The following is a 144,179-nucleotide window of genomic DNA, read 5'->3' on the forward strand; positions in this document are numbered from 1 at the left end:
GGTGATCAGAGATTTGAATAACGTGCACAAAGATACACAGGTTATACATGCTAAAACTAAAACCAATATCTATTTAAAGACTTTCTGTAATACTTGTGGTTTTTCCTTTTTATGCCGCTATTTCATTTTAAGATAGAATCCCCTAATAAATAAATATATATATACACACACAATTAAGTTTAGTTAGAAGAACAGGTGGAAAATTCATATAGTGGCACAACAAATAATATAACCAGAGTGCCAAGCATGGTGGCACATGCCTGCAATCCTAGCTATGGAGGAGGCTGAGGCAGGAGGATCACAAGTTCAAGGCCAACTTGGGCAATGTAGGGAGACCATGCCTCAAAATAAAGCAATTCTTACAAGGGCTGGGGATGTAGCTCAGTGAAGAACACCCTTAAGTTCAATCTCTAATACTGGGAGAATATTTATTTATTTATCTGGAGAGTATTTCAAATAATGATTTTTCCAGACATCTTGTCATCCTCTGCACTAGTTAACCCATCATCCCTAAAGTTCTAAGTAGGGATCACTACAAGTCAAAGTGAAACACTAAAACAAGTGAAAATTTGAGCCTATTGTAAAAAACAACTTGATAGTTTCCAATGATACCAAACAACCTAAGAGCTGAGGACACTTAACAGCACTTTAGATTGACCTGTAGACACTGTTAAAAAAAAAAAAAAAAAACGTTTCTTAATCTTATTCAGAGGATTCAGTCATCTGTAAAATCACATACTTCCACTGCTGGAAGGGATAGTAGCAATCTATATATTCAACACCTTTAAAATGAGGTACAAAGGATTATGAAATTTGCTTAGAGTGGCAAAGTTAGGAGCAGAAGCCAAGTGCAAGTAACTGCTGTATCTGGAAGGAACACAGAAACCATTTTTTTCCAATTTTTGTGCATAAAGGCAGACTGGGGGGGGGGGGGGGAGGAGGGGGCCCTTACCTCCAGCGCTTCAAAAGGGACAAAGCTGGTCCTGGAAAACTCATCGAGGATGTCCTCTTTGGCCAAGGTGGACTCGCTCCGCTTTCTCCGCGGGGGTCTGAGCAGGACCAGGCGGAGGACCCGGCTTCCCATTCTCTTCCTTGTTGGAGCCCGATGACCAAGCGAGCAAGGGCGCCTGAGTCTGGCCGGCCCCGCCGCCGGGAGCCGGCCCCCCAGACCGACCTGGGAGCGCATCTCCCAGTCTCACTGGGACCGCCACCGCAGCTTTTTGCGGAGTCCAAGGCCCCGATCCGGTCCATCCATGGCTCTGCCACGCGGAGGTCCCGTGCTCGCCTTCCGCGCGCCACAGGCTCCACAGCAGATGGTCGCACAAAAAAAATTGACACGGAGGCCTCCCTCCCGCCGCACGGCGTCCCTCCACCCCGCGCAGACGCTCGCCGCCCTCACCCGCCGGCGAGCCCGCAAAGGTGGCAGCAAAGTGGGGGCGCGGAACTTCGCCCGCCCTGGCGCGGAGAACGCCCCCGCTGCTGCTCACGCAGGAAACTCACCTCCCGGGCTGCAAGAGGTTCAAGCTGCGCAGCCAGTGGCGGTTGAGATCAGACAGAGGCCAATAGGATCACGTGGGCGGCTGGGGGCCGGAAGCGCTCCCGAGCCCAGGGCATGCGCGCTGGGGCCGCGGCGTCTGCGCACTGGGGGTTGTGGGGCGCCGCGGGGGCGGGGGGGCGCGGGGGGAGGGGCGGGGGGCGAGGGCGGCGCGGGGGGAGGGGCGGGGGCGAGGGCGGCGCGGGGGGAGGGGCGGGGGGAGGGGCGGGGGCGGGGGAGGGGCGGGGGGAGGGGCGGGGGGCGAGGGCGGCGCGGGGGGAGGGGCGGGCGGCGAGGGCGGCGCGGGGGGAGGGGCGGGGGGCGAGGGCGGCGCGGGGGGAGGGGCGGGGGGCGAGGGCGGCGCGGGGGTTGCCCTCTGGAGGGCCCTGCCGGGCGCCCCCGACCCTCCTCGCGCACCGTGGGTCTTCCCGGGATACTTGCTCCTCCACCCGCCCGAGGAACCCCAAGGTGTTTCCCCCAGGCGACCCCTGGGGTCGGAGGAGGAGGCTCCGGGTGGGGACGCCGCGGGGCGCTCGGGCCTGGGCGTGACCTGGGCGTGACCTGGGCGTGACCAGGCGCGGCAAAGGGAGCGGGGGTCAGGTCGAGCGGGGTCCCTCAGCGCTCCTACAAACTTTTCCCCACGTGGCGCCACCACGGGAGGCCGAGCCTCCCCGCGCCAGCCGGCCTCCAGTGCGGCCAGGGGCGCAGACGGCCGCGAACTTGACCCATGGGAGTCTCCGCCGCTGTCCCGGGCTTTCACCGCGTCCCTGCACGGGAAAGCAGCTGGTGCTTGTGGAGAGTTGTCCTGAGGAGCCAAGGGATGCAGGGCCACTGTCCTCCAATGGGTTGGGATCCCGCGGGCCATCACCTCATTGTCCGTGAGAGCAGAACCCCACCGCCTGTCACCCTATCGCTCTGGACAGCCCACTCGGGGAGGAAGGGAAGGGAAGTGACCAGGTCTCAGGCTCTGTGTAGGACCCTTCTTAATTTAGAATTCCGGCTTATGTGTTCATTAGTTCTCTATGGGAAAGAGGTGGAAGGAAACAGTGGAGGACCGAGTTTTCTTGGATACACCCCCGACTGGCTGCTTTTCTTTTTCCTTTATCCCCCACGCTGCCCCTCCCTTTCCCATTTCAGTTTTACTTACCATAACACACTTTGATTTGTAAACATATCACATGCCTGAGAGACCTAATGCAAATAGTATGCTACATTTCTTCAGAGAATTTATTTAAAATAGCTTCATAGATAAAGAAATTTGGGAATGTAATGATCACAAAGGTAGCACTAATACTTACATTTAAATTAAGAGCTAAGAACGTTTGTGTTTACTATAAACTGAACATGTAATGGCACATAGAAAATGTAATATTCAATCACAACCTAAGTTGCCCTGGTTGGACATATTTATTTCGAAGTCCAACACTGAATGGCTGTTCACTTTTCTCTATTGCCAATTTGTCTGCTTCAGTAGGTTTTGGATCTGGAATTTCAAATCTAAGAAGAAAACCAAAAGGAAAGAAATTTGTTGATACATAAATTAAAAAAAAAAACATTTTAAATACAACAGAGAAAACTAATCAACTGAAGATTCCAGTTTCCTATCATTTTATAGAACATACAAATTCTATAAAACCTTTTCTACAGTACTGCATACATAGAACTACAAAAAAAATTGCCTTCAGCTATATGATCCTTAATTAAGAGAAGCAAGAGCTGCCATCCAATTATTTTTCTCTTCTTCAGACTTAGCAAATATGATACTGTTGTCATTTGGGGGTAATAGTGCAAAGGCATGTCTGCCCCACAAGTATCTTTCTTATCACAGATTTCTACTCTCCACATAAAAGAAAACTTTTCTTTTAATCTATAGTCTGCACTACAGTAACCTGGAAGCTGGTCTGACCGTGATTAAGTTTACTTCTGATCATTAAGCCATCAAAGAAAAAAATATGTCTTTCTTCTTAGCACCAATTCTTGTCATTTGTCCTTCCATTATGAATTCATTGCAGCACTGTGCAATATGTTTGCTTATCCATCCATCTATTTTTCCCAATTTCTGTCATTTTTCTGTTGGTCCAGTTCTTTCTAATTAATTGATGATTATAAAAAGGGCAAACTGGATCCCTAATTTTTTAAAAAAAGATAAGAATTTAAGTTTAATCAATAATTGCATAATCCCAATTCCTAATTGCCTCAAGGGCAAACTTTCAAATCAAGTTGCAAAAATATTTCATTGGGCTAATGGTGTTATTCAGTGGTACAGAACAAGTTATCAGTATAAATAAAACCATGGGTATAATCCACAGACTTTAAAAAAATAAATAAATAACAAAATTTATGTTCTTTTAACTTTGTCACTAATATATATATGCCCTGTTTCATTGCTTTGAAAAAGAACTACTACAGACTCTATATTTCAAATTTCCTATTACCCTAAGTAGTAAAATTACAAAGAAACTTAAACTCTTGTATTGATTATAAAAATAATTAAACACATTTTTGGTGTATTAACTGTGAAAGAGCTAATAAAAAGTAAAACAAACAGAAAATTGAAAGCAAAGCACAACTTTTAAAATTGCAACTTTCATTATAATTTATATTGTTTGAGAAAACCAAGCACCAAATACAATGAAGCATGAAGAAATATTCATTGTTTCATCAGTTTGGAATTAAGAAGATTGGTGTCTAGATGAATACAGTTTTTACATTATGTTCATTCTACATTGAAGATTCATGAGAGAAGTAACAGCTTGGTTCAAATCTTCTCTGTCTTCTGGCTCCTCACCACATGCTTCCAATTGCTAAGAATATCCAAAAAGAGAAATTAAAACTGCATTGTTTAATTCTTGCCTCAATTTTTTGTTACTAGAGAAAGCATCATCAAGCATTTAAATCTTTAAATACAGTTTAAATACATTTAATAAAACAGTTATTTTACACTACTCTGTTGACTTTATTATCCCTTAAACCAAGCCTCTTTCTACAAATACAATATTCATGTAAATTATTACTAGCAAAACAAACAGTAAAAAAACTGAATATCATCTAAACATCTTCTAGATTTACAAAAATAATTTAAAATATCTAAAACAAGAAAACTATGTTACTTTTATTTATTAGTAACTGTGACTGCATGAAACAGGATAAACTCCTACAAATGATTTCATATTCTTTTAAGGATAACATACTTGAGTTTCAGCAATTTCAAATAATTTACATATCTTTGTTTAACAACAAAATAAAGTAGAAAACCTTTACCACTTCAAATCCTCAGAAACTTTTCTGCATACAGAGTCCATAAAGGATTCTCCTAAAATTTTTAAAAGAAAAATAAAACCAGTATACTCAATATCAAGAAACCATGAAAAAAATATTCTATGTTATAATCCTGAGAAATAATAGTTAAAAATCAGTTTGTTAGTCTGCAAATCTCTGGTTTTATTTCATTTTCCAAAACTTCTCTTGTATCTCCCTCTCAAAAAGAAAGAAAGTTTGTTTTTTCTAAATAAATTACATTGGACTATGCTTCTATATTTCAGCTCTTTTGACAGAAAAATTCAAAGTAGAATAATGCATAAATATCATATAAAATTATATAAAGGTATGTTTATGCAAGAACAAATGTAACAAATTATTATCACTTCTTTCAGAAAAAAAATGAAACAAATCTATTTAATGATTTTAAGTGTCTAGAAAATGTGTGCAAAGTTTATATTTTCCCCATATTTCAATCAATATCTCAAAAGCATCCAGGGATATTTTTTTCTCAGTAAGGAAATGGTGAAATATTATTTGAGAACTTGGTCCATTAACTTTAATTCATCTCCTAATAATTATTCTATGTATGAAACACAGAGGCACTTACCTGGAGAAGTTTTGCTATTAAGAGATTAGCAATAAAAATAATTTAAGTGACTATCATTTGAAGTAATATCTTAATCTCTAGACTAAGAAATAAAACATTAAAGTATTAGGAAAAATAGGTGAAATTACCATATAAAGTTTCCAAAAATATAACACTTGCTTATTCTGTACTTTTAAAGGTGAATTTTACTAGCATAATCACTTATTTTGCTGCTTTAAAATTTCTGATGTTTCTTCTCAACTCCACTTTAAAAGGTTCTTAATAAAGATGGATATTGATTTCAGAAATGGATAAAGCATTTTATTCAGTTTTTGTTGACAGCAATTTCTAAATTGCCACTAATGTTCAACATAACTCTTAGGCGTTAACTTATTTAATCTTTATTGGATTCTAGGGCTACAATGATACTAATTTTTTACTGTCTACTTAGCTTAAGCCCACCCAAACGGTTACATATGTCTTTTTTAGAGAGAGAGAGAGAGAGAGAGAGAGAGAGAGAGAGAGAACATTTTTAATATTTATTTTTTAGTATTTGTTTGTATGTGGTGCTGAGGATCGAACCCGGGCTGCACGCATGCCAGGTGAGCGCACTACTGCTTGAGCCACATCTCCAGTCCCAACATATGTCTTTTTAATAGAGTTCTGTAATAATTAAAGGTTGTCAAGCAGGAAGAAAATTCAGATATTTAGAATTTGAGATTTTCTATATTTATTGGTATATAAATCATGATTCTGGTATAAACTTCATCCCATAATTTGCAAAATATTTCTTAAATTTTCAGCTTAAGAATATCTAAGCTAGTTTCTGTACAGATATTTGAAAGCCTATATTCTAAATTTTCCACACAGACATGCAAATAATCATACTGAACTACTTACAAATTAATCATACTCTTTCATGGGCTCCAGATCCTTTCTACATGTTGGCTTTGCTAAATACCCAATGAACTTAGCCTTTAGGATATTTAGAAAGGCTCTTAATAAACTTGTCTTCCAAGTAAGCCTTTTCTCTCTTTATTTTTTTCTTTTGAAGCGACAGCACATTCACAGAAAAGTTGCATAAATAACACATAAACTCCTATATATTTTGGTCAGTAATTTGTTTTAACATTTTGCCACAAGCTTCCTCATTCTGTGTGCACCATTTTACTCCTCTTTAAGAGTAGTTTTTGATACTTTCCAGTTCCTTGGAGAAGAACAGGAAATATTTATGAATGCTTTTGAGATCATTTTTGGAATATATGAAAAAATCAAATGAATCACAAATTATCAAATATTATTCTTCCCATTGACTCCTTTAATATTTCAGTGGTACATTTTAGAATAAGTATTTTCTTTCTTTCTTTCTTCCTTCCTTCCTTCATTTCTTTTTTCTTTCTTTCTTATTTTTTTTTTTTACAGAAGCTCAGTACAGTGATACATTTTAGGAAATTAGATGTTAATAAAGATCTATTACCTAGTCTACATTTCATATTCCAGTTCTGTCAGTATTCCCAGTAACATTTTTAGGATATTTTTCCCCAGTATAAGATCAAGTCAGAATTTTACTACATTCTCCCATTTCTATTTATAATATAAATAGTTCTTCAGTATTTATATTTCATGACTTATTCAAATAACTAAGGTCAAACATACTTACTAGGTAAATCATTATTCACCCAACAAATTCACATGAATTTTTAATCTGATTGCTCTATGCAGATTTAGTGAGTTCTACCATGGTGGTCTCATAATATTACTTGTATTAACCACTTATATTATAATTCAGTGTTTTTCTTCATTAAAATGTAAACACCTAAAAATATAGTTTTTCTATTCATTTTTACTAGAGTTCCTACACATGGTAAGTACCCCCCAAAAAAACTGGAAGAATTTACTAAAATAAATGACTTATTCTATAAACACTTAAAAATTAGATATTAAACCAAAGAAAGATGACTATTTTTGTATTTCTCTGTCCATGTTCTCTTATGCATTAGCTTATTAATCTTTATTACATCCCTGTAAGATAAGCCTTTTTATCAAAAACATGGCACAAATAAAGGAAGTGAAGCACAGAGAAGTGAAGTCATGTGCCTAAAAGGTTTAGGAGGTGTAACAATACACCTTCCCCTGAAGCTTTAAACTAGAGACCTCCTAAAAAGGGAAACAATACTTATTCTAAATTTGCTGAAGTCAGAGAGTACATATGTCTTTAGCAATGAAGGACAGACTTGATATTTTCATGTGAATATAAAATTATATATTAAAGAATTTGTAAATTGGGAAATGAGATTATTTTCTTCTTCCTATTAAATAATGATTGAAGAATGTTTTAAAAACTAAAATTCATCTTTATAAAGAGGAGTTCATATGAATTAATATGAGGAAAAAAATGAAAAATAAGATTTATAATCAACCATGGGAGGGGACCAATTTGTAAAGAACAAAAAAGAAAAGTGTTTTCTACAAAAAGAACGTTAAAATATTGCTATCAGTAACAGCAATTCAGCAATGTATTTGAAAATAAATTTTAGGCAACTGTGTATGTATGATATCTAACAATTTCTCATTATATAAATGTTTTTCCATCTGACCATATAATGTATGTGCTTTGGGGAAATAAAATTCAAAAACTATTTAAATATTAAGTTCACAAATAGATTTTTCTTGTCACTGAAGTAGATAGCCACTTTAAATTAAAACAGTGGCTTAAATCTAGTCTGATATTGTGTTTTATATTCCTAAAGAAAGTGATAACCTTAAGTCACACTAGTCCAGCCTTATTTCTTATGATTCTCATTCCAAAGTAACAGGAAATTGAACTTATTTTGAATGAGTACTAATTAGTACTAAAATACTAAATAGTATCATGAAAATCATGTCTCCAATACATGTCCTGAATGTATAAAAAATTTCTATTTATAAATTATTTTAAAATTCTGGTTAGAGAATGGGCAAAGGACTTACATAGATATTTTTCCCAAAAAAGGGCCAAAAAGGTACTCAACACCACTAATCCTTACGGAATGAGATGTGCATGGTAGCCAAAAGGTGGAAGGAATCCCAAGAATTCGTCAATAGATGAGCAGATAAACAAAATGTGGTACATATATACAAAAGAATATTGTCATCTCTCATATGTAAGCATCACTGATAATGGTGTTTGTTGTACTAAATTTTCTTCAATTTTCTGCATAAGATGTAATTTATTCTTTCATGGTTGATAATTTTTATGCTTTTATTATATTTTATTTTTATGTGGTGCTGAGGATCAAACCCAGTGCCTCACACTTGCTAGGTGAGAACTCTACAAGTGAGCCACAACCCCAGCCCAACAATGTTTTTCTATTACTGATAAAGCTTGCTATTATGAACATTCTTTTCTGTAAATTATTTTAACAATATTTATTGAACACCTACTATGTGCCAGGTACTGTGATTTTTTTGTCCTAACTGGTTTTACATGACAGTAAAGCAGAATTCATTTTGACACAATGTACACAAATGGAGCATAAATTCTCATTCCTCTCGGTGTACATGGTGCTGAGTCACACCAGTACTGTAATTATATATATATATATATATATATATATATATATATATATATATGCTAATAGTGTCTGTTTAATTGTAATGTCCTTCCCATTCCCAATGCCTCACCCCTCCCTTCACTCTCCTTTGCACTATCCAAAGGTCCTTCATTCTTCCCTACCCCAACTCCCACTGTGGATCAGCATCCATTTATCAGAGAATACATTCAGCCTTTGGTTTCTTGGAATTGGCTTATATCATTTAGCATGATGTTTTCTAGTTCCACCATTACACCTGCAAATGACATAATTTTATTCTTGTGCATGTCTCTTGGTACACTTATGCAGTTAATTACTCTGTAGTACATATTCAGGGATAGAAATGTTTTGTCATCAAGTATGTATATCTTCAAGTTTAAGAAATAATACAACCCAAAGCAGTTTTCCAAACTAGTACAGATTTCACTGCTATTAGAAAACATAAAAGATCATGTTGCTCTTTATACACATTTTCAATTATTAAGTTTTTTCATATGTGTGTATGTAATGGTATCTTGTGGTTTTAATTTCTATTTCCTTGAGTAGTAATAATGAGCTTGAATATATGTTCACTGGCCATTTTGATAATCTTTTGTGGAATTATTAAAATTTTTCCCCATTTTAAGTATCTTCTCTTGGCTTATTCTTCCATTTTACACTTCTACTTGTTTTTCAAATCTGCCATGCTTGAATTAAAACTAATGGTATTCCATATTTATGCCAAGGATTATAGTTTTGTTGATTACACATGGGTGGTTTCCTTGTAAAAATGATTTAAAACTTTAAAGTACCTAGTAAGAGAGAGTAACTGCTGTCCTTAAATAAGAATCAAAACTAATCAATGAGTTTCTTTTCTCACTTCAAGTGCCCACACACTTTCCTTTAATCTTAAAAGCAGGAGAGGGACTACCAAAGAGGCATGTTGGAGAAGGAGATTTTCTGGAACCATCCAATCTCATTCCCCTCCACAAGTGTTACTAATTTCCACTGGTTTCAGCTATCATCTGAGCACTTTCATCTACTTTCAGATTGCTTTTGATTTTTCAGGTGTGATTCCAACAAATATTGTTCACTGAAATTTTCTTCTCAAACATTTTTAAGAAGCAAATGAATTTTCTGCTTGACTATTTTGTACTTGCTTTCTTTTAGGGGAGTTCTGGGGATTAAACTCAGTGGCAATCAATTAATGAGCCACATCTCCAGCCCTATTTTGACTTTTACTTACAAAAAGAGTCTCACTAAATTGCTTGGTGCCTCACCATTGTGGAGGAGGCTGAGTTTGAACTTGTAATCATCCTGCCTCAGCCTTTTGAGCTGCTAGGATTACAGGCACACCTGGCCTAATTTACTTCTTTCGATTGTATTGCTTCAGACAGCCTGTTTACACTTTTTCCATCTAATTGTTTTAGTAAAAATATTAAATAAATGTCAGAATAATTATTGTACATACATTTTAGGCACATAGGCAAGAAATTTATTTGGTGATTTTTTCTTTTTTGTATAGTTTGATTTTGCTGTCAGCACTGAAAACTGAACCCAAGAGTGCTCTACCTCTGACCTACATCCCCAGTTTTTTGTTGTTGTTGTTGTTTAATATTGAGATAGTTGCCCATCCTGGCTTCCAACTTTCAATCCTTATGCCACAAGCCTCCTGTGTTTCTGGAATTAAAAGGATATATCACCCTGCATAGCTCATTAGGGGATGTCTACTGAATACTTACCTATCCCAAGAATTCTCTACTTGGTAGAGAATTACCTTTAGTAATACCAGCTACTTGGGAGGATGGAAGATCACAACTTTGAGGCCAGCTTCAACAAATAAAAACAAAAAATAAAAATAAAAATAAAAAGGTCTGGGGATATGGCTTCAATCCTCACTACTTCCAAACGAAAAGAAAAAAAAATCGTTGAGAAATATTACACATATTGAGGAAATAATACTTATATAATTTGATTGCACATATCTTCAGAAAACCTAATCACTTCATAAAGAATACATAAATATAGTGCAGTCTTAATATGAATAATACATACATTACCCCAGATATCTACTTAGTTTCTTAAAACATGTGTAGATTATGTACAGTTCTTCTTAGAAGTCCTATCATTGGACTTATACTTGTCTTCTATATTTATCAACATTGCAATAATCCTTATTTTACTATATAGTACAAATATTTTCCCTATGTGGATAATTACACTGTTGTTCATATAGCCACTTAAGTGTACATATAAGATTAAGATATTTGAGTATGGTGGCTTGACTCAGCCTAAAGCCACAGCTACTTTTGTCACCAATCCCTCACTAGATCTCTTGACACTTGGCAAATGTGATTAAGACTAATATGTATATTCTAAATACATATAAAGTCTTAGCCCTAATTGTGAAAGAAATAATACTATACTGCACAGTAAAAAAAACACTCAACTTAAAAGTTACTTTCTTTTAAAGATATTTTTTAGTTCTTGATTGAAATTTATTTTATTCATTTAAATGTGGTGCTGAGAATCAAAGCCAGTGCCTCATACAAGCAGGGTAATTGCACTTACTTGCCCACGACAATTATTTTCTTAAGAAGTTAAAATAACATGAAACTTTAGAGCAATATCATGCATAAAATTATTACATAAATAAATCAACAATTAAAAGACTAATATTGTGTGTCTCTAAAAGTTCATTTCAAAAAGTAAGCTCTTCTATCACATTGGTAACTCAAGATTTCACTGTGAAATAACAGATAAATTTTCCTGTCTATCTATTCAATGGAAATTACCTGAACATAAGAAAGATATTTTGCCAAATTTTCTGGAAAGTTGATTACACACACACACACACACACACACACACACATACACACACACACACATTTAGCCATAAGATATTTTATTTTTGTGAATAAAATGTATATAAAATACTATGACCAGTTCAAAAACTAGATTTCAGACTTCATAAATTTATTTCCTGTAAGGCTCAGGAAGTTTTTGCCTTACCTTTAATAATTCAAAATAATGAGAACTGTCACCAGCATAAGATGAGGAAGGACATAACGAACTGCTTCCTTAAACTCATCAGCAATGGACTGCAAAGCAAAAAAAAAAATGTAATAATGTTCCTCTGACATCAAAGATACATAATCACCATTCCTAACAAATAGTTTTTAAACTATATAATACAAGATTGTCAAAACTATAATGAAAAAAAATAAGCTACACTGAAACTCAAGTACCATAAATTAAGTTTTGCCTCTCCTTTTCCCACTTTATTAGAGATAACATCTTTTCCTACTTTATTTTATATATATATAATTTTATCCTCTTGGGTAGGGCTAATAACTCTCACAAAAGACTTCTGAAGGTTTTCTTTAAACATTTGAGCTTCCATATACCCTAAAGGAATTCTAAAATGCTGCATACTCTCTTGCACATTTTCATGTTGTAATTAGAAATGTTTGAAGTTTAAATACCAATAAAGGGTGTATGTGAAGAGATGATGTTTAATATAAATGTGACTTAAGTATATTTTACCAATGACTGAATAAATTTCAGACTAAAGCCATTTAACTTATGAAATATTTGTTATATAATTTAATTGACAAAGCCAATCTTTAATTGATATAACAAGTAGACAGGTCATATATTTGTCAGAAAGCCTGAGTTGATTAGATTTAAAAAAAAAAAAAACATGTTAATACCCTGGTCTCAAGAAGTAAAAGCACAAGGAAGGATCTAAAATTGTTTCTAACAGAGTACATCCAGGTATGAGGATTGTACATGCTTGCCCTTTTAAATATAGTCAATAAATAATGAAGCACTCTTTTTAAAAAGCTAATTATCATCTTTGAAATCAAATCTTTTTCTTTATTTTTTAGTTATACATGGATGCAGTATCTTTATTTTGTATATTTACTTTTATGTGGTGTGGAGGATAAAATCCAGTGCCTCACATGTGGGAGGAAAGTGGTCTACCACTGAGTCACACCCCAGCCAACCATATATTGCTTCTTAATTCATAGGTAGTCAGATAAATGTGACAAGGCAGAGGCACATATGGCATTTAAATACCAAGATCTTTTACCATTATCACCCCAAGTCTTTCTTTTGGATATTCTTAGTTTGTACTCAATGAATTATTACTAGAAATCCTTTTTGTTTCATTTTCATTGCAGCCCTGGGGATTTTTACATGTTGGATCAGTGTCTAAAAGGAAATTCGATATGGCAAGGTATAATGCATAAGAGAAGTTGGAAAGAACAATGTAAAATATACAGGCAAGATCTCAGACAAACTAGGAACTGATTCCCTTAAAGATCTTATTATCTTTAAAGATTTTATTATCTTTTGAAGAACTTTCAGGTATACATAGGGATAGGCATACGCAGGCGTTAAACACTGCTACTCTGTAGAATACATGATTTTCTAAATGTTGTAAGGAATATAATATTAATTTATGTTGATTTTTTTAAAAGTTGACTTACTGATGTTTCTCCCCACAAGACAAATAATGACAAAAACAATATTTAGTGTGAGAAAGAGTAGGATATAATTCTATTAAAATTTTTCCTTAATTTCACTTCTGAAATTAATATTTATACTATAGACAACAGTATGAAATGAAAACATCCACTGTATTTGGCAAATTAAGTTAATTTTTACAGGTAGATTTTCATATTATATCCTGATTACAACAGAGATGATAGTGTTTTGAGGGGAAGGGTAAAAAATAATACAAAGATTACTGACTGTAGAGGGAAAAAATGGAAGGATGGAGTAACTAGAGTAAAGAAAGGTTGGATGGTTTGCTTCTTTGAAGACAATACAGAGTTGATCATCATATTTTGAGAAGAAAGAGCTAGTCTAGATGGAGAATTTGCTATAGCTAATAAGTTGTCAAGTATCACTTATGTCAATAAAACATCCAGGGGTTAACAGAATAAAAATTTTCCCTCTCTTCACCTATTTCCATTTTATCTAAATGCTTTATTAAACCAAGAAATTTGTGTCTTCCAACTAACTTCAGTATTTATCTCCTTTAAATTGTAGACCTGATAGGGAAACTGATGTGAGAATGCAAGAGGCTATTCTCATTTCTTTATGATTTCTCCAAGTCATCCTACTGGGAATATAATACTGAAATAGCTCACAGATCCATCTCTATACTCTCATCCAGAATATATTAGATTCTTCTGGGTATTCCCACAATCGTATGAAAACTAAATATTTTTTTCTTGCACCTGTTGTCACCTCTGACTCTTTACTGCATGCTGAATATTTTTCCAGGTATACTATGTTGATTTAGGTAGAGTCACAATTTTACAATTGAATTTTTGTTCACATATTCTAATTAAACTATTTTTTTTTACATTTGCCAGGTCCTTGCATGTTTTATAATATAAAGAGAAAAATATATTTGTAGAGCTGTCTACATTATGCAAGTACAGAAATATTTTGAAAATACAAATAAGTTTCTAAATATTTGTGGTATTTACTCAAAATTATTTAATTCATTATCTGATTAAATAATGTATTGATATGTTAAAACTATCAATTTTGAATGATCAGAAATAAACAACTAAATAATATACTTGCTTTTTTTGGAGATTAAGTTTGGTATAGTCACCTCAAATGTTCAATTTATGAACATGGAACTACTGTTCTTGTGGGAAATAAAAGGTTGATTTTCTGAGGACTGATGTCACCATTTTCATTACCATATAAAAACATAACCTTGTTTTATGAGTGTTTTTATTCTAGAATTTACCTCAGGTAATAGGAACAATTTTGGCAGACAAGTTAGCTTTTCCAGATGTATATAACTGCAAGCCAATGATTAACTGAAACTGGGCATACATGATCACCCCAATTCTTCATGACAATGTGAAATTGTGTCAAGCCACTCATGCTCCAGAGACTACACCTTTCTCAGTTTTCTTTTTCCCTATTCTATTTCACTGTCTTCTTTAAATGTTAGTACTTAATTTTACTTGCAGAACATTTTCTCAAAATTTATTAATGCACAAAACAACAACAATAACAAAAGAAAACTGCATCTAGGTACCCAACCTAAGATAGCCATCAACACTTCATTGAATCACAGTGCATTGTTTCCTTCTTCATGTGAATTTTCACCTTGGCTAAAGACCACTGAATTAGGTGGGTTTTTTTGTTGTTGTTGTTGTTGTACATGCTCTAAATTCCTCACTCTCTGTGGCATCATGATGCTCTTTTTAAATTAATTTTGATTGCTGCCTTTTTTCAGGGGAGGGAGATGCTCTTGGAAAATATGCTTTTTCATTACTTGTAATTTTCCTTTATGAAACAGGTTACATAAAAACATCTTGTAGTCCTTGATTCTTGCCAGTTTATCTACAAAATTTAGAAGATGTAATGTCACACAATAAGTGTTCAATAAAAGTTTTGAACAGGTGACTCTAAACGGAAACAAAAGTGTGTCCATAGATTCCATGGAAAGGGTTTTTTACTCTAATATTTTTTTTTTTTTTTTGCAAAACCTGTCCCTAATGGTTCTAGAAAAATCACATACTCATAATTTCCTCCTAACGTCTTAGATGCTGTTTTCAGTCTAATTTATGTAGGCAAATAAATCTGGAACCATGGTGAAGAATCTGTATACTGATTTTACAAACAGCTCTTACTGTTGTTTCCTTTACATAGTACTTCCCTACCTTCTCATTGTATTTCAGTTTAAAAAGGTTTTAGGGGAAGTGTGATATGGGCCATGAAGAATTCACATGATGATTGAAGTCTGCATATTCCTTTCTTCATTTGGAAATTTTTAGAAGACTTAAAACTTCTTCAAAATCTCATTCTGGTTGAATAAATTATATGGTAAATTTACTGGTATCTGATTTCCATAGTGAGATAGTCAGGATTATTTACAGAAATAGAAAAAAAAAACATTGTATCCACACACCACACATTCATTCTTGTACAGACATAAATATGACTTATGTTAAGAAATTGGCTTATGCAATTATAAAGGCTGAGGAGTTGTAGGATCTGCAGTAGGCAATCTGGGGATATAGAAGAGGAAGAGGGAAGATAAGTTCCAGTCTAAGCATCAGACAATTGAAGATCAAAGAATAACTGATGTTTCAGTTTTTGTCCAACGGCAGAAACAAAGCAGAAAAAGATGTTTCTGCTCAGGTAATCAGGTGTGAGCTCCTTATTACTTACTCAGTTAATCATAATATTTTGTTCTATTCAAACATTCAAATTGGGTAAGAGCTACCACAGTAAAAATGGTAATCTGCTTTCACACTCTACTGATTCAAATCAATCTCATTAAAAATCAGCTTCATGTGCATCATCTGAATAATATTTGACCAAATATCTGGGGACAAGTGGCCCAGAGAAATCCATGCATAAACTTAATCACTAGAAATGCACATGCATGCTTATTCACAAATAAATTTTATTATATTTTCATTTCCTGAATGCCACTGATTGAAAGAAAAGTGAGATCATTTTAAAATTATGTTAGCCACTGATTTAAAGACAAATGAGATCATTTTACAATTATGTTAGCCATAATATACTTAGATATTTTTTATTTATATATACACACAAGTCTCACTCTGATTATTGTATCTTCATCTCTTAGATATAGCAAAAAAATACCAAATTTCAAGCCTTTGAACATAAAACTGTGTAACCAAAATCTGGTATTTTCTCTCCAAGTAAGAAATTTAGATATTTTAATGATCAAATCTCATCATTCTGTGTACAGCTTATATTAATTTCTTCATTATTGTCTTTATTGTATGTTTTTTATCATTTGATTTTGAGTCATAAGTATTTTTCATCCTGTTTAATTAGAAAATGATAGACTAAAATCTTATTAGAAATTAGACAATTTAGTAACATGTTGTGTTAATTTTTTTTTAATGTTTATTTTTTAGTTCTCGGCAGACACAACATCTTTGTTGGTATGTGGTGCTGAGGATCGAACCCAGGCTGCACGCATGCCAGGTGAGCGCGCTACCACTTGAGCCACATCCCCAGCCCCTGTTGTGTTAATTTTAAGACAAAATGAATCTTTTAATTTGCCTTAGGATCCATGTTTCTTATTTAGAGATATGAAGCATAATATTTTATGGGATATTATACATTATATTATGAATTGTGTACATTGTTGTATCTTTTTATTGCACTCTTTTATATAAAAAGACATTCACACTACAGTTTATTTCCTAATATAAGAAAGATATTTTGATTTCACTGTGAAGCTATGCATTTCATCATTGCACCCTCTGTATACAATCTTGTTTACATTCTATATAAAAACACAATTTTATATACAAAAGTCACAGTGCAATTAGGCTCCCATGTGGAAACAACCAGAGTCACCAAACCAGTGAGCTATATTCCCATTTCTTTTAATTTTATTTTTTTAAATTTTTAGACAAGTTCTAAGTTGCTGAGACTGTCCTTGAACTTGTAATCCTCCTGCCTCAGCCTTCTGAGTTGTTGGGATTGCAGGCATACATCACTATGCCTAGCTGAATTTACATTTTACAAATAAATTGGCATGAATATTTACATGTACCTATATTTTTGTATTGAAGGATTTTGGTAAAATTACTGAATGATAGAAGATGTGCATTTAAAATATTACGTGTTTCACAGTTGTTAGCAGGTATTTGCATTGTGTTTCTGATTTCAAAGAAATTCTTCTGAAGATTGAACATTATGAACAATCTCACTTTAGATTAATTTGTTTTTTAAACAAAGGTACAAATATTTTATATCTGAGGAAAATTTTCCAACTTTTTGTTAGTAATATTTTTAGACATGAGTAGGTTTTGAACTACATCACAATTTTGTATAAAATTGTTTTTTACATAATTCTGACAGACCTTATTTAATGTTCTTCCAAAACTTTCCTGATTCTAATAAATAAAATTTGGAGCAAGTACAGATATAAGATGTCCAAATTTTGTGTAAAATCAAGATTTTGTCAGAAAAAAAGAAAGAATATAGTCACTAGGAGTAATGAGCAGAAGATGCCAAATTGAGCAGAACTTTTATTCAAAATGTGATGAAATAAATACAGACATGTAATGAGTCCTCCGAAGGTTATATAAGCAACTTGTAACAGAAAATTGATAAAAGTGACAGCTTTGGCAAGGGATCAATAGAAGACGTTATTCTCTTGAGGCTGATTCTAAAATGATCAAAAAGTTGCAATACCAGATTTGGAAATAAAGATGTGGTTAATAATAGAAGCCAAAAACAGCAGACCCAGAAAAAAAATTTGCAGAATTTCTCAGTGAAGATGGAAGTGGGGAGCAAGATGATGGATATGGAACCTTTAAAATTATGTTCTATTTAATTTCTAATAAAGTTATCGATGTAACAACAATAACAACAAAACAGCACAGGTTTTCCAAATAACTCTCATTGGATTAGAACTGAATTTATTAATTTAAGGTAATTAACATGTTAAACATTAATTGACAGATAAAATGTCAAATTTAGTATGTTGTTCTTATAGCCAGCTACTTTTCAAGTTGTCTTAATAATTATAAAAGTTTTTTTTTTCTGTAGATTTTTTGGATTCACATGAAGACAATAAACGTCCATTTCCTCAAAGGTGTATTGAGTTTTACCTTTTTACTCAAATTCTTCTAAATTTTCTTATTTTAGGTATATTTTTGCCTTGTCTCACCTTCTAGCAGATATTTATGTATGGGTTCTTATACAAGCACACCAAATCAAGATGATGTTTTGCTTCAGATTTGTTGTCCTTTTGAAAACTGGAACCTAATTTTAATAGGTTAAGTAAATTGATTTCTACTTCTGATTTTTTAAAATAATTTCCTAGTCACGAATAGACATTGAATATTATTAAATATGTTTCATCTGCCTATTAATACTCATCAGATTCTGTTCATTATGTGACAAATTACATTGGTAGATACAACAAATTCTGGCCATCATTGAATAAGTCCTTGTCTGTGAAATATATATAAATATTGTTATTATACAACTGAATATATTATGCTTCATAGTTCATAGGGTGCTATAACTATTGATCCCTGCAATGTTTTTGTGTTAATTAATTCATCTTTATTTATGTTTGCTGGTATATAATTTTCTTTCCACATGACACCTAAGAGCAAGGTGATAATAATTTCATAAAATTGGGTTCCTTTGCTTCTGTTAAGCTGTGTATATAAGGAATAGAAAGTTTACGGGACGCAGGCGGCGGCGACGGCCGCGGCAGCAGCAGTAGTAGCGGTTACTAGGCTGCCCGCGGCGGACCATGGCCCTGGCCCAGCGTCCTTGGCCTCTCCTCACGGCGTCCCCGGGCAGCGTGGCAGCCAGGAGAGACTTCCGGGAAGAAACTGACATGCGACTGAGAGGCGGTCGGCGCGCTTAGCGCCGCGAACATGCGGCAGTCCCTGTGGGCGACCCCGGGCTGCGGAGAGGCGGCGGCGGCGGCTCGGGAGGGAAGGAGGCGCCGGCGGAGATGGCCGCGGAGACGGCCGGCGCCTGGCGTGGAGCCCTAAGGAGGATGCTTGGCGCGGCCTCGGGCCTCCTCAAAAAGGATGCTGTCCCGAAAGAAAACCAAAAACGAAGTGTCCAAGCCAGCGAGGTGCAGGGGAAGTACGTGAAGAAGGAGACGTGGCCTCTGCTGCGGAATCTCATGCCTTCATTCATCCGGCATGGTCCAACAATTCCAAGACGAACTGATATCTGTCTTCCAGATTCAAGCTCTAATGCTTTTTCAGCTTCTGGAGATGGAGTAGTTTCAAGAAACCAGAGTTTTCTTAGAACTCCAATTCAAGAACATCTCATGAAATAATGAGAAGAGAAAGCAACAGATTATCTGCACCTTCTTATCTTGCCAGGAGTTTAGCGGATGTACCTAGGGAGTATGGCTCATCTCAGTCATTTTTGACAGAAGTTAATTTTACTGTTGAAAATGGAGACTCTGGTTCCCGATATTATTACTCCGATAATTTTTTTGATGGTCAGAGAAGGCGTCCACTTGGAGATCGTGCACATGAAGACTACAGATATTATGAGTACAATCATGATCTCTTCCAAAGAATGTCACAGAATCAGGGGAGGCATGCTTCAGGTATTGGGAGAGTTGCTGCTACATCTTTAGGAAATTTAACTAACCATGGGTCTGAAGATTTACCCCTTCCTCCTGGCTGGTCTGTGGACTGGACAATGAGAGGGAGAAAATATTATATCGATCATAATACAAACACAACTCATTGGAGCCATCCTCTTGAACGAGAAGGACTTCCTCCTGGATGGGAACGAGTTGAGTCATCAGAATTTGGAACTTATTATGTAGATCACACAAATAAAAAGGCTCAGTACAGACATCCTTGTGCTCCTAGTGTACCTCGGTATGATCAACCCCCTCCTGTCACTTACCAGCCACAGCAAACTGAAAGAAATCATTCTCTTCTGGTACCTGCAAATCCTTATCATACTGCAGAAATTCCTGACTGTCTTCAGGTTTATGCACAAGCCCCTGTGAAATATGACCACATTCTGAAATGGGAACTCTTCCAGCTGGCTGACCTGGATACATACCAGGGAATACTAAAGTTGCTCTTCATGAAAGAACTGGAACAGATTGTTAAAATGTATGAAGCTTATAGACAGGCTCTTCTCACTGAGCTTGAAAACGCAAGCAGAGACAGCAGTGGTATGCCCAGCAACATGGCAAGAATTTTTAAGTTAACCTTTTAAGAATAAAATTTAACTTTTATAAGGGCTTTAAAATTTTCACAGTTGAAAAAACTGCAAACAAGTACTTTGATTAATAAAGGCAGCTTACTTTTGGGAAGTTCTAATTTTACATATATTTTGTTATTAGAAATTTTCTTTTATTGAACAAAATAAATGAATTTATTATTTTAAGAGTCAACATGATATGCTTTCAAATATTGCATATTAGGAAATTGCTTTGAATAATCTTGATGGAGAAATATGCAGGAAAAAAATGTCATTACCATCAGATATTTAAAAGGAAATGATCACTTGGTAACTCCTTATAGCAGCAGTATCTTTCTTTAAGAAAGAGAAACTATGCAGTATTTTAAAAAGATGTTTATTGCTTTAGTGTGGAATGTTGTCCGAGTTGGATGATTTAAATTTTACCATGGTATAGTTCAAAATATAAAATACGATTTGGAATCTTTATTGTGATTAATTCTGTATATGCCCCCCCCACACACACACACAGCTAAATGTAAGGAACCCTTTTGAAGCATGTTGAGAAAAATCTTTTCAGGAATAAATTTAAGCAAGAAACCTTAGCCTATGTGGGGAAGGTATGTGCATCCCTCAAAAGTTGCTACTTGGTTTCAGCCAGAGCTCTTAATTGGATTTAGCATGGTTCTGATGAGACAATACAGGGTTCCAGACGGCATAGTGCACTGCCTTCTGACAGACTGGGTTAAGCTGCCAAAAATGACAATCAGGGATTCAATAAGAAATCTTAGTCATTAAACCAATTTTATATTACCTTTTTTATCTTCTAAGTGTTTGTTACAAAACTTTACATATTTCCCTCCCATTTTCCTCCCGGTTTAATAGTTAAGACATTGTTCATAATTAGCACAGTAATTTGATTATAGGCAAATTCATGATACTTCTAGCCTGTAAATCTCTAGAATTCTGTGAATTTCATAGCTCTTTAGATACCTGTATTGTAAATATGTAAATATATTTTTAGTTTAGATAGTCTTCCAAAATACAAGCACTCCTAGTTAGATATCAGTTTGAGTTATTGATAAAATGTTAAGTGTTTGATTTTATATAACAAGCTTATTAAATATATTTTTGTGGAAAAAAAAGATAAGGAAAATTTATTCCATTAAATTATAAAGAAATCCCTGCAAAATATATAGAAGTTGGTAACTGTTTTTATACTTTGGTTAGTTTTGTTAGTTTATATATTTCTATGTGTTTACATAATTATATGGAAATATTCATTTATATTTTAAAATCATAAATTAAAAAATAGTTGTACTTATATTTTTTATATTATGTGCAGTTGTATGAGAAGCTCCTTACTACTTACTCATGGGAGAGTTTGCTATTTTGTTCTATTCAAGCATTCAATTTAGGTAAGAGCTACCACATTAAAGATGTTGATCTTATACCCAGCTACTTTACAGTTGCCATTTTTTTTCTATTTATTTCTTTTTTATTATTTTAATTGACAGATAAAATTGTATTTATTTATTTATTTACTATGTACAACAAGTTTTGAAGTATATATGCATTATGAAATAACAAAATATTATTAATTAACATATGTATTACCTCTTATATTTATCATTTTGTTGTGAAAACACATACTATCCACTGTCCCAGAATTTTTCAAGTTAAGCTATATGGTTATTGACTATAGCTAACATGAAGTACAACAGAACTTTTAAAATTGTTACTCTTAACTGAGATTTTTTCTCCTTTGACCAAAATCTCTCCATCAACCCTCCCACAACCACCTCAGATCCAGGTAAGCACCATTCTGCAGTTCAATGGGAAATAACTTTAGATCGTACTTACAAGTAAAATCATGGTGTTTGTCTTTCTGTGCATGGTTTTAATTTAATAACATCATGCCTTCCGTGTTTATGTATCTTCTCACAAAGACCAGGATTCTCTTTAGTTTAATGATTGAATATTATTCTATTGTGTGTATGTACCATTTCTTTATCCATTCATCTATTAATGGGTCCTAAGGTTGATTCTTTACCTTGGCTATTTTAAATAGTGCTGCAATGAAAATTAGAGTACAGATGTCTCTTAGACACACTTATTTCATTCCTTTGGGATATATAGCCAATAGGGATTGCTGGATATGTGGTAGTTCTAAATTTAATTTTTTGAAGAACCTCCATACTTCTTGTTATAATGGCTGTACTAATTTAAATAGTCACTAGCAGCCTGCAAGTTTCCCTTTTCTCTACATCCTCACCAACAGTGTTATCTTTTCCTTTCTCCAGAGTAGGTATTCTATCAGACATAAACTAATGTATATTGTGGTTCTAATTTGTATTTTTTTCGTGTATGTATTGGCCATTTATTTGCCCTCTCTTGAGAACTGTCTATTAATACCTTAGCTTGTTTTACAAGTTGTGTTGTTTTCTTGCTCCTATGTTTTCTATATATTTTGGATATTAAGCCCTTATCAGATGAATTATTTACAAATATTTTCTCCAATTATGCAGTGTTCTGATTCCCTCTATTGATTGTTTCCTGTCCTGTGCAGAGGCTTCCTCGTTTTACTTAATCTCTTTCTGTATACAGAATGGGTGTCAGTGGAGAGGTCAATACAAGGCATTTGGGAGTTGTAAACCCACAGGTGGCAGTAAAACTATGCAAGGATGATCAAACAGCATGTTCATGAGTAGCATTTGGCATATAATAAGTTCTAAAAATTATTTATTTAAAAATAGCCCTAAAGACAAGAATAGCACCATATATAGATGAAAAGAAAATACCAACAGAGAAGGGAGGTACATGCTACATGGTGTCCTTTATATAATATTTTCTGTGGACCAACATATATAGTAAAAGTATAATAGAATACAAGGCAGGTGAGTATCAAAATAGTTTAATGAGTGATTAATTATTGCTAGCAAGGAGGATAAAGTATAGCTATATCAAAAATATCAACAATATCAATTATTATTTATTTGTGTTCTTAAATACAAGCTTGAAACAACAGGAAATATATTTTAAAAATGTATTGACTTGGTTAGTGAGTCCATAAATATATACTTGAAATATTTCCTTATGAATTTTATTAAAGAGTAACTGGAATATGAAGAATTGATTAAGAAAGTGTGGACTGCACTTTCTAAACTTTGGCTAGAAAGAAAAAAGAAGAGCAAGAGTTAGACAACAAGTTTTTCTTTTTAAAAGACAAGAGATATTTTGGCATTTTGTGGATTTAATAAAAGAGAAGATAAAGAGTTTTGAAACATGAACATTAGGAGATACCTTGGCAATACAGATGTGAAATAAAAACGTGAGAAAAAAAATTAACTTATCTGATGTTTTCCCTTCAAATTTAATTACAATGGAGGTAAAACTTTTTATTTTTAATATATTCCTTCTCCTACTAAAAGCATAAACTCATATTGTCTAGTACCACATTATAAAAAAGAGCTAAGAGGATAATATTATATTTATTAGATGACATTATTCAAGAAATTATAGTAAGACAAAGTCAAATAATCTTTTTTTCTCAGAGGAAATCAGTGACCATGAGACTTCTTTTTATTTCACAAACTGAAGTGCATTTACATATTTTGAAGCATCACCACATAGTTGAAGTATCCACTTGTACTCTATCATTACCAAAACACACTGGAAAGAGAACACCTGTAGGGGGAAAAAAGGAAAGGAAACGGCATTACACAACATATAATTTTATACTTTTGAATACTGAAGACCATTGAAAAGATGATATAATTGAAATAATGAAAGCATGCCAGAATGGTGAAAGAGAAGTCTCCATTTATAATATTGACTTTCTGAAGGACTTCAAGCATTGTTATCTCAGATAAAATATAATGGCCTTTCATCTGCTCTGTATGATAGCACATATTGCAATTCTGTGAGATGAAAATTCTTTTAAACTTTTTGGCAACTTATTTGGAAGTAACTGCATTTTATTTGTTGGACTTGTCCCTCAGGTCTCTCCATTTGATTGTAGAGGACATGAAATATTTTACTAAGATGCCTTTTCAGCATTAAGGTCATCATTAATGTGCATGAACAATTAATGAAATTGAGGGAAAGATGACCATAATAAAAATAGTATTTAAAAAAATTAGGATCAGTGGTGAAAGCAGACATACATCCCTCTCTTGGTAATAGAAAGTCTTTTTTAAAAATGCAGAATTTATTGAAATCATAAATCAGAGAACACATATTGTTAGGCAAACTTCCCAAATATGGAGTATGCAGCTGCCATTATGATTAATTCCCCTACCACAAACTACTTGCTATTTATTTATTTATTGCAAATGCTCTCCCCTCGATACTTCTCTAATTCCCTCCTTCAATCCTAGCACTGATCATCTACCTATGTCAGTGCTAAGCTGCTCTAGAATCCTTTTGAACTTCTGAATCCCAGGGATTGATCCCATTGCTTGTTTCCAATGAGTTCTATACTTTGGCATTAGCTAAAATCTTAAATGTGGGCAAGACAGTGTTCCTAATCAGATAATCGTAGTCACAATGTGTTGGCTGCACTTACAACAGCATTGGGATTTAAATAACACCTTTCTTCTTTAAAGAAGCAAAGCTGGAGCTTAATTGGCAGAATTATGAACTAGACAAAAATAACCCATGACACCTCCCATCTTGCATATACTGACTCCCTTTAACCCTCCTATTAGCTCCTGCCTTCAGTCTCTTTTACATTCCATCTCTCAGGCAACAAATTTCAGTTTCAGTCAAGTCTTTTTTTTTGCATTGAAAAATCATCTCATTGTTTTCAAATGCAATATTTACTAGTCTATGTGAGCTACCAGAAATGTCTATTACACTTTCAATAAAGAATTTTAAACTCCATTGAGAAAGAAATTTCTATTTGGCAAACCTTCAGATACTTCTGAAATGATACAGAGAGTTAGTATATATGTGAATTAATAAGAGGATATTGACCTCTAAAGTATAATCCCTAAGATTAGTAGCATTCACTAACTATTAATAAAAATTGTAATGACATATGTTGGACATTTATCATGTTGTAGATATGATCTCAGTCTGCAGATCAAATATTAGTATCTTCTTCTTATTGATGAGAAAATTAAGATGTTAAGAAGTTTATAAACTTGTCCACTGTCACCTGAATAAAATAGCAGATGCAATTTTTTTTTATATAATGAAGCTACTGTTATAAAGAATGACCCTTAGAATTTGTTGACTAAGAGAAAATCAGATCTGTAGTGAATTCATATTACTGTTTCTGTTTTTGGATATTCAAGCAAGCATCATACAAACTCCGATTAATGGCAAGACTTGTTGAGGATACAGGTTTGCAGATTCTACCAGCAGCCCAGCAGGCTTTACAAATGAGTGGCTCTTTGGCATTTGGTGTTGTGGCAGATTTGCAAACATGACTTTCCCAACAGACTGAAGCTTCAGCTTTAGCTGCAGCTGCCTCTGTTCAGCCACTTGCAACACAGTGTTTCCAACTCTAACATGTTTAACCCTGAAAGAGAAGAACAATTTGGATGGGATACAGAGATTAAGGATGATGTGATTAAAGAATATAATAAACATTGTGGAGTCATTCATATTTATATTGACAAGAATTCTGCTCAGGGCAATGTGTATGTGAAGTGCCCCTCAATTGCTGCAGCTATTGCTGCTGTCAATGCATTGCATGGCAGGTGGTTTGCTGGTAAAATGATAACAGCAGCCTCTTCCAACTTACCACAGTCTCTTCCCTGATTCTATGACAGCAACACAACTACTGGTTCCAAGTACATGATGAAGGAATATATAGTCCCTTATTTACATAGCTTTTTTTTTTCTTGAGAATTCATCTTGAGTCATCTTTTATTTAGATAAAAATAAGGAGGCAAGGGTCTACTGTCATTTGTATACAATTCCTGTTACCTTGGAAAAATGAAAATGTTAACAGGAATGCAGTGTGCTCATTCTCCCTAACTAGCAAATCCCACTGTATACAATGCTGTTCTCATTCTGCCTTTTAAAATTTTCATGTAGAAAATTACATTAAGGATCTATATGAATAGCTCTAGGGGAACAAGTGTGTGCTTTCTGTACAAAGGCAGACAGGTATGTAATGATGTTTTTAATGTTTCAGAAGCCTAACTTTTTACCCAGGTTACATTTCACATTTCACTAATGTTGATATTTTACTCATGGTTTATCAGAGGTTTCTGGAATACACATTTAGTGTATGGGGATTCAAGCCAGGTAAAGGGCTCTTTGGCTAGCATCTCATCTTGCATTTTGATCATTTGGCAAGAAAGTGAGATTTCAAAATTATATTCCTTAATGGTTTCTATTCAATTAATGTGTCTGTAAAAGTTTCTTTGTAAATATTATGTGTTTTGGTGTGTCTTAAGGTTCCAAACAAAATGATCACTGCATTTCCTGAATATGCTTAGTCAAGAGTCTGGTAAGAAAAAGAAGTCTCAGCAGGAAATAGGAAATGCAGAAATAGGTTCTGTCTGGTTGCATATAATTTTTGCTCTATTTAAGCTCTGTGAGCTCTGAAATATATTTTTGGGTTACTTCAGTGTGTTTGACGAGACAGCTTAATATTTCTATCAAACAAATGACTTCATATTGCAACAATCTTTGTAAGAACCACTCAAATAAAATTCTCTTAAAAAGGCAAAAAAAAAAGCATTCAAATCTAATGCCAATTAAAATAGCAAACATAGAAATATAACTAACTTGCTCAGGGCCTTGTTAAATTGCTATGGCTGGCCTTGAACTTGTGATTCTCCTGCCTCGGGCTCCCAAGTTGCCTGTATTAGAGATGTGCCCCGCCATAGAAACCCCTTACCTTTTCTTCCCAAGCTTTCTGTTATCCTATAGTTCGCTTCATCTGCTATCCACCTCAGGTAGCTATAGCATTCAACAATTGCCTGTGGTTGTTTTTGAGAAATGCCACCATTGTAATGGGGGTTTGCAATGAGCAACTGCTGAGTCAGGTTAAATAAACAATCTTGTGAGTGGGGTGTGACAGTCAGTCACCAGGAACAATGATGGCAATTCCCTGGGAATTGGGGCCTGGGAGCCGTGGAAGAGCTCCAAGCCCTTTCTGCCCCCTCCAGTGGCTGGCAGGCTTCAGGCTGGATCCTACATATGGGATGCCAGTTTTTGAGATGATTGTAGAGTTGTAGGAAAGGGAGGATAAATAAAAATGCCTTGATGCATTGCTGAGGGTCTTCAAATTTTCCAAATGCTCTAGGATTGCTGCAAACCTTTGGTTAATTTTCAGAGTTTTAAAAAAGTAGGTACTGGCTATCTTTGTCAGTATGTTCATTTCCTTTCTGAAAGGCATTTTTTAGAGTTTTTCATTCCACACATTAATGGGATGATATGAAATCATGGTTATTAACATACTAGACATAGAAAGAAGAGAACAGAATCAACAAACATGGAAACAGTCATTATGTGAATCAAAACATAAAGAGAAAAAAAGATGAAAAATAAAATGGAACAGGGCATTAAAATGTATAGAATAATCTCAGATGTCCAAAGTGTTCGTTTAACTGGGATTCCAGTATGAGAAGAAACAAAAGAATTCTTTAAAATTACTTAAAGCCAATCAATCACAGATCTGAGAAGCTCAGAATAATTCCAAGCAAAATTTTTGTAGTGTTCTTAATAATTCCTGAATGGCATATTTTTGAACCCAGACATTCATAAACCTTTAAAAATGCCATTTCTACTGCAATCCTAAACAATTAACAAAAAAGCAAAAATGGAAAGCCAATAGAGGAGTGCTGGGAGCCATCAGCCAAGTAGGTATGACAATTTCCTTGCCAGCTACTCCTATGCTGTCTAGTGGAAGGACTCTTGAAAGGTGACCTTGCTCAAGGACCAGGGCAGATCCGTGTTTAGGGTGTCCCCGGGTTTAGCATAATAGGAGATTAGGGTGTTCCCCCTTTAGAATAGGGCGGTTTAGCATAATAGGAGATTAGGGTGTTCCCTCTTTAGAATAGGGCGTATCCTGCTGCTGAGTTCCTCTTGAGTTCTTAGGGTTAGACAGTATATCTGGGAGACAGAAGCCCAGTGGAGTGGTGGATTTGGGCAGAGAATGTGGATTTCCCCAGAACGTATTTGTAGAAGGCCGGTGTGAGTTCGGGAATAAAGAATTGCTGTTTGAATCTACAAGCTGTGTGGAGACTCGTGATTTGTGCCCAGCCAGAGACTGTGGCAGAGAAGATCATGGAATTCTAAATATATCAATTCATCTCCTCTGTCTTCTCCAAAGCAGCCAATAATAAGCAAAGAGAAAAAATAATTGGTGGGAAAAACAGAAAATCAACATGAGAGATTTAAATCTAAAGTGCTATAAATAATCACATTAAAATAAACCAATTTAAGCTCCATATTAACTTCTGACTGTTGTTATATGTAATTGTCAAAATAATAATAATGATAATGATAATAATGGCTTAAAATACATAAATGTATGCTCTTATGGCTCTAGAGATCAGAAGTTTCCAGTGCTATTAGGTGACTAAAATCACAGTGTTAGTAGGGCTCTGTCTTTACAGGGGCTCCAGAGAATCCAGTTCCTTACCTTTTTTCAGCTTCTAGAGGTGGCTGCCACCCGTGCTAATAGCCTTATAGCACCTTGACCTCAGCCACACTCATCGCATCACACTTTCTGACTCTCCTGCCTCCCTCTTTCCCTTTTAATGACCTGAGATAAACTGATTCCATCTGGATAATAAAGGATCATATCCTCAACTGAATCACACCTTCAAAGTCCCCCCCCCTGTCATATGCAATACTTATTCATAGGTCACAGGGGATTTGAAAATGAACATCCTGGGATGGGAGGGTTCAGTCTACCATATTCCTCAATGAAATGGAAAAACCCTAACTACATGATATTAATAGGAAATAAAAAGTTTGGATAAAAAGAATGAAGTAATATATATTACACAAACACTAAGCATAAGAAAGTGCAATATTTATTTCAACATTGAAGAAAGGACAATTCAAGGATAAGACTTTTACCAGATATTAAAAAGGGCCATGTGTAATCATACAGGAGACAATTTTATTCCAGAAAAACAACACAATGTGTTATTTCAAATGTGTACAGAATTAATAAAACCAAACACATAAAGTAAATTTGACAAATGACAAACAGAAACAAATCCAAAATCATAGTTCAAGACTTGACTATGCTACTTTCAAAACACTGGTAGAATTAGTAGGTGAAAAATCAATAAGAATATGGAAGATTTGAACAGTATTGTCATTCAATGTGACTCAATTGACATTTATAAAACACTACATCCAAGAACTACAGAACCTGGAATAAAGTGTACCTGAAGTGTTCAGTAAGATAAACTGGAATAAAAGTCTGAAAGTATAAAATCATTCAAAGTATTTTCTGTGATCATAGAATTATCAAATTGGGAATTGGTAACAGTAACACACCCAGAAAATTTTTGAATATTTGGAAATTAAATACATTACTAAATAACATATAATTCCTTGAGAAGAGAAAAAAACATCCTTAAATAGAAATTTGGAGGTGACAGAATTGATGCATTTAGCAGACAAGGACTTTAAAACTGCCGTTAGAAATGCTTTTAAATATTTAAAGGAAAATATAAACATAGTGATGTTTATTGGAGAAACTCAGAAGGATAAAATGGATTTTTAGGAGCTGAAAAGCATATTTGGCATCTATGGCTGAAATAGTAAATGTTACCTCAGTGACTGGGTTGACAATTTCAGTCTCTAGTGGTCTAATATTCAGGTAATTAAATTCATGGAAGGGATAGTGGCAATGGGATTGACCAAGATTATAAATACACAATCACTATAGGTTTGAAGATTGCCTAGAAACTTTAGGGAAAGTAAGTCACAAACACCAATGTTAGTGGATGAAACTTCCAGGATATGGAGACAAAATGTATTGGGACATTCAAAGATATTTTATGATGCTACGTTTGTGGAAGATAATTTCTTCTCCCTATTGAAGAAATTATCTTCCACAAACATAGCATCATAAAAATTTATCAAGGAATTGAAATGCAACTTAAAATGCATAAACAGGAAAGCATGTGGCTATGCCTGAAGCCAGAAATAGATGCTGTTGTCAACTTTTAACACAAAGCTGATAATGGATAATGTCAAAAATGCTGATAATGCTTTTTTCCTATGAATTCAACTTCAAATGCCAATGAACATTTTTTGATGAGTCTATAGGAGAAAGGGGGAAGGCAAATCAGAAGTGCCTTCAAGCCTGCACACTGGAACCCTCAGGAAAGTGGCCAACAATATTCAAGAAAAACTAGTATTTGTAAGACTTCACAGAGGACTGATGATTTGCTGGAATGACTTGGAAAAGTGCCACAGGGATGTTTGTATTTATAAAAATAAAATCACAATGATACAAGACTAGAAAACTATACCTCCATATACTTTTTTTGAGACTTTTCAGTTTTTCTCTTCAAATACAATAAAACCTATGCTCTGCCAGGTGTGGTAGAACATGCTGGTCATCTCAGCCACTATGGAGGCTGAGGCAGGAGAATCTCAAGTTCTAAGCCAGCCTCAGCAACTTAGTGAGGCTAGGAGCAACCAAGACCCTGTCTCTAATAAAATGGGGATTTAATAAGTGGAACTGTGCAGGAATGTTTCCTTCTTTCAAATTTTTCAACAGTTTCATCAAACTCCTTGTTGCTAGTCTGCTGGAGCAGGGTAGAACTAAATGAACAGAGAAAGGTCTGAGGTAGGGTAATGGATGCAAAAGTGGTCACCCTTGCAGGGATGAACTAGAATACAGCAGGACTGGAGCAGAAGTTATCGCTGCAACCAGTGGAGGGTGGGGTGTGGTTTGAGTGGGTGTCATGCCCTCCACAGGCCTCCAGGCGGCACTCTGGTCCCGCCGTCGGCGGGCTCAGGCAGCCCAAGGGGCGCAGACTCACGAAGGCCAAGATCTTGTCTCTGGGTGTCACAGCCCCACGTGGGGAACGTGGTGCTTCAGTGGCGGTGCAGCTGGCGGGTGGCGGTGGAAGCGTGAGACCTGGAGAAGCGGAAGGGCACTGGAAGAAGGACACGGACGCCTGCAGGAAGTCAGGCCTGGAAGGCGCTCAGCAAAGAGCGGGCTGTCCTCTCTGGTACTGTGCCTGCCTGGGCCCATGGTGGCAGGCGGAGCGGGAAGCAGCGGATGGCCAGGGAGGCAGAGAGGCTGTGGCGCCAAGGGGGTGGTGGGCTCCCCCGGGATGGGAAGTGCTTTGGATGAGTGATTGGGGTGTCCCCCAGGCGGGTGGCCTCTCCGGGTGGTCCTCTCATTCAGGAGGCTTGCCTTTCCTTCCTTGTCCCTAGTGGGGATGTTTCAGAGGGTGAAGTGTCAGTCATCACGCTCGCTGTACAGTTCCTGACGTGGCTCTCCAGGCCTGTGGCTTCCAGGAAGGGATGTGCGGCCTTCACACAAGATTCCCCTCATGAAATGTGGTGAGTTTCTTCTCTGGCTGTGATTTCCAACCTGGAATCGCCTTCAAGAGCAGAAAAGGGGACAGTTTATCCAACGTGATCTTTCCAGTTTGAGGGGCATTCTTTGGATGTTTTCTCATATGCATTCAGAATTTCAGATTTTTGTAATTTCCTGATTCTTAAAAGTAGACATTGACTCCCTTATTGCACATATCAAGTCATGGCTTTTTGAAACACTGGGTGGAGTGATTGTCATCTCACTAGTGCACCGGGTTCTCAGGTAGTAAACTGACCTTCTTCCATATGTAGTCCAATTTTGTAAGGAGAGGGAATGAATCTGAAAGTGGGCTGTGTGGTGATAATGAACTCTGACCTGAATTAAAGACTAAGGAGAAAATGCTTAGATAGTACATACTGCTTCTATCATGAAGAAGTGTGAGTGCAGCCACCAGGTAGGTCTATGTTGTTGGCAGTATTAAGCAATATATGCCCATTACTACTTTGGGGTAGCCAATAGTATTTAAGTGTAGGTAGTTTTGACTAATCATCCTCATGTGCAGGTTTATATTTATTTCTTCAGGCTAGGTTAGAACAAAAACTAGAACCATAACCTAATTCTTGATCAGTGCTTTAGTCCTATTATGTAGCATAATATTTAGTACTCAATTTGTTTTTTAGTGGTTATGCTCATTTCAAATACTTGATTAAAGAGTTGTCTGCTAGGCCTTTCATTTGTGAGTTTCTCTTTTCCATTTTGTGATTAATGAATGACTTGTAGGGTATTTGGGGACTCTGTATCTTAATCATTATTGTGCTTTAAATTTACTCACATTTATTTTAATATAGACTTCTTGAAACTTATTTTATTCAGTGGGCTGTAATCCATTATTTCATTATTTAGATTTTCAAGTTGTGCCAGATATGATTAGTAGGAAATCTAATTTGGCTTCTCAATTTGGGCCATTGTTTGAACACTTTACTTTCCTCTTTGTTTATTTTTTAAAGTATAAATTGGCAAATTTTAGTTGTATATATTTATGATGTATGAGGTGATGTTATAGTTTATATATACAGTGTGAAATAAGCTTACTAATATATACATCATCTTAAATACCAGAGCGTTTTTGTGGTGAGAACATTTGAAATTTATTCTTTTAGTAATTTTGAAATGTATAGCATATTATTATTTATTTACCATGGTGTGCAATAGTTCCCAAACAACAGAAAAATCTATTTCTTCTGTCTGATTGAGATATTGTATGCTTTGACCATTTTCTTCCCATGTCTCCCATGCCACAGCTTCTGGTAACACCATTCTACTCTATGCTTCTATTAATTTAATTATTTTTCATTTCACATGTAAATGAGAATATGTTGTATTTGCCTTTATGGAGTACTTTTTTTGACAGTAGATATTTCAGGTTCAATGTACTCTTTATTGGCTGTTCAAACTCTGGTATTAGTTGTTTCTCTAAAAGTCCTGGTTCCTTTTAATGTGGACCTAGCACTTAGAATCCTGAATCTGGGTTATATATGAGTTCATTGCTGTTTGAGTGTCACTGCTCTGGCATATATGTGTGTAGGCACACATGCATACACTTATTTGTATATCATTTATATTACAGTGTTTATTATTCATTTATTCTGAAATGTTCATACAATGAAATGCATTTTAAGTCAAATGTGGTTGAATTTCAATAAATCATTATAATCTAAACTGCTTTCAAGATAAAGAATGTTAAACCACACCTGAGAAAGTTCCCTTGTGTCCCTTCTAATTGATTTTTTCCCATTGATTAAAGGCAGTATTCTGTTTTATCCTACTATTGAGTGTTTTACTTTGTCTTTTTAGAATTTTGTATAAATCGATTCTTCTTAAAAAATTAGTTGTCATTGGATCCTTATTTTGTTTGTTTATATGCTGTGCTGACAATCAAACCCAATGCCTCACACATGCTAGCAACCATTGAGCCTCAACCTAGAAAATAATGGGTACTTACGCTTTTTTTGTTATTGTTTTTGTTTCTTGTTTGTTTTAGTAAAAATTGAAGGAGAAGTTTTATTGTTTTCCTAGCAATAGAGAAACAATGGGACTCTTGTTCCAGAGGCTATTGATTCTGTCCATCAGGAGGAATAGGTTTTTTTTTTAAAGATACAATTCAAAGGCTACATTCCACCTATTTTCTGTTCAAGGAGTTGTAACTCACTTGTTAAATAGGAGATATTCATTTCTGAGATCTTCTCGTGCTGTCTTCAAATCTGAATTACTTCATTCTTATTATGGATGTGAGTCTTATTAGGATGAGTAAGAAAGTTATGGGATCTTACACTCTGTGTCTGAATCAATATGCTTTAGAGGTTCATTCATGTTGCTTGAATCAGTGTTTTGTTTTGTTTTCTATTTTATTACTGCAGTAGTATTCATTTTATGAATATATCATAGTGCATTTATTTTTTTCATTGAAGGACATGTGAGCATTTTCCAGGCTTTGACCTTTATCTTACTAGATGTATTGGGGAAAAATATGTATGTGTATGTGTATATGTGTGTATATACACACATATATATGTATGTATGTATATTTCATTTAGGTAAATAACTCAAAGAGTGGAATGGCTACCACATAAGGTAGATCTCTGTTTTGTTTTAAAAGAAACTGTCAAAAATTCTGAACATTGTCATGAGCAATATATGAGAGTTTCAATTGCTGCATATCTTCACATTTTTTATTGATGTTAGTCTTCATATCTTAGCCATTTATACTGGGTATATAGTGGTACCTCATTGTGGCTTAGGGTTGTACTTCTGTGTTGACTAGTGAAGTTGACAACATTTGACTGTCTTTTATTGGCCAGTCATTCTTTTTCTGTGAAGAATAGATTTGGATCATGTCTATTATTTGTTGAGTTGTCCTGTTATTACTGAGTTGTAGAAGTATATTTAGTAGGACTGGATATAGTCCTTTGTCTGAAAAATGTTTTGTAATGAGATTACAGGTATGACCTACTCAAGTTTTAAACTTTTTTTTTTTAAACTGAGCCACTACTGTTTCTATCAAATCCATGTTGCATGATCACTTAATGCTGTATAGACTTATGCACAGAATTAGATAATATTTTGAAAAGGTTTTTTTTTTTGTGTGTGTGTGTGTGTGTGTGTGTGTGAAGGATCCTCAAAATCAGGGGGCACACCTGTGGTCCCAGCTTATGGGGAGACTGAGACAGGAGGATCATTTGAGTCTCAAAGTATCACTGGATTTGTGTGCATTATTTTTAAGCTTTATTTAGAATAATACTTGTAGGGTATACTGAGATGTAAAAGTAGATAAACATTTAAATAATGATATATGTATCATGTCCATTTTTATTAGGGTAGAGTGACATACACCTATTTTGTAATATAATTTTGTTCATGAAAGCATCATAAATGGTATTATCAAATATTATTGGAGCTAGACAAAAATGAAAAATTCAAATTGTACAAATCTCTGTAGATAAATGTCTTTTAATTATTGTGTTTGCTGTTTAATTATTTGTTTGTATTTCACAAATACATAGTGATATGTGTATTTTGAAATAAAACTCAATTTGACAATGTAAAAGCTTAGAAAGAATTATTTAGATTTGGTTTACCATGAAATTAAAATATTTTTTTACTTGAACAACTAGTCTGAAGATTTTACTCCTTAAGAACAAATGTATTAGATGATTGGATTCTGTCTCTGAGTAATGCAAGTATAAGAAAATCATAAGAATAATAAATAAGCATCAAAACTCAGAGAATCATAAAATGAATGAATTCTGGGCAATAAAATTTCTGGAATCAATTTGATCTGAAGTCAGAACTTATCAACATTCTAATTGACTAGATTTGTCATTCTGTTAGAGATAGCTGATTCATGAAGGAATCTGGGTCACAGAATATAAATGACAATCTGTTCTTGCTACATCCGCCTTTGCTTATGCTATTCAAATGCACAGAGCATCAAATCTGGATGTTTTATTCTATTACAGAAAAGAAATCTGAATTCCAAGCAAAAACTTGAGAATTGAGTGTCTATAATAAGATTTAATTACAGAAAATTTTGTACTTACCCTGTGTCTGTCCATCTGTCTCTGTCACAGATTTCCAGTATGACTCCAAAAACAAGAACAATGAGGAAAAAGTTTTTGACTGATTTTATGTAGGACTTAAAACACCTAGAGAAAGTGTTCAGCTCTGAGCTAGGAAATTCTCCCCGTCCCCATAACCTCAGATGAACATCACTGTCCTTTGTCAATATCTATCAATCTATCTATCTATTTATCTATCTATTTATTTAATTTATTTTTGGAAGGGGATTGGAGATTGAACTCATTGGCATATGACTGCTGAGCCACATCCTCAGCCCTATTTTGTATTTTATGTAGAGATAGAGTCTTAATGAGTTGCTTAGGGCCTTGCAGTTGTGGAGGCTAGCTTTGAACTCACAATCATCCTGCCTTGACCTCTTGAGCTGCTAGGATAAGAGGCAAATGTCAAAACATTCAGCTGACAATGTCCTTTGCTTGGTAGTTAGTTAAGAAAAAATTTCTCAGGATTTCGTGTCCACAAAAAGTATTCCAAAAATGTTGATGTCACACTTCAGGCATCACTTCTGGGTTTTAAAATGCCCTGCATGATGCAACTTAGCTATGAACAACAAATGCAGATTTCACAATTTTGAAACCAGGCGATTAAGAAATGAAGGTGTTGAACAGCAAAATGCAGCACATCCTGTTGTCAAATACACACACACACACACACACACACGCGCGCGTGTGTGTGTGTGTGTGGCTGCTTACAATGAATAGACAGCTGGAGGCCCATCCATAACCTTGAGCCCCTGAGTCTCCATTCATGACCCTGAGTCCCTGAGCCTCCATTCATGACCTTGAGCCCCTTACCCTCCAGAGGTTTTGCAGAAACAAGAATGTAGCACACAACACCTCCCCATAAACACACTATATTATTTACTAGACAGGCCAGCAGAAGCATGGTGTTCCTTTCTAACAATGTGTGGTTCTATTTGCATATATATGACATCTGTATTAGAGAATGCTAAGACGGAACCTGATGAAGCAGAGTTGCTCTCTTTCTCTTAAAATAAAACCACAGTCTTGCACCCTTTTCAAATCACTGGTTTTGTAACATCCTGATGTGTTACATTTGTGAAACCAAGAATAAGAATGAAGTAAGAATGATGTAAATTAAAAGCCCACACAGTAATGCATCCACCTTGCCAGCAACTGTTATAAGGATGCAGGTGTGTCACCAAGGAAAAGACAAGCCGTTCCCCAGCTACAGTATGAAAACTCAGGAACGTACCTTTCCCTGGACCTTTCTTCAAATCACTCTGCAAGGTGCTTTTTCTCAGAGAATTAGGGTTTTAACAGCTAACAAAGTATGAGAAGTTCTCTTCAACTTCAGTACTTCTGGTTCTCCCAGGCCTCTGCAAGACTCATCTGGGCATGGTGGTATACAGCTGTCATCCAAGCAGCTGGGGAGGCTGAGGAAGGAGGATCACATGTACAAAAACAGCCTCAGGAACTTAGCAAGGCTGTAAGCAACTTAGCAAGATCCTGAATCAAAATAAAAAAGATTTGGAGATGTGGTCTAGTGGTAGAGTGCCCCTTGGTTTAATCTCCAGTAACAAAAGAAGAAAAAGGAAGAAGAGGAGGAGAAGAAGAAGGAGGAGGAGGAGGAGGAAGAGGAGACTCAGTCTTTGGACTCAGACTCAGGTTTAGTGTGTGTAAATGTTAACAATTACATCATTAAAAATGTTTTTAAAATGATAATAGATATACTTACTGAATGCTCACCATAGTGCTCTAAACCAGATACCTTCACTGAGTTTTGCTGATATGGCAATAATAAACCGACTGACCATACTAAGATGTCACCTCTCTTAATGGGTGTTTTATTTGGGAGCCTATGGTCAATTACTCTCTCACAACACATGTGTATTAACAACCCCTGCAAATCCAACTAACTCAGACTCTGTGAACAGTAGCAAACTATGAACAGACCCCAAGTAGGCACAGAGACATTTGTTCAAACTCCACTGCAGGTGTGAACTTACCTGTCTGCCTCACTGCTCATCAGTTCTCAGACTAGGGCAGTTGTCACACCCATGGCACATGGGGCCTGTCTAGAGGCATTTTTGATTGTTAAAAAATTTAAGATGTGGTCATAGCATATCTAATATGTGGGGAACAGAATGGCTACACATCATAATTATGGGCAAGCACCTCACCATGAACAATCTAAGGTTAACCATGCTGGAGCTCAGGAACCCTGGGCAAGATCACACATGCTGCACATGAAAGCACTGGGCCTGTCTAGTTCCTTATTTTGTCCCCAGTGCATTAACCACAATGATCATCTCCTTACTAGGTGTCTCCTACTGGTGAGGAAGGGAGGAAAAAAAGAAGGGAGACAAGGAGACACCCAGTATATTCTCAGGAGAAACTAAAAGCCTGCATACAGGAAAATTGCTAATTTGGGCCAGGTTGCAGTGCTACAGTCTCTCAGTCAAAGAGTTCTGCAATCCATCCCAAAGTTTTCCAGGCCAAGTCCAGTTGTTGATGTCAAGCCAGATGTCCCTCCTTGAACATCAGGCAAGATTATCAGGCAAGCTGTAACCCCAATTGAGAAAGTAGTCTTTCCCCCTCTTCTATCGCAAGCATGTGTTGGGGTAGGGGAGGTACTGAAGATTGCACACAGGAACATTCTACAGATGATATACACCTGAACAAGATCCTTAGCCCTTTTTGTAAATTTTATTTTGGGACAGGGTCTCATTAAATGGCACAGGCTGGTCTTGAACTTGCAACCCACCTGCTTCAGTCCCATGAATCACTTGGATTACAGGCATGTACCACTGTACCCAGGGCATACCTTCCTGGATATAGCTAATTCCCAGAGTGTCAGCCATCTCCCTAACATGCTCACCTTATGCAAATTAAGCAATCGAATTCTCACACCACCAGTCCCCTATTATGCACCCAGCCTCACAGGCCTCTTTCTGCCTGCTCCAAGCACAGCATGTCCAGGTACCAAATAACCAGGGTTGACCCCTGCCAACTAGAGCCCACTGAAATGACTAAAATATAGTAACCCTAACTAAACCTGCTTCTGCTGCCTTGTCGTTTCTTCCTGCACAAATACAGTAAAGTCTCTTTCCCATGTTGTCCATCACCTTCCGCCCTCTCTGCTCCTAACCAACCCTGGTACTTCCCTCATGGCCCTACAGTGCTATTCATAGAAAACTGTAGCTCTCTGTGACAGTCTATTTATTTCTGTGAGTCTTACATATCTGATTAAGACAAACCCAAGGCACTCTTACAATAATGCCAAACGTGTAAAGCTTCTCCATAGGGCTAGGGCAACTGCATATATAGCCTTCAACCCTGAGCCTGAGTCCTGGGGGTGCACCAGATTCCTGTTAGTCCCCCCCATTTTAATGCTGGGTAATAGAAAAGGCTGTCAGTGGTGAGAGCAAAGGAAGGCCACTGAATTTGTGAAGTAGGAAGTGTGCAAGCATTGTTCCTGTTGCGCACACTCTCTTCTTTCAAAGTGGGCCACAGAAGAGATGCAGGAGCAGACAAAAGCCCACAAAAGATGGAGATAGAGCTAGACTTGGACCCAAGAATAAAATGTTAGTTCTCTTTCCAGCTCCTCAGTTATTTTTCCAAATGAATATTTTAAAGCATTAAAAATGCAGGCCATATGTTCTGGGTGTCCTTACAATCAAAGTAAACTTTTTTACCAGAAGAAAATAGACTGTTGTCACTTTATGTCACCAGTCCTCCCAACTTGTATTTAGGGCCTGTGACCACAGCTGTGCTACCTCCTGAACTACAGGCTGGGGGAAATGGTCAGCCTGTAGTTCAGGAGAGGAGGACTTGTAACCTTCCAAAGGATTTTCCTGCTACAGTACTATAGTCATTGCTCTCTCTAATCAAAGCCCCTAGCTTCATATCTGTTCCTGGGCACTGCAGTAAAATCGGCCTGAGCACAGGCACACTTCAAGGACTGATTTATTGATTTATTTTCCTGCAGCCTTAAGGAAGGGAGATTTCCCCTATTTATTTTTCCTGTTGTAATTTCCCAAGATAAGCCCTAGAATTCTATTGGAAATGACCTATAAAATAAAACAGAGAAAAATACAATACATACTGAGGGGAAGCAAAAGAGCAATTTGTTTTTTATTAATTAGTAAAATGATTTTTTCTTGAAATGAAACTATATTTGACATTTTGGGTTTAATTTTTTAATCCTTGTAGCCAGGTACCACAACATAAATGCAGGGAAGATCCTTGAACTTCCAATCCATACAGGAGATGATCTAAGTGTTCAATAATCATAAAAATTCAACATCTTTAGCATTTAGAGAAATATAAAATGAAATCCAATCATAGACAAAATTAAATAGTATTGATGAAAATACTAAACAAATGAATACTTGTAAACTCAAGAGCAGTTTAAGTTATTATTATCTATTTGTGGAAACTGTATTTCTATTGAAGATAGATGACACTCCCCATCAATGAGATTTACTTCTCAAATCACAGCATATGTGGTTATGAAAACATGAAAGACAACAACAGTACAATTCCAAATACTTGAAAGAGATAAATAATAATCTGTGGGGTAAATGGACACTAGATGCTGGTCTCATTTTTGGTTATAGTAAATAGTTTAAAAATAGTGTAAAACACTATATTTAAGGTTTGTATAGGTGTAATATTCATGTGGTAATTCACATGTACACAAGTTTAGAAAAAATATTTAGGAATTGTGAGAAAATAAAAATTATCAGAAACACATAAAAGACTCAATTACACATTCTGTATGTAGATGATAAAACTCATCATTATAAGGTTGAGAATTTTCCCCAAATTAACCTACAGTATATTAGCACCAAAATTGCTTTGTACATATATGAATATATCACAGGCAATCGTACCTTTATGTATATCTATAAAGCAGTAATCCTTTAAAACTATAGATAAATGGAAAAGAGGAAAAGGTAGAAGAAGAGTGAAAGGGGAATTACTGGTAATGAAGTGGAGCAAATTATATTCCATACTTATATGGTTATGTCAAAATGAACTCAAATAATATGTAACTTAATGCAATAATTTTAAAAATCAACACGCTTTTCTTTTAATAAAATAAATAACCAAACCATACATTCTTAAATTCATATATATATATATATATATATATATATATATATATATATATATATCATTAGACAAGAAATTTTTCAATTTTAAGAGCAAAAGAAATACTTATCATCACCTGACATTCATGTGTATTATGAAATTATGCTATTACAATAATCATCGAGGAATCACTATATGAACAAATCAGTATATGAATCCACATATAAGTGAAAATAACATACTTAATTGCAATTGAGAAGTCTAGATAAATCCAATCTTAACAAGACCAATCTAAGCAAATTAGCTAGACCCTATATCAAAATAAAAATTAAAAGTTCAAGGTGTATAGCTCAGTGGTAAGTATCCCTTAGTTCAATTCCCAGTAATGTTTAAGAAAGTAAAAATGAAAACTAGCTAGCTGAGGAACAAGCAAGGTGCTATAGACCACAGGTCCTCTCCTAAAGAAAAAGGGCATGTAAATATTTGATTATTATAACCATCCCACCTGTCTATAACCAGCATCTGGCAAAAGCCTAGGTTGCAGGTTCACTCCTGCCAGATAGCATTTCAGAAAGGGACCGAGGATGCCCTGCAAGGTTAAGGAAGGCTGTGAGAGGTCTCTGCCATTCATATGCTCCCCACCTGGGTGAGCCAGTAGGATTGGGGGTGTATTGCCCCAGTGGAGTGCTTAGGACTGCAGTCTACAGAGACTGCCTGGAGTCCCCGTTTGCCAGCACCTGTTCCTGACACAGCCAGGCCCATCTCCCTTCCCCAGCATCCAACAGTCTCCCTTCTCCAGCTTCCCTCCTCAGACTCATGAAGTCATAGCACACTAACCATTTCCTTGTGCTCAGGAGCCAGGCATGCTCCATAGGGATCTCCACCCCCTGTACATCAGAGCAACCTGGTACTCCCAAGCATGAGAGTGAAGTCTGGAGTTGAATGCAGAAATGGCAGACTCAAGAGAAAGGACCAGATTTCAGATTAAAGTATATTATGAAATTATAATTATGTATATAATGAATATTATGTCTATTTACCAAATCATAATTTGATTTATAATTTGTTCCTGGGCTGCATGCAGGATTGGATAGTTCTCACTAAGTGCTCTTGATTGGAATAGGGCTTCACACTGTTCCCTACCAGTCTGAGACCAGAGAGTCTTCTTTTTGAGTGACAGGGAATTGTATCCATTTCATGCATGAATAAGGCCAGTTTTAAATGTTCTTGGTTGCAGCTTTTTTTTTTTTTAGGTCTCAGATTGCACACCAGAGCCTCAAGCTGCTGCTATTTTGGGGGGCAGGATACCTGATATGGAACTGAAGGGCACTCAACCACTGAGCCTTGTCTCCGGCCCTATTTTGTATTTTATTTAGAGACAGGATCTCACTGGGTTTCTTGGCAGTTATCTTTTGCTGAGATTGGCTTTGAACTCATGATTCTTCTGTCCCAGATTCCCAAGATGCTGGGATTATAGGCATGCATTATGCATGCCTAGTCAGGCTGCTGCTATTTTATGGCAAGTTTTCCTTCCAGAAGTTGGATCTAGCCCAACAAGCAGAACAAACCTTGTATAATAAGTAATTTCAGTTTATGGATTATATATGCTGCATATTATTCATGAGGGAAAATAATATAATGACAATTATTACAAAATTTCACTTAACTCTTGTGCCCTCTCTTCTTCTTAGGGGACAGATTTTATGTTTAACTGGGAAACAACCACCTAAAGCAACAATGTCCAATGTAAAACACGTAAGGCACAGAGTAATTTAAATATTTCTAGTATTCCATTAACAAAATAAAAAGAAACAGTTGAAAGTAGTATTAATAACATAACTATCCTACCAAGAATATTACCTTTCTGTGACAGATAAAATACTACTAATGAAGTACGTGTGTTTTGGGAACTACAAGCTCGAGTTTGACTTTCTCTGTCATCTCAGTTCACAGGAACCTCATTCCAGATTTTAGAGCTAGGGGTCCCTTAACATCAGGAACTTAAAGGACCTGATCATCTCTTTACATGATAGAGTTGAGGGATAGAGTTCCCTACTAATATTTCTCCTCATGCCCCCAAATTAGGAGAAACAATGTCCTGATTGGGAGCAGGAAGCTCCAATAAGTAAGTGTCCAAAAGGAGATTGTTTTTTCCACTTCATACTGATTACAAGTTCTTTCCCATTGCAGACATCATGTGGAAAAAAAAAAAGATGGGGTTCCAGGAGGTTAGGAACACATCACCTGCAGTCTTCCACAGCCTTGATTCTACTTTTTAAATACATGAAATACAAACTTTTGGGGCAATTTGGGCTTAGACCAAATGGCCAGGCTATAATATCTGTTTTCTCCTCTGGACAAATTCTCACAACTCATATGCAGGTGTAGTGGGACTAAAGATGAGCTGTATCTGACTCCAAATTCAAAACACCTGCACAAGATCACATGACTCTTACAATATTCCTTATGCTTATCACACTTGGGAAGTAACAATTATTTTAAAACGCAGGAATTATAGTGAATACATATAAAATCCAGCCCTATCTATTACATAGTATAACACAAAAGAACATGCTCATATATCTGTGTCATCTCAGGGTTTCCATTTCAGGATCCAAGGAACCTTGTTTCAGTTTACATCAAAGGCAAACACCAGCTAGAATTTAACTCAACGCTCCTTTCCCTATTAATATACAAGTTGATATTGAATATGTGGTAAGTTTATACAGGGGTTACTGATTATAAAACAGGCTAATCTACAGGGATGTTAAGGACCACCAAGTCCTATGCTTTTAAAACAAAGAGGGACATGGGCTATAGAGGTATGCAGCACAATTTTATTTTAATTGAGGCCAAGATAGGATATATAATTATTGGCAGTACCATGAAACATCACAGAATTGGAATGTGGATTTCAGACAAGGAAGTGTTCACATATTATATTTGGGTGTGTGGATGATCTGAATGTCAATGATGAAAATTGTTAAAAGGTTATAAGCTTCTGAATGAAAATTGGGCCAAAATTTTGTCTCAGTGGTAGAGTGCTTGCCTAGCATGTACGAGGCACTGAGTTCAATCACCAATTTCACCCATGCAGATGGCAACCTCACCCCAGAGTAGCAATAAAGGGTATTTTCTGAGAAGCCTTTGGCTTTGACATGTCCACCCATGCCTCCTGGGCCTCCTTGAGCCCAGGAGGAGGCAATTCTATGGTGGAAAGGAGGCCATCACACGGCTCTCACTATCAGGGTCTTTGGCACCTCCACCTATAGAGCTTCTGCCTCCTTCTATACTCTGATGCCTGCATCAAGGTCCAGCCAGGCTCAGATTCCAGTCCAGCAGAGCAGGAGGTACAGAAGAGTTGTGAGCTATTTCTCAGGAAACCCTTCACTCCAGGAGGACCCAAAACCAGACTACCAGAGACACAAGCACAGCTGGCCTGTGACAGGCTGGCCTCACAGGAGGGGAAGGAGAAGGACTGGGAGCTGAGAGGCCAGAGATGGTAATGAGGATTGATAACCTGGGAACCTTTGCTTCTATACAGCATGCAGAAGGCAGATTGCAATTTATACAGTCACATGACTGCTATAGCAGTCCCCTAAATTGCTGCCCATCTGCCCTCAAGGTCCTCCTAATCCAGCCTGAGACTTTGGCCAACACATGTAGGTACAGAAGGCTTCTTAGCAGCAGAATTCACACTGTGGAAGGTGAGCTCATCCCAGGTCCCCAGAAATGAAGGGATGATACAGACATCTGACATCACCTCTTCACACAGGTGTGTGTTCACAAGGAGGCTGCCATGACTGCCCTGCCCTCCCTGAATGTCAGCATGTGCACTTATGCATACCCATCAAGGTGCCACCAGATAGCATGAATGTGGCCAGCAGGAGAGCCTATTGTGGTGGTTACAGAGAATTAGAAAGGCTGAGGTGAAAGCCTCTTTGGCATGGAGTGACCAAACTGAGCAAGGCCCTCAGCTTCCAGAAAACTCAGTCAACCTCCTTACTTTACCACTGTCCTCACCCCCTCCCACACAGCCCCTGCTGCCCATGCCTAACCCAAGATGGCTTTGCTGGCTGCTATTTTGGATGGGGCTGTAATGCAGCCATGGGACAAATTGTATCCTGTAGGAGAAAGGAGGTGTTGCCCCAGCCTATACCAGTCCCACTCCCACTGCAGACTCCAATGCTTGGGGGTCCAACAGAAAGACTAAGATGCATATACATGGGGTAATCCAGTGAGTTATAAGGGGGGTGTGGAGGGGTAGGAGATAGAAGGAGGAGGAAGATCCAAAGCTTATGGAAAGAACCAGTCAGGGGTCTGTGGTTGTGGTTCAGTGGTGCCTATCACATGTGGGGCCCTGGGTTTAACCCTCAGAACCACAAAAATAAATAAATAAAATAAAGTTATTTTTTACAATTATAGCTAAAAGATATTTACAAAAAGAACCAGTCAGTATTTCCTGTTGACTCCCCTTCTCTTGGGAGACATTTATTGCTTTGTTACCTTTTGCTCTTGCAATAAACTTGCTAGGTTTTTGTTTATTTGTTTGTTTAATTATTTGTGTCCTGTTCTTCAATTCTCTGCAGAGGGGAGGAAAATGGACCCTTCAGTAACAGAGGAAGGAGGATCCTCCGAGCCCAGATTCTAGGTTCAGACTAAAGAACACAGCAACCACTACTCTACCTAAAGATAAAAAAAATGACTGCAGCCTTTGGATCCCTTAGGCAAGCAAAGTGATGGAAGGCCTCTGGAAAAGTGCTTCCATATTGGTAAGAGAGAATGGGCAGGTAAAAAAAATGCAGATTTGGCCTCTTACCTTTGAAGCCCAGCTCCAGGTGCCCAGGTCTCAGGCTTCTGAGCCACCCCATCCAACAGCTCTGGGACATGCAATCCCCTATACACCCCCTGCAGGGAGGTTCTCAGGTCTGCATGGAATGGGGAATCCACTGATGGCTTGCAGGAGGGCAGAAGGACCAGTCCAGCTTTGACTATACTTTTGGTGCCCAGGGCAGAGGTCGTTCAGATCACAGCTTCCTCCTTCTTCTCACCCCATCCTGGCCCTGGGTTTCCAGGTGGGGGGGTCTCAAGGCATCATGGTTGAGTGGTATTCAGGCACCAGGGGTGGGGTAATAGGGACAGGACCTTGGAGCCTCAGAAGGGCAACTGGGTGGGGATATCCAGGGGCTTAGAGGTCAGACCTGAAAAGCAGAGAACAGAAAGTGAACGTGGGACTAGAGCCTCACCCTGGAGCTGCTTGTCCTGAAAGGTTGGAGAACCAGGCAGGGTCCACTACAGTCTGGAAGCCCAACAACCTACCTGTCTGCGCAGCGCCCCCTTCACCCCAGGCAAGCTTATAACAAGTAGCTCTTTTCTTTCCTTGCTTAAGGGTCCCATCTGAACTCCACCTAACCTGTCGTTCCCCACAGCTGATGGTGTAGTAGGGGAGGAAAATGGGGTCCTGAGAGGGCTCAGTCCCCCTCCATGGAAGGTCAGGAGCCTTCTTCAGTAAAAGGGCCAGTGAGATTCTCACTATATGTAAGCATTTAATGGATTGTATGTATATAATATCAATAAGATAAAATACAATGCATATTTGTACTCGACCCAGACACATATTATTGAGACGATTATAGATTGACCATGTTGGGTGGATTGGCTTACTTCATGGAGCATAATAGTTTCCAGATTCATCCACTTACTGGCAAAAGACATAAAGTCAATATTTCATGATTATTTATAAATATATATTTTTAGTTGTTGATAGAACTTTCTGCTTATTTATTTATTTATATGTGGTGGTGAACCTAATCCAGTGCCTCACAAGTACACTACCACTAAGCTACAACCCCAGAGAACACTTGATTCAGTTTGATATTTTTCTGCCTATATTAATATGTTATCTTTAAATAACATTTTAATGTAGAACTATTACTTTTAGTCTTTTTCTCCTAGAAATTTATTGTAAATCTCTCTCTTATGTACTTGGAATGTATAGAACTGTTTATTTTGTATTGCAAAGGGTGTTCTGTAAATATGATACTTTAAGAATTTCATCAGAAATTATTAGTTAATCACCTGTTCATTGCAAACATGATAGTAAAATCATATTGGGACAAAATCATAAGTAGATAATTAAAGTTAACATTGTACAGTTATGCAATGATATTTAAATTCATATAAAACATTGAATTCAGAAAAGATATGGAAGTTAATCACAGTATAAATCAATAGAACAACTTGCTAGTAAAAATAATTGCTAGTACAAAGAAAATGCTTGGTAGCAAAAGAGAAATACAAAGAAAATACTTGGTAGCAAAAGAGAAGTGGTATCCATATTTATAGTATGTTAATATTCTTTATTCAAAAGCATTTAAAAATAAGCTAGAGAAAATATGTGAACAAACACGAAATTTAATTAGATAATTTAAAAGAAACTTTGTGTTAGGAAAAATTTAAAATGCTTTCACTCTAAAATGTTTTATAATTTATGTATTGTCTTCTAAAAATTTGTGAATAAGACAATACTTGATTTGACAATATTTGATTTAATGTTAAGATGTCATTATATTTATTAGACTGCATTTTGCATGACATTTGAATGTAGTTTATTCTGAAATAAGATATTTGAATGTCTTTGCTGAATGCCTCTGCATTTTTTTCACTTTTGAGGCAGAGTTTTGCTAAGTTTCCCAGGCTAATCTTGAACATAGACTCTTCCTGCCTTGGTTCCCTGAGTAAGAATTACAGACATATGCCACTGTACCTAAGTCATATTGAATTTTTATAGTGTCAGATCAATGAACAGTTGTTTTATCCATTTAAATTTTCATTTTAAACATTGTGCTTAACTAAAATGGGAAAAATTATCTATACATAAAATAAAGTCACCTACAGAATCAAAACAGTTTTGCCAGATTATCACTTGAGAAAGTATCTTAGAGGGGAAAAAAGAGAGTATAAATTCAAAATTTTAGGCCTGGGCTTGTGGCTCAGAAATAGAGGGCTTGCCTGGCATGTGTGAGTCACAGGGTTTGATCTTCAGCACCACATAAAAATAAAATAACGGTATTGTGTCCCCCTATAACTAAAAAAATAAATGTTAAAAAATTCAGTGTTTAAAATGTGTAAAGTCAGAAAATCATTCTAAATATAGTCATTTGTCAATTATTTAATATAATAAAGGAAAACAAAAGGGGTAAATTCCAGAATCTTTATTTGACATGAGAATTTACATTTATGAAGGATTATGTGTGATATTTCAGCAATGGAATTGTATTTCAAAAAAATAATGAAAACAAACTGAGTCAAGACAAGATAGAAAAGCATTACAGTTTTCTCCTTCCTATTATCTTTTACTAATTTCTCCCTGAATACTTTCTTCTCTGTTTCAGGATTCCAATAATATGTGAGTTGGAGTTCATACCTCAGTATGAGGCCAAATAAAAGTTATTTCATGTGTGAGTGTTCCGCAAGTACATCAGTACACGTAGTTAGAAAAACTACTTTCATTGGAAATGTAACCATATGACCTAAATGATTTAACAGGCATGTAAATATTTTAGAGTATTTGATAAAAATGTTATGTGACTGAATATTACAGAATATGTAAGTCATGTGAGGTACCATTAAGTAGTTATCTTGTAGTTCTGGGCATGTAAGGGTAGGTAGGTGTTATGTTAAAGGAGAGATTTACCGAACAAAAAATTGGTAGAAAATCCAAAGTGATGGCAAGGTAAGCGTCCACTCATAACACTCAATAGACTCCGGTAACTCCTAACATGCAGTTCCCAGAAATATGTAGAGGGCCGAAGGTTGAGTTCCTGCAGGATAAAACTATATCTTCTGCTCTACTCCATGGAAAAGGAACATGTTAAATTAGGGATACCCAAATCAGATAGATTGGACATCTACCAACCCACCTGCTCATCCCTGACATTACACTCTGGTAGAGATTTAGTGATCAAGAACCATCTCAGTACTTTTATTATACAGGTTTTTTCATCAAAAAAATTTCTTGTGATAAAGTTGCTTTAAAAACACCCAGAATGAAGGTTGAAGATTAATAACCCAAATATAATTATCAGCTTGAATCCGTAATTCTCTACTCATAGGCAGTTAGTGTCTGAACTTTAAGAACTGATAATTCCGTGGCCAGTATAGAACCTCCTTGTGTACAGGACATCACCAGAGCAACCCTGAAGTGTTCTGTGGCACTTTCTCAGAGAGCGTTGGCAGAAGAAGCATCACTTTAGTCACAATTCCCAACAGCTTTCTAACTCCACATACAACTCCTTTTTTCCTTTTCCCTCCCCCTTTGTCCTCTTCTCCCCCTCTTCCTCTTCTATTTTTCTCTCTTTTTGCCCTCTCTACTGCCTGCCTTTCACCCTTCCATGGGGAGCAAGCACTTGGATATATAATTTGAACAATCAGGTGTGAATTTTCCTTGCAGAATACAGAATTCCAGTTTAAATATACCTAACTTCTTTTTTTTAATTTTTACTTATTTTTTTAGTCATAGATGACAGTATAATGCATTTTGATATATAATACATACATGGAATGTACATACATCAATCATTATTGTCTATTCTATTCTGCTGCCCTTCCTATCCTCCCTACTCTCCCCTCCTCTTCCATTCTTTCTCTCTATCCAATCTAATGTGACACACTTTTTTTTCTTTTTCTCATTACAACATCATATATGTATTCTGTATAACAATGAGGTTCTCTTTCCATTTTCTGTGCAACTCCCCTTCTCCCTCTTTTTCCCTCCCACCTCTCTTCCCTATTTAGTGGTAGTCTTCTTCTCATGCGATACCTAACTTCTAAAGGTAAATCTCCATTAGAATCATGTTTCCTTGGGACCATTAAAATTAAAAAGTCATTTTGGATGAGAAAGCAAGTTGTCATGCATAAGTTGCAAGTGAACTATATAATATGTTGATTGAAGTATAATTTTACTTGTTGTTTGATCATCTGTAATTTTTCAACTTAAATTATGAGTCTTGTATGCAAAGAGAAATAACACTGTAGCATGAACTGCTATTCACCCATGTTGGTTTATTTGTCTTTGTGCAACTCTTGGGATAGTACCCACTGTTTTCCACAAGCTAGGCAAGCTCTTTACCATTAAATTGGTACACCCCAATCCCTTGCTGCTGATCACTGAGAGGGAAGTCTTAGTTTGAATTTTTATTTCATATTAGGATGCTAAGTTCATAGAGCGCTGCTGTGTGCTTATAGCTGCCTCAAAAACCTAAATCCTCACTAAAATAATTCACAAATTTTAACTCTCTTCAAAGCACTTTAAATTTTATATTAGATCTATAGGTTTTTAATCGAAAATATGTTCCTAATAAAAGAATAAATATTTTCAATTAATAATCATTTTTAGATACTAGTTCTGTATAATCACATTAGAAATTCAGTTTCATTTTTTTTTATTTTGCATGGTATTTGAGGTTGTTATATATGAAATGCCAAAATATTTATCTAGAAACTAAGGATTTCAAATTCAAACTTTTTTCATACATCTATCTGCTAATATTCACTTTAACTCTGGGCTACATTTCTTTTCTAGAATATAAATAAGAAAATGTTGATTTCATTATGTTCTCTTAAACATGAATGTAAGAAAGAACACATAAAAGTATCTGGAAATAAAATCTTTGTAAATTTTCTATCAAAATTCGGGAGCAATTTTGCTGTGCGGTAAAAACAAATAAAGATATTTTTAAGTTACCAAGGGCTATATATTTCCAAATATGTGTACACTAATTGTAAGTGTTATAGAAATTGGGTATTTATAATTTTTTAATTCAACTATTTACATTTACTTGTACACAAAAGTCTTGTCTTTTGAAGTAATAACTTTTTGCTCCTAAATGCTTAACAAAAAAGTTAGATTATGTAAGCTGACTCAGTGGGAGGAACTTGGTACTATAGTATGCTGTTTCTCTTCTGAAATGCTGCTTCTATTCACTAACAGAACTTCAAAACTGTCTATGCAGAAAGCATGGAAACTATAGAAGGCCATAATAAATAAATTGAAAGTTCTGTGTGAGTTACATTGATCAGAAATATTGATAATGTTTTGATATATTTTCTCCCAAGATTTTTATGTGCATTTTCATTTAAAAATTAGCCAGGATAATAATGATGGAGCAAGAATTACCCTTAGAATATGGCGGATGGCGAAGAGCCCGAGAAGAAAAGAAGGAGAGTAGAGGAGGTGCTGGCTGAGAAGTTAGTGCTGCCAGGAGGCTGGGGCCTCTCAGGAGAACCCTGCCTCCCGCCCCAGCGCCGGCCCAGCCGCAGCGGCCGGGGGCCGGGCGAACCGGGGTCCTGCCTCGGCGCGGGGACCGCGGCCTGCGCTACAGCCTGGGGGGCGCAGGGGGCCCGCGGCCGGCTCCCCGCTCTGCGGGCCAGCCGGTCGGGGCAGGGGCCGCGGGCCGGGTCTCCCAGGCCAGCCCCAAGACCTCGGTGCGCCTGGGGAGGGTCCGTGGCCCTGGCTCGGTGGCCATAGTGACAAGCCACCCCATCCTTGCTGCCCCAGCAGCTTGTGCATGGAGTGACAGTTGCAGGTCGGGCGAGCACTGTGTGCCAGACCAAGTGCCACGGTCTGTGGTCGACCCCTAAGAGCTAGCTAGACCACCTTTAGGTGAGGTCTGTGGCTGTCAAGGGATCTGCTCAAGGGGACAGTGCTAGTTGTGCAGCAGAACCCAGCTCTGCATAAGATGCCTCTATTATTATTATTATTATTATTATTATTATTATTATTATTTAGTTGATAGATCTTTATTAGTGGAGCCCCATATTCAGTATCCTGGAAGGTTCTATGTGATACTGCCTCTCAAAAACCTTTTCTGTGTGTGTTTAGTGACAACCATCACCTGACAGTGTGATTCTTTTGTTTTTTGAAAATTGGAACCTCTCTTTCTTTCTGAGAAAAATGCCTAAAAGTTCCTCTGGTCAAAAGTGATCTTTAAATCACACCATTCTCACTCAGAAAGGTACATAAGCAATAGTATAGTGAAAACATCACAGTTCTGAAAGTGCCCCCAGGTATCTCATACCTCCTGATCCAATGTTGAAGGCATAGACAAAAAGTTTGCAGAATTCTTTTGTAAGTGCCAAATGCAGAGAAGTCTATTTCTCATGGAGTGATCAGTATTCAAGTTTGAGCCTGGGCTGCTCTAGGAACCCAGAAATAGGCTTATCTATTTCATCAAATGGATGAAATAAAAATAGAAACAAACATATAATTCTTAGTTTTAAATGAACCAATATAATAAGCAAGACAAACTGGAAAGCCTAAACATAACCACACTGAATATTTCCTATTCTATTTGAGCAGGTCTGGTGTGGTTACCTTTTCATTCCATAAAACCATAATAGTTATAGGTGTGACTTTTTCATATTGATCTTTACAGTTGAATTTACTGTGTTCTGTGCAGAATAGCTGTTGATGGTGGGTGTGGGGACACTGGAGACTGGGAAGGTCGCTGGAACCATGTAAAGAAGTTCGTTGAGCCATCTGGACCTTTCACACACCCTGATTTTGAACCAAGCACTGAAGTGAGAAATATTTATTTTTAAATAATTGCTCTAGTAGTTTACATTTTGAAAATGCTTCCTTTTTAATTTGCTCTTATAATGCAAATGCTGTTTGGTGAAACAAAGTTATCTTGAAGTATTAAATTGAATATTTAATGATTTTATTTGAATGACTAATACATGAGTCACTTTCATATTATGTAAGTTGAAAATTTTCAGTTCATAACTTCATTCAAGTTGTTACACTTTAAATTCTTAAAGCTCAAAGTAATTTCTGTGTGCTATAATAGAATTTTAAACTGATTATCTGACTTGAAGCTAATGTTCAATTAGATACAACTTGCTTTTCATTATAATGTGGTAAAAAGAATCTTTACAATAAATTTTTATGTACTTTTATGTTAAAAAAAGAATTACCCTTAATATAGGGTATAATTAATAATGATTTAAACTATAACGAAAATATGCTTGTTGTCTGTCATCCTAGGAATCTATTCCTCTACCCTGATGTTTTTTAATGTGAAAGAAGCATGTTAAAGAGAACTTCTAGTTTCATCTTCAGATTTTTAAATTGATAGTATTTTATGTAAATATCTATAAATGTTTTAAACCTGAAAATTTTATTGACAAAAGAAGAAACACATTAAAAATAGAGAAGTCTGATTAAGGTTCATTACTGTATTAATTTAGAAAGGACGGGAAAGACAAGGAAAATGTTGCTATTTTATAATTAAAACACTGAATTATCCATGCAGCTAGGTCTTCAGCAAGCACTTTATCTTTAACATGTGACTGATGTTTATTCCAGTTTGCCTACGTCACTCAGCAAGATTACTGTCGTGTCCTCAACCAAGCAGAAATGAATATGCAAAAAGTTGAAGAGAAAAGAGAGATCCTTATAGTCAAAGAACATCAAGACCTTGATGGAACTGGAATAAGGAAGGGTCACATTGTCATCAAGGTAAGACCCAGAACCACTCTCCTTCTAATGGAAAGGAAGACTCAAATAGTATAAGGTATGGCAACTTCAGGTTTGTTTCATTTTTCATTGTCAAGCATAATATCTTTTGAAAGTCATCACTTGTAACTAAAAACATTTGCATGTCATGATTTATTTATAGCATGAATTATTATCCTTATTACTTACCTGATCGCTTTTTTGTTGAAGGGTAAAGATCAAGGCATTAAATAAATCCTATTTAATCAGGATCATGATTAAACATTTTATTTGTTACAAGGAACCTCAGAAGGGTTAACCAAGCAATTGGTGGAAAAGAATTCAGTAGTAGATCCAACCTTCATGGAAGAATTCCTGTTGACCTACTGGGACTTTTCTTTCTAGTCCAATGGAAGTGGTAAAAAGTTATTGGAGTGGTTTAATGATCCTAACCTCAGAGATAAGGTTGCAAATACAGTTTATGTCAGCTCCTAAGTATGTAGTACTTTTAAAATATAAGCTTCAAGATACATTTCTCACACCAGTTGTCATTCAAGTTAATGGAAAATAAGAAAATATTTTTAAAATTTCATCTTTATTCTCTTAATTAGTCATTCTCATTATTACGTGTTTTGGTGTGGGTCTTCTGTAATTTGTACATTTGGGCTCCTGTAAGTCTCTTGTATTTGATTTTCCATACCATTCTTTAGGATTGGGAAATTTTCTATTATTATATCATTGAAAAGATTGTGCATTCCTTTGGTTTGTATTTCTGCTCTTTCATCTATTCTGATAAATCTTAAATTTGGTCTTTTCATGTTACTCCATAATTTTTGGATGTTCTGCTCATGGTTTCTTACCATCTTCTCTGCATGTTCAACTCTACTTTCTAGGTTATACATTTTGTCTTCATTGTCTGAGCTTCTCTCTTCCTAGTGGTCTAATCTGTTGGTGATGCTTTCTATTGAATCTATGATTTGGTTTACTGATTTCTTCATTTAGAGGATTTCTGCTTGTTGTTTTTTTAATTTTGTTTATGATCTTTAACTCTCTATTGAAATGGTCTTTCAATTTCTGTATTTTTGTTTCATTTCACTCCTTATACTATCCTTTACTTCATACATCAGTTCAACTATGAACTCCCTCTTGGACATTTCTTGAACTCTGATATCAGTGGCTTCTGTTGTTGAAGCATCTTTGTTTGTTTGGGACACTTTATTTCTTTGTGTGTGTGTGTGTGTGTGTGTGTGTGTTTTTTTTTTTTTTTGCAGTTGTTAGTGTGGTTTTCCATCTAAAAGTATGGATCTAAGACAGGAAAAATTTTACTCTGTAGACATATAGTGTCCCTGAAGGTTTCCAGCACTTTGCATTTGCTTTCATTTTGAGTTATTTCAAATGTGTTTTGAAAGTGAAGTCAGATGATCATTGAATATCTTCACAAATCCATGGTGTCTCCTGGCAAACAACATATAAACAGTCTGTTTATAAAGTAGATAAATGTAGTTCAGAAGATCATTTTTATTAATAAAATTCTTGTTGAGGTTTGATTTTTATTAGTTTATTTTTTTCTTTTTTAGTATTTTGAGGTAAATTGAAACTTAAATATCTCATTTGAAATTAATCTAATCACCAATCTTCAGATCTCAAGAAAACTCAGGAAAACAAATTGCCTTTTCAGGTTACTTGAGTAGTGTTATTGTGGGTGAATAACCACTTCAGTGACTTTGAAGGAGATCCTGCAATGACTCAGTTTCTAGCAGAATTTGAAAATAAGCTGGAAAGAGAGGTAGTAGGTGTGATCTTTTTAAGATCAGCTTTCAGTTCATTCGTTCCTCCTGTCTAGAATTGACACCACTCTTTTGAACCCTTATAGAAAATGGGCAGACATCTAAGGCTGTTAAACATTGCATGTGAAGCTAAGGCAAAAAGAAGATTGATAAAGTTAACAAAACCAGCCCTGGATGCTCCTTTTCATTTTCTCTTATTGGGGGCTCCGAGACAGGATCTGGAATCTTCATTGACAGTGTTGATTCAGGTAGCACAGCAGCTGGAGCAGGCTTGAAACAGGGGGATCAGGTATGGTATTTCTCAGTCTAGATATAAGGGGGAGTTTGGTATTTTTGTTCTTCAGTCAGTGTTATTGTAATTTTATAATTTCACTTTTAGATACTAAATAATGGTCAAAACTTTGAAATTATTCAGCTGTCAAAAGTTGTGGAATTTCTAAGGGATAACACACATCTATCTATCACTGTGAAAAACAATTTATTTGGTAAGTATTTTTGCAGACTTTCATTTTTATCCTTTGCTTGTTTGAAACATTTAAATCTTAATCATGAAAGAAGTAACTTTTATTAGTAGTGTTTTATAAATATAGAATATATTTTATAAATATAGAATCCATTTACAAATACATAATTAGACCATTATTTTTTATCTGTGTTTATTGATAAAATGAAATGATCGTATATTGATAAAATCTAAAATACTATAGATTAGAGGTGTACTGCTCCCTGGCACCTGTATCCCAGCAGCTAAGGTAGCTGGGGAAGGAGGTTCATGCGTTCAAAGCCAGCCTCAGCAACTTAGCAAGGTCCTGGCAACTCAGAGAGACCCTGTGTCTAAGTAAAATAGAATAAAAGGACTGGGGATGTATCTCAGTGGTTAAGTGCTTCTGGGTTCAATCCCTGATACAGGAGAAAATTTAAAATGTTTACTGTTATTCTTACATTTACTTGGATAGAACAATATACAAAGTAGATTCCTGGTATCAGTCACTGGAGTAATGTTTTTGTGCAGGATTTTCATAGCTGAAGTCTGTACTTCTCAGGTACCCCCAAGTTCTACAGCTGCCTTGGCCTTGTCCAAATATCTTATAATTGGCAGCATGTGATGTTTCTCTTTGTATATATTTTAGTGTTTAAAGAGCTTTAACAAGACTGTCAGAAGAGAAATGGTGCCCCCCACCTTCCCAATATTGGTGATATGAAGGAGGCCAGTGGCTCCTCCATTCTTGATCTTGCTGTAGATGGAGAACAGGTGATAGGACTTGAGAAAGTAAATAAAAAAAGTAAAGCTAACACTTTTGGAGGAAGGAACAAGCTAAAGAAGATGCATGACAAGACTCAGATGAGTATCTTCCCTCACAAACCTTATAAGTGTCTACAAATTTTCTGTGTATTTTTTTTATTACTTTACTGTGATAAAACAATATGCTAAGCTTGTGATGTAAAATTTTCACATTATTCTAATATATCAGGAATTTATGGCTGAGCTGTTTTAGAAGTAATATTGAAACAATCATGTGGATATGTTGTTCTTAATCATTATTAAAGAAGCTAAGATGCTGAATACTAATAAATTAGTTAGGATGAACATGGAATTGTAATGTGCATAAAGAGGGGAGGAAAGGGTATGGAATAAGCATTATGGAATTCAGATTTGGTTTTCAGGTGGGTAGAGAGGAAATATACGGACCACAAGGGAAACAGGAAGAGTCAACAGACTTTAAAGTCTTCAAAGACTCCAAAAGGGTTTTGGAAAAAATGAGAGTTAGTGAGATGAAACAAAAAAGAGGGTGTGCTAAAGAGGGCCTTTTCCTTTCTTTTCTCTCTATTTTTATAGGGGCATTTCAAACTTGGATCTCACATGTACAGTAGTTTTAGTCCCAGAGTCATCTGATATGAGTAAGTAATCAAGAAACCATGAGAGTGCAAAGTTAGACCATCATGCTAGATTTTAAAATGTGGCTGAGAAACATTTCCTAAGAAGACAAATCTTATAGGATGTGCCTGGAATATACTAATAATCATGGCCATTTGTGTCAGGAGTGTCCCACTCAGCCATGTCTTGGCCTAAAGGCATAGTCATCATTTGATATCATATATCACATCTAATAATTTTGGCAAATTGTGCTTTTATATGATTGAAAAATAAAGTCCCACTGATGTAACTGGGTATGGTGGTACGTACCTTTAATTTAAGCAACTTGGGAGCCTGAAGCAGGAGGACTGCAATTTTGAGGCCAGCCTCATTAATTGCTGTAGATTTTGTCTCAGAATAAAATTTAAAAAGGGCCTTGGAGTGGCTCAATGGAAGAACATGTCTGTGTTCAATCCCCAATACCACAAACAAACAAAACCCACGAATGTGAAGGTTTCTGTCTTTCAGAGAATGTTAATTAAGAGTGTCTACATGTACATGCACACACCCATATGTGCTTAGATAGAGATTGAATTTTGTCGTAGATTTGCCTATGTATTTGGAAGAACTTACACTACAGTTTTCTTCTTTATGATGCCTTGGTATTTTTTCAACTTGTTTATAAAATCTAGTTAGAATGCAAATTTGCTTATAATCTAGTTTTTTTATTAGTATGTTTATTTTGTTTGATCTTTTGATTTGGAAGCACTGATACTTTAAGAAAGAGATCCTTTATAAATAACTTTTATATATTATTAAATCATGTTTAAGACTTCCCCACTGTGACAGTTTTTTATACATAGAAAGGAGTTTATAGACATCAATAATAATTGGTGATTGTCTGGAATCTTAAATGTGCAATTAGAGAATTTTAGCAGAGTAAAAATCAAAGTGAGTCATTGGAGTTCCATTGCCTTTCTGTTATCTAGAAAATGCCACCATGCACCAGTCTCCTTTTATATGCTCTGTGTATTTAAGAAATAATGTCTTTCAGGGTTTCCTTACATTCAACTGCATAATAATCCCATTCTCCCTTAAAATATTAAAGGATAAAATTAGGATAGTTTAGATTTTTCCCTGCTCATTTTACTCTTTCTTTAGTACCTGCAAATAGGACCATGGGACTTCATCATTTTGATGCAGAACCATGAATGAGTGAGACAAAATTTATTCTTTTTAGTCTGGAGTTTCTGAAGTCCATTCCCACCAGAAACTAGAGCTCATACTTGCTTGAATCTAGTTTTAGACTGAGAAACTACTATTATTGTAAATGTGTTTTTCTAGTGAAAAAAGACAGGCTGTAGAGACACATTATATTCTTCAGGAACAACAAAGTGAACAAACTTAATACTCTTAAGCAACCATGGCTTTTGCAATTTTCAAGTAAATTAATGACATTCTTACACAAATTGCAAGTTTAATGGGTTATGGCTTATTATTGTCATCATAGCTTACAGATTTTTATCTTGTTGATAATCCACTTTTAATTCTTTCCTCAGTGATATTGGGACTGGTCAGTCTCCAGAAGACTGCATAGTAGGACTAAGGTAGACAAGGCACATCCTGCCCACATTGCCTGTCAGAGAAACCTTGTCCTCTAGCAATCCTGACTTGCTGAAGTCACATCATCCCATTTTAGACATCAATACTACTCCCAGTGAGCATCTCCACTACTTATTTTGTTTTCACATTGTCATCTTTTTCCATATTTTCCTTTCTTTGAGACCCAGATGCATAGAGTGAGGATGAGCCTTAAATTCCAAATGTCTAAAACCAGTTCTCATTCTACTCTGAAAACTATTTTCATATGGCTATAGGAAATCTAATCTCTCTCACCTTGTTTCCTAATTGATAACATAAATAAAAACACATAATATGAAGTTATTACTAATTCATACCAAATAAATAAGAATAGGAAGTATATTTGAGGTCACTGTGGGCTTTTCAGAAAAATAAAGATCAAATCTCTATTTAAATTTCTCTTTCTTTGATACCCACATGGTGTTATTGTGTATATCCTACCATGTACAGATTTGTTTCTGTTTGTCTATTTTTTTAGTTATCTATAGAGAAGATGTGTTCTTATAACTCTAGTATGGAAGAGGTCAAAGTTTCTCACCATCTTTTCTAGGGAGATTCTTTCCAGGTTTCTGGGCATCACCCTATGTCGAAATCCTTTACTTGTGTGTGGTTTTCTTTCCTCCAGATCTGGTGTATCAAGTGCTAAGAGTTTTTAAGGCTGATCAGCAAAACCGACACATCATGATCAGTAAGGATACCACAGCAAATGAAGTGGTCATTCAGGCCATCTGGGAGTTTGCAATTACTGCCACCCATGATCAGTATTCACTGTGTGAGGTCTCAGTCACACCCGAGAGAGTCATCAAACAGAGTAGACTTCCAGATCAGTTTTCCAAACTTGCCAATAGGATGCGACTGAGTGGAAGGTATACACTGTCTCATGGATTTCTTTCCCCTCCTTAGAACCACATCAAAGTCTAACACATGAATACCTTAAGGGTTTTTAAGTGACTAAACATCCCTACATATTAAAAACCAAGAACCACACCATGGATTGTTCTATCATAGTAAATGTACACAACAGACTGCTGGGGGAATTCTTAAGCACTTACACAAGGGCAAATAAATCTTAATCAAAGTAGATACTTGAGAAGCTTCCTATATCCCCTTGAAGGTCCAAAACAATAATTGAATATTACTAGTAGTGTAGAGCTAAATAATTTTTTTGTTTTTAATGTGCTCCAAAGTAATATATTGGATATTACTTAATTTTGCTGTTATCTGTACTATCTTAAACAAACAAACAAACAAAAAACCACCATGTTCTAGTAGGTAGAGAAGTAGACTTAGAGAATAAAATGTTTCAATAAAGAACATCAACAGAACCATAGATTTTGGTCATTTATGAACATTAATTCTCAAGGAAATCACAAGCATTATGTTATTTCTGTAGGGTGATCACAATAGTGATGGTGATCTCAAAACACAATTATAGGGATTAATGTGGCAGCACATGGCAAACCTCTCAAATAACAGGTTTTATATAAGACTCAAACTAGTCATAATATGTTAAGAAACTAAAACCTGTTTTTGGAGGTCAAAAACGGGACTTTCTGTATAAAAATCACACTTCATTATGCTTGTGGAATCTGTAATTGAGGAGGGTGACATTTTATTTTCTCAGATATTCCAATGACACATAATTCTATGAAAAAATTAGATCAAAATATGGAATAGGGGACACCTGGAGACAAATGAATTGAAAAACTAAATGTGAAATGAATCATTGAGCTAATGCATAAGAACTATGGGTTTAAATGTGTCTTCCATACTTCCTTTGCTAATTGTTTTTTGTTTCCTGCTGCTGCTCTGATTGCCATGATGTTTTTAATACTAAATCTGTATGTGTGAAGAATGAGGCCTGTTACCTTTCATGTGTAGAGATCCTGGAGAACTTTAGCCTTTATTTAATTCAATGATGAAAAGATTTTTAAGGTTGTATAGTGCCGATGCACCTATCATTTGCTAAATCACTTCCCGTCTCCATGCACAAACTTGATTGACAATCTTTAGCTGAGATCGGGGGTATCTTTTCCTGTGCCCTCCCCATGATCTTTTAAACTAGACCAGCAGTCTAATGACCTCTGAAATATTTGTAATTAAAATCTATATTTTCATCATCAACTTGGCATTTTAATGCCATTTTTCTTCCAATTCTGAGGTCACACAGAGGAAAACAAAAATCTCAACATGCTATTTATATATGCTGGCAAAACCTACAACTTGACTGTGCTGCGTTTTCTTTTAATAGTTAAATCCTGGAAATAAAATAATCAGGAAACTGAACTTTTTAGGTAATTTACTGTCTAACTTGAAACTAATAACAAAACTATTTTTCTTTCCATCTGTATTGTTGACATCGACCTAATATAGTCAGTATACCCATGATCCATTAAAAGCAATGATCCATATTGTTTATAAGGGAGATAGAACTGAGATTGCACTGATGTTAAATCTTCTGAAAATTTTGCAAAATGAATACCTGGTTTAATCTGCATTTTCATTTCTTCTTCCTCAAAATTTTCAAAGTCAGTGGCAGACTATACTCTGTATAGTAAGTATTTTTTATATTTTTGCACCAAGAAAATAAATAAAGTAGTTTAAATACATTTGTCATTTTTAATTAGGAGTAATATTATGATTACAAAGTCTGGAATTAGTTTAATAGATAATTCACATAATTCCTGCCCTTTGATGTAGTGTAATTGTAATTAATATGCTATTTTAATACCCTGAATGAGGTAAATTTACCCTCACAAAAGAACCAAGGTACCACTCAAATTCTTGAATATGAAAAAGCTAATAACCTGGGAGATCTATAATGCAATAGCTTTTTATTAGTCATTTTTTTCTTTGTCCATATCTTCTTTTATACACTATGCTATATGAATCAGTATTGCTTTATGTAACATTGTAATGTTACATATGCTGCAAATCCTACACTTTATGATATATAATAAGCATAAAATAATCCAAAGCTATCAAACCCGAATTTCTGTTACATTTTTCTTTCACACAGAAAATATTAAACGATGTTTTTAGAAACTGTAAAACCAATAATCTTCATGTAATAAATAATCTGTATGTGCCTGTTAATGAAGTCTTTTAAAGTGTCTACCTTAATACATCTAAATAGTTGATAATATGGAAGTCCCTGTGTTATGAATACTAGTATGATTAGTATATTGATATTTATATTTATCATATTTCATATAATATAAATACAAATATCATGGAAATTTGAACTGTTTACTTTCTTATTATATATCAATTTCCTGCATATAGTAGACATTTCGCTGTTTTCTAATAAGTAATCACATGAATTATTTACAAAATAGTGTATAAAAACATTTCAAATACATTTACATATTCAGCAAATTATATTGTTACTCTACTGTTTTGTCTTATTTTATCCATTTGAGTGAAAGCTATTCTCTCTCAGGATCCCAGCAAGAAACAAGCAGCACACTCAAAAGGCCATTAAGGTATTTTTGGAAGGGGAGCAGGTACTAGGAATTGAACCAGGGATGCTGTACTGCTGAGGTATATTCCCAAATCTTTTTATTTTCTATTTTAAGACAGAAAATTTCACAAAATTTTCAAGACTGGCCTTGAACTTGCCATGTTCATGTCTCAGCCTCCCAGGTGCTAGGATTACAGATGTGGGCCACCATGCCTCGTTCCATTCAGGTATTTTTGGTTCCAGGGATTGAAGTCAGGGACACTCAACCACTGAGCCACCTCCCAAGCCCTATTTTGTCTTTTATTTAAAGACAGGGTCTCACTGAGTTGCTTAGCACCTCACTTTTGCTGAGGATGTCTTTGAACTCTCTATCCTCCTGCATCACCACTCCCACCCTCCAGCCACTGGGATTACAATAAGGGATGGTGCTGGACTCAGAGTAGCAAGAGCAGAAAGCCATTGCTTGCTAGGCCTGAAGACAAAACCAGTGACTCCTAAAACCCCCTAAAGTATAAGGGGATCCCAAAAGAAACAGTGACCTTGAGTACAGGGACTCAGCTGACCAAGGCCAGGTGGGGCCACTGAATAAACCCTGGGGACAGAGAAGGTGCAGGAATGTGGAAGTATCTCCAGGGACCAACATCAAACTCCCAGCACAGCTAGGATGAAATTCACCTTGAACTCCACATAATGAGGAAAAGATCTGCTTAGTCAATTAACAGTAAAAAAAAAAAAAAAAAAAGATGCACACAGGATAATCAAAAGCACTTAAGAATTGTTTGTTTAAAGAACCATTTTTCCTTAGAAAAGCATTATTTAGGGAAAAGATTTTAATTCCAAATAATTTTTCAAAAATAAACTTCGGGGCTGGGGATGTGGTTCAAGCGGTAGCGCGCTTGCCTGGCATGCGTGCGGCCAGGGTTCGATCCTCAGCACCACATGCAAACAAAGATGTTGTGTCCGCCGATAACTAAAAAATAAATATTAAATAAAAATTCCTCTCTCTCTCTCTCTCTCTCTCTCTCTCTCTCTGTCTCCCCCTCACTCTCTTTAAAAAAATAAAATAAAATAAACTTCTTCTCTCAAGGAGTTTAATGAAACAAACATGTCTATCATGTGGTTACTGTAATCAAAAATACAGAACATGATATACTGCTTTTTTTAAAAAAATAAGTTCTTCACAATTCATAAATCTAATTAGACTAGAATCTCTCTCCACTTATCTGAATTAGTGAGTGTTTACCATAGACAAAAAACATACATACAAAAGGAACCAAAGATGCTCCTTTCAAAACTAGTAGAATTTACCAAAAGATCCATAAAGTTTAGTGACTTCTTAGAATAATAAACAAATATATGTCAAAATGCCTTAAAATTTCTTATCTGCCTTTGCTGTACCCTATTCCTGAATCACATTCTATTATTCTGGAATATGAACACTTGGTTATAGAAAAAACTATATTTTATATTGACTCTGCTAACTGCCTTCTCCATCACACCCCTGTCAACTCTCCTGCCAGGAAAATGCTTTTGGAATTTTCCTTTACCTTACATCATTGTCCTACTCTCAAGCTCCTTATTATCTTTCCTGTTATTCCAACCTACACAGGCTCCCCTTGTCTTATAATAGTCAATCAATTTCTCATTTGTCTCTATTGTCTTGTTTTCCACCTGTTTTCTTTAAACATGTATGATTAAATCCTCAGTAAACTGGATGCTGCTTTAAATGAAGACACTCCTGCATTTTTTGTATATACTCCACAACATTTCATCAGTGCCAGACTCATAGATATTTCATTCTGAACATGGTAATAATGAGGAAGTCAATCCTATTTCATTTATTCCTTTATAATGAATAATCTAAGTTTTGTCTTAACGGCCTAAGATAAAGCTTTTTTTTTTAAGTTATCTAAAATGCCCAAACATTTTAGATTCATCAAATTAGTGGTTTAATTAGAGATCTCCAAAACAACAATGGGACAATTAAATGATTCTCTGAAAGATAGAATTATTATTATTTTTTAAATCTCAGTGTGTTTAGGGCTTCCCAGGACAAGTCATTTTAGGGCCTAGATTCTGAATCAAATACTGCTTTTGCACTGGTTTTCTATGGTCATTAAAGATTTCCCTAAATTACTTGAATCACAGGGATTTAAATATTAAACAATTAATGCACCTTAGCTATAACAGAAAAACTTCAATTTAGGCAAAGTTGTATTTTAAATGTTAAATATGAAGGTCTCTTAATATCACTTTTGAAAAGGGCTATGGTGGTGCTAGGGCCTTGATAGCACAGCTGTACCCAGGTGGTCCTATCAAGGGAAAGGTGCACCTGGCCAGCTCCCTGCTACTGCTGCTGCTCCAGCTGAGTCTCACTGACAGGCAAAGGAGGCCCATGGAACCCAAATAACTGGGGAGACAGTTCCACACTCCCCCTTCTCTACTGTGTCAGATTGCCACTTCTATACTAGCAATTTCATAAGCTTTCCTTTGAATAAGATTTTAAACAAATTCATTTGTTTAAATGTGCACCTTAAGAAGTATTCACGTCAATACTCATGAGAAACAAAAAGAAAGAAATACTGTACAGTCATGTAAGTTTGGAATGTGGGTACATTCTCTCTCTCTCATTCTACCCCACCCCCGTCACCATCCTCTTCCCCTTCCTCCTTCTTCTATTTGTTCTCCTTCTCTTCCTCCTCCTCCTCCTTTTTCTCTCTTCCCCCCTCTCCTCCTTCTGTCCCCCTCTTTCTCTTTCTTTAACATTTATAATGCATTAAACTCAGTGAAGACAGAAGTTATGTAGTAAATAAATCTATTCAATTGAGATTAACTTACGGTTTTCCCAAACCAACTCAAAGTTGATATTCTTTTCTCTTCTCAGAACACCTGTAAACATGTCTTAATAGATAAGTGTTCACAAGAGGTCTTTAAGAGACATTGCTAAAGCATTTCAATATTGGAATAATTTTATCATATTGTAAATATGATTCAGGCAAAGTAACATCAAAGAATTTATTTGCCTATATCCCACCCTCTATAATTATTTTAGTAGCCTTTCTTTTTATATTCGTATTACTTATAATTTTCCTTTATCAAACTGAAGAATAATAGGTAAGAATTACTCTTTACTTTTGTTAAAGAATATTTTTAAATGCAAAGTCATAGTCTTATGCAAGAATGAAATGAAAATATGTTCTTACTTAATTTATTAGTAAATCAGGAAACCAGGAAGATATTGCAACAATTTCAAAGAATCAAAGGGATGGGCTTGTTCTGTAGCTCAGTGACAGATACATACTAAGAGACCAAGGAAGTCTATACTCTACATAGCTTTAGTATACAATTGTAGATCCTATAAAATTTTATAACATAAGACATACCTGGCAATACAGAAAAGAGATGATATATGATGATAGACATGAAAATGTGTGTCTTAAGAGATATAAAATAATATAAAGGTGGTTAGATACAATAAGAAAAAATCTTATAAAATTTATTAAAAAGTAGAAATATAATGTTCTACCTGTTGTAGAAAAAGTAAAGGACAATACTGAAATCAATTAAGAGTTACATAAGAGCTGGGGCTATAGCTTAGCGGCAGAGCGCTTGCCTAGCATGTGTGAGGCACTGGGTTCAATCCTTAGCACCACATAAAAATAAATAAAATAAAGGCATTCTGTCCAGCTACAACTAAAAAAAAATTTTAAAAAAGAACCTTGAAAAAAAGCATTTTCTTAAGAGTATAATGAAATCTGTAAATCATTGATTGCACTGAGAAAGGCAAAACCTGTATACATTATGAATCATAGAAACCACCACTTTATTTATTCTGTGCTACAATATTATGTTCTCATTGTAAAACACATTCTAGCATAGGAATATTTTAACCTATGTTATAAAGGTATCTCACTATAACATTCCCAAAGCATGTTGTGTAACCCTTACAGGTTTCCAAGTAGTACAAATTCCATGAGTTAATGTGTTTTAATTCTAAAGATTTGAGGCTGATCACTTAGGAGAAAAAACAAACAAGCAAGCAATCAAACAAAAGGTATGACAATAATTTCAAGACATGGGATCTACTCCACCCCTAAATTTAGTACATAAATTCAGATACCTATATTATTTATGATAGTACGTTATATAGAATCATCTGAAAAAAATTTTACTGCACAGATTGGTATAGCATATCAATTCATGAGTTTAACCTTAGAAATTAATCTGTAGGTTAAAAAAACTCAAAACTGCATAATAAACAAAAGATCTCTTCAAAAATTAATACTGTAACTTTTCTTCATAGAAGATGGTTTGGCAAGTCCACAGATAATCATGATAGTCTTTGACATATAAGCCAACATAAGGCCCAGAGCCTACCACAGGTCAAACCTCAATGGCATGTATCAAGGGCTTTACCAAAGTCCACTAAATAAACACTACTCAAGTTATATACTACTACTCAAGTACAAATTGCAAACCAAAATTTATCTGTGTTATGATATTAATTGCAAATAGCAAGCATGGTGCTAAAGTCTACACCAGTGGAATTAGATGAGTGCTATGTACTTAATTTTAAAATAAAACTAGTTTTATTAAAAAAAAAACCAAAGGGATACACATAGAAATACTTTCAGGATTGATGAAATAGCAGCATCTCCACTGGACATAATTCATTGATGTGACTATGGACAAGAATTATTTGTATTACTAATTTTTCTACAATTCACTTAGCCTTATAATAGCTTAAAGACAATAAAAGTTAGAGATCATGGGACCCTCTACAATAATTTTTTGTCCAATTCAAAGTCTCAGATTTTTTTCCTTACAAATTTTAATGTGGAAAAATTTCCTTTTCATTTTGCTATTATTTATAAGTGCTTTCTTTGTATTTACCACTCCTCCTAAGACCTACATGCTTATAGCCCAGATTACTGACAGTTTCCACTATTGAATGGTTACTGTACATATAATGTCATGCTAAATGCTTTTATGCATTATTTCATTTAAGCTTCACAAATGTGATATTGTATTAGCATCTGAGAGTGATTAAGTACTCAAGATCCCACAGAAAAGAAGAAGTAAAACTAGGCTGAAGACAATGTCTGACTCCAAAGTTCACACTCCTTTCCAATCTATCAACATGGACATAGTGCTTAACCTATGTCCTACAGATGGTAAAACAAACTCATCTTAAGTTTAGTGTGGGCATCAATCTTACTGAGAAATGGTGGTGCTTCAACAAGAACCTGACAAATATGATTTCCAAACTCTACCTCTTCCTTGAGATCAAGACTTACATTGAACTTTCTTCTTAAGGTATTCATTTTAGTGTCTGATGAACTTCTTGTTTTCCTCAAAACCATATCCTGTCCATCAACAAATTTTAATATCTTCCAAAATTTATTCTAACCATATCTGTTCTTCTCCATCTTCCTTGCTATCACCCTTAATCACTCAGACATCATTTCTCTTCTTTAACAGTCAGACCATATTTGAACAGTGGTAAAAGAATTATCCAAAACAAAATTCTTCCATTGTTATCAATTGTCTTTGGTTATGAGTTTATATTGCCAAAACAAGCAGTTAAAAGGGAAGATGTTAGTCAAATAATTATGCAAGTGGATTTGTACAATTGGATTTATACAATTTCAGATAATGGCTTTTCCCATTGATTAGTATGATTGCTTTGACAAATAAATCAAGTAAACCAGTTAGTTTTCTGGGAATGCCAGTTTTCTGAAATTAAGTGATGTCTTAATCCTAGTGTCTCTTTATTCCCAGTCCCTAACTCAATACAGAGCTTATAATGAGCAATCACTACATGGCATAATTAAGGGCCATATTAAATGCAGGTCCAATTGATACTGCCACATGGGACATACACTCAATAGTAGTATGTATAAATCAGCCACTATCGTCAATGAAAAAGAAAACTCAAGAGCCAGTTGTGTGTATGTGTGTGTGTTTTAGGCAGTCACAGATATTAAGACCTAAATGATAGGCAATTTTATATCATTAAAAACATTAATTAACTCTACCCAAGAATTTTAAGACCTAATTTCTAACTCCCTCTGATGAATTATTTAAGTCTGTTTTTATTAAATGGTGGGTGAGCCTCAAGTAGAGTGAGGATTGATATGTTTTTTTTTTTTTGGTGAGACTGCCTACTTAAAAGTAGATTTTTGGCAGGAAATTAAATTTCTAGTTTCAAAAAATTATTGACTTTCATATGGAAATTCAAATGACTACTGTGACCCATTGATTAGTCTCTCTTTTTAGCTCAAAGTTCCTAAGATATTTTAGTACATAGACAAATATTTTTAAAAGACAAACTTCACAAAATAAGTATGAACTTTCTAATATTACAATGTAAGGAATGATAAATGAACTTCAATTTTAAAAAATATATTGAATGGACTGAGATGGGAAAATATGTCAAAGTCCAAGATGAAGAACATCAGAGTAAGGATCTGTAATTCAGGACCAAGATCACAATGTAGAGCAAAAATGAAGCTAAATAAATAGTATTAACATGTTGATCTTATGTTCCAAGTCTAACACATGCCATAGCAAATCTAAATACACCTCATAAGGTTTAACAGGATAGCAGCTTAGTGATATGGATTGTTCTGGAAGATATGAATATATGGCTGATCTAAGGACAAAATCAACACATCCAGATGCTGCAGTTAAAGTTGCATCAACAGGATTCTTCTGTCTTTATTATTGGGGAAGATAATGAAGCAGTTTCAGCTTTCAGATGAGATTTTCCAGAAGACAAGAAATCTAAAAAATCTATTTATACTTTATCAGTCCTTACCTACATGGAAAACATCTGCCTTGCTGGTTAATTGATTGATCACTGAGAAGAATTTTGTTCAAGTTTTTGAAATGAAGACCACTAAGAATTAAAAACATTAAACAACTGGTCTAATATGAATATTTGACACTAAAAACTGAAATTAAGTTTGCATAAAACATTTCACTATTATATAAAATGAAGTCTATTTTACTAAATAATAACCACCTGATTTACAGCAATAAATGATAGTGTAGGAATTATACCCACATTTATTTGACCACTGTTATGGACCAGGCACAATAGTACATATACTATTCAATTTCTTTCTCAAAGTATCCCTATATACATGTGAAGAAGCTAATGCTTGAAAAAAACTAAACATCTTTTTCAAGTTCACACAAGTATTAAATGGTTGCTGAAAGAAACTATGCCAATCAAACTTGAATTCTAGCAGAATCTAATGTGTGATGGTTACCCTAGAAAAATAGCCCTTGTATGCCTATATTTTTCAAAGGGATATTGTGAGAAACCAAATCATAGTAACATAGGCCTTTTGCCTTTTTACAACCATTAAGATTTTAGGGTGTGGTAGCACATACCTGTAATCCCAGCAACTCAGGAGGCTAAGGCAAGAGGATCATCAGTTCAAAGCCAGCCTCAGCAACTTAGGCCCTAAGCAACTTAGCAAGAACCTGTCTCAAAATAAGGCTGGGGATGTGATTTAGTAGTTAAGTGCACCCCTGGGTTCAATCTCTGGTACCAAAATAAATAACGATCCTAGGAAGACAAGAAACTACTAAAATGGTTGCTTTTTCAACTCCATAAAAATCTTTATATATTATCACTTGTAAATATAATGCTTTATCTGGCTTGGGGGTGATAAACTACCTTCTTCATTAAACAACCACAAATTTTCCATGACTGCTAACTTTTTTGTTCCCTTCTGGAGCATCTGCAGTACCCACAGCCCTTGATATGGGCCCTCTAGTATCCTCCATTCTCCTACCTTAACTTCCACCTTCAAGTGGGTATCATTGTGTTTTCTCACTAAAAAGAAGACAAATATCCAAATGTAAGGTGAGCACTCACAACTCCTTATATCTCAAGAACTCAGAATCATAAGGGCTTAATAAATTTGTTTTAAACAGTAACCAAAAAATACAGAGGAGGAAAAAAATGAAAGCAAAGAGAAAGAAGTAGGGGGAACTAAGAGAGGGAGGGAAGGAAGGAAGGAAGGAAGGAAGGGAGGGAGGGAGGGAGGGAAGGAAGGAGGAAGAGAATGAGGGAGGGAGGGAGGAAGGGAAAGGAAGGAAAAAGGAGAGAGGGGAGGGAGAGGAGACATTTTAAATATTAATAAATATTCACCTAAATATTTCTCTTAGGTTGATAGTAAATTTTCTAGGAAATTTAGAAGGGGTAAGTACCAATAAAAACAACTCATTTAGAATTAATAGTTAATACAAAATAATTCCACATAGAGCCTTGTTAAATATTATGAAGAATTAATCAAAATGTCTAGAAATGCAAATATTTAATGTATAATTTATAATGACATAAAATGTAATGAAAGAAATTATAATATTTGTCAAAACTATAAAACTTGTTTTGGGGCTGGAGTTGTAGCTCAGTGGTAGAGCCCTTGCCTAGCATGGGTGAGGCTCTGGGTTTGATTCTCAGCACCACATATGAATAAATAAAATAAAGGTCTATCAATAACTAAAAAAAAGATTTCTTTAAAATTAAAAAAAAAACTTTGTTTTGTTATTTTAAATTGATTGATGTGACTTTGGAAGCTTTGTAAACACATACTTTTGCTTGAGTTAGCAATTCTTTTTAAAATAATATGTAAAGTTTCTGTATTTTTTAAAGAATTTTAAAAATGTCTTTATATATCTGTTTTGAGTTTGTGGCATGCAAAACATAACATGCAATGATGAATTTTTACAACAATGATATAAAAAATAGAAAACTGTTATCAATTACAATCATATTAAATTTTCATAGTTAATTATTGTAAATGGTTAAATATTTATAAATAAATATAAATATAAATATTCTGCTTAGATTATGAACCATAAAAACTAAAGACACAATTAAAATTTGTATTTTTTATTCTAAATTTTATTGAGAAATAATAAATATACAGTAAACTCTTATACATGTTTAAAGTGAACAATTTGATAGTTTTTGACTTATATATACATCTATGAACCATCATCATAAACAAAACAATAAAGATATCTAGCATGTCCCACAGTTGTCTTGTGTCCCTTGAACTCCCCACTCTGGTCCTTCCCAACCTGTCAGCCTCCCTCCTCATTCATTCATTACTGACTTGCTTTCTTTCACTATAGATTGCTGTGATTTTTCTAGAATTTTATATAAAGAAAATCATACAGTTAGCACTCTTTTTTATCTAGCTTCTTTTACTCAGCATAATCAATTGGAGATTTGTCCATGCCTTTGTACATCAATAGAAAGTATTTTAAATTGCTGAACAGTATTCCATTGTATGTCTATACCACAATGTAGTTATCCATTCAACTGTTTTAAATATTTTGTTTTCTGCTGGGCGTGGTGGTACATGCCTGTAATCCCAGTGGCTTTGGAGACTGAGGCAGGAGAATGGCAAATTCAAAGTTGCCACTTTAGCAACTTAGTGAGACCCTAAGTGACTTAGTGAGACCCTGTTTCAAAATAAAATACAAAAATGGCTTGAAGTGTGGCTTAGTGGTTGAGCACCCCTGGGTTCAGTCCCTGGTACTACCAAAAAAAAACTGTTTTCAATTTTAGGCTAATAAAAATAAAGCTGCTATGACCATTCATGTAAAAATCTTTGTGTGAACATACATTTTCATTTGTTGTAGGTAAATCCTTAGGAATGGAATGGCTAAGTCATATGGTGAATATGTGGTCAACCTCTTAAGAAACTGTCAAGAATTATTTTTCAAAATGGTTTCATGCTTACATATTCCCACCAGCAATTTATATTTTTTGATGCTTAATTATATGTGATTTTTTATTTAAAATGACTTTCCAAGTCTTCCAATGATTCAACAGGCTTTGTTTCAATTTTATTATCTCAAACAGCTAGAAATCAATACGCTTTTTGTATTTTATTGTAATCAATATGTATGCTATTTTAATTTTTAAATTTAATATCAGAACCACATGTATCAACCAGTAAGCAGTATAGATTTAAATTAGCTTCTCAGTAGTTATGGTATCATTGCCAGATTCTTGGGATTTCGCTAATGCTGAATACTATTTCAAGCCCTTTCTCCAACTAGCTATATAACTAGCAAAACATGCCACCACTCTAGGCCTAGTTTCTCATTTGCAAAATCAAATGCCTCAATTAGATGATATCTAATGTTTTATCTATCTATCTATAAAATTCCCTGATATTCCCCATCACATTCATTTACTTCTGTTTCCACCAGGAATTTATAAGAGTTCCAACTGTTCCAACACCCTCCCTAACATTTAGCATAGACTTTTTAATTTGGGTTGTAACAGGCATATAATATTATCTCCCTGTGGTCTTCATTTGCAATTCCCTGGGGGCTAATGGTGCTGATCATTTTATTATGTGTTTGCCTGCCATTCATTGTCTTGTTAGGTAAAATGAAGTGTCCAGACAAATTTTTAATTAGCTTTTTCTTAAGTTATGAGAGTTACTGGCATCTTCTAGACAGATATTCTTTATGAAATATGGGTTTTCCAAACATTTTCTTTCAATCTGTGACTTGTCTTTATTCTCTTAACAGTGTCTTTAAAGGAGCAGACATTCTTGGTTGTAATGACATCCCAATTTATCAATTTTGTTTTCTTTTATAGCTTGTGCTTTTAGAACTATATCTAGGAAATCTTGGTTTAACCCGTGATCACAAGAATTTTTTTCTTATTTCACTTTTATAGATTTTGTAGCTTTAGTTTTAACATGTAGTGTTCATGATCTATTTTAGTTCATCTGTGTAGTTAATGCAAGAAAAAAAGATCAAAGTTCATTTTATGCATGCATATACCCAATTGTTCCTACATCATTTGTTGATATTCTTAATGTATTTAATATTTTAAATCATTACTAAAGGTGTAGGTTAATTAGAACTTTACCTTGCATTTCTTTCCTTATTATTTCACCTATCTTTCCATGCAAATTGATTTGGAAATAGATGGTAATAAACTTAGATAAATACTTCTTATGTAAATATATCCCAAAACATTCAAGTAATTATTGAGCTCATTATTTTAGAGTCTAGATTTAATTTGAAAGAAGAATATTAAATCCAGAATGTTGAAATTAGGAAAAATAAATAATCAACTGCTGACTGTAGTTTTTACTGGGCTGCAAACCAACATGGTGAACTCTCAGAGCACAGTTCTGTCACAAAGCTGCCTTATCCTTTTCTCTTCTTGCTGGAGAACATAGAAATGGAAAACATATGCAGGGGTGGCTTCCTGCATGTTCTTGAAGGTCAGAGCTCCCTATCTGCACCTGAGCTGTTAAAATAAGAGAGACGACTCTCCACCTCATTTGAGACCTTTGGTCTTCTTGTTAGAGCACACTGATCTATTCTCCGAGGACACAAATTAATAGGAGACATTTGATACTTCCCTAACAAAATCTTAAAAGTAGGTGGTGGCAATGGTGAAATGGTAAGGTAATGAATCTAGTGACTTTATTGTAATTATGTCATAATGAGAATTTTCAAACCTGTTATCCATGATAACTTGAAAGTCAGACCTGTTACATACTAAGACTCTGGCTCCAGGAGAGTGTTTGAAAAAGTCTGGGTGTTGGTATATGCTGTCCATGCCATGTAACAACATGCTAAAAAAGAGATCAGCCAAGTATAAATTAATTAAATTAATCACTTCCCATTTCCAAAGCTGACAACCAAGGTGGGGAAAAAAGTTTGCTAAAGGGAACTCTCTGTCAATTTACTGTAAGTTCAGGAATTTGGGGCAGCGCAACAATGGAAAATTCAACTGCTCTTCTCCCCAAACAGCAGGAAATATGATTACTTGCATAGAGCCCTTTTCAGGAGACTCAGAAAAAAATATTCTAAAACATGAGCCACTCAGTGGCAAAGGCAGTTGCGTTCTCACAATGGCCACCTTTGCAAATGGTCTCAAAGTGGCAGGGCTTAAATTGAGGGATGGTAAACAATAGCAAATAATAATAATAATAATAATAATAATAATAATAATAATAATAATAAGTTTATACACCAAGAAATAAGACAGGAAGAAATCCTTAACGATGATTATCCTTAAATGGAACTGACAACTGATGTGAAGATTTTGACCCCATGTGTGCATGATAGAGACCAGTTGGCATCAATGGGTTTGCCTTCCTGGGCTCATGCAGCTGTCACAGCTTACTTCCTTACAGAGTAAAGGCTGGGGGAGGGGGATGAGGACTGATTTAGGGGCCAATAAATCACCCCTAAAGCTTTTGTCCATTCAAGCTTGTGTTTCTCTTTTTTGATAATGCAATTCCCCCAAAAACTCAGTAAGAAAAAATTCCTAAAGGATCATGTAGACACCATAGAAATAATAGACAGATTCCTCAAAGAGAGGAGAAATCTCTCCAGTTTCTAACCTACAGAGTTTTGCTCTGGATCAGTGAGTTTTGGGGTTTTTCCCCCAATCTTCCATATTCTAAGTAAAAAAAAAATTGTATTAGGATGATTCTGATCATATTCTACCATTCTTTAGCAGGTATTGTATAGGAGGCAGGAAAGGATATTTGATGGGCCTCTGAACTTGCTGGAATGTAAAACACATCACCCACTGATCCAGGACTTTCAGTTGGATTCAGAAACTGGATGAGACTTTGGTCTTTCTTGTTTAGGGCTAGGATGAGAATGTGTTCTCTGTGGAGAAAAGGAAGAACAGGGCATATTGAGTGACCACAGCAGTGGACTGAGCACACAGCAGTTACACTATTCTTCCTTTCTTCCTTTTAAAAGCAACATTCTTTGCCTTTTAGTTGGATCTGTGGCTACTCAGCTAGTTTCCAACCTAACTTACATCTATTTCCTTTATTCCTATAAATGTCAGGTTTATTTATTGCACTTAAATACACACTCAGATAACATTCTCAAAGGACCATCATTGCAAACTGATTAATATATGAGGCTGTCTTACAGGAATGGTGGAACGAAGAGTTTAAAAAACTTATTTGGTAACTCAGGCTGAAGTAGCTTCAATTTGTAAAAAACAAAAAGGGAAGAGAATTGTTTTTCTGAAAGCATTCAACAAATTCTCTAGATAATTCTCAACTTAATTTCTCTGTAAAGCAATCACTTTAGTAGTAATATTCTGTTTGATAAATGTGAGCACTGGTCATATTTGTATAAATAACAGTCACTTGGAGACCTAAAAAATGTGGTTTTCTCAGAATATTTAAACTTCCATTTGGTCTGACTTACTATGTATATACGTAAGTATGAATACATTTGTATATGTTAGAGTTATATATATTAGATATGTATGCTTATATGTATTAAATTTAAAATCATTTTCTAAAAGCTAGCAATTTCAACAAGAAAAAGTAAGATTAATATCTTGTAAGATAGTTGATAAATCAATTAAAATACATGTTGCCATTAAAATAGTTTTGGAGGGAGAACAAAACTGCTGAGTAGATGAGATCTCACACATAAAATACTAATGTTTGATATATCTAAAGTGCAAAGAGTAAGCAATCCAAAGCCCATGCCCACATAATGCTGAAAGAACTAGACAGCATCATACATTCAGTCTTAAATTAAGTAGTACATTTATTTGAACATTTAAAAAAGCTGGCACGCACTATTTTTAAAATGTATAAAATAACACTTAAAAATTAAAGAATCACAGAAATGCAGTTAAATAAATAGAAGAAAATTTCTGAAAGCTATAATTTTCATGATGAAGCAAATATAATTTTATCATCTCTCATGTATAATATATTCTTATTGCTCATTGAACCCAGATGAAATGTGGAAGTGTGTTGTGATTTTGATCTTACTAAAGCAATTGTTTCATGAACAAAGATAATAATTCAGGACTACAAAGATGGTAAACTATTAAGGAGATCTGTGGGTTAGGAATTCATTTTATTTAATATCACATTATATTTATTCCTTTGCAGAAATTCTGGATGGGGTGAGAAGGACATTTCTAGAACTGATTGGGTATTAAATAATTCAAAACCCAAGAGTTGTGATCAAAAAGATCTGTAGGCATATGTAAGTACCGCTGAGGTGAAAGTGCCAACCAAAGCAATTAGACTGGAAATTAATGTCTGGAGGTAATCAATGGAAGAACTAGCTGTGGACCTTCATGTCTGCATCATCTTTGTTTATTGCTGTAGCAGAAAAACCAACTCATTTCTCAGAGACAGAGAAAGGATGTTTCCTTCAATTTAGGCATTCTTAAATTAACTTGGAATCTATAAGAAGTGATTCCATGCTCAGAACTTAAGCTGATTTTTATTAATGTTGCTGGCCAGTAATGGAGATAAATGATAGGCACATTCTGCTTAAATCAGGGGCTATGGATGCAACATTGGGAGACTTGGGAGTGATTAATTATATTCTCATTGCCAGGGTTGACAGGGGAATGGGGTTACCTTTTCCTTTAATGATGTCCCTCACCCTGACATTGGCATTGCTTGTATAAAAAACTTGGATACTTGACATTCTGTTCAGTATCCAAGTGTGACAAAGGGACAGCATCATGAATGCTGCAAGGTGAACCCATCAAGAGTGTGTTTTCCACATTTTACTCTGCACATTGTATCAATTGGCAAAACAAAAAGCCCCGACATTACCCATTTTAGCAGTATGAGTGGGAGCCTCTGTTCATTCCTCATGATTAGAATGTTCTGGATAACTGAGGGATGGAAAAAACAATTTTGTGTCAAACTAAGTGGCTGGAAAAAAATCTTTTCAAAATGCATTAGTCTACTTTACAGCCTTGCTAAGTGCAGTATACTAAAGCTAATTTAATATTTTCTCCATGATTGATGACTCTGCAGTGCCTTGAGGTCAGTAGGAATTATTGTTGAGGTAATAAGCTGTAGTATATTGAACTTTGAATCTGAACTGACCAGATATTGGTTAATTTCATTGTGCTTTGCTTCTTTCTCCTTAAAGCAGAATACAAAAAAGAAATTCACTGGTGCTGTGGTTATAGTTAGAGCTGTTTACTCTATATGTGGGCAAACATTATAGTTCTCAAGTGTGGTGTGTTAACCATCCAAAGATTTCAATAGTCCTGCCTTATGGTCTTAGATGGACACTCCCACTGTGTAAGCTTGTGATTGTGGGAGACTATTATCAGACCCAATCAATTTACAGGTATCTCAGTGCTTTCACATCTGAAGAAATGGCCATGACTCCAATCAGTAAAGAAATATGCATGAATATAATTGGACTGTCAGTATTGCTAAGAACTCCAGGGTCAAATTGGCAAGCATGACAATTGTGCTCTGAATCCTGATGTTTTAATAAAGAGATAATGGTAACAATTTGCTGTCAAATTATGCTACCAATATAAAATTGCATCCCTATAACAGTGGTGTCCAAGTGCAAGTCTGCAGACCTATACAAGAATTCTCATCTTATTTGGGGAATTTTGGAGAAACAAGTGTCCAGGGCTTTGTCTGAAGCTTCTCCTGTGGAAGGTCAAGAGAGGAGCCAATTACTGTCTCTGTTTTCACTTTGTTCAGACAAAGGAGACACAACTCTTTAAAAAATATATTTAGGAACCAAATACAGAAACTAAATAATGAAACAGGACTCCTCAGAAATGCTGTTTTTGAAAGCTGAAGGGCCAGTACTCCAGGTACAATTGAAAATCTTATGGTAATGCTGGTGGGAGATGGATGAAGGTTAAGACAAATATTCCCATAACTTTTTTAAACTGAAGACGCAAAGATTGGAGGCTTTCATGTTGCTAAAGTTTTCATAAGCACAATACACTCAAGGTAGGAGAACTTTAGGAAATTTCTCATTTTAAAGAACAATATACTTGCTCCCTTTGTTATATTAAGGGATGAGATGTGGGAAAGAGTGGACAGGATTTGAGGCTAACATCATCTACTCAGTGAAGACCTTGCATGGAGCTTTATGTGTATGACTTAATCATTGTTTAATTATAGGAATAAATCAACATGGGCCCCATTTATGGATAAAGAAATAGAGCTTTAATGATTGTTAAATAATATTCCCCCAGGAATTTTCATTTTTGAAATAGCAAGAATGATAGTTATATGTGGTTTGTATTTATAGAAAACAGATTACTTATCAGGAATTGTGTGCTGGGTGATATATGTATCACCTAGGTAATAATTTTAATTTTCACAGAACACATGATAAATATTTTTAATGTTTTATAGAAGTAGAAAACTGAGCCTCAGAGAGTTCCATGTGATCCCAAATATCAAAACAAAAAGGCAGCTGGAATTTAAATTTGGGCCTGTGTTCAAAGTCTAAATTATTTTCACGATTCCCAGCTTAAATTGGGAAATATATGAGCCTGTATCCCACAAGTATTGGGTAACATGGTCTGATTCAATTAGGGTGGATGGTGAGCGGGAAGTTTTTTTAATTAATAAGAAATGGGAGTGTCAGAATATGTTAGGGATAATCTTAGGCATTATAAGGGAAACCAAGATGTATACAATGTCTTATTTCTTCTAGGAACTTATTATCTATAAAATAGTTCAGAAAAAAAGACTACAGTGGTATAATATAATATGTATCAGATGGTTTCTAATAATAATATTTATGATCCTTTGTTAGGTGACACATCTATTGTTAAGTTTCATATGTATTAGCTCATTTATTCTATAAACATGATAGGTAGACAATATCATTACTTCCTATTTTACACATAAATAAATGAAACATCTCTACAACATAACCGGTAAAGATATTCTGAGGGCAAAAAGATCAATTTCTTCAAGAAATGTGAATGAAACATTTTCAGAAGGGGTAAAGGAGTGGGCAGGGCTTGAGGTAGCTTCAAAAAAATAATAACTAACACAATAAAAACCATATCAATTTTAATACGTTATTAAGGTTTTTGGTAAAAATGGGAATTTACATAATGAAAAAATCTGATATATTTATATAGAAATGGATGATAACAAGGGAGTAACTAGAATACATTGTATACACTGTAATCACTTAACATCCTACACACATATTTGTATATGTTAAGAAATTCTAAATTTCTTAAGAAGAAAAACTTAACAATAAGACAACTTTTGATTAGCATGTCTACAAAAGAGATAGGAGGAAGAGAGCATAGATAATGAAATTATAATGAAATTAAATACCATTTTCAATTATCCAAAGGCAGATTTTATTTTTTTATTATTTTTTATTTTTTTTCTTTAATTTTTATTGTTGGTTGTTCAAAACATTACATAGTTCTTGACATATCATATTTCACACTTTGATTCAAGTGGGTTATGAACTCCCATTTTTTACCCCATATACAGATTGCAGCATCACATCCGTTACACACCCACTGTTTTACATATTGCTATACTAGTGTCTGTTCCAAAGGCAGACTTTAAACAGAAAGAATTTTCATTGTTAGAACTGGACTAGGCAGGAGGGAAATAACTCCTAATAGCAAGGGAATTTCAATAGCTGAAACTCCCAAACTCCACACCCACTTTTAAATAGAGCATCTTTCTTCTTGTGAAGTGAAGCTGGGTATGAGTCAGGATTAGACTGGTTTCCCCAATATCACTGAGTTTCATTGAAGAATTAATTCTACATTTTGTCTAGTGTAAGAAACCATAAACTGAAAAATCTCCATTAGTTTAAAAGTCACTAAGAAAGAAAGGTTAAACTACCACAATTAAACAATTATAAACACCTCCTGATTATCAAATATAAGGCAGTCATGATTTCAGAGACATTAAAATGAAAACAAATTAATATATAATTATCAATGAAATATTACACAATCCCATTCCCACTTAGATCTTCTTCACTTTAGTTAATCTACAAATCTATTCTGGATCAGAATGAAAACCTGATTATATGACTAGGAATAAATTAAGACTGGAAAAGTAAAATCAATAATCTACTTTAAAATAATAGAAAGAAATTGTAAAGTGTTATAGAAAGAACAAGGATTTTGTAATTAAGAATACTTAGGTTTTAACCTTAGCCCTGTGTTGTACATGTAAACATGGGAAATTTTTTAATCTTTTAATCTTCAATCATCTAATCTATAAAATGGGGGTAATACCTGCTGTGTCACCAAGGTTCTTGTAAGAGCTAAACAAGGTCAGGTATGAGTAACATCATAATTTCTAATATAAGGACCTGTTTACTAATGAATCCTTTATAGAATAAATGGAAATTTGCAGCCTACCAGGTGGGTTATCAGTATTAATATTGAAGGCATAAGGTTGTCTCTGATCCCATGAGAAACTAATTGCTCTTTCTTTGCTGATGTCACCATATGAATAAGCCAAAGTGTGGGACAATGGAGAAAAAACATTGAGCTAATTAATGAATAAATTTAATGTTGTTGAATGTATACATCAACTTGTAAAAATTCACTGATTATACTATAAATGAAAGCAAAAGTGGAGTGTAAAATAGTATTTTAATTGATTAAATGAGCTCAGTTTCATAGATAATTCTCAGTGTAACATTCAAGGGAAAAATACTGGTGGTTAAAAATTTTAATATATTGGTTTTCTAAGGAATAAACTGTTGTAAAATGAGTTTTGTTTGTTTGCTTGCTTTAATTTGTTCATCATGTCTCTTATAGTTATAATGATCTTTAGATTTTGATTTTGTTTCTCCCTGAGGATATAATAAATTAAACTTTCTTATACTGTGGCTGATTACATTTGCCTACATTAAACTCATTCTGATCTCTGTTGTGCTCTGTTGTAGCATAGAAATGATCTAGTGGACTTTTTTTCCTCCCCTTTTCTTTCAGTATTATATGCTTTCATACTAACTTGTAGCCAATATAAAGAATAAAAAAAGTTCAGAGAAATCAGACCACCAAAATCTGGGGTGTCAAAAAAAATGTTAAGAAAAAGCAGTTTTCCTCTCAAAGAAAATGCTTTTCCAAAATTAAGAGGGTCATTTATTAAAGAACACAACTTTAAAAAACAAGAGCCCTACAATTTTAAGAAACACCTTATTTTCAATTAAGTATGATTGAAGCATAGTTCAAGTATTATATTTTATATCATTAAAATTATAGCTAGAAACTTGAATATATATTTAAGCTTCTGATACTCTTAGAAAAAAGCCCACATTTCCATACTAGAAATCATCATATTAATTTTGTTTATATGAAGCTACCTCAGGTTCCTGTTTACATCAATTAATTAATTAAAACCAAATAAATCTTAACCAAATAAAGTAGATTTCTTGAACTGTAGTCAGTATGATCCAAGGAGCAATTCCAAACAGCCACAGCCATGACTTTAGCAATATGTTGACTAAATATCAAAGTAACCAGAATCAGGCAAAAATCACCTACAGATTGTATTGCTTAGGATAATCATTAAATCTTTGACACACATAAATAAAACTGATTTAAAATCTTGATGAGCTCTAAATTTTGGATGCAATATGACATGTTGATCTAATCTTTTGAAAGAAACATTATAAAACTTTGGAGAAAACAACTCTGGTCCAGGCCTTATTCAGCCAATTTGAATGTATGTGAGCTCCACATCCCCAGGTGTGTAAGGAAATAAGATCAGTTACAAGAGACCTCTTAAAACTGGAGGTAACCTGCTTTTCTAAGACAGAATTCTTCAGATCTTTGAGGAAGGCTAGGGCACAGTTTCTTGTTTATTTATAAAGGAAAAGTCCCTCATGACTGGGAATCATCAGACAATGATGATTTTCAGCCAGGTGGTAGCTGTGAGGCTTAGCTGGGAGCACCACTTGCAATGGACTCCGCTAGCCTTCACCAATGAGGTCATGCATGGTATTTCTTGTAGCCATGTGGATGGGTGAACATGTGACCTAAGACCTTGGTGCTGTCAGGTATTTTCTTCCGTGGACCTGAATAATGCCTAGTGTTTAGTGATATCAGTGAAGCCACATCATTCATGCCTTCCTTAAGACAAAGCAGACTCACAGCAGAAGGCAGACCCAAAGGGGTCAGAGAGAAGCAAGACTATGCTTCTATTTTAGCCAAATGGCTTAATAAATCTCCTTCAATATTTAAGCTAATGTACTTTCAGCCAAAAGTACCCTGATTGAAGCAGGGAATCCCGAGCTGCATCTTAATCTTAGCTGCATCGAGGGATCAAGGTCTCCACACATGGGCATTTGGAGGACATTGCAGATCCAAACCATAATAATGCCTGTGCATTTGAAATTTGTTATAGTCTCAACTTCCCTTTTAGTACAATATATATAGTATATAATATGTACATACTATAATATATATAATATATATTATATATATATAATATATATTATATAATATATAGTATAATATAATTGGACTTAGTTACCAGTGAAATCCCACTTACAAATAGCATGTTTGTTTACGACTAAAAGATTTAGCCTCATTATCAATGTATGTTGCAACTCTATACATTGCAATTCCATAGCTCATGTTTCCTCCAAAGAGCTCAAACCAAAGTAATTTTCTCAGGTGTATTTCTGTGAAGGAGACAAGAGAGTTCATTATCATGAAAATAAACAAGCCACAAGATTTGAAATGATTTCCCCAAATTCCCACAATGAAATGCCTCATGGAGGCTAAAATTAACTGTCTCTTTCTTGCTTTTTAGCTCTGTATTTAAGTAAATTAGCATGCCTACTTAGCATTTTCTTGTAAAATCTTTAAAATGTACAGTTTGCATTTACTCATTGATTCAACAAATACTTATCTGGTACCTATCTTTCTAGGTACTATATTAGATAATGTAATAGAGTTTAATAGATTATAAACTGGCAAAATAGCCATCCATATGTTATAAACACTAGCAATTGTGAAAGAATCATTAAGTGATTTAATTTTGTTATTAAATCAAATATTTCAACTTTATTTTTCCTAGAGAGGTAGGAAGGAAAAATGGAATTGTAAAAGACCTTGACTAATTCACTTTCAGGTTATATCCACACAAAAGATACTTTATCTCACTGATTAGAAACAAGTTTTATCTTGAATGTGAAGGACTTATTCTGTTTAGATTGAAATATTTAATTTTTATTCTATTATGTTGCTTTCATATTTTTAAAGGTTATAAATAAATTTCAAAGTTATTTGCTCATATTACACCATTCTTACTTTTTGTTATTTACAATATATATTTTTTAATTACCATAATCAGTCAATATATGAATCATTCTACATTTATTATCTTACAACAAACTTATATTAGCCAAAAACAACCTCAGAATGAATGTTTGTAGACTCTGGGGGCTCTTGTTTTGCATTAGTTTGAAATGCAAACTTTGTAGCATATAAATAAAGATGTAATGAGTAAATACCTATCATTGTTTCTTTTTATGCTGAATTATTTTTAAAAATCAAACTCAGTGACTATGTCAGAAATGTTCATCAGGCTGTCAGCACCTAACCCAGCTCTCTGTTCTGTCTGTGGATGCCAGCATCACTTCCTCACCTTGACTGTCCCTGTTCCCAGTGGCTGGAAGTGTGGAAATTGCATTTCTCAAAATCCCTCACCAGCTGTATTTCAGACTGTTTTGAAAATGAGAGGCATTTGTAAAATGGAAAAAAGAAAGCACAATCCATATTATTGTTCCTATGCCAGTGGTGAGTAGAAAGGTAGTCTTCAGCACATTTGAGGTTTTGCAGTGACCTCCAAGTGTTTCCTAGTAAATTGCCTTTGGTTCTCATGATGGTAGTGATCACTGCAAATACTTTTCTGTAGCTTTGAAAATTCCCAGCTCCTCTGTAATTTAGTGATGAACCTGAGATTTAACAGAAATATTCCATGACCCTTGCTTCAACAGGCATTCTGGAAACAAGAAAAGTATAGAATACCTTCCACTGAATCTTCTCCTGTCTGAAATACCTTAAATAACTGTTATTTTTCCAGGTGGGACCCTTGGAAAAAGTAAGTTGGCACTAAATGGGGATGTAAGGAACAGACTTTGAAAATGAGGAAGACCTAAGCAGCTTATTTTCTTATTTAAGAATAAATTTTTTTTAAAAAGCACATTGCATTTATAGCCTCATTTGGTATTGAATGGGAAAGTTAAGACACTTATTGGGAAAAAGTGGGGCATCTGGGGTGGATCCTGACAGATTTGAACTTCTGAATTCCACGGAACTTTCTTTCAAGAAGAAGTTGGAGGGTCTGTACTTGGGACATTTATGCTGTGTGGGGTTATGATTTTCGACAAGATGCACTCATTACCTTGCTTTGCTTCCAGATCTTTTCCTAGGGTCAAGTCACAGGAGAATGTGTGGGAAGTCAGAGTTTCCAGGGGTTGTGGGGGAAATATTTACACAAAGAAAGAATTGAAAGGTTTTGCTAACTTATATTGACAGAAACCTGGGAAGGGATGCTAGAAATGGATTTTAAGGGTCTAAGACCAGGGAGACAAAAAGAAAAGATTAAATAAAACCACATTTATTAATATAATTGCACTTTGCAGATATTCTGGATTCAAGGTGTTTGATACCTGACATCATGGCTCACTGGGTTATTTTGTTAGTAGAGTGAAACTTAGATTCCATGGTAGACAAGATTAAATAAAACTGATGTACTGAAATTTCCATGGCATCATGTAAATGAAGAGCTACAAAGAAAGACAGAAATCTCATGCTGATGTATCAAGAATGGGAGGTCTGCTCCCGATTCCCTCACTATATAACCAGAAAGACCCCAAGGAAATACCCGAGTGAGGTCAAGAATGAATAGAGGAGGTAACTCCATTGACATGGGCTTCCTAAATTCAGTGGGATAATGGGATCTGGAGAGTGACAGAGGCCAAGTGATGACACTTAGGAAGAAGGCCAGGAACAAGATGGGCATGATTGCTAAGGGAACCGCAGGTAAAACAGTCATCAAAAGGGTGTATGACTTACATACACCACAGAGCTTACTGGTATTGGCAAATAGGTAATAGTGACCATTAGGCTGAAATAGAAGTGCTACCGATTTCCATAAATTAAAATATTTTAGGTATCATTATAATTTGTTTTTGCCACAATAGAGAATCATGGCTTCTCATCCCATTGCCAGATCAAGAGCATCTAGGATGAAGAGCATGCCAGTTTCCTTGGAAGAAAAGAAAACTTTTGAGGAAGTGCCCATATCCTTGCTGAAATAATAAACTCTATGCCTTCCTAGAGATATCTCAAAGGGACTATAATCAATGATCAATGTGCGTGTGCATTTTACAAAAAGAGGTCATTTCCTCATTTTTTTTAATGCATAGTGAACAAATCTAGACAGCCAATGCCAAAATACCATTCTGGTCCTTTGATCTATGAGCTATTAGGAAGGGATGATTCTTAGCCCTCAGAACTGCTTCCCTTCCTAAATAGTAAATTAAATTGGGGATGGCACAGACTCATGCCTCTGAAAAAAACTAGAAATATGCAGATATAGTATTCCTATCATGTCTGCATTTAACTAATCTATTTGACCAAGGCTGGAAATAGATGGCCTTGGAGAAAGACAGCAAATTATTGTAAACACAATAAATCAGGAAGAACTCAATTGCAGCTGCTTTCCCAGATGTGTTCTCTCTCTCTCTCTCTCTCTCTCTCTCTCTCTCTCTCTCTCTCTCTCTCCCTTCCTCCCTCCCTCCCTCCTCTCTCTCTCTATCCCTTCTAAATAAATTGAGATCCATTATACAGCTACTGATCAGGAAAAATGTTTTTTGGTTTCTGTATTGTATTATTTTTAAAATGCATAAAGATATTTGATTCTGCCTTGTAGGGACAACAGTATGTTTTTACCTCCCTTTAACCTCAGGACAATATCAGCTGTCTCTTCTACCATGATCTAATTGACCAGGATTCAGCCACAACATAGGTCATTTTGCTGGTTCAATACACTGACAACTGTGGGAAATTCCATTTTCCATCAAGATGCAAGCTGGTCTGTATAGGCTTCTCTTAACCTCTGATGAATCCTATTCAAGGCACTTGACTCTTGTTTGAGAAAATACTGAAATGGGACTTTTAGTTATAAAATATAGGGTCTTTGGTATTAAAATGAGATTAAAGAAGCTAAATTATTCTGTTCTTTTGAAAATCAACCTTTCATTTTTCTCTTCATAGCTGAATGGAGAAAAGTTCTAGGCAGGCTCTTGTACTTAGGGAAACCTTACCTCAGAGAAAGACCTCTTGAGACAGTAAGGTCATGAATTAAGGACAAAGCAGGAGGCTGGGCTCCTCCAAAAGATAGCTTCCATAAAGGGAATCTCTGTGGCTTAGAAGTCCTGACATTGGATACTGATGAATAGAAGTATGTTGTTTACTGCTTCTTGCTAGAAACTTCATCCACTAACTTCCTATAGATAAAAAAAATTCATACTTTGTAGAAATTACAACAGTAAACTTACAATTTTTTTTAGTCCGGGCTGTATTCACGGACTAAAACATCACCTAGCACATCGTCAATGTGCAATAGGGAAAAAATAGGTAAAAGGAACAGATTATGGTGCTTTTGAAAATGTATACAGATGTTCTGTTTGTGCTTGGGATGAAGTGTGAGGAGGAGAGAATGTTAGGTGCACAACAACACATCTGTAAGTGGGGGAAAAAGTGTAGATAAAACTGCATATATAGGTGCATATACTCTGTACCCATGACAGGATTCTTACGCTTATGAGAAAGCCACTGGTCCTCTTTCAGTTATCTGGGATGGAAGTTCACACAGCCAAGGGATGGCTAACTTCAAGAGGTGGAGACATTAGGGAGTGCATAATAGCTTTGTTTCACCTAAATCTCATAAATGTGTGCTCTGCTTGGTGAGAGTTATAAATTACTGGCGTAGATCTTATTCGTATAGAGTAAATGCAAAAATCAAAGATGCACAGTCAAATTTTGGGCCATGCCAGTGCTAAACTGAAGAGATGTGCCCTACAATATGTATAAGTATAAATGCCATCTAATGGGCTTTACTTTTAGCGCCGGACCCTTGAAAGGAGAGGATCCCACCCCACTGAATATTGTTATTTTTCATGGGTACATGAGGCTCCCGGGCAAGTTGTGAATGGGACACTAAGTCTGCTCTTGTAGGGACCAGATGGAGAAACAGGAACATGGGAGCAGTGTTCCCAAGCACACAGATGTTTTGCCTTCTCAAAGCGGTCAGAAGGGAGGTCCACTCAGATGCAGTTCCTATTTTCTCTGTTCTCCATAGACGTCCAGAGGATGCACAACAGAATGGTGCTCGTGGGGCTACAGAAACCTCTTACTTCCAGGTACATTAAAAAGCAAAAGATTTTAAGAAAGAATCCTTACAAAATGTGGCTCAGATTTTTTTTTTCTGATTTCTTTATGATTGGAACCAGATTACATGTTATTTGGCAAGAGTGTCACAGGAGTGATTCTGTGACTTTCTCTTTGAATCCCATTACTGATGATATTAACATTGATCACTAAAGGTGGTACCTTCTGGGTTTCTCTTCTGTAATATTGCCTTTTCCTTTTGTAATTATTTAGCATTTTTATAGGAAGATGATTTGAGACTATTACATATATCCCTGTGCCTCATCCAACTTTCCATTTATTTACTTAATAGTATTTATATAGGTCTATGGTTTATTTTATTGGAGTGTAATGTTACTTATTAATATAATTTTAAATTTTTATTTTTCTTATTCTATTTTGGTAATTTCACCTTATTAGAAGATTTGTAACATTACTAAAAAGAATTTTTAGAAAACATTCCCTAAATGTTAACATTTTACTACCTTTGCCTTTCTTCTCCTCCTGTCTTTCTAGATAAATATAAATATAAGTATATACCAAAGAAAATTTTATCTCAACCATTTCTAAGTTGCAGACATGATATCTCCTTATGACAATATTTGTATTTCCTAAAAACAAGAAATTATGTAACTATAGTGTAATGATTGAAATCAGAAAATCAAATTTGGTTAAATTTTTTTTTCTTAGACACAATACCTTTATTTTGTTCCTTTTTTATGTGGTGCTGAGGATTGAACCCAGTGTTTCACATATGCTAGGCAACTGCTCTACCATTGAGCCACAATATCAGCACTCAAATTTGGTTATATAATAATATCTAATCTATAAAATATAGTCATAGTTGCCAATTATTTCAAGAATGTCCTTTATAACCAAGATAAAACCAAGATCATGGGTTTTCATGATCCATTAAAAAAAATAGAGAGAGAGAGAGAGAGAAGAAAAAAAGTGTATTTAACAGAGCTTGTAACAGAGAATGAAAATATCCTTTTTGAATATTTTCTTGCCAGGATTGCTAAACTTGTATTTAAATTCCAGTGCAATGTTTGTAGTGAATAAGACTGAGTACTAATTCTTACCATAATGAAATTTAGGTGTGTAAATGGTAAACTTATTTACTTCTCTAGAACTCAGCTGAGTTTAGCCCCAAAGCCTCCATTTCTGCTGATGGTAGTAAATTTTATGTGGAAACCAAGATTCTCTCTTTCTCTTAAACTAGTGATGATTTAGTCATTTGGGGTGTAAACTCAGTCTCTTTTGAGTAACTTCTCCAGCTATCAGGGTGTATTCCTTCTTCCTTCTCTCCCAGGGCCATCCATGTCCTGGGTAAATATGTAGTTGGGATGGCAAGCAGTGTGTACGTATTATCAGACCATTCCACCTAGAATAATGATTTTCCAAATGAGGTCCTGGACTAGCAACATCAGTACTACTTGGGAAATTTTTAGAAATGCAATTTCTTGGACTTTACTCCAGACCCACTGAGTCAAAAATTTGGGGGCCAAGAATTTGTGTTTTCAAAAGGCCTCCATGTGATTCTGTTGCCTTTGTGAAGCACAGATCTGAGGCCATCAGCAGCCTCCCACCTTGGTTTCAGGTGAGAGTATGATAATTGCTAGTCCCTTGGTGTGTGGCTTCCACCTCATCACATCCATGGCTGAAATGTCCTCTTCTGCTCACTGGCCACCTATAGGCACACACATAAGTTATGTGGGTATAACTTATTCTGCCATCCTTCTCTTTATTTCTCCTTTCCTCTTCCCCCCAAATAAAGAAGCTATTTTGCTCAGTGTTTTGTCTCTTGTTTCTTGAGTAAAGAAAAAAAAATATCCTGGCTACAAACATAGACTTCTACATTTCCAAAATGACCATTGGTCTCTATACAAATGATTTCTTTTTCTTGCTAATGATGTCCACTCTTATGTTGAAAACCTTAACTTTTATGACTTGACTATTGGTTCTTAACAAGTTTTAAAATCTGTTTAATATCTTTAAAAACTAGCATCAAATGGTTTTCATCCTTTCCTTAATCATCCTTATTTCCTTTAAGACCCAAGGTAAACAGAGCAAGAAAAAGCACAAGGATGTGTGGAAAAGCAAACACATTAATTAAAATTTCAGGATATTATCACATGACACCTGAATCTTAGAAATACTTTGGTAGTTTTCTAAGTATTCCCTGATTTTAATCACTTCCTACTAAAATTCTTCTGCTACTAAACTAATTCTCATGAATACTCATTTTAACATATGATTTTCCCTTTCAGGTTCTTGTTATAGGTTTCTTTTTAACTTACTTATAAACAATTCTTTATTCCAAAATGCACATGTCTGGGCACATGTAAAATGTTTAAAAATGAATGAATGAATTTTGAGTTATCTCTGGCCTTAATACTTCACTTTATATTTAATAATATTTCCATTAAATTTAGCCTAATTAATATGAAAAGATAGTCACATTAAAATATAGAACTTTTATGATATTACTCCATCTCTTTGGAATATATTCCCAGTAGATCCCCACTTGTGTATTCTTCCTGACTCCAAGGTCTAGCATCAATTTTATATTTGACAAAGAATATTTAAGCACCATTAGATCAAAGGTCTAGACCCAGAAATAAATCACGTTATTATAATAGGGTTCCTGCTTTATTCCCAAGAATTACTCCTTACCATATTTCCCGTGGTAACTTGCTTAGATTTATAATTTTTTTTTTATTTTTGTTGAAATTCAAAAAAATGTATGAAGTATTCAAATATATTGTTTTAATTTGTTGTTCTTTTTAAATTTTTCATTAGAACTATAAAAGTCTTTCCATTGTCATTCACACAATCAAATTCTCCCTATTTCTTGCAATATTGTTGCTATGATAATATCCAGAAGGTGTTCCATTTATCAGGATTTCATAGGGCTGCAAGATTGAGCTCTCTTTAATAATTTATTCTAATATCTTAGATTCAATTAAATAGTCATATCTAAATTTAGAATAACTAATCATAATTTATACACTTGTATAATGTCATATTTATCTAAAAGGGCTTTTTTTCATTAAATGTGATATACGAAGTTTGCAATGGCAGTTCCTATTTTACATTTCTAATCTGTATTTCATATTTCACTGCTAAGTGAAATTCTATAAAAGAATGGGGTGAGAGAGCAGTAATAATTCTTTTAAAAATTCCTTCCAAAAGATATAGTCAGACTTTCTACAGTTTCAGGTGTTGCATTTGATGACAAAAGCATTTCCAACTGTTGTCCCATTTTATTCTAATGATGTGTCCTCCCTCTTCTATGTCCCAACCTCTCAATGCACTTCTGTGGGGGGACTGTGGCAATACAGTGGTGCTTCATGGTTGTTTTGTGGTTCTCTGTGACTCCTTTTGAAACCCTCTTTTTCTCACTCACTGTCTGTCCTGGCAGCCTTTCAGGTTGGAGAAAGATCCACTTGTTCAAAATTACCCATATAGTCATGTGTTGAATTCGTTTTAGAGAAAGGATCTCTGTTAAAATCGAAGGGCTCCATGAGAGCCACACTCTGGCCTCCCAGAGAGCTGCATGGAAAATGAAGACATAAATTATCTAACACTCTCTTATAAACATAATTTATAAAATGTGTTTCTGTTCTGGTCATGCTAATTCTTATAAGGTTGTTTTAAAAAATCTGAAATAAAAATATTGTAGTACCTAAAATACAAACAACTCAAATTTCATGTAACAGAAGAACCATTTTTGAATAGACATATTTTTAGAGTATTTGTATTCACTGAATTTGGAAAGAATCAAGCCCCTTTTAAAGTATGTAAAATACTACACCTATAGAGAAGCTAATGTAGGTCCATTTTTAACCTGCAATGATTTTTTACAGCCAAATAATGGGGCTTTGAATAACAGAACTACCATAATTAACTCAGTTGTCAATGAAGGCAATTTTTCCTGGGCATCCATTCATACTTTGAAGTATTTCTAAATGGTCCAGATTTTGTCATTACTATAGCAATATAGAAAAGAATACATACCTACTCTTGAATTTTTTTTGCTGATCCTTTATTTAGAAAACTACTAAATTTTTTTTTTCTGATATGCTTTAAGAATATAGCATCATATAACTGATATTGTGACAAAAACTTTTAAAGGAATTTATGCTTTTTATTTATGAAAACAAAAACCAAATGCATAAACCAAATGCACAATTATAAGTCTTGTATCTCATCAAAAACCATTTCACTGTTCAGCTTAAATTGCTGTCTGAAATAAAAACAGCCTTCTCACCCCAAGGCCTTTATATTTACTTAGTATTATAGCTCCAAGAAAAAACATATTAAAGCTAAAGAATCTACTTAAATTTAAAAGAGGCAACCAACACATTCAGTAGACTTACCAGATCTAGCATAACTGATTTAGTGATGTTAATTATAAATTGAAATATATAGGCTTATTTAAGAAATCATAGATTAAAAGGATGATTTTTAAAAATTTATTTCTAATGTAAACAAATATACCTCCCCATTATAAAAAGAGTTGGGTAATTATAACCCTTAGGCCATTGGCTTAAAAAAAGTTGAAGACCTAGAGAGACTCAGTAGTAGAGCTTTTGCCTAGTATGTACAAAGCTCTGGGTTCCAACTGTTATAGTTTGGACATAACTATATTTTGGTGTTCCCCAAAAGCATTTTCAGAGTGCAAATGATTATAGTTGTGACCTGATTAGTGAATTAATCCACTGTTATGATTGACTGGGTAATAAGTATAGGCAAGTAGGGTGTAGCTGGAGGAGATGGGTCATTGGGGTGAGCAGAGCTCTCTATCTGCTTCCTGAGTTGTGTTCTTTCTCCATGACTTTCCATCATGATGTTCTGCCTCAACTTGGACCCATGGTAATGAAGTTGGCCTTCTATATACTGAGACATCTGAACCATGAGCCCCAAATAAACTTCCTCTCCTCTATGTTGTCCTTGTCAGGTTTTTGGGTCACAGCAGTGAAAAAGCTGACTAAGAGCTAGTGTTGTGGGTCAGGGGTAGAGGACTAGCCTTGCATATGCGAGGCCCTGGGTTCAATCCTCAGCATCACATGAAAATAAATAAATAGAAGCATTGTGTCAACTACAAGTAAAAAAAAATTAAAGCTGATGAAAATACATCCTCAGCACCATAAGAAAGAAGAGGAGTAAATGGAAATATTGAAGTGCAAAAGAATACTTTTAAAAAATGATAATATTTTATGTTAAAATTATTTAAATCTTCAAGATTGTCAATGCAAGCAATGACAGTAGTCCTGGCCAGGATAAAGCCTTCTTCATACTCTGCTGGCTAGAAAGAGCTTTATTTAACCCCACATTGCTCAGGAGTAGAACTAGAGTGAATGAAGAAAGGTCAACGGTAAGTCAGAGTGGGGCTGTGCAGATGCCACAGGAAGGGCTCTAGTTGCTGTTCCTTTTACTTTACTGAAACAGTCAGACACACAGTACCAGAGAGGGGCCTGGTGACCAATGACCAACATGGTCCTGGGTCAGAATCCTGAGGAGTGAGGAAACATTCACAGGGAGGTCACCATAGGAGCTGGGAGAGCAGGAGAGCTTTCTAGAGGAGGAAGCAGAAGTGCCGCTAATGTGACAATCCCAGGAGCTTGTAATTGGGAAATTAACAGGCAGTTCAGGCTTCAAAAATAAATCTTGTAAGCCAACCAAAACAGCATCCCTGGGAAGTGGATGCAAGAATGTTTCATTTCCCCCCAAATGTTTAGCATCTTGTGAAAAGGTGTTGATCAAAGGTTTAGTGTTATTTTTAATTCATAAAAGAGCACGTTACTTGGATTTTGGTATGTTCCAGAAAGAAGGTAATGTCTGGCTAGAAGATCTGACTCTCCCCAACTTTTTTTCTTTCCTAAGATGCATGTGCATAGCAGGCAAAACAATGGTGGGGATAATTAGGCTGCTGATAATTTTTTCCTCTTTATGCTATTAAAAGGCACATCAAATCTTTTTGATCATACAAGAGTTTAAAATTTATTATCATTTTCTAGCTAAATTCAAGGGTCATGGTTCCCCATTTCATCTATAAAGGGCATGCTTATCACCATGAGGCCTTCTTTACTGAAAAAGGAATTTATTTTAAAAAAGCCTGCAAGGGAGATTTACATTATTCCCTAAAGACCCCTGAGAGTTTTGCTTTACTGATTTCTACTATTTTATGAAGTATATGTCCTTTGGACAACTTAGCTATGCAGCAGAATATTCTAGATGTCAGAGGGCAGATTCAGCATCTTTGGTGGTCAATTTTTACTAATTCACAAAATATTTATTTCTGAAAAGGGTTGACATCAACTGGAACAAATATGTGGATCCCACACCCTTCCCTTTACCCACCTCCCCACATCACAAGAGGCCTAGAAAGTCCTAGAGGCTCAAAAAAGTAGGATGCAGAGCTCAATCACCCAGGGCTCAGGTATGAGTACCACTCTTTCCCTCTTTGCCAACCATTCTTCCTCTTGCTTCTCCTAAATTTCCACATGCATTCTCCGACTTGGATGATCTAATTTTTGTATTTCCAGTTTATCCAGTATTGTTTTCAGGCTTCCTCTGATCTTGATAGTGCTCAAGGAATTTAGAGTCCCAAGGTAACCAAGAAACTGGCCCTTTATTAGAAGAGTTTATGATAAACTGGGGCTATTCTGAACACTAACAGATTAGGGAGAACTACCCAAGGCAGGGTGGGACCATATCCATCACACCAGAACTTGCAGTTTCAACTAGGGCTTCATCATGGCTTACTGGAGGGCATGACCTGCCGCAGTCTGGCTGGGCACAAATCACGAGCCACTCACAGCTTTGTAGATTCAAACAGCAATTCTTTATTCCCGATCTCACACCGGCCCTCTACAAACACGTTCTGGGGAAATCCACATTCTCTGCCCAAATCCACACCTCCACTGGGCTTCTGTCTCCCCAAAATACTGTCTGAATCCCGTGAGAACTCAAGAGGAACTCAGGCAGCAGGATACGCCCTATTCCCAGCAGGAATAACCTTAAACATGGAACCACCCTAAACTCAAGGAGCAGGATACTCCCTAATCCCAGCAGGATACACCCTAAACCTGGATTATCCTAAACCCGGGAACGCCCTAAACACGGATCCCCCCTGGTCCTTGAGCAAGGTCACCTTCCAGAAGTCCTTCCACTAAGGAACATGGGGGTACCCTGGCAAGGAAATTGTCATACCTACTTGGCTAATGGCTCCCAGCAATGACCCTTGCATTAGTGCTGATGAAGGAAGACAAGTTTTCCATTTCAGGAAAAACTATAGTATTTTATATTTTTATTTTATTTTATTTATTTTAGGCGTGAGTTAATGTATGAATGAAGTCCTCCAGGCTAATAGTATCTCCAAAATCCATACATGAATCCTTATCTTTTAATATAACTATAGTTTAGGAGGCAATTAAGTGTTCCACTTCCACACCTTGAGAAGACCATGTACACTACACAGCAAAAGGTGGCATCTACAGGCCAGGAAAGAGCCCTTACCAGAACCTGACCATGCTGCTGGCCAGATCTCAGACTTCCAACTCCCAGAATTATGAAAAGGAAAGTTTTATTGTGTAAGTTCCCCAGTTTATGGTATTTGTTGTGGCAGCCCCAGCACACTAAGTGCCCTGATATGTTTGGGTTACTTAAAAAGTATACTTAGAGACTGTTGAGTTTGAAGCCTGTAGTGGATGAGATAGTACTGATGTGTAAGGAAGTAAGAGAGGAGAGAGAAGGAAACAGGGAATAGAAACAGACCCCAACCCCAACAGGAGCTTTGGATTAATCACTAAGGACTGCCAAGCAGTAATAAATGTGTAAAGGAAGCACAATTAATAAACAAGAGCTTCTTCTGTACCATTTTGATTAGTAAATAAATCATTATGGATATATCTTAATAATCAGGAGGTGACCACCAACAAAATTAAACACAAGATGTCTGTTTTGTAAAGCAATGAAAAGACGAAAGAAAACAAAATGACCCTCAGAAGAGAGGCCAAATGGTAAGCAAACAAACAAACAAAAACAGGTAAAAAAGTTATCTAAGTCAGACCAATGATTAAGGAATGTAGTTCTAACTCCCCTATTAAATAGGTGAAATGGGGGCTGGGGATGTGGCTCAAGTGGTAGCGCGCTCGCCTGGCATGCGTGCGGCCCGGGTTCGATTCTCAGCACCACGTACAAACAAAAGATGTTGTGTCCGCCGAAAACTAAAAAATAAATATCAAAAATTCTCTCTCTCTCTCTCTCTCTCTCTCTCTCTCCTCTCTCACTCTCTCTTTAAAAAAAAATAAAAAATAAATAAATAGGTGAAATGTACCAGGTTGAATGAAACACAATCTTGATTTATTACTTTAAGAGAGAAATCTAAATAATAATAATAGCAGCAGATGTGGCAACTTATATAAATGGGACTAAAAAGGATGGTTAGATATTGATAAAAATCACAAATAATAAAAGAAATAAAGCCAATAATTTAAAATGCATAAAATTATTGGAAACATAAACTATGGCATTTAAAACACAAAACCTTGCTATCAAATGTCTGTTTGTCTGGTAATCTTTCCATAAATAGATACACATGTAGATGTTTAGACAGATAACAAATATCTCTATATCAGGCTGACAAAAAACATTCTTAAGGAATTGAAATAAAGTAAAAATACTATATGTACCTATATTTATGTATACACTAATATACATGTGCATATGAAAGTTCATACCCTACCCACCTATTGGGACACAATTATTCACAGGCCTCTTGGATTTCTGCACATCTTGCAAGTAAAGGCACTGCATTTGTTTATTCCAGATTATATATGTATAGAAATCTAGCTTTGAGAAGAGAAATAATGTTTCCCTATAAGAGCTGGTTTGCTTATAGTTTTAGAAGACAGCGGTGCTATCTACATCCATAGTAAAGATCAGAGATTCTTGCCGTTCAACATAAGAAAGGTAATAGTTCCCTCCAGAACAAAATGCAGGCAGGCTTACTGCCTTTTATAAAAGGTTCAGATTCCCTCAGCTCAGGATACTTTTCCTGCAATATATCCATTCGGTGTGCTGGTGTCATCTGGTCCTTCTTCACCCATGGTGGGAAAACTGGTGTGTGGAGAACTGACACAAAACTGGTGATACTGTAGCTACTACTATTACTGTGAGCAATAAAATCCTTTGACCCACTAATTGGGTCAAAGTCTTCCATTCAGCCATGGAAGCTAACTTATAAAGATCCAGCTTTCCCAGTTCTTGACTTCAGCAGTAACAATCTTTATGTAAGATACCACAAAAATCACATATGAAAATTGATACCAAACCCAAAGCAAAGTCAATAATCCAGAGCACCTGGAATCATGCACCCTATGAATTGTCAATAACTGAATGTAAAATACACACATTTCTGTTACCAGAAACAAGATTTAAACACTTGAGAGTAAGCGCCCAGCTATTAAAATAACTGGCAGGCCAAGAAAGAGATAAAAAATCATATACAAAAAGATCAAAGCAAGGGGCTGGGGTTGTGGCTCAGTGGTAGAACACTTTCCTAGAACATATGAGGCACTGGGTTTGATCCTCAAGACCACATAAAAATAAATAAATAAAATAAAGGTATGGTGTCTAACCACTACTAAAAAAGTATTTTAAAAAGATCAAAGCATAGTACAAAAAAGTAAATTTATAAATATAAACATTTTCCACAATATGAATAATAAGGTATTGAATATTTTAAAATACCTTGAAGGGAGGATTCTTGAATGCTTTCATTGCAAAGAAATGATAAATATATGAGGTATGGATATACTTAACCTAATTTGGTCACTGTACAATACTAGATTGTACTCTATAATTATGTACAATTACTATGTGTCGACCCCAAAATAATGCAAATAGTAGACACCCACTGAGAAAAAAAAAAGTATAAATACTTTTCTATGTGCATTAAAGAATGGAAGCATTTTTTAAGGAAAAAAATAAGAGTAATTTGAAATGAAAGTAATTAGCAAGTAGGACATTTTTAGAAAGAAATATATCTTAATAGTTTAAGAATAGAAGCTGGGCATGATGGTGCATGCCTATAATCCTAGAGGTTCAGGAGACTGAGGCAGGAGGATCTTGAGTTCAAACAGACTCAGCAAAGGCAAGATACCAAGCAACTCAATAAGACCCTGTCTCTAAATGAAATACAAAATAGGGATGGGATATGGCTCAGAGACTGAGTGCACCTGAGTTTAATCCCTGGTAACAAAAAAGAATAAAAGCAAATGTCTAATAACAATATTAGACAACATGATATAAAATATAAGTGATAACCATGATATAAACATATTTAAGACATACATATCAAATTATGTCAAGTATATTAATTAAAGAAAAAATGCCAACACATCTCAATCATATAATTACATCTTAGGAATAGCACTTTGTAAGAAAGCATACACAATGGAATATTACTCAGCAATAAAAGAGAATAAATCATGGCATTTGCAGGTAAATGGATGGAGTTAGAGAGGATAATGCTAAGGGAAGTTAGCCAATCAAAAAAACAAAAACAAAAAACAAATGCCGAAAATTTTCTCTGATATAAGAAGGCTGATTCATAGTGGGGTAGGGAGAGGGAACATGGGAGGAATAGAGGAACTCTAGATAGGGCATAGGGGTGGGAGGGGAAGGGAGGGGCTATGGGGTTAGAAATGATGGTGGAATGTGATGATCATTATTATCCAAAGTACATGTACGAGGAGATGAATTGGTGTGGATATACTACGTATACAACCAGAGATATGAAAAATTGTGCTCTATATGTGTAATAAGAATTGTAATGCAGTTTGCTGTCATATAAATTTTTTAAAAATAGTAGAAAATAAATAAATAAATACATAAATACATAAAACAAAAAAAATAATCTTACATCTCTATTATAGGTTTTGGTCAATGTTTTAAGACATGATACCAATCTGACAGATAGAAATACAAGACATAAGGAACAGTGATTCATTTTTAAAAATGAGAAAGTTCATTCTATGGAAAATGTATAAATGATTTATTACAAATGAAAGCGCAAAAACAATACTGTGCCCATATGTAGGTAATAGCAAATGTGGAAATAAAATCAAATAAAGAACTTTTACTCCTGGTAACGAAAATACAAAGTTTCAAGGGCCGATTTCAAAATAAACATATTTAACACATGAGTGAAATTCCAAATACATTTGAGAGATATAAAACAGCTATATGGGAAGATGATATTTTATAGATATCAGTTATTACTAGGTTAGTTTTCAGTTTAATGCCATTCAAATAAAAATCAAATGTCACTTGGAGTAATTTAACAAAATAACATTTCCTAGAATAGTAATCAGGTGAGGATAACAGTTTTTTTAAAAGAGAGTAATAAAATGAAGATATGAGTCTTCTACTATAAAAAATGCATTACAATACAGAATCTGCTCAACATACAGAGAAAGATACCCCCGGACATACATTTTTATGTATGACCATATCAGAAATTACTGGGTAAAGGGATAATTATTAAATGACTATCATTTGGACACTGTGCTTGTAATTAATGATGCTGTTGCAGAACTGACTTTCAATATCTTTCATCACTGATAATCTACAACTCACATGCATTGTGTGCAAGAACTAAACCTGTTTAGCTGCTGACTTAAGGGAGGTTTTTTTTTTTTTTTAGTAAAGCATACTTAGCTTATCTGATTTGATAGTCATGCTCCAATGTGACTTTTCTGGTAAGATTTAATGTGAACCTACAAGCAGTGATTTGAACTATTTTTATTTCAGACAAGCAGGAAGGGGCTTCAGTGTCTTATGACTCTAGGGTGCAAACTCATAGGTTGCCAGTAGGTGGCATCATCTTCATCACCCAGTGAAGGCAAAATGCGTCTCTTCAGTCCTGGCAAATGCTTGGACTTAGGCCTACCATGAGTTGGATTCCAAAGATAGTAAAGTGAGAAAAGTGTTCCTATTCTCTAGTTGTTGACTGCAAGTGCTAAGATTTTTTTTTTTTTAATGTTGGCTTCCTGTTTTCTTAGTTGTACAATTTTGAAATGTTATGCATTGGTTTCCTCCCATTTAAAATTAATATTGCAGGTCAATTGACACTGAACTTGACAATTGACACAGGATTATTGAAGCCATTATAAAATATTCTAAGTAATTTTAGCACATTATTTTATAATTGTAGGATCTGTATAAAAACTCTAACCCCTTGACAATAATTTCCCTTACAAAAAAAGCTGTCTATCTGGGCATGGTGACTCATGCCTATAATCTCAGCAACTCTAGAGGCTGAGGAAGGAGGATCACAAGTTTGAGGCCAGTCTCAGCAACTAAATGAGGTCTTAAGCAACTTAGTGAGACACTGTCTCAAAAAATAAAAAGATTTGGTTTGGGGGTATGGTTGTTTGGTAAGGCACCTCTGGATTCAATCCCTAGTACAAAAAAAAAAAAAAAAAAAACTTCCTAAAATCCTTTAATTCTCCCTCAACAGTTCCCTAGGGACCATGGAAATCCACCAAGGATAGGGCTTACTGTCTTTTAGTCTCTTTCTTCCATACATGTTCATATCAATGTCAAACATTTGTCAAGTTTCCAGTTTGGGCCTGTTATAGGAAACAAAAAGCAATATTGCCACAATCAAAATGAATAGTTACTAGTATGAATGTGCCTAAAATATACAGCTGTGAAACTGCTTATGAAAGTGAACTCTATCTTGTAGGTATATTCAGGATACAAATGTACCCTTCTATTTAACAAAATTAGACACAGCCCTTGAGAAAAGTTTGTGAAGACCACTGCTTTGCAGCAATTAATATCAACTGCAGCCCTCCGAAGGCAATGTAGTCAAGAAGGTTTCCCTTATCAAATGAGTATTTTTTCTTTTAACCTGATGTGTTTGTCTGAGGGCCTATGGGTGTTCTGTGGTGAAAGATGTCACAGAAACATTTGTTTATTTGGACTAATTGGATGACTTCGGCTCCCAGAGCTGTCAGCTTAACAATTTTTACAAGTAGTAAGTTCAAGTGAAATAAAATTTCTAAAATTAAAGATAAGTTCTACAGACTATAAAACTAGACTACAAATGGCTTTAAAGGTTTCAAGTGTTTGTTCAAACTATGAGCACCTCCTAATGGTTGGTTCAAAGAGCAGGGCTCCACCATACCAGCTTTTGTGCAGACATTTACCCAAAGCATAGAAAAAGTCAGCAGGAACATAACTATCTTTGTTCATTCTCCCCACCTACTCCTTCCCTATGTTTTTTTTTCTTGCTTGTTTTTAAGATATCGAAAGCTGACTCAGAGTAAACAGAAATGTTTGAAAGATTATACCCATCACAGGGAATTAAGACACCATATTAACTGGAGATTTTTAGTCAAAGGAGGACAAAGGTAGAATAATGCTTACTGATGAGTACTATAGTGAAAATCAAGCATTTATGAATTAAAACATAAATTAGGAAAATGCTAAGTAGGGATATAAAATATTTAGTTTTATGTTTGAAATTTTGCAGAAATAATTAAGATTTTGATTTATGGAAAAATATTTAATTACATTATTGGTTCTTTAAACATTTAGGAGGACCCTGGTTTTTTGTTCACTTAGATAATGAAGATTATTAAACTCAGATTTTTAAAATATTAACTTAGAAAAAATATCAAAGGGCAAATATATACTCCTTTTGTTAATAAATCTGATTGAACTATATTGATTATAGGAGATGCTGTCAGAAATCTGAATGGCAGGACTTGGGATACAGAGGGACCTCCTGAAGGGATGCAGTGTGCAAGCCACTGAATGGACTTTACTAAACAAATAAATACACATGTTCCAGGGAGATATGTTAGTCAGCTTTTCATTACTGTGACCAAAATACCTGACAAGAACAGCTTAACAGAAGAGAAGTTTAGTTTAGCATCACAGTTTCAGAGGTTCAGTCCATGGTTCGCCATCTATTGCTCATGAAAGGTCATAAGCTCAGAAAGGAAATGAAACAGGAAGAAAAAGAAAAAGGGAGAGAGACAGATAGGAGCCAGGGACAAGAAACACTCCAAATCACGTCCCCGGGGACTTACCTCCTTCCTCACACCCTAGCTGCCTACAGTTACCACACAGTAGTCCATTGACATTATTAATCCATCAAATGGATTAATCCACTGATTGGGTTGTGACTCTCATAATTTAATCATTTCAACATTCTTCCATGAACACATGAGCTTTTCAGAGGACATTAAAGATCCAAATCGTATCAGAGGGATGCCTTTAAATTTTTAGCTAGGATCTTGGTTTAGCATTTCTACACTGTATGGATCAACCTGAAAGATTTCTTGTTCATTAGATCTGAGGAGGTTGCTTTTCTTCAGTGGAGGTGATGAGAATTCATCATTTCTTCATCATTAGCTGTTGCCAAATACTTCAAGTTTAAAAATCTCACTGAAGCCCTCTAGCACTTGTGTTCTTGCTCACTAGGGTGCTCCCTCCACCTCCCCTGCTGGTGGGCCTATGATTCCTTTCCCCATAAACCCTAGTCTGCAATAGCTGCTCTGAAGTCGGTTTGTCCTCCCTTTAGCTAAGGGTAAAAGAAAAAAGATGTGTCATTAGTCTTTTATTTCCTTCTCACTCTCAGATGAATTATCTAATTCCAATACCATATTTTACAAAATTACTTCTTTATAAGAAAAGGTATTTTCAATATAAATATATAGACCTTTTACTCTTTTTAGTTACTAGTAAGTGGCCAACCCATTCAATTTTACCATTAATTAAAACTGGAAATTCTAAGAAGTGAAGACACTTCTTGGAACAGATGGTTTGGAAATCTACCTTCTAGTAAAACAATGACTAATTTCTACATATCTGTTAAGTTGGTCCTAATATCCTAGTCTGTTGAATGAATCCTAGCACTTCAACTCCAAGTTTGAAATTATCGTGTGGATAAACTCTTTACAAATACCTGTAAGGTTCATAACATTGTACTGCTGAATCAGATAATAAAATTCAACTTCATAAGACTTCAAGTAAATAATAGAAGGTTTGTACTAAGTGAAAATAAAGAGAAATTAAATATTAAATCATGATTCTCAAGAGCAGGAGTGTTGGTGAGAAAAGAAGCAATCACCTTCCCTATCAAAGCATGTCCGAATATTTGGGATAAAGTGTACAGTAAAAGCACCTATTGATCAACATCTATTAATAGAGTACACCCTCCCCAGGGGTGTAATAATAAGATATTATTTCCAGGGTAAGTTAACATGTACAGTAGGACAAGAACAATAATAACAAAAAAATCAAAGATAATTATATGAAATAATATAGTTACCAAGGTCTTTCCCATCTACTACAAGTGCAAGATTTATATTATTAATATTGTATATTTACATTTCTTGCTGCCTATTGGAAACATAAATTTTGTCCATAAACAAGTATTTTATTCTGGATTTAGTTAATACAAGTTCTAGTCGAACATGTTAAGGGGGATATTCCCCCATGAATTGCTTCAACATGATATGACATCTTGAAAATGGTCTATATAACTAATATTATGTAATGTTAAAAAGAAGCATTTAGAATCTTAAAAAGTTGAATCTTATAAGGGTTCAAATAACAATTTTGGATTAGGTAATTTGTGAAGATGACACAATTTCTCATAGAACATAAAATATGGAGGATCCTTAATCAACTTCTAGAGGGGCTGAGTCCAGTGAGATTCCTAAGCTAAAACCCCTCAAACTTCCAGTAATTAGAGGGCCTCTGTTGAGACTGATGTGAACATTTTTCTCAGGAAGGGGTGGTGAATGATCAACTCAAACAGGGGAATCCAGAGATATCAGGTAAGGTTTCTTCTTTCCTTTGTTAATGAATAAATCACAGATAATCTTGGGAGAGGTAAGCAAAGCCAGGCAAATCACAAACTGGTCTGGCTTGGGCTTGTCTCAGCTGAGAAAGTTCCTTAGACACTTTTGAGAGCAGGCACTAGTCTCAGGTGCAGATGGACATGAGGCACCTGGTGTAAGTCAGAGAGTACCAACCTTGGTACTATGACAAGGTGAGAAAGCAATCACTAGAAGAGATTCCAAGTACAAAGGCTCTTGAGGAGAAGAGCCTATCTAGAGTCAGGCTCTGAGCTCATGATTCAAATAAATTGAGGCAAGGTAGGGTGGCTGATTGAAATGGAAAGGCTAAATGAAATCCAGCATACTAAACATAATCTCCTCCCCAAGAAAACTCTGAACATACAAGAGACAAGAACAAAGACTGCAAGAAAAGCAAAAGAGGAAACTGAGATAAAGCAGTAAGCAGAAAAAAAAAACACTTCTGAACAATATACAGATGAGAGAAGCTCTTGCAGTCATGAAACAAGAACAAGAGTCTATAAGAGAAACCATTAGAAAGCCCCCAAAACTCTTGAAAATTAAAAAAAAATGTATTAACAGAGTTTCAGAAAGTCTGGAAGATGAAACTAAAGAAATTTTCCTGAAAATTTACTTAAAAGAGAGAAAGAATGACACTGCGGAGGTTGAGGGGTTATTGCGGAATGAGAAAGAGAACAAAATTAAGATTCAATAATACTTTGTCAGGCGTGGTAATTCCAGAGGCTCAGGAGGCTGAGGCAGGAGGACTGCAAGTTCAAAGGTAGTCTCAGCAATTTAGTAAAGCCCTAAGCCACTTAGCAGAACACTGTCTGTAAAACAAATATAAAAAGTGCTAGGAATGTGGCTCAGTAGTTAAGAGGCCCTGCGTACAATTCCCAGTACAAAAAGAAAGAAATATGAGAATATGACTGTGCTTTTGGGCAAGAATTCTTAATATAATGTGAAATATTTTTAATAATAGTTGCTTCATCAAAAGTGTCAGTATTAGATGTCTCTGGGAGAGTTTCACAGTCAATATTTTGACCTCTTAAGAATTGCTCTTTGGAAAGATGATGGAATAAAATATCAGAAAATGTTAAAAAAATTCTCAATAAAACTGAATGTTCTGCTTCCAAAAAAGTCTGAGAATTTCAGAAAGTGACAGAGAAAAAACAACAAGAAAACCAATTTATATCATCTTCAGTTGAAGGTTATACTATCCCATTATCATATTGACTGTGCTTATTTTGACTGAAGGAAAACAAAGAGTACAAAATTTTAAAAAATCCTCTATATTTCCATCCTTACAAAAACAGCATATGAAAGGGATTTTTGAAGCTTTGGTATGTTTTTAGTATTTGTTGGAGTAGTAATTTGAGAGCTGGAAACAGTAGCATACATCCCCAGCAAGCATCTTCTGAGAACCTCCTTACTGTCAATGATTTGCCCTTATTGAGCAATGTGTAAATTCTGGGAAAGAACAGGTGGAACCGCTTTGCATGAACTCTTACCTTGGAGTTGCCCCTGTCCTGTGGATCATCTTATCTATTCTGGATGATGAAAGACTGTTCCTAAGGTCTTGTCCAAATTCCACGTCCTGTTTTCTGGCTTGACTCATTCCAAAAAACTGGGTCAGTGATTTTTGAGCAATTACTAAGATCCTGACCTTACCTAAATCAAGTCGTTTGGCTGTAGTCCACATTGGAACTGCACCAGGAACCCCTCTGCTACTGTAGAGCACAAACCTCAAGTGCTTTTGTCCTCCTTGATCAGCAATTGTGACCATTTGTCCTGCCCTCTGCTTTCCTTTCCCTCACTCCGCTGTTGAGCTGCCTCTCAAAGACTTCTCCCCTCAAGTTGAGACCTCTCATGTCCCAGGGAGCTTCCAAGAATTTCATATTTCATCTAACTTGTACACATTATTTTTGCAATTCAAATACATGTTTATTATTGGCTGTGATAACAGTTTTAGAAATGAGAATATTCCCATCTCTTGCAAAGGTATCTTTGAAAAAATTTTCTCTAGGATGACTCAAAAATAATAGACCTCCTTGAAAGAAAATGTTTATCTTTGACAATCACTCAGCTGGTTTGAGTTACTATGTAAAGAATGGATCACAGTGACATACATTACAAATTCTGTAACAAAGGGGAATAATGCTAATATTTTACATTTACTGTTTAAAAGGAAAGCTCAAGATCCTCTCTACTTAGCTAGTACTGAAATATAAGGAAGAAGAAACATAATCTATGAATGATTATGGTGAATTTATTTTCTTAAATATCTGTGAATGTTGTCTTTGCCATGTGGAAGATAAATATGTTATTTAAAAAATCTATGGATAAGAGGGGGGAAATGAGATTTAATAAGTGCTTGGTGGCTTGATTGTGCCACATCATTAAAATGTGACTTAATTTTAGATGCCAGACCATCTTACCATGTCTTTATCTGGAACTTCTCTCTAAAGAACTAAATAAATTTTACTGACACATTCTTAGTCCTGCCAGCCTTCCCATGAGAAAAGTGCCATAATTTCTGTCCTAAAGATAAGAAAACATGGAATGATTATGTGGCTTGCTTAAAAATATTCAACCAGTCATGGATCTGCAAAGAGAATACTGGTCTCCTGAGTCCACATCAATACTTCATCAACCAATCTCAGTGTGTGTGTGTGTGTATGTATATACATATGTGTGTGTGTGTCGCAGATGGACACATACCTTTATTTATTTTTATGTGGTGCTGAGGATCAAACCCAGTGCCTCACACATCTTAGGCAAGTGCTCTACCACTGAGCTACAACCCCAACCCCTCAACCTCAGTTTTCATTGAAGGATAGGGCACAGTCAGTATAAATTCAGATACTAAATATGTTTTACTATCCTCTAAACACTGACAGTTGTACTTCAGAGCTTTCTGGAAGGCAGATCTTTGCTTTTGAAAGGACACAAGGGCAAAAGTTTGGCACATTACCAGTGATTTATTTCCTCAAGTTCCTTGAGAAACAGGCCTTCTGACTTGAAAGTTATCCAAAATTCCTGTGTTATCCCATAAATACCCACTTTTCTTGTGCAGAAGGTATATTTCTTGGATATCATGCAAATTACGTTATCTCAAATAGAGCTCATTTGGTAAGCAGGACTCCTGAGATTAAACTATGCAAAATAGACTCCGGGAGCACACAGGCAGGAGGGAGTAAAAGGACTTTTTGTTTTTGTCAAACCTGGGGATCAAATTTGGGTATTAGGCACTGAAAGTTGTTTCAGAAATAACAGAAGTCAGGTTCACAAAAGACAGGTCTTAATAGTGCTAGTACTACTATGATTAATTGATGAGTAACTAAAAGTGAATGTTTTCCAATACATGTCAATAAACCAATCTTGAATATATTATTTCTTACAAATATTTTCACTTGCCCAGACTTGTTTTTCTGCGTGTCCCAAAGTCACCAAATTTTCATCTCTTCTGTCTGTAGATCATTTACTCAGCATTACTTTTTACATTAGAGATTTTGAGTTGTTCTATAAAGTTTGAACAACTCAAACAAAATTTTTTATTAAAAGCGTTTTTTAAAAAAATTGCACATGGAACTGGGGTAAGTGGGAAAAAACACTCACTGAGATTCCTGGGTAACCCCTTTGAATCCTCTATGGAAATCAGCATATTTGATACATCAATTAAATGCTAAGGCTCAACTGGCTCCACTGTTTCCATGTCAGGCTTTTAAAAATACTGCTGTTAGTTGGGCATAGTGGCACAAGGCCTGGGATACCACTTGCTTAGGAGGCTGAGGCAGGAGGATCACAAATTTGCTAGGACAATCTTGGACAGAACTTGCCTAGCATGCAAGAGACCCTGGGTTCAGTGGTCAATATAGCGGCAAAAAAAAAAAAAAAAAAAAAAAGAAAAGAAAAAAAAAAGAAAAACAGAACAACAACAACAACAAAAAACAAAACAACAAAAAAACCCCAAATACCAAAATTAATATTATTTGCATTTTGGAAATAAGGAAAAATATTCCATGGAAATATTAAGAAACTTACTGAAGGCCATAAAGCTAGATCTATTTGAATCCAAAGCCCTGTTTATCATATATTTTTGCCTTCCAGAAAGGAATTCCCATTTTTTTTTCCTTTGTAGTCAGGTTCCTTGTAATGAATACGAGGGCTGCTTGTGAATTACCTCCCTCTGCTGACTTGCTCATCAGGCAAATTTATAACTTACTTAACCAAATGTACTTCAAGTTCCTTCCTTCCTTATTATCTTCCATGAAGACATGGAGTTTGATTTTCAAATAATGGGGAAAAAAAGGAAACAAGTGTGAATTAAAAAAAAATAGCCAGGTGTTTCTTGTAGTATTAGAATGAATCACTGCTGCTATGGTTGAGTATTAGATGAAACACTGGCTTGTGTTTTGTAGCCAGCCTATATCAAAAAGATGGATCTTCAAATGCCAGAATCACACTAAATAAAGCGAGATGATCACACTAAGTAAGGCACATGAAAACTGAGACCAGTAGAAGGAAAAACAGAGTTATGACCCATTTTCACACATACTTTGAACAAAATACTTGAGAAAATAGTGGATGATTCCTAACCGCTTTGCGATTTTCTTCTTCTTAACCTCCCTCTTGTCCCATATAATTGAATTCTTTTTAACATGAAAGGGGCTTCTTGGAATAGAGAAAGAATCTAGGTAAGACTGGGAGTAAGAGATCTTAGCTTCAATTCTACATTCCCTACCTGCCAGTCTGTAGCCTGTGTGTTTTTAAGCCTTGGGTGCCCCTATCTGCCAAGTGAGGGGGTTGCATGGACCATCTTAAAAGCTTTACTTAGAACATTCAGTGACTCTATGAAAGGGATGTTACCCAAGGAAGGTCAGCTTTAAGGTACACTAAAATTAATTGGAGAGGAAAAAAAAAATAATTTCAGGGGACTTCCTAAGGAAGAACGGACAATCCTAGGTTTTCTTGGAGATTGAATGAAAAGAAGGAAGTCTTTATCAAGCATATAGGAAGAACACTCTGCTAGGTGTCAGAAAAAAACACAAATTTTGATCCTGACTTGGAGGTTTGTCTGCAGGGTGTGTGTAGAGGAAAGGAAGATACTGACTAGATTACTCCTGCTTGAACTTATTTTCCCCCAATGTGAAGAAGACCTCTTATACACACATACACACACACACACACACACACACACACACACGAGGCCTTTGTACACTTAACATCTCCTGTCTGGAGCAAAAATTTATTAAGATTCTGTTTGGAAATGATGTTTTAAAGTGAATCCTGATGATGTCTATATACATATGAAGACTGGCCAGGTGTGCTGGAGCTACTCTTTTGGTTTGTCCACAATGACTGATGTATATACACATCTGCAGACTTCTTATAGTAAATCAGTAGCAGCCTAGCGGTCAGAAGTTAAGGATTAGATTAAATTTGCAGATGAGTCCAGCAAAAAAAAGAAAAAAAAAATATATATATATATATTTTTTTTCTTCTCTTCCTGCACCCCACTCCCAAACCCTGCTGTTTTTTTTTCCTCTGAGTCACTAACAAATCCCTGCATCAGTGTAGTACTATAGGCTGATGGAAAACCAGTCTTCAGACAGGCAATACTTTGAGCAGTTACTAACCTGCTCATGGCCCTATCGAATGATGTTAAACATGGTGTTGCAGAGGTAAAGCTGTGTTAGATGCTACTGTCAACATTAGATCTACTTAATTTTTAGCATTAAATGGATGCACAAAATCTCCAACAACATGATTTTACATCAGACTATTCCTTCTTGCAGTCAAAGGGTGATCAGCAAGATTTAGCTGACCACGTGATCAGATTAAAAGCAGTCCTTATTCCAAAACAATTCATAACCATTGAAAAGTGACAGATATGCAAACTGCATTTAAAAAAATGCTCCAACTGCTCACCTGAATGATCAAAAACTGTTAGAATCAGAGAAAGAGTTCAAGACAACTATTTCAAAGCAGATTTTGAACTCATAATTTAAGAGTTTAACTTATAGGGGACATGAAGTTTAAAGCTTCAAGCAAGTTCATTAACAAGCAATAGATTTACTCAAGCTAAAATCTGTTCTACTCTAATCAGAATGGCAATAAACATCAGTGACTGCTGTTGGTAGAGTCAGGAGGTAAGTAAGCTCCCATGTCCAGGAACACAGCTTAACTCTTAGGCATGGAGATGGGATGGATAAATCCCACTTCAGAATACAACAAACACATCCCATATTCTACTGTTTTGTTATGCATGATTCTCTGAAATTGGAATTTAAAAGTATCCTGTCACAAAGGTAACTTTTAGGACTATTAGCAGTGGTGTGACAATAATATCTAACAAAAAAAGATAAAAGAAAAAAAGAGATAACAAGTAATTCTGATTAGCATATCAGCAGAGCCCTTCATCTCATCTTTTAAATTTAATTAACATAACCTTTCTTCTTTTTTTTTTTTTTGCTAAGAAAGAAAATCCAGGAAAAATTTTGAGTTTCATAAAATAAAGTCTTACAATATTATGTTTTAATTAAAGTTGAATAAGCCTCCCAATGAATATTAATTTTTTAAAAGCCTAACCAGCAATACTACATTATTAAAAGCTGCATCAGTTATGTCAAAGAAATTAGTACTTGATTTTTCAAGATTCATCACCATGTTCTTAAGTATCTTGAAAATCAAATTCAACTAACGTTAGTGTAATGTTGCAGTAGCCCAAAGTCTAAGAGTAAGAACTAAAGACAGATATGTTCATTTATTGCAACGAAGTTCACCGACCTCCCAAGTGTTGAAATGCTGAGATAAGGCATATATATTTACCTGTGAAAACCTAAAAAAATAGGGTGGGGTGTTCCTGAAAAAATTTATTATCTTACCAGAATCAACTGCTCTCCATCCCACCCTCCATTCTGTAAAGGTTTGTGACACAAACTTGTGTTTTCTTTCAAGTTCATGTCTTAAAGGAAGGAAGCAAAAATCCTTTACTTGGTGCGAACTCACTATCAGTCATTTTATCTTTTAGATAATCTCATTTTCACGGCGAGGGCGGCGGCGGCAGCAGCGGCGGCAGCAGCGGCAGCACCGGGAGGGGATAGGAGAGGGGAGCGGGCCGCGCAGCCAGGCAGCGCGTGCAGCGAGCGCGGGAGAGCGGTGGCGGCGGCGGCTCGCCCAGATCGCGCTGGCGGAGGCCGAGCGGGGTGCGCTGGCAGCGGCGGGGGGGGGGGGGGGGGGGGGGGGGGGGGGCGGCGCGCGCGAGTGAGCGGCGTTGGGAGTGGATCCGCGGGCGGGTGCGGGCGCAGCAAGAGCTGCGCGGGACGGAGTCGCTGCTGCCCTTTGTGGGCAAAGAGCGCAGGGCCCAGAGCGCCCTCCCCACGGCGCTCTTCCCCGCATCTTCGTCGCACTGAGCGGCCCTGGAGAGGAGACCCAGAGGAAGCAAAACCACGAGCCCGAAACCTCGCTTTGAGGAGCTCCTGGGGAGCGCCATCCGCTCCACTTCCACTTCAGCATCCAACACTGGCCAAGGTCCCCGCCGCTGCATCCCTAGCGGCTTCCGCTGCCCGCCAGGCCTAAGCAGAGCCGCCTGCGCTGCCACCGCGGCCGCCTACACACACACACACACACACACACACACACACTCTCTCTCTCTCTCTCTCTCTCTCTCTCTCATGCACACTCACACGCACCCCTGCCCGCCCTTCTCCCCTGCCCCCTCCCCAGCTCCTTGATCTCTGGGTCTGTTTTATTACTCCTGGTGCGAGTCCCGCGGACTCCGTGGTCCGCTATTTGTCATCAGCTCGCTCTCCATTGGCGGGGAGAGGAGAGCAGCGGAGAAGGGGGTGGAAACTGCCTGGAGCCGTCTCTCCGTGCCGCTGTTGGTGCTGCCGCTGCCTCTGCCGCCGCCTCCGACTCCTCGCTCGGCCCCTCTCCGCCTCCATGTGCCGAATAGCGGGAGCGCCGCGGACCCTGCCGCCGCTGCTGGCGGCCCTGCTTCAGGTACTCGGCGGTCCTCGCGGGTCGGGCTGCGGACGGGGTGGGGAGGGCAGCGCCGGGTCCCTTTGTTCCCCACGCCTCTGCAGGGCCGGGCTGCACACCCGGGAAGGGAGGTGCCACACCGCGCTGCCGGGAACTGCGCAGGCACGAGGCTCTGGCCGGGTGCAGGGGCAGAGCTGCCAGGGCCAGCTGTTCTCACGCGTCTTCTCAGGCAGGGCTGGCGGGGTCGATCGCGGGCCCCCTTTGCTTCTCCTTCGGGGCCCGGTGAGCTTGTGCGGGATGTCCCCAGGCAGCCCAAGAAAGAGGCAGGATAACTCCCAGGTTTTGCAGTCTTCTGTGCTTCTCGCCCCTCGCATTGCACTTTGCACCAAATCTTTCCCCTTAAGGGATGGGTCGCGAGTTTGCAATAGGAATTCTCACTCTGGTTCTTAGTTATGGGACTTGCTTCCACCCCACCCCACCCTGGCACCCATGCGCAGCCTGGTGCCCAAGGACTCTGTTGTCCTATTTTCTTTACTCCAACCCAGAGTTGCCTCTTATTCTTTTTCTTCTTTTGCCCTCACAATTCAATGTGTTGGTCCACCTGGAAAGAAAGCCTCGCCCCCTAACCCACGGAGTGTTTGCGGGCCGGTGGCTCAGCACCCACACTCTGGACGAAGAAAGAAAGAAGTGCTACTTCAGAATGTTTTAAGTTAAAGGGAAGGCAAGACAAAGTTAAGAATTCTGTGTAGATCATATTTCTCTTTTAACAAAGGAGATGTCATAAATCAAGAAACGATTTTTCATACCTCAAGTGGTCTTACTTATTTACAAACGACAGACCTTGAGTGTGAGTCCAGCAGTACATAGTTATTTTCCCAAAAGTTTCATCAAAAGTGTAGGTTCTAATTGAATACTGTGCCATGAAGTTAGGGTAGGAGGAGGTATTTGTTGATCGTTAATACCGTGGAAAGTAAAAATGTAAAACAATCTCAATTCCTCTTTTATGTATCTGCCTTGAAGTCAGGAGTGAATTTTGGACATAATTCTTTAAGTATTTGAAAAATGTTATATATAAACATTAGAAAACAGTACATTCCCATGTATATTCTTTCTTGGTTTCTTCTGTACTGCTGTTGACTTTTATAAACCTTCACAAGGGAGGACATTGTAACTTGGTCATCAAGTCTCTTGTCAGTGCAGGGTGAGCATGAGTGCAGGGTGAGCAGTAACATTGAATAGCTTGAAAGGTCATTAAGAATGGAGGCAAGAGAGTTTATGTAAGGTGAGTTTGGGGGTTAAGTGCACCATGTGGTTTGTAAAACTCAGATTAGAAATGACTTTAAGTGAACAGTCTGCTTTATAACCGAGCACTATGCAGATCTATCTGCAAGGTGAACGTGGCTCCTCTGCAGTCATCTGCTATTAAAGTCTACCTTTCTTCAGTCCAGACTAAGCAGCCAAATATTTTAGAAAAGAGAATGGGCAGGTTATTAGTGTAGATAAAAAACAATCTTTTTTTTTTTCTCAGACAAGTTAAACATACTTGAATGTTCAGAGACCTCTGTGCTTTTAATTCTAACGGAAGTGTCCATGATCCTTGATTCACTTTGAGAGATTCTTTATTAGTTTATTGTTAATCTAGATTTACATAATTCTTGTCAGTTTTACATTTGATATTCAGCTTCAAGATTTCCTATGTTTTTCCTCATTTTAACTTAAGATGTTACCATTGTCCTTTACATTAAATTTTTTTTGAATGTTAAACTTAACTGGTTACATGATAAAACTTTATCTGACAAGTTATGCTTAGCTTTCTTTTTAAGTTATACAAGTGACTTTCAAATACTTACATAGGCTTATCATTAGAGAAAAAAATCAGTTTTATTTCTACTACCAACCCAGTAATTAATATATTAGAAACTTGGTTTGTTTTTCTAGTTCACATCTTAACTGCTTAGCCCATTGTTTTAATCTAAACACACTTGAATGGAGTATGAGACAACTAGGACAATACAATATTCATAGAAATTTTAGATTCTTAGTCTTATATAAACCTTGGTTTTGATTCTTTTGAGTACCGTAAAAAAGAAGATTCATAAATCATTCCTATTTTTCACCTGTTATGTGCAGACTATAAAGTGATTGCTATATTAACACAGGGAACACATTAAAAACAAAGAAGCTTTATTTTAGGATGTGAAAATATGGAATTCAGTAATCATTTGAAGTATAAAACATTTATTCATTCTCAGTGTTTATTTGTTTTTCCATCTGTCTTTTAACTTAAGAAGAATTAACTTAGTTTGTAGTCATAGTTTATTTTACTTATAGAACGTAGTTGTGTATATCTTGATGCTTTCATATCTTGGTGCATGTCTTTATTCCTAATAGGTGGTCCAGTACAAATTCACTAGATGTGATTTGAAAAATAATAATTAGCATACCCTAAAATGTATTATGGGCAGATGTTTAGTAGTTGAATATATACACACACACTCTCCAAAAACAAGTTCAGAATTTATAGAGTATACCTTTTCATTTTTGTACCTGCATGGAAGTCTGCCCTGACCTTCTTCCAGAAACTCAAAATGAGACTTTATAAGAGGAAATTCTTTTTTAAATTTTCAATTTTTGCATATAGATAAGTCTTCCTGGAAGATTATTTTGGTGACAGTATACTGTACCAAAGTATTTTTAATTTTCTTTTTCATTAAAAATTTTCAATTCTTAAATCTGTTGTGCCTCATTAAGCTTTAGGGTTATTAATCGGAAAATGTCAAGATTTAAAGCAACAGTTAATTTTGCTGTAAAATGCTGCTGCTTCTTTTTTTTCTTTTTAAATCCTAAGTGACTCAGATCTCCATCCTGTTTTCAAGGGGATATTTTCAAGTTAGAAGAGTGGATTTTTTTTCAGGGAAAATCAAAGCTGTTATTTGAGAAGTGTAGTGTTTGTGTATACATGCTACCATTTTTGCCCAAGTTAACATTATTCAAATTTGTTCTTTTGGCTCAAATACAAAAAGTAGTCAAGTTTAAGCACTTCTTAGACATGGCAGTGAATTTTATCAATCATTTAAAAGTATGATGAATTGGAAATTTGGATTTTGTTATTTGAATAAGTATTTTATATCTGTCATTAGTCCACCTTTTAGAAATCAAATATACAAATATATTCAGATTGGGTAAAAAACTACAAATTAAAACATAATTTGTAGCAACAAGTCACTATTTATGTCCCATGTATTTGTGTTTTTCCTAATAAAATTTTATTTTTAATATTTTTGAGAAATTATATCTATTTAAGCAACTACTAATTTTATGTTTAGTGAGATATCAGGAAACGTTTTAATTAAACAACACTGTTTATGCTGGAAAAGAGGCATATGCCAATTAATATTTTATTAAGAGCCATATCTTCTATATATGTAAAATGATAGAGCAGGCAAAATAAAGCAAATTCAGAAGATTAATGGGACCTTTTGAAAGGTGGATTTAAAGATCATGTTAAAGTTTGTTTTTCAAAAGAATTTAATTTACACATAAGTTGTCTTGCTCAATGTATTATTTTTTGTTACTCTTTAGTATTCATCCTACTTCTTATGTGTGGTCCTCTTCAGAATACACAGGCACCATGAGAATAGAGCTCTTGGTTTGCATGTGTATGTAGGTATGTTTCTCCGCCCCCCCTTTCTATATATATGTACACATATATTGAGGGATTGTATCTACAAATGTGTCTCCTGCAACATCCAGTACAGTTGGCATGTGTCAGTACTTGATTGATTATTTTGTGTGTGTAATGACAAATAGTTTGGGCATTATGAATATAACTAGTGCAAATGAGCTGCTCCTCAAGGGCAGGAGCTAGTGTTAAGGGTAGGAATCCTGGATATCTAATCTGGTGCAGATGTGATCTCTTAAACTCCTGTGACCTAATTTTCCTCAACGGTAAAATCTTGGTCCTGGTAAGATTAGTTGGTCCTTAATGGATTTTCCAGTTATGTGATTTTGGTGTTGTTTGAAAATATCTCAAATATCTCTTCAAAGATTTTGGAATGACTAATTTGCACCCAAAATATGTGAATTTTCAGAAACTTGGAGGAATAGAAAGTGATTTTTTTGAAGGCTTGGTAATAATTAACAATGGTTTATCATACACAATGGATTAAAAATCATCTGTATTTTTATTTTTTTAATTAAAATTTTCTTTATTAACTGGGTTGCTTTTATCAGTAAAAGTTAAACTATTTTGGGTAAGGGAGGTAGATTTAAAGAAAGTAGTGTTACTGAGAATAAAAATTACACATTTTATTGCTTTTAGGCTCTATGTTTGGGAGAAGATATCCTCTGTAGAGCCTAATGAATTGAGTGATATGGCTCAGCCATAAAACTATCACCCTTTGTCCTAGTCCTTCTCTAGTTACTTTTCTACAGGTATTCCTATAGGAAATATTTATTGAGGCATTATTTCTGATCACGATTGGATTAGTTGATTTCTGAATGTCCATCAGTTAGAAATGATTTGATAAAATATGGTGTAATGTCCATCCAGATTTGATAACTCCTACTGAATGGCACATTTAGACTTCCTACTTTGCCTTCAAAAAGTTGCTCATTAAATTATCCCATGTTTGGAGAATGGCTGTATACCTAGAAAGACAACACAGGAGGCCAGCCAAAATAATCAGTGAGGTTTCAGGCTTCTGAATGCCAACGAACTGGATGTAACTGAAGAATAGAAAATTGAAGAAGAATATAAATAAGCTCATGATGACCTAAACTATCATTAGAGCATTCTGAAGTTAAATTAGAAGAACCTGTAGTTGGCTGAACTCTTAAGTAGGTCAAAAGGAGGATAGGCTACATAATGGATAAGTTTCCATGTTGACCTCTAAGAAGGACCATATTGTACTCTCCATGCCTAGAGGGTTTTATTTTTTTGGTTAAACCATTGTGATAGTTCTTATTACATTCCCCTGACTGATCATTTGGGAGAATATTAATTTTTCATCTATTCTCATGGTGGATGTGTAGTCCGAAATCGACCTTACTGGTATCTCTGGAAGTTGATTTACAAAAGAATGGTTAATATAGGAATTAGATATTCTGGTCTAGTGACTGCCTTGATTTTCAAGTTAACAATTCAACTTGAAACTTTCCAAGTAGAGAATTTGTTGTGTAATATTTTTAAAACAGCTTGAGTTACTTAAAAGGAGGTGCTATTATAAATATAATATTACATGCATAAAAAGTAACTTGGAGAGAGGCTTGATCCATGATCTGTTCTAAGGTTCTCATTCACAGAATATGCATGAACATGCTAGAAACAAGGAAGGGAGGAAGGCAGACTGGCTGAATAATGCTGCACTTACATACTACTACATATTGTAATTATAATTTTAACATTAGAGTTTTTGCTAATTTTTAAAAAAATATATGTGGCCTTCATAATTTAAGACATTTATACCCTGATTCTCTGCCCATTCCAATAAATTATTTAACATTTTGGTGAATAAAGGAATTAGTTAAAAAAATTAAGAGGCATAACTTGGAATCTTTATTATTCCTTATTAAAATAAAATTTGAGTTTATTAAATTTTATTTTTTTCTTTTTTGATGCAGGGGTCTTGCTAAGTTGTTTAGGACTTCATTAAGCTACTGAGGCTGGCTTTGTACTTGTGATCCTCCTGCCTCAGCCTCTTGAGCAACTAGGATTATAGGCCTGTGCTCAGCCTGACTATTCAACCTTCTTTTACTTCAAATATTGGACTTTGATTTTATTATTTGTACTAAGGGTTGTAAGGATTGCCATTTTAGTTTTTCCCCCACATCTGCAATTTTACTGCATTTCACAATATATTTTGTATTTAATAGTTGACAGTAGGTCATTTGGGTAATTCAGAAGAACACATATATCAGAAAACTGTTAAAAGTTTAGATATTTGCTGCCACTTCAGAACGTTTTAAAAAACTACTATTAGTATTAAAGCTTAAAAATTAAATATATTTAATTTCATGTTATTTCAGTTCATTATTTCTATAACCCTCTGAGATAGATGGTTCTATTTCTCTCTTAGGGATGGTGAAACTGGAAACTAGACAATTTGGAAATTCAAACTGTCATAGTAAAGTTGAACTCCACTCCAGAGCACAGAATTCTTCCCCTTCGTCATGCTACAGCCCTTTTTATCTACTACTTAGGGAATGGATATTACATGAACAGTTTCAATTCCTTTCTTCTGAGTTAGATGTTTTATTTTCTATAGGTAATTCTTGAGTTACACTCTCTATTTAATCTTGACCTTAAATATTTTGCTTTCTTTTGGTGTTTGAAGCCAAAACATAATGCTTAAGGAAGATGTTTGTTCACCTTTTAAAAGTTCTCTTGGAGAAAGAAGAAGAAAGTGAACAAAATGACTCATAACCCATTTTTGAAAGTTTTCAAGTTGTGTTGATCAATAAATAACATGCTGAGAAATGCTCAGAAATTTATGTATTATATTTGCGCAGTACTGGGGATTGAACCCAGGTATATTCTTATCAATGAAGTACACCTCCAGCCCATTTATTTATTTATTTATTTATAGACAAAGTCTCCCTAAGTTTCTGAGGCTGTCCTTGAACTTGAGATCCTCCTGCCTCAGCCTCCTGAGTAACTGGAATTACAGACACGTGCCAGTGCACCCAGCTTCAAAAATAATATAAATATATATATATTTGGGTGAATCCTCAAACTTAAGCTCCTCTCTAAGAGCCTATAAACTCTTAGTCTATAGACTACACATGGTTTTTTGAAAATCGTTGCACTGTGAAAATAAATTCAAGAGACTCCACCAATTTTTGAAATGTTGAATGGCACATTTTCCATGTTTGAATATTTTGAATTACCTTGTTTTCCCCCACAAATGAAGTTATTGGTGTCTTTTAAAATATATATGTCTGCATCTCAACAGGATTTACTACAAATAATGAAAATTTCCTGTAAATATTCTGTGGAGTAACTAACAGATACTCATTTGTTTGCTGTTGAGAAAACCTAGAACTGTTTTATTTGTAACTTGACCTATTGTGAGTGAATGGATATACTTGACTTGTCTGTAATTCTGTAATCTTGCACAAAATGTTTATTAGTTGGTTGGGAAGCTATTAAGTGAAACTTAAATAAATTACTAAGAAACAATTCATTTTATTAAGTTAAATAAGGATATAATCCATGCCTGCTTAACATAACTCTTTAAATAGAGATTGTGACCATTTAAAATCTTTTTTTTTTGGCCCTTTGTTGTCTTAATTGGTTAACACAAAGGTTCCAAGACTGAAGTTCATTCTTTATGACTTCATGGTCCAGTAAATAAAGTTTGTTGTGTAAAGCCAGAATATTGGCTTTTATAGCTTTCTGACATTCATCCCTGGTAGAAGCTATTTGGTATCAACTTATCAAAGATTAGGTTCTAATATCTTGCAGCCTCATATTTAATGGAATTCAAAATTCAGATCATACACATACATACATGCATACATGCACACACACACATTTATTTTATGGAAACATCAAATGCATTTCAGGAAATTGCACATATAAATGAGCATTCTACTAAATGTTCCTAAACTGAACATAATGTTTTATCATCATTGAATGAGAACAACTTTACCAGCCACCTGGAAGCATCCCCTTCCAACTTTAACCATCCCCCAATAGTAACTATTTACTTGATTTCTAACAACATAGATTATTGTTGCTTTATCTTGTAATTAAGAAATCATGCACCATATTGTTTAGTATTTGATATCTTCCAGGTAATGCATGAAATCATATATTTCTGTCATGTTTACTTGTACAGTCTCAAAATTAAGAAAGATTCATGGGCACTCTAGAAATAGGAAGTTGAAAATTGATAATAAAAAAGATTAATTGTTACATTGCAGCTAAAGGTCATTTGCACATTTTTGGTGTCAAGCCACTAACACCTTTTGTGTGTTTTCCTATTCGGATGTCTTTTTCTGTAGTCTGGTAATTGGCCAATATTGCTGAAGCCAGGAGCCAAAGACATTTGGAATTCTGTAAGTTGCAGCCTTTCTTGCCCTTCCTTTTATCAGAAAGAGACTAGAAGCAAAGAACTAAATATCTTTCTGACTGGAAGTTTCCATGTAGAAGACTTGGGTGTTAACAGATTCTAATCTATTTATCATGCTTCTTAATACCTTCTCTGAGCTTACTGGTGACCCAATTTTCAGCAAAGGCCTACCCAGTGTTTTATTCAGGCTTTTAATTTCATAAAGCTTCCACGAAGGGGTTTATAATGCCCACACTGTTAGTTTTCTGGCTTTTCAGCATACATTTGGGTACAGTTGACCCTCTTTTGCATTTGTGTAGCTTTTTTTTTTATTTTTAAGATCTGAGTTAGCAGAATGAAATGGTGCACGCCTATAATCCAGAGACATGGGAGGCTGAGGCAGGAGGATCACAAATTCCAGGCCATCCTCAGCAACATAGTGCCACCCTGTTTCAAAATAGAAAATTTAAAAAGGCTGGTGATGTACATTAGTGGTTAAGCACTCCAAGGTTTAATCCCCAGAAGAACTGTGGGGCATGAGGCGGGTAGCAAAAAAAGATTTGAGACGCTGGGAGGGTTGCAAAGTGCTCATCCTTATCCAGAGATCTATCTCTTTTTTTTCTTTTCTTTTCTTTTTGTTTTGATATTGTGGATTGAACCCAGGGGCATTAACCATGGAGCCACACCCCCTGCCCTTTATAGGGACAGGATCTTGCCAAGTTGCTCAGGACTTCCATAACTTTCTGAGACTGGCTTTGAACTTCCAATCCTCCTGCTTCAGCCTCCTGAGCTGCTGGGATTACAGATGTGTACCACCACAACTGGCAGAGATCCTTCTTTCTTGAGGCCTTTCTCTTTGTTTATAATGGGTCTATGTTAGATCTAGAGGGTAGATGGAGGAGTCTGTGCCCAATGATGAAGAAATTAAATTCTACACTTAATTGCCCACCAGAGGTTTGTTTGCTTTAAGACAGCTCTAATTTATTTATATTCTTACATGCGTGAACTTTATTTTACTATATTTAAGAAGATTGTACTCTTTTGTGGACTTAGCTTATTGATATATAGTTTTTATTTAAGCTTGCTTTAGCCTGTACATATTATTTATGTTCTTTTAACCATAGAAATAATTGTTTATATACAGCATGTATGTTTTCAGTATAAAATTTTATTTACAGTTCTATCTTCTCTGACAGGTAAATAAAAACCTTTGGGGACAAATGTCATAACCATTGATTTAATTTATAAATTGATTTCAGTACCTTGTAAATGAAAATGAGTTAAATGCATGGTTTGGTTTATGGTCTTTCCCTTTATTTGAGACCTTCTTAATGGGGCTTTGTTTTAAAGGGAAATTGTGGTATATTTAAATGTAGATAATAATGGATTACTCTGCAGATTATTTACAATATTTTAGGATGAAATTAAAATAGTTTTTGAAAATTGGTTATAGTTTTTATTACTGTATTTGCATGTGTAATGGATATTGTCAAGATTTCAATTTGATATGTTATTTAATGTTGATTCTTCATCATTAAAATATATATATATATAATGTTTTTCTGGAATACTACTCTAATGGGAGAGCCAAGATATAAACTGGCAGCTTTCTGAAACTTCATGCTATATCAAATTTTACTTTATTTATATTTTCACATTTAGATATTTTACTTCCCTGAAATTTATTTTTGCATGTGGTGTGAAGTAGGGAGTCTTGCTTTATTTTTTTCCCTAAGATTTTATATATCTATAACATACATACACACAACAACACATTTTTCTCATTTATCAAATCAAATTTCAATTTTTTAACTGAAAAGCTTTCTTCATGAAGCATAAGATTTCTATGTCTTTTGGGATCACTGCGTTTGTTCTCTATTCAGTTAACCTGATGTGAGAGTCTAGAGAGGCAGTGTGGTTTAGTGGTAAAGAAAGAGCACTCTGGAGTTATAGGTCCTGCATTGGTTCCCTGGCTCTGACATCTGTTTGTCTTGTGAATGTTGTCAACATATAAGACATTTCTGTCACTTAGTATGCCCATTTATGAAGTGGTGATAATCAGTATTACCATGGGGTTACAATGTAAGTAAATGGGTCTATGTGTGATAGAAAAGTACTTTAATGCAGTGAGTGACATGTTAGATCTTTGAAAATTTGGGGACCTGGTCAGTACCATTTGTTTTACACAAACATAGTCAAGGGAAATGTAATTATTTGGGTAAATTTAAGGACTTAATGTGTGAAGGCTTTGTTCTATATTCAATATTATATCTGACTTAAGCTGACTTAAGCTCTACATGGATGATCTACCACCAGTGTTCCTTGGACCACCCTTGGAAACCATAATTGAAAGGAACATATTTTAACAACCCTCCTTAAATTCTAACAGATGTTACCTAGGTTGATACAATGCCACTACCTATATAATTAGGGAAAAGCATTAGTGTATATAGAGTGTTATACTGCTAGTGATTTGATTTGGAAGTAGTAGGCAATTGGGCAGGAACTGTTCTGGTGTCTTCTTCTAGATCTCTTCCTTTTTTGAATTAATTCTTGAATATCCTGGCATGGACTCATGCATGCATGTACACATGTATATGTATGTTTGTATTGAGACTAGACTGGAATCGGAGTTATGCAATCTCTGAATACATTTAACATAACATTGAGGACCCCATAGAGGAGAGGGTTGAGTAGATGGTATCAGCACAGCATTTGCAAAAAGTGAAGGTGGAGTCATTCTTCTCATAGATGCTGATTTTTTGGTAATTAAATAAAGGAGATGTTGCTTTTAGCTTCGTATAATTCCACCCTAATAATAGCTATTATTTTTGCCATATTGCTATGTTCTAGGTACTGTTCTAAGCATGCAAACATGTATTAATTTATTTAATTTTCTAAAGCATTATACCCATTTTTATATATGAGGACACCAAACATGGATGGGTTAGCTCATGTGTCCATGTTTCTTTTGTTCAGTGACAGTGCTGGAATTCACATGCAAGTAGACAGATGTCAGAGCTTGTCTTCCCAGGTTTAATATGTATTTGAATTCAAGTAAAAAAAAAAAACTAAAGTAACTTGATTCCTATTTCTATTCGTTTTTGTATGTTCTACAATAACCCTTTTTGAAAACTTTGATTTGAAATGTTGTACAGTAAAAATATATAAGGCACACATATACACTTGAGAATAAATTATATAAATATATTCATATTAACTACCAGTCAGGTTAAGAAATAGAGTATTGCCCCTACCTTGGAAGTACCCAGAATACTGCTCCCATTTTCCTTCTTCCTCCCCGAGATAACTATGATCCTGATTTTTCTAATATTTATTAATTGTTTTTTTTATAGCTTAGTCATCTATTTATATAATTCTTTAAATATGTATATATAAAGAAATGTTTTATATATGTATATATCTCATGCATAGATGTATAAATGTGTCAAGCTCATATGTGTGTGTGTGTGTATATATATGTACATAAAGTCATGTATTTTTCTGTGATTTGCTCTTTCTATTCAGCATTATGCCAGTAAGATTCATTCAGTTGAGTCCTGAAGCTATAATTTGTTCATTTCCTTAATGCAGAGCGAGCGTTGCTTGCTATAGATATGGTACAGCTTGCTTATTTGGTTTATTGTCGCCGGACCTGGGTGTGTAATTTCAGATTTTTGCTGCTATCAACATTCCTATACATGTCACCTGGTATACCAAGAATGATCTGAATACTCTGGGGCTGTGTTTTTCAAACTTTAGCTTACGTTAGAATCATCAGGAAACTTGCTAAAACAAACCTTTCTTTTTGAGCTTCTGATTCAGTAAGTCCACAGTATTCTGAGCATTCCTGTGTCTAGCCCCAGTGTGAGAGCACTGTTCTACTCTGTACCTGTACCTATGAGTAGAATTGCTGGATGGCAAGCCATGCACATATTCATCTCTTTTTTTGTATTTTTAGTTGTAGATGTGTTTATTTATTTTTATTGGTGCTGAGGATCAGACCCAGTGCCTTACACATGCTAGGCAAATGCTCTACCACTAAGCTACAGTCCCAGTCCCATGTTTATCTTTACTAGCCAGTGAAAGAGTGTTTTCTGAATTGGTCCACCAGCACTTCATGCATACCTTTTCCCCATAATTTTATACTCATTATAATCAAAATAATTTTTTTAATGGACTGTATAGTAGTAGCTCTTTTAGTTTGTTTGTTTGTATGTTTAATTTGAATTTTCCTGGTTATTGAGTTTGAAGATTGGTTTATGTTTGTTTTGGCTTTTTTTTCCTTCAGTCAAGTGAACACTCGCCTCTTGGATAAAATTCATAGCTTCCCTATAGCTTGGCCTTGCTGGCCATTCCCTTTGCCTAGCATCTTCCTTCATGGCTTGTATGAAGGTGTTTCCAAGGATTACCAGTCTTCTTGAAAGCTGATTGAATCTAGTATTTCCTCACTGTGTTTACTGTGTGCCAGAATAAGCCCTTCACCTGCATTGTTTTATGTAATCTAACCTCACCTATTTTCCCTGCAGATAGGTAGGCATTGTTATAGATGGTCATTGTTACCATTATCTGCTTCACAAACATCTGAACCGGAGCCAGGTTAAAACCACTCACACCAAAACACACTGCTAGCAAAGAGGTGGCAGAGGGCTTGAACTGAGTTACACCTTCCAAGAAGTTCCTTGGAAATCTGCAAAACACTAAACCCAATGGAAACAAAAGGATTTGGGCTTTTTTAGTTTTTGTGGTGCTGGGAATGGAAGCTAGGACCTCATGCATGCTAGATAGATCCCCCACCACTCCCTCAGCCCTGAATTTGAACTTTAGAATGAAGACTGAAAGGATCTCAGTTTCTGGGAGAAAACTTTAACCTAATGAATGGGAAGATCTAACAGATTGAATTCAGTGCAAGATAGATTACCACGGAAGCAAGTGATTCCTGTGAATGGCCATATAGCTCTTTGGTGCTGACTTAAATAGATGCAAGTATCTAATGAGTGGTTTGTGGTTCCTTCTATAAATTACTGTCCCCCCTGATCTTACAGTAGTTTGTCCCAGAACTGTACTCACTCAGTAATTCAGGAGTACATGTAACTTTCTATTCTCAGCTCTTGGCTTCCCCAGGCTCTTATAAAGTCCTGGTTGTTTGCTCTCAGACCCAGAACATCAAGCCAGCCTAAAGGGCTCATGGCCATGGCCTTGCTGGTGGCACAGCCATGCTATTTGGCATGACTTCCTTTTGATCTTTTAGCCTGAGCCTTGGAGCACTAAGTAAGACTGTGATTTTTTAAAATAATTTTGTTGTCTTTGAAAGGATATAAAAATAGTACTTCTCATCCATCTAAATTCAAATGATAACAAAAATATAACTTTTTTTTTCTGATAAGGACAAGGCTGGGGAATGTGGGGTAGATGTTTCCAGTTACCCATTATCTTCAATTTTTGACAGTGCAGGATTTGGACCATTTCTACCGGGTGTGTTGCCCTTTAAGAACTGCAACTTAATAATACTTGAACTGATTGGCTGTAGGCTGCTCCCGGCAGCAAAGAGCTGATGAAGAAACTTTATTCTGTATGCTGATTATTTTATACAAACTCACCAATGAGGTAGATAGAGCTCACAAGTATAGTTGCTAGTGTAATTTCTATTACAAGGAAGTAGAGAATAAGGGTTCTATGCCATTGAACCCAGATTTTGAAATAGCCATTGAGCCCATGATTTTTAACCTGTGGGCTCATGACAAAGCAAGATGACTCTTCCAAAGGTAGAGATGTCTGTCAAGATTGTCTTACTCTCAACTTCTTGATGTCTTAAAAGAGCTATAGCTTCACTTGAGTCCCAGATCCTGATGGGGCATCTCACATGATCACAGCAATCATCTTGACAGCCTATAGAGTTAGAAGGCAAACCAGTACCTGCTCTTGGAAGAGTTAGCACACACAAAACTGGTTTCTGGAGCCTATGCTACATGTTTCAAAGATCTTAGTAGAAAGAGAGGCTATGCCATCTGGAGGAAGGGCTGAGAATGGGCTGAGAAAATGTTCTCTGTTTCAGCCTTTCTTGGATGCTGGAAGGTCTAAGCATCTGAGAAGATGGATACCATCAGTCATTTCTGAACCTTGAACTATGGTAAAAGTAACCCAAATGTCACCTTTCTGAAAGAGAACGGTGTGCACATGTGGATTCCCCCTTCCTCTCACCCAACCCAGGTGCTAAACTTGACCTCCAACTGGATGTCTCTCCCAGTTGAGTTTCAGTTCACAACCAGCCCATTCCGACCTCCTTTGCCTTCAAGCCGCTTGAGTCTGACAGCAGTGCTGGCACCAGTGTGGGCTCCATCTGTGGGTGACTAGTGATAAGCTCTCTCTGGAGCAGGGTGTTTTAAATTTCTTGCCATACTGGCCCTTTCCATGCCATTCATGGGCTTGTTTTGGCCCAAAGCAGGCCTTCTGCAAGACTAGATTTCTCTTTCATTTATAAAGGCCATCCAGACCACTTGGTGGGTGCTGGACCTTAAGCCTGTGGTCAAGCCATGACAATTCAAGATGTGAGCTCCTTTTCCTGAATGCAGAGTGACATTTGAAGCTGAGGCAGGCCAATGCTTTGCAGCTCTCATAGACTTGTCAGAAATAATTTACATGAAAAAAATGTAGGAACTTTGATTGGGCAAAGGGGGCAGGAAAGATGGTGGAATGAGATGGACATCATTACCCTGGGTTCATGTATGACTGCACGTATGATGCGACGCTACATTCTATACTACCAGAGAAATGAAATGTTGTGTTGCAATTGTGTACAATGAATTAAAATGCATTCTGCTGTCATATATACCTAATTAGAATAAATAAATAAGTAAATTTAAAAAATAAAATTTAAAAACTAAATAATTTACAGTGAGATTCTTGCTAGGGTTCTTGAGCTCGTTATCATTTAAAAAATTGTAAATACTGTACTGCTCACTTGTCTTTAGGCAGTAGATATTGAAGTTACCTTGTTTTTCTGTACCTCATTGGCCCCTGCTTAATGTGGTTGGGGGCAACTCCAGAAGTCTGAACTCCCTCAGATCCTTGTCAAGGCCAGGCTGCAGCAGCTCTTGTCCGAATGTGTGTACCATTGGCTAAGGTTACTGTGCATCCTGACTCTTTTTCTGAGACCCTGTGGCCTATCCCAAAGTCCACTATTTTTGTTCTAGGTCCTACTTCTCTAACAGCCACTTTTCTGAAGAATAAACCACCCTAAGTTGTGGTCACACATAAAGATCAAAACACCCTGTGTTCTAATAAAACTTTACAAAAAAAGCTTTAATGGTTAATTTGAATTGTCAACTTGATTTTATTAAGAGATGCTTAAGATTAAAAAGCTTTAAGGTGTGTCAATGGGAGTATGTCTAGGAATGACTGGTATGTGGAATAGCAAACTGAAGTAGGGATCCTCCCTAAGTGTAGTATCACTGCCCAATAGGTGGGAGGCTTGGATGGAATAAAAGTTGGAAGAACAAGGAAGCATTAGAAAATGCAAGCTCTATTCTTCTTGAAGGGGTTATTGATTGATGCTGATTGATGCTGTGATTTTCTGAGGACATCAGACACTCCCTCTTTCACTTTTTCAAAGTGGACTCTGCCAGTCATTCTCCAGGGCATTTCCAGAAGCCTTTGATGGGTAGCATCATGGATCCTCTTGTTCTGAGTTTTCATTATCTTGGACTGCACAACTAGTGGTTCCTCCAGCCTGCAGACAATCATTGTGGACTATTCAGCTTCTGGTTGTCTAAGTCAATTTAATAAATTCTCTCTCTCTCTCTCTCTCTCTCTCTCTCTCTCTCTCTCTCTCTTTCTCTCTCTCTCTCTCTCTCTCTATATATATATATATATATATATATATATATATATATAGATATATAGATAGATAGATAGATATATCCTGCTGATTGTGTTCCTAGAGAATTAAGTCCAATACACAAGTGTTGGGCCAGATTTGGCCCATCCACTGTGTAACAGATTCAGACGCTTGCTCTAAACAATAGAACTATATGATAACAACCAAAGCAGAATATGGGAAAATGTGTCTGGTCAATACCTCTCAATATTACCATTTTAAAATTCATTCTATTTTAATTTACTAAAAACACATTGATAGAAGGAAAGATATTCTAGCATGGTGTTGAGATAATTCTCATCTACAAGCAGATTTATTGAGAACGTGTTCTGTAACTGATCAGCAATGCCTGTCTTTAGCACATTATGAATAAGTTGTCCTAAAAGGAGTGCTGCATGTTTACAATCTAGGTCAATGACCTCCACAAACAAATGGAAAAACTGGGGCCAGAGGAGCAAGGCCTCACTCAGGCTCCCATAGCTGGAACTACCTGTTACCAACTTGAAGATCCATAGATCTTTTTCTTGCTACATATATTTTAATTTAATTTCAACCTTTGCTTAAGCCTATTATAAATATACTTAGACTCTAAAATAGGAGATCCAGTTTGAATTTGGTTCTGCCTTTGCTAACTGAGAAAATGCTAGAACTACAATAATAAATCCTCAGCCCTAGAAAAGATCATGCACATGGCCATATCAAATGCATTCCTTTTATAGGTGAGAAAACTGGTCCAGAGAGATTTCAAGGAATTAGTAGAAATTCTAGAATTAAAATATGTCTCCAAAGATTCATTCCCGTGTATTTCTCAGTGCATCTTCCTTAATTTGTAAAATCAATTATTAAATAAGCATTTTTTAGTACCAATATGATTGACATTGTGCTGGAGTCAGGGATGAAATAAAGCCAGTAATTTAGTGGAGGAACTGATCATGCAAGCAAACAATTTTCTTAGTTTTATGAATGCCAGAAAAGGTTTGCATGAAGTGCCACATAGTGACAATAGAAGGGCCACTCATCCCTTGAGTCTTCATGGCCTTTGCAGATGAGGTGTTTTGGTGTGTCTTAAAATATGAATAGAAGCTTCACAGAAATACAGAGAAAGCCAAGGCATTCCAGATAAATAGTCCCATATGAATACAAGCACAGAGGTATAAAAGGCAAGAGATGATGTAGCAACTGCAAGTCCTTTGGAAACTAAAGGGAAGTGGACAAGGAAGTGAGCAAAAATCATCTTGTGCAATGCACTAAACGTTTAGATTTACCTTGGAAGGAAGGGAAGAGTTACTAATATAGGAAGGAGAGTAGCAGGATCAGCTCACAGCTTTGCAAAGATCATGATGAGAATGTGAATTGAAGAATCAAATATGCAGGAGTCCAGCTTGTAAACAAATGCCAAGGGTTGGTCTGAAAGAAAATGGGTCTGGGTTAAGCTGGTATCCCCTGCAGGAGAGCATGAGGAGTTGAGGAAGAAGACATGGCCAAGGTAGAATCAGCGACTTTTGATTTGTACTATAGATAAGGGTTGAGAGAAGAAACACCAAGAAATAAAAAATAAAACATTGTTTACTCTATAGGTAGAAATTAACTGGAGGTGAGGAATATAAGGTGAAAAATGGTGGAATGAGATGGACATCATTACTGTATGTACATATATGATGGTATGACTCCGAATTGTGCATAACAAGAGAAATGAAAAGTCGTGATCCATTTGTGCACAATGAGTCAAAATGTATTCTGCTGTCATATATAACTAATTAAAACAAATTAAAAAAAGGAATAAACTGTTATTCTTTGAATAAGAAACTATTCAGAGAAGAAAAAGACGAAAAGCTCCTTATATGAGCAACTTATACTATTTCAGTTTATCCTTGGTTGCAGGGAATTAGGTTAAACACATTGTGGATGACGTTGAACCATGGAGAATAGCAAAGCAGAGCATATGATTTTGAATATATCCATTCCCCTCCCCAATCAGTCATCAATAGCCTTATGTATTAGGCATTGCAAAGTGTGAAGGACACAGGGATGAATGGACCTCACTCCCTGTGAAAGAAGCAAAAGTTTATTGCTTGTGTTTCCTTAAACTCATCCAACTCTGGGAAGAGGCAACCCTCTGAGTATTTCTTTTTAAAGAAGTGAAGGGTTCTTTAAAGAGAACTACCCTAGGTGGCAGACAATGTTTAAATATGTGAATCTGGTTTTGCTCAATTGCCAAATTGAGCATTTTGGTAATTAGCAAAACATCTGTAACAGGATTCGTGTGTCAGAAACAGCTGCTGCTTCCATGATAGAAGAATGTAGTGGGGAATTTGGACATGGACTTCACTTTAGCCCAGCGGTTTCCCATTTGAAAAAAGGATAAAGGGTAGACACTGAGTCAGTGGGAAAGCAATCAAGACAAAAGTGAAAAAGAACATGATTTCAAATCAAACCGGCCCTCAGTTGATTCAAGTGCATACCATTGGCATGCTGTGAGAGAAGCTTCCCTGCTCTCCAAAGTCCTCAAGCTAGGCTTTTTTGCCAAAAAAAGTCCCAGTAAAAATATTTATATGAAACACAGCACAAAGGCAGTGTTAAGAGCACCACTGACCTCTTAGAGTATGACTATATCTCTCCACAGCAACAAGAGCTTGGAAAACCTCCTTCTCCCCATGAGTGATGCAAGGCTCTTGGTTACACTGGCTGATGTGAGTACTTCCTCCTGGCTATGCGTCTTCACAGGCGAGGAGGAGCTTGATGGAAGTATCAGTGGATTAGCAGATTCCTCCATGGAAGATGCAGTTCTTGCTAGGAAAGGCTGGGCAAGTTCCTGCAAGATTCAAGCTCTCACCCTGGAAAAGGAGCCTAGCTGAATTCCATCATTCATTCCATCATTCATTCAAGCAACCAATCCACACGTTTTCTGAGCACACACTACACACAAGGTAGGCTAAATGCAAGGATCACGTGAAAGGAGAGCCCTTAAAGTCTTCACAATCCAAGGATGGTAAAATACATGACAATAATTGCTCAAATAATTATTTAAATTGCAGGTGTCACACAATTGAGAAAGGCAACTGACCAATGAATTCAGTAATTTCACTGTTTTTACAGACTCACCTGATAATGGTATTTATCCTTAAGACAGGCCAAATTCTTATGACATCCAGTATTCAGTAAAGATGAACTGTGGAGTGCCCATTCCTTTACCTTAGACCTTCTAGCTCTGGTCCCACTGCAACTGTTTTTTGCATTTCCTTCTTGGAATACCTACTTGACTTCTGGCTCATTAGTTCCTACTCTGCACCCTTTTGTTCTATTGATCAGAATTCTATTTCTCCATCATCAGTACTTAATGAGACACCCTTCCAAGAGAAAATCAGGTCAGAGCTGAACTCAAGAGTAGGCCTTTAGGGACAGGACTGAGCAAATCCTTTAGCCAAATTATAAATAAGGCAAGTATTGTCTTTGATGGTTGTGAACCTCCTCAGTTGGGCACGGTTTCTTACACTTCACTTTTTGGCTTTGTTCACTATCTTCCTCATTTCTACCTTTCAAAATCATATCTGTTCTTTCCCTTAGGTGCCACCTTCCCTGCTTTCCCCTGATAGTCAGCTCCTTTAAATGTCTTTATTGCTTTATACTTCTCTTGGGTCATCAGAGCCTGTCTTATTTTGCTGATATTTTATTCTACTTTCAACTGAAATGGAACCATGTCTATTCACCCCTTTATTCTATGCAACCAGCAGTACAGACCTTTGTATGTAGAAAGTGCTTAATTACAATACTCTAAAATAGATTATCAAGTTAAGTGAGGTGGGTTATTTATGAATCTCGACACTATCTTTTACAAGCAAACAATTCACCTGTCTCTGAGTCTCCATTTATTCGTCTCATCCAAAAACTAGAATAACAACAGTGATTTTTATAGAACTGTGAAGACAAAAAATACTGTATATATGGAGACACTAAACCTGAATCCAGTTCATAGGGGGTACTCATTAAAAACTGACTATCTGCACCAACTATTTTCTGAAGTTTCAGATCTGTTGCATTCTAACACATCCCCAGTGGGCTTTTGGTGTATTTGGACTTGTGTTTCTGGCATCTGAGGTTGGCGATGAGGCAAGTCCATGCATAGATTCCTAGAATGGATGGGCTCTTTCATGGTGAGCCCTGTGTAATCATCATCCTGTTAGTGACCAGTAGTCTTGTATTTCCTTTCAGGCCTGATGCCAGTGACTCCATTACAAAAGCCAACAAGGGTATCTACAGTAACTGCATCTTAGCAAAGTGATGTGGATTCACAGTTCTCAAATATCTATTTTCTTCTCTGTGGACAACTACAAAGGAAGTGTTAACTGATTTTGGCATTTTAGTCTGCTTTCTAGAAGGCTGATTTAGCAAAGCATGTGAACACTTGGGGAATCCTCAATGCTTTTGGAAAGTAGTTTACATCAGAACATTTTTCAAGACCTAATTAAAATAATTTTCCTTTTCATTCCTGCCATGTAATAGGTGTAAAAATAAATATTTGTGCAGTGAATTCTTGATTCTCTTTATCTAGCAATTAATACTTCCAAGTATTATGCTCTTCTTAGAATGATCCTTGATCAGCTGAGCACATACAGAACCTGCCCCTCTGTGAACTGCCTTAGCTTCCCTGGGTTTGGAAACAACTGCTTGGGGTACAATTGTTTACTTTTGCCTTATGTTTTAGGCTAAATTAGGCAAGCACCCTCAGGCAAAACAGCACTTTAGTTTCTTGGTATCTTCTATTAGACTCAATATGTAGTCAGAATTAAGTAACTACTCAGAAATGGATTATTAATTAGAATTCTGGAAAGTTAGTCTTGAAAATGAGAGTACTAAGGCAAGAAAGGAGGATTATTTTGGTATAGAGCAATATGAGTAGGAGTCATATAAGCAAAATCATAATCTCAAAAATATAGGGTGATGTATGTCGTGATTTGATGAGATAACATGCAATTTATCTAGACCTATAATATATATTCTACTTCTGCAGTGTATTTCAGGAAAATAAGAACAATGGTACATTCAGAAGAAAGGGACAAATTGGTTTCTTGGTCAGCTCAGGCTACTATATAATACATATTGTACAGTAGGTGACTTAAATAATAAAGATTTATGTCATGGAATTCTGGAGGCTGAAAGCAGAAGATAACGGTGTTAACATACTTGGGATTTTAATGAGAGGTCTTTCTGGTTGTATATTCAAATGGCCTTTCCTTAATGCTTGCACACAGAGAGCATGTTCTGGTAACTTTATCTTATTATAAGGGCACCGATCTCACTGTAGGAGCTCCATGTTCAGGAATCTACCTAAATGTAATTATTTTTTAAATAGTCCATCTCCAAATAATACACTTTGGGGATTAGGGCATAGATTCTGGAAAGGTAGTTCACAGTAGCGAGTGTCTTGTAAAGCTTGCTACCTAAGGACTGTTTCAATGCTTTGGAGCCATCTACTCGAGGAAGAAAGTGCTTAGAGCTGCATGATGACTGTCTATACAATTCCAAATGTCTACCTTGTAGTATCAGGATTCATCTTATTGTTTGTGTCTTCTTAGAATCGAACTGAGTTTGAAGTAAAAAAAAAAAAAGTGTTAGACCATATATATGGCAGCCCTCTTGACTATGCTGCATTCATCTCTATGTGTGAATCACAAAATCCCCAAAATGCATTATGTTAACCAAGTCCAAAGATGGGTATTTACCACATAAGACTCAGTGTTCTCTTTTAGATGAGATGTATGGGGAACATATTATCACATTGGGACAAATATTTGGCAATTATCCCCTGCTTGGAAATATTCAGTCCTAAAATGATTCCAAGAAAATAAGCATATCACATGATAAATGAGCCTAAATAGTTACTTAAAATCCAAACTTTGTGATTTGGAGTCTCAAACCCAGCACTCCATCATACTACCTGGTGGTACTCTGAATTATTTGAATAAATAGAGTAACAAATGTATTTAATGTCTGAAAATCATCTGACAGATTTCTATCACAATCACTGCTTTCTAATAGAAGCTGTGTCATGGGCTCCTGAGGTCGTGGAAAGAACCAGGGCCTCCCAAATTTGCCAGGAGACAGAAGACTGGTCTTCCTACAATGACCTATCAGAAGGTAGATTTTTGTTTAATAAAGGGGATGTCTTTCCATCATTATCCAAAGTACATGTATGAAGACACGAATTGGTGTTAACTACCTTATATACAAACAGATATATGAAAACTTGTGCTGTATACATGTAATAAGAATTGTAATGCATTCCACTATCATTTTTTTAATCAATTAATAAAAAGGATGTCTTTCTAGTCTGGAGTTTCACAAATATGAAACATACTGTCTTCCAGAGGAGATTAAGCATGGACTAAAGAAATAACATTTGGCATTCTATAAAGTAGTTAAGCACACAAGCTTTCCTTTATAGACAGTCCCCAAACAATCACAAAAGGAAAAAACCAATACTTCAGAGTGTACTGTATAGCTAAGCTATGATGTTCTGTGGGTTAGGTGTATTAGATGCATTTTAGATTTTTTTATATTTTCCATTTACAATGGTTTCTTTTTTTTGGCTGTAACTCCATTATAAGCTGAGCAACATCTGTATTTTGGTTCTGCCTGTGCTATTTTACAATTTCTGATTCTCAAACACAGTCATAAGGAAAGCCAGAGCAGATACTTTGGCCTTTTAGCATCTTTATTCTGATCCACTTTCCTTAAATCATTTCTGATACCTGTTTCCATCCAGCTCCTCTTCATAGAGCAGTATATTTTGCTACTTATCCTCCTAAAACCATCCTTTTATCCCCTACTAAGACTTGATGTTTGGTCGTGTGACTCTATCTCTTTGGCTTCTTTTATCCCAACTGTGCTGCCTCTGAGATCCTATGATAAACACAGCACTTGGTCCTCATGGCTTGAGAGTATTCTATCCTGAGATCATTGTCTCCTGAGCAATCCTTCCAGCTCTCAGGAACAGGTAGAGCAGCAACTTAAATATTTCTTGATTCTTTGACTCTTTTTTTTTTCAATGCAAATTTTATTGGCTGTCCAGGTGGCAGAGGCATGCACATGTACAAGAAAGAGACAGACACCCTCTCCTTTTACCCAACAATTGGGAGGCTGAGTTCTAGTTGACCGTAATTCTAGAGTTTCCAAGTACAGAATGAAGCAGTTGCTAACAAAGCAATAAAACTGGGTGTGTTTCTCTGTCCCAACATCTGTGTTTCTCTCACAAATCCATGCTTTGTACCACTCAACCTAATTAAAATACTTTCACACATAACATTTTTTTAGTGTTTTATATCATTTCAAGAAGAAAGAAAGACTGAGAAATAAAAAAAAATGAGCCATGTCAATGAAAGAATCTGAGCTGTTTTGTATATTTGGATTCCTTTCTTAGCAATACAAAAATATTTTTAAATTTTCTAAGCTAATTTGCATTATATACCTATGCTGGTAACATAGACCAATAACTGCCTGGGTGCAATTTTAAAAAAAAAAAACTTTCAATCTTTTCACTTCATATGACATTCTGGATAGTAAAGAATATTTTGCCACCAGAAAAAACTGGGCTTAGCTGTGTCCATGCAATGAACGTAAATGTTCCAGATTAGAAATGCTTTTGAGGATAATTCTTCATAATTAAACATAAGCCAGTAGAGCATTTAAAAAATAGGTTTAACTCTGGATAGAAATCAGAATAGCCATGGCCCAAATTATCTGGAACATAAAGCATGAGACTGAAGCTGAAATGTAAAAAATGGAGTTGGAAAATGATATCAAATGCCAACAATGGGACCAAACAGTTTTTCTACAAATTTTTTTAAGCCAGATATTTGGATGCAAGACTGAAAAGGTTAAACAAACCCCTGATTTCTTTCATTCCAATGGCATTGCTGAGACTAGTAGTTTTAAAATTTTTGGGGGTTACAGACTTTTTTGAGAACTTGATGAAAGCTTCAAACATCACCCCAGAAAAAGACTGATTCTCACATGAGCAGTGCTAAAGTAATACAGAGATCAAACAACAATCTCAGGCAAGGAGGTTAAGGGGTTAGACTGGAATGTAAACTTAAGGTCTGTTTTGTAGCTCAGAACTTTCTTTGAGCATTCCATTTTTTATATGAATGGTTCCAAAATTTTGGACTCATATTTTATTATATAAATATGTGCTATCAGTAATTCAAATTCAATCTACCTCAAACGTAACATCCTAAGTCATTCCATCCACTACCTGACCTTTTTTCTGGGGTTGCTTACATCTGATCCATCCTTGCTAATCCCTATCCTAGCCAGGTCATTACTATCCTTGTTGAGATTTAGCTATAGTCTTCTCATCAACATCAATAAAAGATAGCTGTAAATATTTTCATCTTTGACTGCAAAGCACTTAGATTTCTTTACTATCTCATGGGTCATATCTGAATTATTTATTACAATAATGAAGACCCCACACCAAAATCTTGATTCTTATGTTTGAGTGAGAATGCTTTCCCTCACGTCTGCATGTCTGCTTATCCTTTCTTAAGAATCTCTTGACATCTCTCACCCCTGCCTTTCTTTCCCTGTCCTTTTCCCATTAGGAGAAGCATCCTTTTTAAAAATGTTTTTATTAGTGCATTATAGTTATACATGGTAGTGGGGTTCATGTTACATGCCTATAACTTAATTATGCATTTCAATCCTCATTACCTCCCTTTGCCCTACAACATCCCTCTCTCCAATCCCTTTCTTCTACTCTTTTGGTCTTCTTTATATTTATTTATTTATTTATTTAGTTTTAATTGGTATATTATAGATACATGTAAAACTGGAATTAATTGTGGTATATATGAACATAAATAACTTGCTCAATTTCATTCTGTAGTTCTTCCCCTTTCACATCTCTCCTCCCTACTCCTTAATTCCCTTTCTCTACTCCAATGTTATCTCTTCTATTTAATGGCATTTCCTTTTTTCAAATTTCTTATTTCTGTCTAGCTTCTGCATATGAGAGAAAACATTTGATTTATGACTTTTTGAGTCTTATTTTAGCAGAATGTTATCCAGTTCCATCCATTTATGCACAAATAGCATAATCTAATTCTTCTCTATGGCCAAGTAAAACTCCATTGTGCATACATACACCACATTTTCTTGATTCATTCCTCTTTTTCTGGACACCTTGTGTGTTTCTACAACGTGGCTATCATGAATTTCAAAGCTATAAACATTGGTGTGCATGTGTATTTATAATATGTTGATTTTAGCTTTTTGGGGTAAATACTGAGGAGTGGGAATGTTGGATTATGTGGTGGTTCAATTCCCCGTCTTCTGGGAAATTGTCATATCATTTTTAAAAGTGGTTGTATGAAGTCCCACAAACTATGTATGAGTATACCTTTTCATCACATTCTGCCAGTATTTCATATTATTTATACTTTTTAAAATTAATTTATTGCTTTAATTGAGTGAGATTCTGGTCCCTAGGCATTATCAGATAGAGTTCTCTTGCCCTTTCTGCAGTGCCTCTTTCTGTGGATATCCCTGGATGATAAGTTGTTCACAGTATTGTGCTGTTCCACTTGTCTTTGAACAGTTGTACATAGGGATAGTTTCATGTTTGTCCACCTTTCTGGATGTACAATTGTTGTAGCAAAGGTCTGCAGTCTTTTCAATATGAAATCCCTGAGACATAATCATTTATCCTGGGCTGGGGATGTGGCTCAAGCGGTAGCGCGCTCGCCTGGCATGCGTGCGGCCCGGGTTTGATCCTCAGCACCACATACAAACTTCTCTCTCTCTCTCTCTCTCTCTCTCTCTCCCTCTCTCTCTTTAAAAAAAATTCATTTATCCTTTGTTTTTCTTTTACCACTCCCATACAATTTACCTTTATTCTTCTTGTAAGAATTGCTGTAGAGAGCAGACTTAATGCTCACCCAGAACATTTACTGACCCTGATAACTGGCACTTGAATATTTTACAGTGTTTAGCACTGTAGTTAACAATTAAATTCCATAATGGGAAACTCTAAATACAAGAGTCTGTGCCCATTCCAAATGATCTTTTATCTTCAACTGAAAATCTTAACATTGATGTGAGTACTCAATGTGTTTAGATTTTTTTTTATGGAATAAAATTTTTTTTTATTTTTGGTTGTTCAAAACATTACATAGTTCTTGATATATCATATTTCACACTTTGATTCAAGTGGGTTATGAACTCCCATTTTTACCCCATATACAAATTGCAGAATCACATCAGTTACACTTCCATTGATTTATATATTGCCATACTAGTGTCTGTTGTATTCTGCTGCCTTTCCTATCCTTTACTATCCCCCTCCCCTCCCCTCCCCTCCCCTCTTCTCTCTCTACCCCCTCTACTGCAGTTCATATCTCCCCCTTGTATTATTTTTCCCTTTCCCCTCGCTACCTCTTGTATGTAATTTTGTATAACCCTGAGGGTCTCCTTCCATTTCCATGCAATTTCCCTTCTCCCTCCCTTTCTCTCCCACCTCTAGACCCTGTTTAATGTTAATCTTCTTCTCATGCTCTTCGTCCCTACTCTGTTCTTAGTTACTCTCCTTATATCAAAGAAGACATTTGGCATTTGTTTTTTAGGAATTGGCTGGCTTCACTTAGCATAATCTGCTCTAATGCCATCCATTTCCCTCCAAATTCTATGATTTTGTCATTTCTTAATGCAGAGTAATACTCCATTGTGTATAAATGCCACATTTTTTTTATCCATTCATCTATTGAAGGGCATCTAGGTTGGTTCCACAGTCTTGCTATTGTGAATTTTGCTGCTATGAACATCGATGTAGCAGTGTCCCTGTAGCATGCTCTATTTAGGTCTTTAGGGAATAGACCGAGAAGAGGAATAGCTGGGTCAAATGGTGGTTCCATTCCCAGCTTTCCAAGAAATCTCCATACTGCTTTCCAGATTGACTGCACCAATTTGCAGTCCCACCAACAATGAACAAGTGTACCCTTTTCCCCACATCCTCGCCAGCACTTGTTGTTGTTTGACTTCCTAATGGCTGCCAATCTTACTGGAGTGAGATGGTATCTTAGGGTGGTTTTGATTTGCATTTCTCTGACTGCTAGGGATGGTGAGCATTTTTTCATGTACTTGTTGATTGATTGTATGTCCTCCTCTGAGAAGTGTCTGTTCATGTCTTTGGCCCATTTGTTGATTGGGTTATTTGTTATCTTGTTGACTAATTTTTTGAGTTCTTTGTATACTCTGGATATTAGGGCTCTATCTGAAGTGTGAGAAGTAAAGATTTGTTCCCAGGATGTAGGCTCCCTATTTACCTCTCTTATTGTTTCTTTTGCTGAGAAAAACTTTTTAGTTTGAGTAAGTCCCATTTGTTGATTCTAGTTATTAACTGTTGTGCTATGGGTGTCCTATTGAGGAATTTGGAGCCCGACCCCACAGTATGTAGATCGTAGCCGACTTTTTCTTCTATCAGACGCCGTGTCTCTGATTTGATATCAAGCTCCTTGATCCATTTTGAGTTAACTTTTGTGGTGTTTAGATTTTCACATAAGGGAAAACAGGTCGGCAGCCGGTTAAGGAAGAGTGCGTTCCTCCCTTCCACAACCACTTGCTGGTCTGCATGCCTGCACATGGCCTTCTAAATTATCCCTTTCCTTCCTTTTTTTTAATGACAGTAGTTGCAAGGATTGGCTTAAATAATGTAAAAACCCCACCACACTGTTACTGGTTTTTGTTTACTCTTATTCTGTTATCAACTTTCCTTTGCTTACAACTTTCCTCCCTTTGAAGGATCAGAAGATGCTTTCTCCTTCACAGGTTTTCACTATCTCACCCAGCTAGAATAACCTCTAATGTCTTACAGCATTTTTCTAAATCTTTGTTGTAGTACTTGGAAGCTTCTGTCTAGTGTTAAACATAAATAAACTCCTTCAGACCACAGATTGTCTTTCTTAGAGACTTCAGGACATTGTATGCTCAGTTAGAGCTGAGCTTTTTGAGTGAATTAATGTGTAAGAAGACATTAACTAGCCAAGTTTGATTTTTCCTTTTCTTTTCTGCCACATATGTGTAGATGTTCTCCAGGTTCACCTGTGACCTTTTCTACCTTGCAATTTCATCAGTACTTTGGTGCTATCATTACTAAATAAACACCATCACCAGTAATCCCATATTTAGCCTTGGGTCTGATTCAACCTACCATAACCCAAATGCAATACTCCACAACTGAAGTCATCATTACATTATCTAGAGCTGCATCTGACCTAGACAAAGGCTTTTGTGACTGTTTTGTTTTGTTTTGTTTTGTTTTGTTTTTGGTGCTAGGGATTGAACCCAGAGTTGATTGTACAATGAGCCACCTCGCCAGCCCTTTTTACATTTCTTTTTCTTTAGAGACAGGGTCTCACTAGGTTGCTGAGGCTCGTTTTGAGCTTGCAATCTGCCTGACTCAGCTTCCTAGGCTACCAGAATTACAGGTGTGTGCCACTGTGCCTCGCCTGGGGCTAGTAGTTTTTGGTTTTGGAGTAAGTACATTAATGTTTGAAGAGTTTATCATCTATATTTTTATATTACTTTTAAGGTGATGTAACTCAGACCCTTTTGAAAGCACTTGTCTGATCCATTGCTGGCTCCATTGTTTTTACATGGAAAAAAATCTCCCTTTCTGAAAATAATCTCTTCAGCAGAGGCTGTGTCCTATAGAGGGAAGACTGTCTACTAGAGAGGGGAGAAACAGGGCAAAACACCTGACATGCAGAGGGGTATTTTGAGTATTAAATTGACAATGCCCTTTCCAAACATGTAAGGAGGACTTTCAAATGACAATCAGTATAAGAGTGAATCTTTACGGAAGATAAGAATGAGATTTAACATTTAGCATACAGAGGAAAAGGCACAGCATCAGTACAGGGCAAAATAAAGTCTGAACTAGAAGGCAAGATAAATAATTATGTCATTTCTGCATTTAGGGAAAAATGAGATTTTAAAATTACCTGTTGTGACTAAGTTATGTGTGTGAGTGATAGAGTGCCTACCTAGCATGTGCAAAATCCTGGATTAAATCCCCAGTACTGCAAAAACAAAATGTAGGTTTACACTGTTAAGTACTGCATGGAGGTCAAGGAGTGTGAGGCCTAGAAGGCAGTCAAAATCACATTTTAGTCTTAGAAAAAGAAATTTATTTACCTTTGGAGTGAAAAGCAATCAGTTTAAGTTTAATTAAAGAAATTGAAAACTTTCTTAAAATGCTTTACTTCTGATAATTCTTTTAATTGAATTATTAGTAAAATCTGGAGCCTGGACTTATCCTTTGACTTTTCTTCCCATTTACAATTCATATGTTTTGCTAATTGAAAATTCTAATATTGAGTAATATGTGACATTTGTCAGCTCAGAGATCCTGTTGCAAACCTCAGATTTGTTATGTATCTGTGATTCTTCTCAGCAGAACTTAAATGCAATAGACATGTTGCCATGAAGTGAAAAATGTGCTAATGCTCACCTAGAAAAGCTGTCTTTTAATGCAGTACATTCTCTTCTTCATACTGATTCTTCTCATTTTTATTGCATACTTTATATCTCATCTCTTCATATTTAAAAAAATTGTCACCTGGTTTGACTATCACTTGAGAACAACAAACTAGGAACTTTTGAGACTAACTTGTTTAATTACTATGAGGGCTATATAGTTAAGTAAAACAGTCCATATGGACCTCATTTAATGCTATGTTAGTAGTCTAGGTTTCTTTTGTTGAAATTTTAATGAGGAAAAGTTTATTTACATATATTTCCTATAATTCTGCCAGTCTTACCTCTAAGCTTTACATGAGATAGAACAACTTTTGCCTTCGAAAAAAGTAAAGACATCCACCATTTTTGGTCTGGTGTCCAGCAACCTCTGTGCTACTCTTGATTTTGAAGTGTATCTCCTTCCTTTCTTGCAGAAATACTCAGCAATAAGGCTTGCACAGGGCTTTGTGTGTGACAAGTCTGCCTGTGGCTCTCCTGTTTCATTTCTGCACATCACCTGAAGGTTACAGTCTGTGAAAGTAGTGTTCTCTGAGACTCCTACATAACAACTGTGCCTGCTATTGTTTGTTGGGTGCTGTGGGACTTACAACTCTCATTTTCTCACAGCTTTAGGCTTTCCACATGGAAGACACTTGTTCTCTTTACTTCATTAGGTAGTATTAGGATCATTAATGGTTGGAGCTATTCAGATTTAGACAACTACCTCATGAAACACTGAACTTTTCTTGTTTTTTTTTGTAGCACTAGGGATGGAACCCAGGACCTTGAGCATGCTAGGCAAGTAATCTATTACAGAGCTATATGCCCAGCCCCTTCTTGCTCCATAATAATTTAAAGCAGAATATGAACATATTGTAGGATGCTATAAAAATATTGTGGAATTGAGTTTTCAAATGATTTTTAGGCTGTAATCCTTACAGGATTTTATTATGGTTTGATCTCCATTGTCCTTCAAAAGTGTCATATACTGAAGACTTGGTCCCAGCTGATGGCACTACTTCCAGGAGGTGGACATTGTAGGAGGTAGGGCCTAGTTGAAGGAAGTGAAGTCATTGGGTTTGTGCCCTTGAAGGTTGTACTTGGACCCAACTCCAACCCTTCCTTTTCTGTCTCTTTCCTGGCAGCCATGAAGTGAGCAGTTTGGTTCTACTACATTCTCTTTGCCATGATATTCTGTCTCGCCACAAGCCCCAAACAACAGATCCAAGCCACCATAGGCTGAAACCAAGCAGAAACAAATCTTTCCTCCTTTTAAGATGATTTTGCTCAGAAAATATGATTAATATAGATTCTAAAGAGTCACTGCAGAATTAGGAGAGGGGTGAAGGTAAAGGAATAGAAAAGCTAGTCAAATAAATTTTTAATCCCCTATTTTTTCTCTGTAATGATAGTTTTGACATCAGCAGATGTCCTGTCCTAAGACAGCTTCAAGGATTCCAAAAGGATATCTGCCTAACAAGGCTGTGGAGGGTGATGCTAGAAGATGGGCTTCTGGCCTCCCAGACTGGCCTCAGTTTATCCAGCCAGACCCAAGCTGGGAAAAAAAGACTCTGCTAAGTGGAAAAAAGATGAACAACTGAATTGGAATAATATTTAGAAAGGTCATACCTGACATAGGATTTGTATCTGGAATGTATAAATGCATATAGAGATGTATACACAATTAAAGTTATTGAGGTGTACGTGTGTGTATGTGTGTGTGAATTTATGGATAGAATTTTATTTTCAAAACTAACCTTTAAATTATGTTTAATTGCAAGTGAATATTTATGTTGTTTGAAACATTTTGATTGTTTTGTGGTCCTGGTAGTTGTACACAGGGACATGTGTGTTCTTTGCAAGAACAACAGCACTTACATCACATCCCAAGCTTTTTCATGTTTGGAGACAGGATGTCTATATATTCCCTGGCTACATGGGAAAATGACATCAGCCTGCCTCAGCATCCCAAAGATCTGCAAACACAGATGTGGCCCTCTTCAGCCAGGGCATATTGAGTCATTTAGGGAGTAATTGGACTGAACCAATACTTCAGAGACACTAGAAGTTATCATGGTCAATGCATATGGAAATTTTTTCTGCTGAAGGAAATATTAAAATTACAATGGAAACAAGGAACTTCACACAGTTTACTATGTTATGTTGTAATAATAATTTTCCAAGGAACACTGCACATCATTTTTTGTGTTCACACACACACAAAAAAAATCACAATATACCTTTACCAGTGATCTCCATGCTCCTTTACTTTCCTTCCTCTTCATTTATTGTATTGGGATGCACACTGTTTTTGAAGCCTCCCTCCTTGTGCCCATTATACCTCACATATACTGTCTTTGCTTCCCTGGTGCTACCTCATCTATTGGTCTGCTTTTGTACTGGGTAGTAACTTCTTTCCCTGTAACTTATGCCTTAACCCTCTCTAGTCCCTTAGAGTATAGACTTCAGAGGGCTGCTTTTCCATCACAATGCTGTCAACAGTTTATATATTTCCACCCAAAATTGGGTGTGAGGTAAGAGTCTGATCCAGTATCAGGTGCCATGGAGGGTGACTGTTCTAGACGTAGGGATGTACAGAGACTTGATGAGTGATGGGATCAGCCAGAGGCAGGGAATGGTGAAAGTGCAAAAGGCTCGATCATAACACAGAGACAAGGATTAGCTCTATGTATTTGTCTGATAGGTAATACAGGTATGATGTTGCTCATGGCTAGCCTGTTGAACCACATCGCCAGCCTTCCTTACCATGTAATTATTCTTGCAAGGAAATATGGACCATTTTGGGTTAGCACCTAATCTATCTTCAGGTTCCTTTCTTGTTTTCTGGAACCTAGTCTGAAGCTTAATGCAGCTTTGCCTGAGCAGATATCAACAGTGGTCAAAGGCATTAGGGAACAAAAAATACAAAGAAAACCAAGAATGTCCATGAATCACCCCAAACTGTCCTAATCACACTGAGCCATTATTCAATAATGCAAAGAATGTATTTGTTCTTTTAGTAATTGTACTATTGGATTCCTTGCTATAAGAGCTTGGTT

General features: G+C 35.9%; 1 pseudogene; it reads left to right on the forward strand.

Annotated features, from left to right (window-relative positions):
- The first annotated feature begins 19,524 nt into the window (after positions 1 to 19,524).
- LOC143386270 (protein salvador homolog 1 pseudogene) lies at positions 19,525 to 20,676 on the forward strand (annotated as a pseudogene).
- Positions 20,677 to 144,179: the final 123,503 nt, after the last annotated feature.

Source organism: Callospermophilus lateralis, unplaced genomic scaffold, assembly GCF_048772815.1.
Source record: "Callospermophilus lateralis isolate mCalLat2 unplaced genomic scaffold, mCalLat2.hap1 Scaffold_619, whole genome shotgun sequence".
NCBI lineage: Eukaryota > Metazoa > Chordata > Mammalia > Rodentia > Sciuridae > Callospermophilus > Callospermophilus lateralis.